Source organism: Aegilops tauschii, chromosome 1, assembly GCF_002575655.3.
Source record: "Aegilops tauschii subsp. strangulata cultivar AL8/78 chromosome 1, Aet v6.0, whole genome shotgun sequence".
NCBI classification, from domain to species: Eukaryota; Viridiplantae; Streptophyta; class Magnoliopsida; order Poales; family Poaceae; genus Aegilops; species Aegilops tauschii.
Window position 1 is genome coordinate 175,164,489 of NC_053035.3, and position 144,179 is coordinate 175,308,667.

The window sequence follows — 144,179 nt, forward strand, 5'->3', positions numbered from 1 at the left end:
CCGGAAGCAGACCTAGCCTAGTGGCGTTCCAGTCCAATCCGGCGCGCGCCACTCAGTCGCTGACGTCAAGAAGGCTTCGGCTGATACCACGACGCCGGGATACCCATAACTACTCCCGCGTAGATGGTTAGTGCGTATAGACCAAATGGCCAGACTCAGATCAAATACCAAGAACTCGTTAAGCGTGTTATGTATCCGCGAACGCCGACCAGGGCCAGGCCCACCTCTCTCCTAGGTGGTCTCAACCTGCCCTGTCGCTCCGCCATAAAGTAACAGTTGGGGGCCGTCAGGAACCCAGGCCCACCTCTACCGGGGTGGAGCCACCTGTCCTTTCAGCCCCCCCTCATCAGAATCACTTGCGGGTACTCAACGAGCCGACCCGACTTTAGTCACACATGTGTCATGTATAATGTATATAGTATATACCCGTGATCACCTCCCAAGGTGATCACGGCCCAGTAGTATAGCATGGCAGACGGACAAGAGTGTAGGGCCACTGATGGAACACTAGCATCCTATACTAAGCAGTAGGATAGCAGGTAAGGGTAACAACTGTAGCAACAATGACAGGCTATGCATCATGATAGGATTAACGGAAAGCTGTAACATGCTACACTACTCGAATGCAAGCAATATAGAGAAGAATAGGCGATATCTGGTGATCAAGGGGGGGCTTGCCTGGTTGCTCTGGCAAGAAGGAGGGGTCATCTTCGGTGTAGTCGAACACACGGACATCGGCACCGGTCTTAGAGTCTACCGAAAAAAAATAACGGAGGGGAACACAATAAATAACAGAGCAATCAAAGCATCACAAAGTGTAACATGGCATTACACGGTGCTAGAGGTGACCTAACGTAGTAGTAGGTGCTACTGACGAAGGGGGGAAACATCCGGGAAAGTATTCCCGGTGTTTGACGTTTTCGGACACACGAACCGGAGGGGGATTGTTGCACGTTTGCTATGCTAGGGATATGTGGTGGACGAACGGGCTGCGTATCCGGCTTCGTCTCGTCGTTCTGAGCAACTTTCATGTAGAAAGTATTTTCATCTGAGCTACGGTTTAAAAGATATGATTTTCTAAAGATTTACTAATTTCTGGAATTTAATTAATCATTTAATTTAATTCGAAATTGTATTTACGACATCAGCATGATGTCATGCTGACATCAGCAGTCAGCAGGGGTTGACTAAGTCAAACTGACATGTGGGTCCAGTGGGACCCACTGTCATTCACTGTTTAGGTTAATTAAGGTTTAGCTAAATAATTATTATTTAATTAAATTAAACAGGATTAATTAACTTAATTAATTTAGTTAATTAATTAATTAATTAAAATTATTTTTATTTTCTTTAATTATTTATTTATTAATTTTTATTAATTAATTTATTATTATTATTATTATTAATTTATTTTATTTATATTACTTTTTATTTATTATTTTTATTTTATTTTAAAAACCGTTCTGGGGCGCTGGGGCCCGTTTGTCATTGGGCCAGGGGGTCGGGCCCAGTGGTCAGTGGCTCAGGTGGGGCGAGGCCCACCTGGCAGTGGCCCAGAGGGGCGAGGCCCACTAGGCAGTGGCCCATAGGCCAAGGTGGTTCGGGCGCAACGGGCGCCGGGCGTCGGGCGTCCGCCCGAACGGGACGGGCGAGGGGGCGCGGCGGACGAAGGCCGTCGGGGCGCGGCGAGGCGAGGCTCGCCGGCCGGCCGCGGCAGGCGGAGGCGGGGGGGAGCGACAGCGTGCGGCGGCTTGGCCGGAGCAGAGCCGCAGCAGGGGACGGGCAGCGGCGGCCACGCGCGGCCACGGGCGTGTACGGGGGCGAGGGTGTGGGGCGAAGCCAGAGGCCAACGCCGGTGGGGGGGCGACGGCGGTGCGGTGCGCGCGCGCGGAGGAGAGAGGAGGAGAGGGGGCGGGCGACGGAGGCCGGTGGCCTCACCGTGGGTTGCAGGGTCACGGCAGTGGGGTCGAGGGGGATGGCGAGGACGGCGGTGTAGGGGAGGCAGTCCGGCGGGGGAGAGCGCTCCGGCGAGGCGCGACGAGGCGGAGGAGTTCCGGTCGTGGAGGAGGACGAAGACGGGCGGCGAGGCGCCGTGGACGGAGTGCGCGCGGAGCTCGGGGAAGACGACGCGGTGAACGAGGGAGAGGAAGGAGGCCGGGAGGTGCGACGCCAGCGAGGTGGCGCCGCGGTGGAGGACCGAGGCGCGGTGGGGCGGCGATGCACGTCGAGGCGATGGGGGTCGGGGCACCATTTTCCCGATCCAGATCGGGGGAGGGAGAGGGGGATCGAGGGGGGAGCGAGAGAGAGAGGGGATCGGGGAGAGGTTAGGGTTTACTGGTGGGGGCCTAGTAGACCAGGGGCGCGGGGGGGTTGGGCCGGTAAGCCGCTCGGCCACACGGCCAACTGGGCCAAGGCCCAGTCAGGGGGGGCAGTTGTTTTTCTTCCTTTTTTTGTTTGTTTTAGTTTTAGTTCTTTTTCCTTTTCTGTTTTATTTTAGTTACACTTTATTCTTAGTTTAGTAAAATATGACAATAGCTCCAAATTAGTGTTCCAAAACAACCCACTACCCTAAAAAGTTTTACCTCAAGATAAAATAGTTTATGATTTTATAAAATATCAAAGGCATTTATTTAATAGTTTTACCTACTGTTTTAATCATTTAAGTGCATTTAAACTTTTTATAAAAATGTTGTTTCTTCCCCATAACTACCTACGCAATATTTGTCACGATCCGAACATTTTAGTTTTAACATCTGAAAACTTTTGTTGTTTGCTTTTATTTAAATTTTGAATTTGAATTGGTTTTTTGAACTAACGAAAGGGATTAACTACAGTGTCAGAGGTGACGTGGCATCAATAGCAGGGAATTACTGTAGTCTAATTATCCGGGCGTCACAATAAGCCATAGAAACTACAAGACAAGCAAACTATGCATTGAAAACAGAATGTGTCAAAAACAGAACAGTCTTTAGTAATCTGTACTCCAAACCATACTTCTGCTACTCCAAAAATTCTGCAAATTTAGGACCACGTGAGAAATTTGTATATTAATCTTCTGCAAAAAGAATCAACTCAAAATCATTCTTCTGTTAAAAATGAGAATTATTTTCGTGAGCGCAAAATTTTCTGATTTTCAGCAAGATCAAATCAACTATCACCCAACATGATCCCAAAGGCTTTACTTGGCACTTTATTGAAACAAAAGCAATAAAACATGATCAATATAGTAGCATAATCATGTGAACACACAAAAACAGTAGGTAAAAGTGTTAGGTTTTCTCCCAACAAGCGCTTTTGTTTAATGCCTTTTAGCTAGGCATGATGATTTCAATGATGCTCGCATAAAAAATAAGAATTGAAACATGAAGAGAGCATCATGAAGCATATGACTAGCACATTTAGGTCTAACCAACTTCCTATGCATAGGGATTTTGTGAGCAAAAAACTTATGGGAACAAGAATCAACTAGCATAGGAAGGCAAAACAAGTGCAACTTCAAAACAATCAACACCTAGAGAAGAAACTTGATATTACTGAGATATGTAAGAGCATAAGTTCCTTCCTCATAATAATTTTCAGAGGCATCATGAATGGATTCAACAATATTACTATAACATACAGCACTCTTTTCATGATGCACAAGCATAGAAAATTTATTACCCTTTATGGCATACATCTCATCATAGTAATCATCATAGATAGCAACTTTATTGTCATAGTCAATTGAAACCTCTTCAAAAATAGTGGATGTATCACTAAATAAAGTCATGACCTCTCCAAATCCACTTCCATCAATATTGTAATAATATTCAACACCCTCCAAAATAGTGGGATCACTACTACCTAAGGTTGACACTCTTCCAAACCCACTTTCATCAATGTAATCATCATAAATAGGAGGCATGCTATCATCATAATAAATTTTCTTATCGAAAGTAGAAGGAATCAAAGGATCATATTCATTAAGCAAAGCATCCCAAAGCTTAGGACAGACATTATTTCCGGAAAATAAATCTTCAAACATGTCATACTCATTAAACATAGCATCCCCAAGCTTGTGGTTTTGCATATCATCACAATCATTCTTATCAATAGCATGAATGGCACCAATAGTATAGCAAACATTATTATCATATTCTTCAAGCAAGTGCTAAAAAGATTTTCAAGCTCATAATGGATATCGTTGTCCTCCCAATCATAATCATTACAACAAGTAGTAGCTATCATAAAATCATACTCAATATCATCATCCTCCATCGACATATTTGATTCACTTTCATGAGGCACGACGATGATGGGAGCAACATTATTTGGGAGAGATACCTTTTTACCTCTATTCTTTCTTCTTTTCTTATTCTTCACCACACCATGTGTGGGTTTAATTAATTTTTTCAAGCTTCTTGTTGAAGAGATTGATTGGATAGGAAGCTCCTCCTCGTTACCTGATTCATCATAATAAACACTAGGAGGGTTTTCGGAAACATTTGTCCTTTCATTAGTACTCTCTTCATACTCCATTTGTTTTCTTGTCTTTAAGTAGTTGGCAATATAAGGATTCTCAATGCAATTTACCGCACAAAACATATAAATTTCTTCTAGATCAAAATCAAAATTTTGGAATACCCTTAGTTATACGTTTCATTTCTTCATACCCCAAAAGGAGACTAAGCTATTTATGATGCTCAAGGGTAATCAAGTTATCACAATTTTTGGACACGATTAGATCATGAAAGAATTTGCATTAGAGATTTAAATGACCATGTTCATTGCAAAGTTCACAAGGATGGCGGAAAAAATTAAATCTTTCAGCACAATCATCTAGCCTCTCTTGCAACTTTCTCATTTCTAAATATTTATGCTTCTTACAAAATCTATCTTCCCTTCTTGGCGTGCAAAGGCACTCCCAATTCACTCCGCAAAAAGTGACATGCTCATAAGAAACATTTTTGTCATGACTTGTGCAATCATCATTAGCATTTTGGATATTCAAAGAATTCACACTAACAACATTGCAATCATGCTCATCATTCAAATATTTTGTGCCAAGCATTGTATTGACTTCTTCTTCTAACAATTGAGCACAATTTTCCGAACCATCATTTTCAAGAAAGATATTATAAGGATGATCAGTAATAGGATGCAACCTAAATTCCATTCTTTTGTAGTTTTTCTTTTATAAGCCAAACTAGTGATAAAACAAGAAACTAAAAGATTCAATTGCAAGATCTAAAGATATACCTTCAAGCACTCACCTCCCCGGCAACGGCGCTAGAAAAGAGCTTGATGTCTACTACGCAACTTTATTCTTGTAGACACATGTTGGGCCTCCAAGCGCAGAGTTTTGTAGGACAGTAGCAATTTTCCCCCAAGTGGATGACCTAAGGTTTATCAATCCGTGAGAGGTGTAGGATGAAGATGGTCTCTCTCAAATTACCCTGCAACCAAATACAAGAAATCTCTTGTGTCCCCAGCACATCCAATACAATGGCAAATTGTATAGGTGCACTAGTTCGACGAAGAGATGGTGATAAAAGTGTAATACGGATGGTAGAAATATATTTTTATAATCTTAATAAATAAAAATAGCAAGGTAGAAAATAGTAAACGGGCACAAAACGGTGTTGCAATCATTGAAAACAAGACCTAGGATTCGTACTTTCACTAGTGCAACCTCTCAACAATACTAACATAGTTGGATCATATGATTATCCCTCAAATTACAATAAAGAATCACTCCCGAGTTCCTATTAGCGGAGAACAAAAGATAGGAATTGTTTGTAGGGTAAGAAACCACCTCAAGGCTATTCTTTCCGATCGATCTATTCAAGAGTTCGTACTAGAATAACACCAAAGCAAATTCATATTCATAATACTCAATCCACACAAAGAACTACAAGGAGACCCAAAAGTTTCCATCGGATAAAAGATAATAAAAACGTGCATCAACCCCTATGCATAGATTACCCCAATATCATCGCGGGAATCCGCAAGTTGAATGCCATAACATATATCAAGTGAATCAATAAGATACCCCAATGTCACCTCAAGTATTCATACCGCAAGACATACATCATGTGATCTCAAATCTGAATATTCAATCCGACATGACAAAACTTCAAAGGTTAAAGATTCAATTCATCACAACACGAGTATAGAGGGGAGAAACATCATATGATCCGACTATATTAACGAAGCCCATGATAGAGATCATGAGAGAGAGATTTATCACATAGCTACTGGTACAAACCCTCAGCCCCGAGGGTGGACTACTCCCTCCTCATCGTGATGGCCGCTGGGATGATGAAGATGGCCACCAGAGATGATTCCCCCCTCCGGCAGGGTGCCCTAACAGGTCAAGATTAGTTTTCGGTGGCTGCGGAGCCCTACGGCGGCGGAACTTCTGATCTTGGTTAACCCCCAAGGGTATCAGAATATTTGGTAATTTATAGTGCAAAGAAGGGGTACGGGAGGCCACCGAGGTGGGCACAACCCACCTGGGCGCCAGGGGGTCCTGGCGCGCCCTGGTGGATTGTGCCCCCCTCGGGGCACCCCCCAGGTGCTGCTCTGGCCCATCGGGAGTCTTCTGGCCCATAAAAAATCCACAAAAAGTTTCGTGGTGTTTTGGACTCCGTTTAATATTGATTTTCTCCGATGTAAAAAACAAGCAAAAAACAACAGCTGGCACTGGGCACTTGGTCAATAGGTTAGTCCCAAAAAATGATATAAAGTTGCTATAAAATGATTGTGAAACATCCAAGAATGATATTATATTGGCATGAATACTTCATAAATTATAGATACGTTGGAGACGTATCAGGGGTCTCCTCATGTGCAATAGCGGAAACATCATATGGAGAATATTGATAACATGGCAAACAATCACTATTGTAGGATGCTGCTAACGTGACACTACGATTAGAGACCCTTCGACGAAACTGTGTGCGATGCAATAATCACAAACGGTGGTGTAAAAAACCCATAAAAAAGATGCAAAACGTTTGCGATGACGGATGCATCAAACACGGTTCAGATTTTAGTGGCGTGTGCGATGCAGGGCATACAGTTTAGTTCAATTAATTGTTTGCGATGAGGAGGAACAAAAGAAACGGGCAGCCAGATGAAGGTGTGTGCAATATACAGCATACGGTTCACTCGGATGAACTGTTTGTGATTAGGCAACACAAAAGAAACGGTCAGCCAGATAAAGGTGTGTGCGATATACGGCATGCGGTTCACTCCGATGAACTATTGTGTTGAGACAAGAGAACAGAAACAGATCAATATAACAAGATGTGTGTGATACGTGGCAAACAGGTCTGTAATCAGAAATGTGTGCGAAGACCGATAATAACTCAGACGATTGCTGCTAATAAGACGTGTGTGTTGTGCGATGGGATTGTATACAGAACAACATATATATATATATATATATATATATATATATATATATATATATATATATATATATATATATATATATATATATATATATATATATATATATAGACACACACACACACACACTTGTAAGGACATGGTTGCATAACCAAATTAAACATCCACTTACATAGGTGGCTACTACAACATGACATTTGCACACACCAAAGTAAACTATTACATGCATAATTACATAGGTGGCTACTTTGTTCAGTTCATCTGACTATATATGTGGTGGAATTGTACAACGTACTTAAAATTAGCAAGTATATATAGTTGAACTAGCTATTTCAGTACGTGGTTGGCAACAATTGGGGAAAGTTTGGTTGGTTAAGCTGTCGAGTTGAACTGTTTGTATAAATTAAGAACGACTGCTTAATCTATGAATGAAATCTATGCTTAATTACTGAATTTTAGTTGCAAAAATTAGATAGTGGTAGTGATTTTTAGCTGCATATTTTGACAAATCACAGTGTTATAAGGATTGAAAAATGGCAATGTTAGATCAACAAATGTCAATCTTTCCAGTTTGACAAATGGCAACATACCCAATATGATAGATGCAAATCTTACCAAATTGTTTGTACATGGTTGTACACGGGTCATCCAAAACAACCGTTCGCATTGAAGGGATGCACAAATCCTCCGCTGCGAATTTTCCATCGACTTAAGGGGGAAGACCATAGCTCTCACTTTGCATACGGGTGTTCTATCCAAAACATTTGCGATCAAGAGCTGCAAAAATCCCGCTCGGCGCATTTTCTCCTGGCTTCCTGGGGAACCTGTCGGTTTGCATACCGGTGTTCTAACTAAAAGGTTTGCGATCAAGAGCTGCACAAATCCTGCTCGGCACATTTTTCCTTGGCTTCCTGGGGAAGCTGTCGGTTTGCATACGGGTGTTCCAACTAAAACATTTGCGATGAGTGTTTTATATTTAAAAACTGTATTAAACTGCGGCTTGGGCGCCATTAATAGAGAGAATGTGAGCAAGGCGGGCCGCCATGGAAGTCAAAGGGCTCGCTTCCCAGTGAGCCTGCACGGCGTACAGCTCGCATGCTTCCCGGTGAGCCTCCGCATTGGAGTACAGCTCGCACGCCTCTCGTTTAGTCAAGCACTCAAGCACCTATCCGCACGGCACCTCCTAGCCATTAAAAGAGTGAGGCATGGCGTCACGTGAATGGTTAACAGAACGCACACGATTTAAATTATACAAAACGTTTGAGATGTTACAGTGGCAGCTATTTGTTTCAAAATGCCTTTGTTGGCGGTTATTTGAGTGCGCCTTCTCTCATAATGGACACGAAAAATACCACAGCATGTCGGGTGCCATTCCATGATGTCGGTGCAACAAACCCTGGGTCTGTTGCCAAGGTTGTGCACAGGCACGGGAACAAGATCGCGACACCAATCCAAGTCAGAGTACAGGAGGCCAAGAACTTCAGAGAACCAACATGCATATTAGAAGGACCAAGATCAAGCCAGAGAAGCGAGATACCACCAAGAGAAAAGCCTCCCTTGCCGGGTAGGCGAGCTCGGCGAGGGCGGGGTCACCCCCGGAAGAAAGCATCCAAGACGTCCCGGCAGGGCCTGCCAGGACTCACAAAGGCCAAACCACCTCACCCAACTACTCCACCACGACCCACGTCGTCGATCGATGCGGTGTCAAGCCGTACAGTGACTAAGTGGCAGCTATTCGCCACATGGGAGCTTTTCTCTACAGGAAATGCCCACGAACGACACCCGTCCAGTGACGTGTCAAGCGAGCAGGTGTGAAGCTGGCAAAACAGTCTGGTAAGGCTTGCCGGGCAAGCAACGAGATCACGTTAAGTGGTGCATTTAATGCACCCTGTCAGCCTGCAGAGTTAGGTATGATAGCACTGTTTGCTATCTTATCAGAGCATAATGAGTACTTTGCCATTGTGGTGACCCCTTAATCTATAAAAGGAGGCCCATGGAAACCATAGTAAGGGTTAGAAGGTTGGACACCACTCGCTTATACGCACGTAGGCACTGTCGCCCCAAGGCATCCCTACCGGGCAAGTGTACTACGCTCCACCACCATTCTTCCACCATCAATCTACCAAAGTAGGAGTAGGGTTTTACGCCTCACGGCAGCCCGAACCTGGGTAAAATTGCTTGTGTGATCGCTGCCGCGCTGTCTCACGCTCTTCTGCTCTTTGTGCAACGTCACATCCCCCCTGCCGAACCAGGAAGGGTCCCTTGGTCCCATAGGTGGTCGTGGTTTCCAGCGACATCTTTGGCACGCCAGGTAGGGGGATCACTTGCACGAACCTGAAAGCGTGCGCAACGCGTCATCTTCATGGCCATCTTCGTCTTCGACAGCGCCATCAACCATGGCGCCCAAGAAGAAATCCGGTACTTCGGCTCACCCATCCACCTCAAAGGCTCCACCGCCCGCGCCCACCAATGCTACGGCGGACGCATAGGCGCACGAGGATGTGGACACTGCTAGGGATGTGGTCGGAGCAAGCGGCACCATTACCACTTAGCCCGCAGCCGAAGCAGGAGCGGGAGACGTCGGAGGAGAGCAGCATCAACAACACACCGATGGCCATGCTCCACAAGGTACGGGTGAAGGGGTTACTCCGTCCACGCCCCTTCCTCCCACCAACGGGCACAGCCGCAGCAATGGCGCTCGGTCCGGGGCAAATCGCCGCCCCCGCCGCGGGAGCAACCGCCGCGCGTGCGCCTCCCCGGGATGGGTCGACCAAGTTGCTGCGCCCGACGGAGCTGCTGGCCCTCAAGCGCCTTCACCATGCCACCATGCCATCCAGATGGCCGCACCGCAACAGTGGGGGCGAGGTACCGTTGCTACTAGCACCATCAGGAGACGAGCGACGGTGCGATCTACATCGTTGTCACCCATGCCGAGTACTGCTACGGAGGCCATGGCGCGGGCTCAGCTGCTGCTAAGGTTTCCACCCACGGCCGAGCAGATGGACGAATGGCGTGCCACCATCCAGAATCTGCTCAGTTTTGCCAAGGTTGGGGGCTCGCAGCGAGCTGGCCCGCCACGGCCTCCCCAAGCGAAGATGACGGCTCGTGCTGCTGGCCACCCCCACGGTGCAGTCCCCGCCACGGCAGCCAGCGCGCACAGAAGAATCAAGAACCTGATGACGTCTCGATGGCCTCTTCTGAGCCTCGAGCACGTCCAGGACGACGGCGAGCCCCGGAGGATAGGCGGAGGGGAGACGTGCGCGTCGTTGTCGAGCGACGCCGCGATGACCACTGCCGGACCGATGGGTGCGATGGCCCCGACGTCGACGAGCCTGCGCTCGATGTTGGTGGGTGCCTACCTTTTGAGGCTGGTGCCCTGCCTTTACTCGTGAGCTGCGGCAAGTCCGTTGGTCGTCCGTTCGCACGTTCAAGCCAGAGATACCTGAGAAGTATGATGGGAGGTTGAACCCGGCAGAGTTTCTGAGCATCTACACCATCGCTGTTTAGGCTATTGGGGGAAGAGATGAGAAGGTGTTTGCCAATTACTTCCCTTTGGCTCTCATGTCCAATGTGAGGTCTTGACTAATGCACCGGCCGGAGAACTCCATTTCGTCGTGGGCTGACTTGTGCCATGAGTTCATTGGCGCCTTCACCGGCGGCCATCAAGAGCCAGGCAGGCCCAACGGTTTGTAGCTTCTCCAGCACAAAGAAGGAGAGACCCTCCAGAAGGATTTGCAGAGGTTCAACAGGGTCCATAGGAACATCCCAAATATCCATCCAGCAGCGGTGATAGCTGCCTTCCAGTCCATTGTGCACAACCATAGGATTCGTTCCAAGATGAACCTGCAGCTTCCCAAGACTGTGAAGGAGCTTTACGCCTTGGTAGATAAGTGTGCTCGGATGGAGGAGGGAAGGAAGCTACCCGGAGAGGAGGATTACCAACACCGATTCAGAGGATGATGATGAATCTACCAGTCAGAAGAAGAGCAAGAAGCGCAGTAAGAAGCGCAAGGATAAGGCGGTAATGACTATTGAAGGATCGGGTACACCTAGTACCGGCAAGAAAGCCAAGGCTGAGGCCCACGGCAAGGAAGTTGCCGTGTGCGCTGACTGCCGGGAAGCCGCGACTGCCGAGAAGGCCGGGAAAGGTGATGGGCCGTACTGCAAGATTCATCGGACCAAAGGCCACGACCTTAGAGTGTTATCAGGTTGAGCAGCTTGTCAAGAGGCAGAGAGCAGAATATGAGAAGCGTGACAAGGAAAAGGGTCAGAATATCACTGGCGGTAAGAGCCGAGGCGGTGAAGTAAATCGCCCTGGCAAACCCTTTCGGAACCAAGGAAAACCCGCCAGAGGTCGAGAGAAGGAAGCCTGTGATGATCAGAGTGATGGAGGGGATGAAGAGGAAACCAGTGAGCAGGAGTTTCAGGAGGCCACTGACGCCCTGTGCATTGACGGGGGTGTGTCTCTACACACCTCGCACCGCCAACTCAAACGGTGGGCACGTGAGGTCAATGTCGTGGAACCAGCGCCAGAGGCCCGGAAACCACTCAAATGGTCACGCACGCCCATCATCTTTGACGCAGAGGATCATCCTGATCATACCACTGCGGTAGGATTTTTTCCATTGTTGGTCTCTCCAACAATTCGCAACCTCAAGGTCACAAAAATGTTGGTGGACGGCGGGGCCAGGTTGAATCTGATTTCCCCGGCAATCATCAGCAAACTTTAGATAGCAGAGGAAGAGTTCAATGTCACCGACACATTTCAAGGAGTTAATCCCGGCAGGGGTCATCCTAAGAGAAAGATCACGCTACCGGCGACGATTGGGGGAGAGCTGAACTACCGGACTGAGAAGATTGTGTTTGATGTGGTCGACCTCCCATTGGCATACAATGGGATCCTTGGACGCCTAGCCCTGGCTAAATTTAAGGTGGCATCCCACTATGCCTACAACACCTTGAAGATGCCTGGGTTGATAGGAGTCATTATCATCCCATCAAACGAGAAGGACGCAATCATTTGCATGGACAAGATGTACCGGGACGCGGTCGCGGCAGAGGCAGCGGCAGCAGTAGTTCCCGCCAAGGACAACAGAGGGAAGAAGAAGGATAGCAAGGATGCTAGCAAGGAATCTGGGAAGCATACCTCTTTGGAGTGTGCTGCGCCTGTTGATGACTTGCCGGAGAGTTCCAGCGGCAAGAGATCTAAGGTCACTGCACCCCAAGTGAAGAAGGTCCCGGCAGAGCTGGCTGGCATTGATGGTACTTTCACTATCAGCGCCACCCTCGATGACAAATAGGAAAGTGTGCTCGTTACCTTCCTGTGGGCGAATATCGATGTGTTTGCCTGGCAACCATCTGATATCCCCGGTGTTCCCAGGGAGGTAATCAAGCACCACCTCATTATTTGCCCACACGCCCGACCTATCAAGCAGAATGTAACGCCCACGATGCGGCTATATCTCCCACGTGTCGAGGCACGACTTAGAGGCATAACCGCATAGTGGTTTTGTCGCAAGAAGGGTCATCTTCACACAATTCCATGTAATGAACAAGAATGGGATAAAGAGTTGGCTTACAATCGCCACTTCACACAATACATAAATATAATCCATACATCATCCAAAATACACACATAGACCGACTACGGTCAAGATCCAAATGAGAAAGATAACCCCAAATGCTAGATCCCCGATCGTCCCAACTGGGCTCCACTACTGATCATCAGGAAAAGACACATAGTAACGACCACGTTCCTCATCGAACTCCCACTTGAGATCGATCCCATCATCTGCACTGGCATCGTCGGCACCTGCAACTGTTTTGGTAGAATCTGCGAGTCACGAGGACTCAGCAATCTCACACCCGCGAGATCAAAACTATTTAGGCTTATAGGAAAGGATGGTGCAATGAGGTGGAGCTGCAGCGGCAATAAGCATATATGGTGGCTAACATACGCAAAAGAGAGCGAGAAGAGAAGCAACGGAACGGTCGTCCTCTAGAAATGATCAAGAAGTGATCCTGAACTCCTACTTACGTCATTCATAACTCAGACCGTGTTCACTTCCCGGACTCCGTCGAGAAGAGACCATCACGGCTACACACGCAGTTGATGTATTTTAATTGGGTCAAGTGACAAGTTCTCTACAACCGTACATTAACAAATTCCCATCTGCCTCATAACCGCGGGCACGGCTTTCGAAAGATAATACCCTGTAGGGGTGTCCCAACTTAGCCCATCATAAGCTCTCACGGTCAACGAAGGATAAACCTTCTCCCGGAAAGACCCGATCAGTCTCGGAATCCCGGTTTACAAGACATTTCGACAATGGTAAAACAAGACCAGCAAAGCCGCCCGAATGTGCCGACAAATCCCGATAGGAGCTGCACATATCTCGTTCTCAGGGCACACCGGATAAGTCAAGCTACGAGTAAAACCAGACCTCGAGTTTCCCCGAGGTGGCCCCGCAGGTTGCTCGGTTCGGACCAACACTCGAAGGAGCACTGGCCCGGGGGGGTTAAAATAAGATGACCCTCAGGCTCGCGAAAACCCGGGGGAAAAGGCTTAGGCGGCAAATGGTAAAACCAAAGTTGGGCCTTGCTGGAGGAGTTTTATTCATGGCGAACTGTCAAGGGGGTCACTACAGGAATCAGCTACTTTGCCGTCTGCCACGGCAGACGGCAAAGGCCTTTGTCGTCTGCCGCGGACGGCAAAAGGCTCCGGCAAAGTAGGCTACGGTAAAGAGCTTCTTTGCCGTCTGCTTTCTGAAGCGGACGGCAAAGGGGCTTTTGCCATCAGCGGCGGACGGCAAAGAAAGCCGACGGCAATAAATTCGCTGTTAGTCCGTTAGGCGGCTAACGGCAGCCTTTGCCGTCCGCCGCTGACGGCAAAGAGCATCCGGCCTTTGCCGTCCGCCGCTGTGACCTCTTTGCCGTCTGCTAGCAGATGGCAAACTTCTTTGCCGTCTGCTAGCAGACGGCAAAGTGGCTATATAGCCCCTGTTTTTTTCTGTTTATTGTTATATCAATCCATTTTCACAGAAATTCAAACACACATATATATAAATATTCAGAATCACATAGTTTCAAACATCATACATCAAACATAGTTTCACCATCTTCATCAAACATCAAACATCATACATCCAATTCATATATACATAGTTTCACAAACATCCAATAGTTTCACAAACATCCAATACATCAAACATCTAACATCTAAACAGTAGCATTCTGCTCTTCTTCTTCTTCTTTTCTTCTTCTTCCTATTCCTTCTTTTCCTCCTCTTCCTTGTTTTTCTTCATCTTTCCTTCACTAACCCTGTACATGCACTAATTAGTGCGTTGCGTTTGGAAGTAAAGCAGAATTTAGGCAGCGTAAATGAGCTAAAACCAGTGTGCAAAACAGAGAGCTCAAACCCATGCCCAGTCCCAATGATTAAAGGAAAATTAAATATGTCAAAAGGATCGCAATCCTGAAAATAATTGAGATGGGAAGTTGTACATATTGTAGGATGTATGAAACATACTGTAAATACAGCCTCTTGCCTTCTCAAAATAATACAACCTCTTGAATAACACAAGTGCAGACTACCAACACTAACGGAACCTTCTTGAGTTTACCTACCAGGAAGCATGTGGCTCAAGAAACAAGTTGGCATTGCCTATTAGGTTCAGGAAATTCATCCACACTCAGCTGATGCCTCTCTCTCGATTGCATTGCAGATGATGTGTAGGTTTAGACCATGGACCCCTTTTCTCCCTCTCTCTACTGATGGAATTGCATAGAATTCTAAACTGAATTTTCAGAACTTGGATGTTGATTGGATCTACTTGAAAGGCAGATTGCAGGTAGTACCAAGCATGCAGCGGATCCATAGGATTGAAACAGAGGCAACCCCAAAAAAATTACCTGTAGCCGCCGCAGCCTGAGGTGGTGCACGACGAAGAGTTGTCGTTCTGATGGCTGGCGTCGGCGCCCTTGTGGATGGGTTCATCCTCCTGGTTGTCGTCGCCGTCGAGGTACTCGTCCTCTCGCCGTCGTCCTACTGTTGTTCCAAATCGAAGCACACATGCATCATACATACATACATACAGGACCAAATATGATTTGAAATAGATAGAACCAAAGTGCAACTAGCCTAGTATATACATGACCTCATCAGGAACCAGAGTTATATAACAAGTAGTCCTACACAAGAGCCTACAGTCCGGTGGCATCAAGCACTAAACCAAACCTCATCACACACCCACCCACCTAGTTTGGTTTCACAACCAGCAGCATAGAAACGAACTAGGCTACAATAGAGCAATGTGATTGTTTGTAAATACAGCAGGGTTTTCACGCCCAAACTACGAGTGTCGTGTTCTCCTCAGGGACTAGGCGACCGCGACGGTGCAAGACTAAAGCTAGAACACACACTTTTGAGTGATAAAAACAGAATATTAAACTAGACTAACTAAGATCATCAACAAAGAAAATGACGAAGAAGCAAAGGGAGATGAAGATTGTCTTTACACTGTCTTTTTGGTATTTTTATTAGGCTTGAGAAATTAGAAACTACACAGCCAGCATCTTCAACCAAGGGAATTAACAAGACTGAAACACATATATGTATATATAACTAGCAAGTATAAGTCACAGGGAAGGAACAAGATTATGGACATAATGCAACTGTTTAACATCACATACACACGTCACTGGTACATAGCTATCACATAGACTGAAAATTAAATGTTCTTGCATCTCACTTGTACACAAAGTAACACAAAATTCACAAGAAACAATAAGAATTTTTAAAAGCAACTAGCTGACAATTAGTCACACACACAAAACGCATATGATTTGGATTACACAAGACACAATACTGCTGGGCTCGCGACACACTAGCCAATTCACGTTGACAAAAATCAGTGCAACAATAATAGACACAAGGATTCAGAGTTTCAGACACTAGAAACTGAATATTGTATAGTTTTACACAAGTGCATTGAAATTATACTAGACCATAAAACACACAAGGGCACCAATAATGTGTGCAGAACAGTACACCAGATTCACATAACAGTTTTCAGAAATTTGCAAAAAGTAAAGAGAGAAGAGAAGCGGCGGCAGTTTAGATTCAGAGAAGAAAGGCAGAATTGGACGTAGAGAGAAGTAGAAGCGGCGTGGGGACTTGGCAAAGGAGATGCAGCAGCAGGGCGTTGAGAGGAGGAGCAGCAGGTTCAGGAAGAGGAGAGGTTGAGAGGAGGAGGAGCAGCAGAAAACTGAGAAGCAGCTGGGGAAGGAAGAAGAAGAACAGCAGCGAGGAGGAGGAAGAAGAAGAACAGCAGCGAGGCAAAGAAGAAGCAGCAGGAGGGGCGTGGGAGAAGGAGCAGCAGGGAGGAGAGAGTCGCGGGGGCAGCCAGACACCTCATCTGGTCAGGCGCGCGAGCGTGGGGTGGGTTGGGCGCCAGCGTTCGAGGGGGAGGGACGGATCTGGCTGGAGGAATCGACGCAGCAGGGTGGGGTGAGCTCGGTAGCGTGTTGCGCACCGACCATGGCCGCAGGAGCTCGCCGGAATAAGGTCGGTGGCGGTGGCGGCGGCGGCGGTGGCTAACCCTAGCGCGCGGGGGAGCAGAGAGGAGATGCGGGTGCGGGTGCGGGTGCGGGGGCGGGGGCGGAGCGGGGCGGCCGGCGACGGGGGTGGCGCGGGGCGGCCGCCGCTCGGGCACGGAGGTGGCGCGGGTGAGGAGCGGCGGCGGCTCGGGCACGAGAGAGAGAGAAAGAGAGCGGACAGAGAGAGGGGTGGGGCGCGGGCGCTGGCCGCTTTTTAGTTAGGTCACAGCTCTTTGGCATCTGCTAGCAGACGGCAAAGAGCCTAGGTAACGGACGTTAGGTTGGCCACTTTCTTTGCCGTCCGCTAGCAGACGGCAAAGAGGGGGGCCGTTAGGTTTTGTTCTAAGCAGCTCGTTAGTGGGGCCCGCCTCTCTCTTTGTCGTCCGCCAGCTGACGGCAAAGATTCTTTGCCGTCCGCCAGCAGACGGCAAAGAATTGGCTGATGGCAAAGACATTCTTTGCCATCAGCCAGTTCTTTGCCGTCCGTTTTTTTTCAAGCTGACGGCAAAGATCTTCTTTGCCGTCTGCCAGCAGACGGCAAAGAATAGGCAGACGGCAAATAAGCAAATTCCAGTAGTGGGTCCCATAAATCACCCGACCGCGTAAGGAACGCAAACTCAAGGAACATAATACCGGTATAACAGAAACTAGGGCGGCAAGAGTGGAACAAAACACCAGGCATAAGGCCGAGCCTTCCACCCTTTACCAAATATATATAGATGCATTAATTAAATAAGAGATATTGTGATATCCCAACATATCCATGTTCCAACATGGAACAAACTTCAACTTCACCTGCAACTAGCAACGCTATAAGAAGGGCTGAGCAAAAGCGGTAACTTAGCCAAACAACGGTTTGCTAGGAAAAGGATGGTTAGGGGCTGACATGGCAATATGGGAGGCATGATATAGCAAGTGATAGGTAGCGCAGCATGGCAATAGAGCGAACAACTAGCAAAGCAAAGATAGAAGTGATTTCGAGGGGTGGTCATCTTGCCTGCAAGGTTCTCAGAGTTGTCGAAAGCTTGATCCTTGTAAGCGTACTCGACAGGTTCCTCGTTCACGAACTCGTCTCCCGGCTCTACCCAAGACAAGAACACAAGCAACGGAACCACAATCAATCACGAGAAATGCACAAGCAACATGATGCAAAACATGTATGATATGCGAGATATGATATGCGATGCATATGCGTGCTCCGGAAGGAAAATGATAAACAAGACAGTAACTTGGCAAACCAAGCATGCCACTGGAAAGATGAGATGATTTCGGTCGAAATCGATATAAAGATCACCGGAAACGGATGCACGGTTTGCAAATGGCAAGCAAAACAAGAATGACACGAATTTGTGATTAACAGCATGATAGCACTTAAAATGCAACAAGCAACAATGCTACGGCACTCCAACATAGCAACAAAGCACATGGAAGTGATCTACAGGAGAAGCTTGACAAAAGATGAACACTGAGCTACAGCTAGATCACAACATAACAAGCTCAAACAAGCATGTCAAAAGTGCAAAAGATAACAGGTTCACAGACTTGGTGAAATTACTGGACATGGCAGAAAACAGCATCAGGTAGCAATGTTCAGAGCATGAAATCAACTTGCTACAGGAACTTAACATGGCAAAACGAGGCATGGAAGCGTTCTACTAAATGCATATGACAAACCCTTTCTGACCATAAGCCAAAAAGGACCAGAAGATATGATGGCAAGCATGTAAACATAGCAAGTTTCGTTATCAGGTTTCAGACTTAGCAGAAAACAGAGCATGACAGAAATAATAATATAAAGGCATCTTGGTGAGCTTGATACACTCACCACAAAGCAATGCATGACAAAACAAGCATACCTACAGCAAGATGGCATGTTTATGAAGCTAACCATGGCAAGAAAAAAAGCATAGCATATATGGATCAACTACAACAAGCTTGGCAAAATTGCATATCATGTTAAGAATCTGCCAGAAATATTTTATAGCAAAAGTAGAGCAAGATTGAGTCATGCTATGGCACTCCATAATTGCAAACAAGGGCAGTTATGGATCAATTACAACATTATCTACAAAACATCCTTAGTGAACATCTCCAAAATATGCATGGATCTCTCTGTAGCATCAAGTTTACATGGCAACAAAATAACAGCAGACAAAGACAGAGAAATCACGAAGTCTCTGAAATCAGAAACATTACGGGGCCTAGTTTGCATGCTTGTGCTAGTCACCACAGAGATCACAAAAATACATGGTATACACCCCTGGAAAGATGGCATGGCATACAACAAAACACATGTAGAGCTCATGCCCATAAGATGCACAGATTAAATGATACAAAAATGACAAATCTCCAAGTTCTGATAAGAACCAGCAGATAACAGCAACTAGCCATCTTGCAACAGAGATTTGGGCATCCAGATGACCTCTAATGAACATGGTGCAATTGAACAAAATGTAGAGCATCATGAGACGAACAATTTGACATATTACACGCGCGAAACGGAGCTACATGCAAGGAGTTATGCAAAGTTGAACAGGGGTATATTTTGTAAAATATCAAAGACAGCAAAATCGGGGGGGGGGGGGGTCTCGGGTCAACCTTGGCGTTGACCCAGATCGGATCGGCGAAGGAGCTCGGGCTCGGGGCCCTGCCCGCCGGTGACGGAGGAGGAGAGGGAGGCCGCGGGCATCGGCCGGAGGAGAGACGGCGGCGCGGGCGTCGGCGCCGGTGGCGACGCACGGCGGCGGCGGGGCACGGCGAGCTGCGGCGGGCAGCGCCGGCGACGGCCGTAGGCGAGGGGCGGCGGTGGCATGGCGGCCGGCGGCGGAGAGGCCGGGGAGGCGCGCGGGAGCGCCGGCGGCTCAGGCGGTCGGGCCGCGGGGGCCGGCCCCGGGCCGGGCGGGCCGCGGCGGTGGGAGAGCCGACGGGGACAGGTGGCGCGACGCGGTTGGCCGGGCGGCGGCGGCGACTTCGTCCGGCCGGAGCGGACGTGTCCGGCGGCGCACGGGGATTTCCCTAGGGTTTCGTCTGCGATTCGTTTTTCGGGAGGGTCACATATAAATAGGTAGAGGGAGCTAGGAGAGTCCAAATGAGGTGCGGTTTTCGCCCACACGATCGTGATCGAACGACCTACAGCATGGAAGAGAGTTTGGTGGGTTTTGGGCTTGTCGCGGAATTGTCACGGCAGATGTCCTCGAGCTAGGACTTAGTCGTGGAGCCATCGCAACTAGGAAGCTTAAAGGGGTTAAGCGGGACAAGGAATACGAGGGTTTATACTGGTTCGGCCCCTTACGGTGAAGGTAAAAGCCTACGTCCAGTTTGAGGTGGTATTGATTAGGGTTTCGATAACCAGGGAGCTAATCTGCTATGCCCGGCTCTCGATGAGATTGTTCTTGTCCCTAAACCGCTGCCGGGTCGTCCCTTTATATAGGGAGGCTTCTCTGCCACTTCTCTCTCCCTCATCTTCTTCCTCGCGCTACTGCTCCCCTGCCCGAGCTCTGCTACTGTCGCCGCCGTCGCGCCCCCGGTCTTCGTCAACCTTGGCCGCTGCATCACCCTGACTCGGTCCAGACAAACGGCGGCCACCTCCGCTCTTCTTCAGCTCCGATGAGTCCTCGCCACTCCATAGGGCAGATCCGCACTAGGGCTTCATAGTTCCTCCTCTGTTCTTCGTAGTTCATCGCGGCTCTCAGTAGATTTGAATTTTACTGCCCTTTTTTTATCTTAGCTCTGTATAGGCTTACTGCGGCAGACGTTGAAGACCCATTTCACATGCAAATATCCCTCCTTTTACTGCATAAGAGCCTTGTTCAAGCTCAAAAACCTCCTCGCGTCTGTTTCTAGGTCTAGAAACTTTTCTTTTACCCGACCATTTTGATCCAAAAATTTTACTGCGATGTGTGAAACCTGTTTTACCACACTTAGTAAAATACTGCAATCATTGAATCTCGGTGGTTTACAGTTCCGGTTTAAAGAAACCACGCGTCGTAGAGCCTTCCGGCTTAAAGAAAACCATGCGCCATAAAATTTCCGGCTTAGCTGTAATAAGGCCTGTAGACAATCAAATTACTCTCAATTCCTCGGCGGCTTAAACAGCCCGATGCACTTAAATGTATACCATTAGTCCCCTTCATAAGCCGCCACCTTGACATTGAACTTGTAGATTTCTTCCGGCTCATAATTAACCCGGACGTTTTTCCTTTTATCATAGACTACCGACTTTCACCATGCCTCCCAAAGCTCCCAAAGCCTCCATTACTTGCAACTGGATGAGGTCCAATGTCACCAATGAGACCCTAGCAGATTTTGTTAAGTCTGGATATCTGCCCAAGAAGGATGTCATGTCCTACCGTGCCCCTGACCCGTCAGAAGAGAGACCACAGCCAAAGGACGGGGAGGTAGTGATTTTTGCGGATCACATGAGCCGGGGCTTCGCACCGCCCGGCTCAAAGTTTTTTAGGGATGTTCTAAACTTCTTCGACTTGCAGCCTCAAGACATAGGACCCAACTCAGTGTCCAACATCTGCAACTTCCAAGTCTTTTGCGAGGTTTACCTTGGAGAAGAACCTAGTCTGCTGCTCTTCAGAGAGCTTTTTTACTTGAACCGTCAGAATGAGTGCGCCAATGGGCCAAGTCTGGAGTTAGGTGGCATCTCCATCCAGCGGCGTCGGGACTGCCTTTTCCCTTACGCAGAGCCGCTGAGCCACCCAAAGGACTGGAACATGACTTGGTTCTATTGCCAAGATACGTCACCGGCTGATGAAAGTCCGCTGCCCGGCTTTCGCCCATCACGTCTGGAGTCAACACACCCACTGTCAGACAAACTGACTCCGGCGGAGCGCCAGCCTCTGCTCCCTACTATCAACAAGATCAAGGCTCTCCTGGGAAATGGTCTGAATGGAATCGATCTGGTCCGGGTCTGGATCTCGTGGCGGGTGATCCCATTGAGCCGCCGCCCCGGCTTAATGTGTGAGTACACGGGCCGAAAGGACGACCCTCAGAGACACAGCCGCAATGATCTTCCTGAAGACGTTGCAGAGGAGATGACCAAGGCTCTTTTAAACGAGAGCCTGGCAGACTGCGGAAGGACCGGGTTAGCCCCCTTCTGCAAGACCAACCCAGCCCCAGCGGTAAGCCGCCAATCTGATCATCCTATCTTCTTCTGTATATAACTTTCATCTGAACCGTTTGAAGAAATCATCATTGTATTTTTCAGGCTGACGACAAGTTCTGGCGGGTCAAATATGACCATGAGGCGGCCAAGAAGGCCAGAAAGGTGAAGAAAGCCGCCAAAAAAGCCGCTCCTCGCAAGAAAGGAAGCAGGCCTACTGCTTTAGAGCTGATGCAATTAAGCGACAGCTCCGAGTCAGAGGTAACCCCTGAGCCTTTAAGTCCTTGCTGTATTTGTTGTTTGTTGCTATCCGCCTTATCAATACTTGCTCATTGACAGGATGACACCGGCGCAAGTAACCCGGTGGTTGAAGAGGTAATGTCACTTTCCTCCGACTCGGAGCCCTTGCCAAAGCTGAAAGTCCGAAGGGTAACCCGGAAAGTAAGCTTTTCACATCCTTTAGCTTATCAAGACCCTCAATTTATTTTGAAGCGACAGGTTCATGAAAGCCGGCGACACACCCGGACCAACAAGGACACCGACCTCTCCTCCGGTCTACCTGACGCATCGAGGAAGCGCCGAACTGAGGTTATTTCCCACTTGTACCCTTTTCATCTGTTGGCGGGTGTTATCCGTCAGCCACTCAATTCTTCTGACTCAAATTATCAGGAGACCTCCCCCTCTTCGGGCGACTCTATGCAGTCGAGTCTTCCGGCTTTCAAGACCGTGCCCGGGTAATGATAACCCTCTTATATTTGTTTCGGTCTTTGCTCACACTTTTTATACTAACCTTTGTTGTTCTTTCAGTGCCCAGGCAAAGCTCACCAAGAGGGCGAAGAAAACCAAGTCGGCCGGAGAGCCGGATTTGCCTGAGCCGGAGGTGACGGTCCAAGAACCGCCAGCTGCCTCTGCACCTGAGGCCGCAGCCCCAACCACCAAGACAACTACAGAAGCTGCTGTTAACCCGGAGGCCTCCAGCTCGGCTCCCCCAGCTGATGACCCGGATGTGGTAATCACACGGACAGAGTTCGTTGAGCCGGGGAGACCTACCATGCTGGCCAAGTGCTCCGCCAAAGGGGAGCTGCTAGAGTCGCACCGGGTTAACCTGGACCTCACCGACTACTCCAACTTGAACATTGGAGAGATCGTCTCTGGCTTCGTCAGCCAAGTGCACAAGAGCCGGGACGTAGAGATTGCCATGGTGACCCAGATCCAGCAGAAATCTGAGGTAATATTCTGCTGTCCTCTTACTTACTGCATAGTTACCTTTACCATGCTAGCCCCCAAGTCGACGACTTATGATTGAATATGTTGTAGACTTAGGTTCCAGCTTACTCAATTGAGCCGGCAGTTTGTAGATAGATACGTTCAATATGCATTAGCCCCCAAGTGCCAAGTGTCTTTGCTTGGAAAACGCTTGGGACTTATATAGTAACTGTTCATGTCATAACCCGGAAATGTATGCAGGCTGCTGGCAAGAAGCTAGAGGCCGACATGGCTGATCTCAAGAACCGGCTGAAGATGCAAGAGATGGAGACCCGGAAGGCAAACGCCAAGTTTGTGTCCAGCATCGCCGCGCAAGAGAAGCTGAAGACGGAGTTCGACGCTGAGCGGAAGGCGTGGGCCGAAGAAAAGGCCGCATTGGTGAACCGGGCTGAACAGGCGGAGAAGGCTCTCTCCGAGAAGACCGCCGAGCTCTCCGGCTTGAAACGCCAAGTGTCCCAGATGGTGGCCGCAGTCTTTGGTAAGTCATCTCGCCGGCTTTCATCAAGTTGAGAATGTTTATATCTCATAATTTCATCCTTGTCGGCGGCTTATCTGACTCTGTTTAAACAGGTCCCAGAAGTGCCAACCTGAATCAGAGTGTGGTGACCAAGCTGAAGGCCGTATATACCCTGGTGGAGCAACTCTACACCGGGTCACAACGTGCCTTGGCTGTGGTGGCCCTCTCCAACGAGGTGCCGACTCACCTGGCGGAAGTCCTTCGCCGGCTCGCTGTACTGCCTCAACGGATCCAAGAGCTGCAACGGGCCTCTGCAAGAGCCGGAGCAATCGCCGCGCTGAGCCAGGCCATGGCGTTCCTGCCGGAGTTAGACCCGGCGGACATCGCCCTTGGCTATCCAAGCCTGAAGGAAGACGGCTCCGCTTTCGATCAGAAGGACTTCGCAGCTTGCGTGAAGGCCGTACGCCCGGTGGCCACTCTTATTGGCAACGATACCGATCTGACCAAGTACCAGTCGGGCTACGACGCAGAAAATCAGAGGATTCCAACCCCTCGCTATGAACCTCTGAGTTTAATTCCGCCGGCTCGTCAGCACACCTTTGCCCCAGAGATTGACCCGGCCGGGTTAATTGACGAGGAAGCCCAATTCGAGGCGCTGAGCGGCATCGACTGGAAGTCGTCGACTTTCCAGACCTTGGGGACAGCCGGAGTAGAAGAAAGGAATGAACCGGAGACTTCCACACAGCAAGCGTCTTAGCTTCTGCAGCCGGCTTACTAAACAATGTTCCACCCTTTTGGACTCACTGAGTCTTTGTAATAGAGTAGGACCAATACTTTTATCCTTGCCGTGCCATCGTGCATGCCTTTAATGTTAAAGTCTAATGAAGTTGTCTCCTTTATGTTTCTCCGGGTCATAATCAATCCTTTGTTTTCCTTAATCTCAAAATAGTTGTTGTTAACTGTCCTGCATAAAAGGGCAAAACACAAGTCTCGAGGCGGCTTACCGCCCTGAGAATCATAAGTTTTAGATATATAACCCGGAATGTGAATCAAAAAGGACTGGTCTTCAATTATATCCTTAATACAGCCGTAAGAACATACTTAGCGGCCTGCAAGTATACTTCCGGTTTAGATAACGTGGGTAATAAGGTTGGTACCTCAATTCCGGTTTACCTGTCTTAATAACGCCCATTGTGTCCGACTAACACTGGTAGTCAAAGTTAAGCCGGCCAAGTGAGACCCGGCCGTACACACTTTGAAATGATCAGAAGAACTCTATAATGAAACAAAAGAACTTAGGAGCTTCCGGTTCGAATACGACCAGAGACCCGGCCCAAAGGGGTTATGCTAAGATTCGAATACGATCATATAGCCCCCAGTGGGTATGGCGATGCCAATCAAGAGGGTATCGACAGCTATGTTCTCTTTGGTTCGAATACGACCCATGTTTGAACAGGAAGCCCCCAAGTGATTTTAAGAATTGTTTAACGACGCTGATTCGAATACGATCCACGTCGGTTCCTAAAGGGGTGAAACCATGATTCAAATATGATCAAGGAAAACTCCCCAGTGAGCTCGGCACTTTGCCAATCAAATGGGTATCGACAGCTATGTTCTCTTTGGTTCGAATACGACCCATGTTTGAACAGGAAGCCCCCAAGTGACCTTGTTGCTTATGGCTAGATTCGAATACGATCATAAGCCGGATCCTCCTTCAAGTCATCATGTAATCTTGCAATGAAAACAACACGTGCATATTTGGAGGAGAAAAAAGGACAGAGGTCCTGCTTTATTGCTTATCATAATATATACATGGCTGAGAGAAATATGTACATCACGAGAGCTGGTGACTCAAGTGTAGTAGGGCCGAAGCTGAGCTATGTTCCACGGCCGACGGGTCTCTTCCTCTGACTTACGTGAATCTTTATGCTCCCGAATGTCAATGAGGTAATATGACCCGTTGTGCAAGTTCTTGCTGACCACAAAGGGTCCTTCCCAAGGCGGGGAGAGCTTGTGCGCATCTGTTTGATCCTGGATGAGCCGGAGCACGAGATCGCCTTCCTGGAAGACCCGGGTTTTAACACGGCGACTATGATAACGGCGCAGGTCTTGTTGGTAAATCGTGGAGCGAGCTGCGGCCACATCACGCTGTTCGTCCAACAAGTCAAGAGCATCTTGGCGCGCCTGTTCATTGTCTGCCTCAACATAAGCCGCCACTCGAGGTGAGTCATGACGGATGTCACTGGGGAGGACGGCCTCTGCCCCATAAACCATAAATAAAGGCGTGAAGCCTGTAGATCTGTTAGGAGTAGTGTTGATGCTCCATAACACGGAGGGCAACTCCTCCACCCAACAACCCGGCGTCCGTTGCAAAGGGACCAAAAGCCGGGGCTTGATACCCTTCAAAATCTCCTGATTAGCTCTCTCAGCTTGACCATTGGATTGAGGATGAGCAACTGAGGAGACATCAAGTCGGATATGCTCTCGTTGACAAAACTCTTCCATGGCGCCTTTGGATAGATTGGTGCCATTGTCAGTTATAATGCTGTGTGGAAAGCCAAAGCGGAAAATCACCTTTTTCATAAATTGAACCGCCGTGGCCGCATCGCACTTGCTAACTGGCTCAGCTTCCACCCACTTGGTAAATTTTTCAACCGCCACCAATAGGTGAGTCTTCTTGTCTTTGGATCGTTTGAAAGGCCCAACCATATCAAGTCCCCAGACCGCAAAGGGCCAAGTAATTGGGATCATCCTCAGCTCCTGAGCCGGCACATCAGCCCGTCGTGAGAACCTCTGGCAACCATCACATTTACTGACCAAGTCCTCTGCATCAGCATGAGCCGTCAGCCAATAAAAACCATGGCGAAAAGCCTTGGCCACAAGAGACTTTGAGCCGGCGTGATGGCCACAATCCCCTTCGTGAATCTCACGCAAGATCTCTTGACCTTCCTCAGGGGAGACACAACGCTGAAAAGCTCCTGTAACACTGCGATGATGCAACTCACCATTGATAACAATCATTGACTTAGCCCGCCGGGTTATTTGTCTGGCCAAAGTTTCATCCTCAGGCAACTCACCCCGGGTCATGTAAGCCAAATAGGGCATTGTCCAGTCCGGTATGATGTGGAGAGCCGCCACCAGTCGCGCCTCCGGGTCAAGGACAGCCAAGTCTTCCTCTGTAGGCAGCTTAACAGAAGGATTATACAGGACATCCAGGAAAGTATTAGGCGGCACCGGCTTTCGCTGAGAGCCTAGCCGGCTTAGAGCATCAGTCGCCTCGTTCTTCCTGCGATCAATGTGCTCCACTTGGTAGCCCTGAAAGTGCCCAGCAATGGCATCCACTTCGCGGCGATAAGCTGCCATGAGAGGGTCCTTAGAGTCCCACTTGCCTGATACTTGTTGAGCCACCAAGTCTGAGTCACCGAAACACCTTACCCGGCTCAAGTTCATCTCCTTAGCCATCCGAAGACCGTGAAGCAAGGCCTCGTACTCAGCCGCATTGTTAGTGCAAGGAAACATCAACCGTAACACATAATGGAACTTGTCACCTTTAGGGGAAGCCAATACAACTCCAGCCCCCGAGCCCTCCAACTGCCTGGACCCATCGAAGTGAATAGTCCAATATGTGTTATCCGGCTTTTGCTCGGGCACCTGTGACTCTGTCCAATCATTGATGAAATCCACCAAGGCCTGAGATTTAACAGCAGTGCGTGGCACGTATTTGAGACCATGAGGTCCCAGTTCTATAGCCCACTTAGCAATTCTCCCTGTGGCCTCTCTGTTTTGAATGATATCACCAAGAGGGGCAGAACTGACCACAGTTATGGGATGACCCTGGAAATAATGCTTAAGCTTCCGGCTTGCCATGAACACACCATAAACAAGCTTCTGCCAATGCGGATACCGCTGTTTGGACTCGATGAGCACTTCGCTGACATAATAAACCGGCCGCTGAACCGGATGCTCCTTACCCTCTTCCTTGCGCTCCACCACTATAGCCACACTGACGGCTCGTGTGTTCGCCGCCACATATAATAATAAGGGTTCCTTATCAACCGGAGCAGCAAGGACTGGAGGCTCTGCCAGCTGCTTCTTCAACTCCTCAAAGGCGGTATTAGCTGCATCATTCCAGACAAAGTTATCAGTTTTCTTCATCAACTGATATAAGGGCATGGCCTTCTCACCCAAACGGCTTATAAACCGGCTTAAAGCAGCGATGCGACCCGCCAAGCGTTGAACGTCATTTATACACGCCGGCTTAGCCAGGGAGGTGATGGCCTTGAACTTCTTCGGGTTAGCCTCAATGCCTCTGTCAGAAACCAAGAAACCCAAGAGTTTGCCTGCAGGAACACCAAAGACACACTTGGCCGGGTTAAGCATCATCTTGTAGACCCGGAGATTATCAAAGGTTTCTCTCAAATCATCTATCAGGGTTTCCTATTTTATGGATTTAATCACAATATCGTCCACATAAGCATGAACATTACGTCCAATCTGTTTATGAAGACAGTTCTGCACGCAACGCTGATAAGTCGCCTGTGCACACTTGAGTCCAAAGGGCATGGATACATAGCAGAAGGCTCCAAAGGGAGTGATGAACGCCGTCTTCTCCTGGTCCTTAACCGCCATTTTAATCTGATGATATCCAGAATAAGCGTCCAGAAAACTTAAACGCGCACAACCGGCCGTAGCATCAATAATTTGATCAATACGGGGAAGGGCAAAAGGATCAGCCGGACACGCCTTATTTAAGTCCGTGTAGTCCACACACATCCGCCAAGTGTCGTTCTTCTTGAGTACGAGCACCGGGTTAGCTAACCATTCTGGGTGGAAAACTTCAACAATAAACCCGGCCGCCAAGAGCCGGGCCACCTCTTCACCAATAGCTTTCCGCCTCTCTTCATTAAACCGCCAAAGGAACTGCCTGACCGGCTTAAATTTCGGATCAACATTGAGAGTGTGCTCAGCGAGTTCTCTAGGTACACCTGGCATGTCAGAAGGTTTCCATGCGAAGATGTCCCTATTCCCACGGATGAACTCGATGAGCGCGCTTTCCTATTTTGGATCCAGATTGGCACTGATGCTAAACTGCTGAGATGAGTCACCTGGAACAGAATCAACAAGTTTAGTCTCATCAGCCGATTTAAATTTCATTGCCGGCTCTTGCTCTGTAGTTGGCTTTTTCAGAGAGGTCATATCTGTTGGGTCAACATTGTCTTTGTAAAACTTCAACTCCTCTGTTGCACAAACAGATTCTGCATAAGCCGCATCACCTTCCTCACACTCCAGAGCCACTTTCCGGCTGCCGTGAACCGTAATGGTCCCATTGTGACCCGGCATCTTGAGCTGTAAGTACACATAACACGGCCGTGCCATGAACTTGGCGTAAGCCGGCCGTCCAAATATAGCATGGTATGGACTTCTTATCTTGACTACCTCAAAGGTCAATTTTTCCACCCTGTAGTTATTTTCATCTCCGAAGGCCACTTCCAATTCGATCTTGCCGACTGGATAAGCCGACTTACCAGGTACCACACCATGGAAGATAGTGTTTGACTGGCTGAGGTTCTTATCAACCAACCCCATACGGCGAAAAGTCTCATAATAGAGGATGTTGATGCTGCTGCCTCCATCCATGAGCACCTTTGTGAACTTATATCCTCCCACTTGAGGAGCCACCACTAAGGCCAAGTGGCCCGGGTTATCCACCCAGGGAGGGTGATCCTCCCTACTCCACACTATAGGCTGCTCAGACCACCGCAAGTAGCGTGGAACCGCCGGCTCAACAGCATTCACAGCCCTCTTATGAAGCTTCTGATCTCGCTTACACAGGTTGGTGGTAAACACATGGTACTGTCCACCGCTAAGCTGCTTTGGATTGGTCTGATAACCCCCCTGCTGATGTTGATGACCCTGGCCAGACTGTTGATTGAAGCCCCCTTGACCGTTCTGAGGATTAGAATTTGAGCCGCCGCCCGGGCCATGAAAACCGCCGGCGCCTGAGCCGCCGCCCGGGCCATTGTAATTCTTAAAGGCCTCATGATTGCACAGTCCTTCCATAGATGAGTCGCTGGCTTCTCTCTAGAGCCATGCCTTGGACAAGGCTCATTCAACAGTTGCTCCAGCGTCGGGCCTGACCCGCCGCCTCGGGGAGGGGGCCTCCCTTTGCGTCGCTGGTTATTACCTTGTGAGCTGGCGTTGGCTACAAACTCTAAGCTGCCATTAGCCTTGCGCTTGCTTCCTCCTTGGTTCCCCGGGTTATGCTGAGGACCCTTGCCATTGCCGTTCTTCTTTCCCTTCCCTGTCCTTTCATCATCTGAAGGGGGATCCTTGGTACCATCAGAATCGGCGTACTTGACAAGAGCCGCCATTAGTGTACCCATATCATTGCAGTCGCGCTTAAGCCGCCCGAGTTTCATCTTCAGGGGCACAAAACGACAATTCTGCTCCAACATTAAGACTGCTGAGCCGGCATCCATCTTATCTGACGAATGTATGATCTCCTTGACCCGGCGAACCCAATGCGTCGTGGATTCACCCTCCTGCTGCTTACAGTTAGTCAAATCCACAATTGACATAGACTGCCTGCAGGTATCCTTAAAGTTTTGGATGAACCGGGCTTTCAGCTCAGCCCAAGACCCGATGGAGTTCGGTGGTAGCCCTTTCAACCAAGTGCGGGCAGTCCCATCCAACATCATGGTGAAGTACTTGGCCATTGCCGCCTCACTGACCTCCAGTAATTCCATGGCCATCTCGTAACTCTCGATCCAGGCTGCGGGTTGTAAGTCAGCCGTGTAGTTGGGCACCTTCCTAGGGCCTTTGAAGTCCTTGGGTAGACGCTCATTGCGGATAGCTGGCACTAAACAAGGGACACCCCCAGTCCTGGTAGGGATACCCACGTCGACGGAAGTCGTCGGATAAGACGGGGGGGGTCTGGTAAGCCGTCAATTGAGGCACCTGCTCCGCCTCTTGCCGCGCTCTGTCCTGGTCTGCTGCGTGGAAGGCTCCGTTATGAACCGGGCCATGGCCAGGGGGCGGGTCATGGCGTCGGACGTTACTTGAGCCGGTCGCTGAGACCATGTGCCTGCTGTAACTCGGGCTCCGGCCTGGGCGAGGGGTCGAGTGGATCCTGTCCCGGCTGTAGGAGTACGCCTCTTGCTATGCCAGTGCTATCTGAAGGAGTTCCCTGACCCGGCGGGTTTCAATAGCCGTCGGAGAGTCGCCGTCAACTGGGAGAGCCGCCAGCCGTGCTGCCGCAGCGACCATGTTCTCCAGCGGGTTATTATAATGACCCGGGGGTATTGGCACATACTGAGGCGGGGCAGGGGGCACCTGGGGAGGCCCCATCACTTGTGGCTGAATAGGGGTTCCAGACCCGGGCACTATGACCCCTGGCGGGTTACTAGACCCTGCACCTGGCGTGTTGAAGAGGTTGCGTGGATCGTAAGCCGGAGGGAGTCGAGATTGGGTCTTTTGATGCCTCCTTCTCATGACCTCATTGGACGCGTTCTGATCCATCGTGAGTTGGAAGGACTGCGCCTGGATCAGCTGAGTTTGGGCATCGAGAGCCGCCCTCTCCGCAGCCATCCTGATCCCTTCCGCCGCAAGATCCTCCTTAGCTTTCACTAGATCCAATTTTAACTGTGCCACATCCGCATCGTGCTGAGCTTGATCTGCCGGGTCAACCGTGGCGGTTAACAGGGCCGTCATCTTGTCCGTGAGATCCATCAGCACCTGAGCCGGAGAAGGCACCGGGTTTCCCGCTCCAGCAGCGGGGTTCTGAACGGGCTGCGCACCGGCCATAAAGATTCCAACCCGGCTTGGCGGCTCAAATAGGTCCGGAATACTGTCACCATCGGAACAACCCATGAGCCTGCCATCTTGAAGTTGATACAACGAGTTTGACTCATCGGTGGCCGACTCGCCGTCAGAGCCGGCGGCCGTCTCATCACCAGATCCAGATCGATCAGAGAGTCCTCCATGGATACACCCCACAAAAGCATGCCTTAAGGCAGGCCGGGCCCGGGCGGGTCGCGCACGCTGAGCCGTCTCGACAAGATCGGCGCAGAGACCCGGCTCAGGGCCCGGCTCACCAATCTTGCCAATGAAAACATGAATTCCGCCGAAGGGGACCCGGTACCCGTACTCAATTGAGCCGGCGTCGGGGCCCCAGTTTCCATCGTCGATGTAGAGCTTGCCGCGATGACTCTTGGTCATCCGGCCCACAGCGTATCCCTTGAGCCCTTCGAAGCTGCCCTTCAAGAACTCAAATCCACCGTGCGCTGGCCCCACGGTGGGCGCCAACTGTCGTGGAATTGTCACGGCAGATGTCCTCGAGCTAGGACTTAGTCGTGGAGCCATCGCAACTAGGAAGCTTAAAGGGGTTAAGCGGGACAAGGAATACGAGGGTTTATACTGGTTCGGCCCCTTACGGTGAAGGTAAAAGCCTACGTCTAGTTTGAGGTGGTATTGATTAGGGTTTCGATAACCAGGGAGCTAATCTGCTATGCCCGGCTCTCGATGAGATTGTTCTTGTCCCTAAACCGCTGCCGGGTCGTCCCTTTATATAGGGAGGCTGACGCCCAGCAGCTCTCAGAGTCCCGGCCGGCTCATAAGAGTGTCCGGCTCGGACTCTCAACTATTCTTGCCTTACACTACAAGTTCTACCATAATAATGATTGTAACTACGGGCCTTAAGCCATATCCGGGTCTTAAGCCCATCTCTGGCCCATCGTCTTCAAGCTTGGCTCCGGGCTTCTGGCGATGACCATATGAGTAACCCGGCCCCTCCTGGTGGGTGACTCTAAGGTCTATATCCTCAACAGGGCTGTTTAGAGAGGGGGGTTTGCTGCAACACACAAATGGACATTGCGGATGCCCGGTTAACCGTTGGAGTACCAAACGACCTCCAAATGGAACGAAACTTGACCGGTGGTCTACCGGTGGTATACCAAGGCCACTTGACAAGCCTCGGTCCATTCCGAGAACGTTTGACACCCGCTCACGAAAGAAAACAAGAGGGGTGCGCCAGAGGAGATGGGAGCGCCGGATTGCAAAACGGACAACGGGGAAAATGCTCGGATGCACGAGACGAACACGTATGCAAATGCAATGCACATGATGACATGATATGAAATGCATGACATGAACAAAATGCAAAACGAAAGACAAAACCCGACCACGGAGGGAATATCATAACACATAGCCGAAAATGGCAAGAGTCGGAGTTACAAATATGGAAAGTTACATGCGGGGTGTTACACAGAAGGTTCGGAAGCAGGCCTTGGAAAGGCAGCAGTTTATTGCAGAGGAGATTAAGAAACTTGAAGTAGCTGGTTTGGTCAGAGGAGTACTACATCGAACATGGTTAGCAAATCCAGTGGTCGTTCGGAAGGCTAACGGGAAATGAGGCTTTGCATAGATTTCACAGATCTCAACAAGGCTTGCTCGAAGGACCCGTTTCCCTTGCCACGCATCGATGAAACTATGGATTCCACTTCATGCTGCGAGTTGCTTGCCTTTTTGGATGCATATTCTGGATATCACCAAATCTTCATGTGTAAGGAAGACGAAGAGAAGACGTCATTCATCACTCCATGTGGTACATACTGTTTTATCGGCATGCCATTCAGATTAAAGAGTGCCGGGTCTACTTTTGCAAGAGCAGTCCAGATTGGTTTCGAGCCACAGCTATACAGAAACATTGAAGCTTATATGGATGATATTGTTGTCAAGACCAAGGACAGAGCAACCCTTATTCAGGATTTAGCAGAGACATTTGCCAATCTACGCAAGATCAACTTGAAGCTCAACCCCAAAAAGTGTGTGTTTGGCGTTCCCTCCGGCAACCTGCTTGGTTTCTTTGTGTCCCATCAAGGGATCGAAGCCAACCCCCACAAGATTAAAGCTATCGAGCATATTCAAGCGCCAAGGACAGTCAAGGATGTGAGGCGCCTGACAGGGTGTGTTGCCGTGCTAAGCAGATTCATTTCCAAGTCTTCCGAGCGCACCCTGCCGTTCTTCAAAATTTTGAAGAAGGCAGGGCCCATGAAGTGGACTCCAGAAGTAGATGCAGCTTTGCAAGAGTTGAAGACCTACTTGTCCTCTGTGCCTACCTTTGTTGCTACCAAACCACAAGAGCCGTTGCTACTATACTTGGCGGCAACCAACCAAGTGGTTAGCGCAGCCTTGATGGTGCAACGGGAAATGGACGAAGCAGAGAGTGAGCAAGGACCAGCAGAGCGAGAGAAGGATCATGACAGAAATGAGCACGGCAGCGAGAGCAACCCCAAGGACACGGCAAGGAAGAAAGTGGTGCAGCGCCCAGTGTACTTCGTCAGCTCCTTACTATAGGGGGCTAGATCGAGGTACTCTGGCATGCAAAAGTTGATCTTTGGTCTCGTCATGGCCTCAAGGAAACTGTGCCACTACTTCCGAGCCCACACGATTACGGTTGTCACTCACTTCCCGTTGCAAAGGATACTCTGAAACCCTGAGGCTACCAGAAGGATAGTGGAGTGGGCTTTGGAGTTATCCAGTTTTGGTTTGAAGTTTGAGAGCACATCAACAATCTAGAGCAGGGCATTGGCAGAGTTTATTGCAGAATGGACGCCAACCCCTAATGAGGAAGTGCCAGAAACAGTTATCCCCGGCAAGGAATCGCCCCAAGAATGGATTACGTATTTCGATGGTGCCTTTTCCCTACAAGGTGCAGGAGCTGGCGTACTTCTAGTCGCCCCCTCCAGGGAGCACTTGAAGTACGTTGTCCAGATGCATTTTGCTCGAGAATAGGCCACCAACAATACAGCAGAGTATGAAGGGCTCCTTGCCGGGCTCAGGATTGCCTCAGAATTGGGAATTAAGAAGTTGATTATTCGAGGAGATTCACAACTTGTGGTGAGACAAGTCAACAAGGATTACCAAAGCCCATTGATGGAGGCATACGTTGAGGAAGTGAGAAGATTGGAGGAACGCTTTGACGGATTGCAAACAGAACACGTACCTCGTGCGGAAAATAGCATAGCTGATCATCTGTCAAAGTGTGCTGCGCAAAAGCTCCCTATGGAACCAGGGACTTTTGTTCTCCATCTTACTCAACCCTCTGTATCCCCAGCAACAATGGGCCGGAAAAGGAGAAGGTTGGACTCTGGTAAGCCTCTCCCGGTAGAGCCCTCCGCTCCTGGCAGAGACCCTGCCGGAAACAACTCCTCGCCACCTGCCAGACCGCACCCTCCAGCCGGGCTCATGGACCCCAGGAACGAGGAATGTGCCACCGCAGTTGAGGAGGTGCCGCTAGTCCTTGTTGCCGAGTCCTAGGCTCCAACTTGGGCAAGGCACATAGTCCACTTCCTCCAAACCGGAGATCTTCCCGACGACCAAGATGAGGCTGAAAGAGTAGCCCTGAGGGCCAGTATGTATCAGTTTGTCGATGACACTCTATACAGAAGGAGGCCCGACGGTGTGAAATTGAAGTGCATCTGCCGGGAAGAAGGAAAGGAACTGCTGGCTAAGATACACAAAGGCACGTGCAGCTCCCACATTGGATCAAGGGCATTGGTTGGAAAAGCATTCCGGCAAGGATTCTATTGGCCCACAGCCCTCCAAGATGCGGTTGACCTAGTCACTAGATGTGAAGCCTGCCAATTCCATTCCAAGAACACCCATCATCGGCCCTTGCCCCTGAGCAATTGGGGGCTTTGAATTCTTGTTTGTTGCTATCGACAAGTTTACAAAGTGGTCGGAAGTGACTGTCGTGAAAAAGGTGACCGCACAGTCAGCTATCAAGTTCTCGACAAAATTGGTGTGTCGTTTTGGAGTCTCGACAAGGATCATTACCGACAACGACATCTAGTTCACGAGTCGTTCCTTCATGCAATATGTTCATGCCCTCGAATGCAAGATCTCATTTGCCTCTATTGCACATCCCAAGAGCAATGGACAAGCTGAGAGGGCGAACGCTAAAGTGCTGCAAGGACTCAAGACAAGAACCTTTGATACACTGCTGAAGCACGACAGGCGGTGGATCGGTGAGCTGCCGGTAGTCCTCTGGTCCCTCAGAACGACACCAAATCGGGCTACCGGGAGACTCCCTTCTCCCTAGTCTATGCGGAGAAGCAGTTATCCCTAGGGAACTCATTTACGGGTCGTCTCGAGTGCTTCCCTGCGATGAAGTAGTGCAAGATCAGCACCGGCGTGACGACGCTATGCTACTCGAGGAGAACCATCTCCAGGATACTACGCGTGCTGCATGCTATCAGCAAGCCCTACGCCGCTATCATAGCCGCAGGGTTCATGCCCGGTGTTTTGAGGAAGGCAACATTGTCCTTAAGCGCGTTCAGTCCACCAAGGGTACAAATAAGTTGACGCCGAAGTGGGAAGGCCCTTACCAGGTAGTACGAGTCACCAGACCTGGCACAGTCCGTCTGGAGACCGGAGATGGCATTCAATTGCAAAACTCATGGAATATTGAGCATCTCCGCAAGTTCTACCCGTAAGGCGCAGTTGTCGGGCCCTGCCCGGCAGCCACCCTTTAGTATAGGCCTTGCCTCAGTTGCATGTAACCCCTTGTACAAAGCTAGGCGATGACCCTGAGCAACAGAGAAATAAACGAAGCGCTGGGGGGCCCCCGACCAAGTTGCATGCATGCATGAGCATTCCAAGAGCACCGCATAAGCATTTCATAAGCATTTGCGTATGCATGTAGATAGGATCGCATCTTGCATCATTCCCATCTGCATGAAGCTGCAGGTTCCTGCCGTGAACTTGGCCTCCACAAGGAGTTGGGAAGATGGACCAACGCTGCGATCCCCGGCAAGCCAAACAGATAAGTTCTACCTGTTGTCCATAAGTGTTCTGTAAGCTAGGTCTTGTGCATAAGAAAACCTCGCCACTCTTTCGAAACTTAGGTGCTCCCATCCTTGACTCGAAAGTTGCTTCGGTCAAGATGGTCGCGGTGGCCTTTGGTAAAAAGAAGTTGGCAGGGGGCTGGTCCCTTTATCTTTTGCCCGGTAGGCTCAGTTCTCCGGCAAACGAAAGGGTACCGGCAGGATAGCCTGCCGGGGAAGACTCGTTTATTTAAACTAAACAGGCATCCCACCTCTCCATGGACGTATACATGCACGGGTTCCCAGCAAGGTTCATATTTTTCATTAATATGCTGATAATACAGAACGCAAACATGGACTCGAGAGATTACATTATAAGAATTAAAATTTGGCAAATGCCTACAAGTTTAAGATTGAAAAAAGATAAGTGCTCCGTGATGCCTTTGCCCTTGTCCATCTCCTTCGGAAGAGGTCGAGGAGGCCAGGAGCGTACACTGCTGGGGTTCGGCGCCTCCCTAGGATCAGGATGGCGCCACTCCCCAGCAAGGAGGAAGAAACCAGAGGGCAGGCGTGGATGGTGACACTGCCAGAGGACCAGATGGGGGACACGGAGTCACCGGCAAACACGACTCGTCGGAACAGCCGTCCCCGGTCTTGACGCGTCATGGGTTGCCGACGTCGTCCGCATCACTACCACCCAAAGACCTCAGCACGGCAGCCACCTTGGACACCATGCCCCCTGGGTCACCCCACAGAGAGCATGGTCGTCCCCAGCAACCCTGACGTTAGAAGTCATCGCATGTTCCGAAAACGTCGCCGCGAAGGGAAGAAGAATGGGGAGCGGCCAAATACCACGCGCCATACCCACTACGGGCTTCGACATGGTGTTGTCCGCATCCCCTCCCACTGGAATAAAGGCTATGGGCGGCCCAGCGGCAAGCACGCTGGAGTTGCCACCTCCGGCGTTGTCGCCGCGCCGCCCGAGTACCCCCTTTGGATCCGAGAAAGGCCTCATAATGGAGCCCGGGGCCTGGCCACAGGCTCTTCTCTTCAACATAACCAGCAGGAAGCAGAAAACAAAGGAGGGGGAATGCAAGGATGAATTACTCCGCCCTCCCTTTGCCCCCCCTTTTATAGGCGGGTCGGGGAGGGGAGCCGCTCCCTCAATGGGCGGCCACCATCCTCCTCCATCAATTCAAGAAGTTCAGGCCCTCGCCTTGATGCTCTACCATGCCACGCGCCTCCGTTACCTACCCCACGCGATGCATGCGGAATACGTGGCTAAGGATAAGAGCATGGTGGGAAGAGTGAATTGGCAGTTTCTACCCCGTGCGTTAAAGTCATTCACGGGCCATTACAAGAGCGGTCCCACCACTATTGGCTTTACACGACATGCGGAGAAATCAGAAACTAGCCCAGGTTCGAGATTAATGAAGAAGCAAAGAAGACCTCAAGAGACCAGCCTCTTCAGCACCACTGCCTGCGCACTTTTTAGGCCCTACCTCGATGATGCTCGGCAGCACGCTCGAGGCAGGCCCGGGGGATTATGTCGATGCAACAAACCCTGTCTGTTGCCTAGACTGTGCACAAGCACGGGAACAAGATCGCGACACCAACCCAAGTCAGAGTACAGGAGGCCAAGAACTTCGGAGAACCAACATGCAGATTAGAAGGACCAAGATCAAGCCAGAGAAGCGAGATACCGCCAAGAGAAAAGCCTCCCTTGCCGGGCAGGTGAGCTAGGCAAGGGTGGGGTCACCCCCGGAAGAAAGCATCCAAGACGCCCCGGCAGGGCCTGCCGGGACTCACAAAGGCAAAACCACCTCACCGACCTACTCCAGCACGACCCACGTCGTCGATCGATGCGGTGTCAAGCCGCAAAGTGACTAAGTGGCAACTATTCGCCACATGGCGGCTTTCTCTACAGGAAATGCCCACGAACGACACCCGTCCAGCGACGTGTCAGGCGAGCAAGTGTGAAGCTAGCAAAACAGCCCGGCAAGGCTTCCCGGGCAAGCAACGACGTGACGTTAAGCGGTGCATTTAATGCACCATGCCAGCATCTAGAGTTAGGTATGATAGCACTGTTTGCTATCTTATCAGAGCATAATGACTACTTTGCCATTGTGGTGACCCCTTAATCTATAATAGGACGCCCATGGCAACCGTGGAAAGGGTTAGAAGGTTGGACACCACACACTTATATGCGCGTAGCCACTCTCGCCCCGAGGCATCCCTGCCGGGCAAGTGTACTACGCTCCATCATCAATCCACCAAAGAAGGAGTAGGGTTTTACGCCTCACGGTGGCCCGAACCTGGGTAAAATTGCATGTGTGATCGCTGTCACGCTGCCTCACGCTCTTCTGCTCTTTGTGCAACGTGACATCCCCCCTGCCGAACCAGCAAGGGGCCCTTGGTCCCATAGGTGGCCGTGGTTTCCCACGACACATGATATCATGCCAAGTTTCATGAATTTCAGACGAGTTTTGGATTTACTAGAATTTAAAAACAAAGTATCTTAAAGTTTTGCTGGCAATCAGTAGTGCCCTGGTGTTTGAAATTCATTCCCTTTTCTTGCATGGGACCTAAGCATGCACCCAAGGACACAGATTTGATTTTTCAACCAATCTATATGCACTAGGGCATGTGCATGTAGTTCAAATTTAAATTATGCACATAAAATGCCTAGAAAACCCAGTTAATGTATAAAAATGTCCAAACGAACGCCGAAAAATTCCAAAATTTAACACAACACTCTAATTGTTATATGTTGACACTAGAATTTTTTTGAAAGAGGCAACGGATATAGTTTCGTCCCCAAAGGTGGCACGTTCCCACCGAAACCATCACGCTTGTTGTGAGAAGCTCTGGTTTGTGAGAAGCTTAGACCCAAACCTGCCCCAAACAGGACAAAAATCTTACCACATCATGTTGATGCCGCTCCATGATAGCATGCCAAGTTTCATGAATTTCGGACGAGTTTTGGATTTACTAGAATTTAAAAAACAGGTATCTCAATGTTTGCGGCCGAGTGATAGTGGCAGGGTGTTTGATATTCATTCCCATTTCTTCCATGAGCCCTAAGCATGCAAGAAAGGACAGATTTGTTTTCTCAACCAATTTATATGCACTGGAGCATGTGCATATAGTTCAAATTTGAATTATGCACATAAATTGCCTAGAAAACCCAGTTAATGTATAAAAATGTCCAAACGAACACCGAAAAATTCCAAAATTTAACACAGCACTCCTATTGTTCTATGTTGACACTAGAAAAATTTTCAAAGCAATAAGAGGCAGCGGATATCGTTTCGTCCCCAAAGGTGGCACGTTCCCTACTGAAACCATCACGCTTGTTGTGAGAAGCTCTGGTTTGTGAGAAGCTTATACCCAAACCTGCCCCAAATGGGACAAAAAAATTACCATGGCATGCTGATGCCACTCCATAATAGCATGCCAAGTTTCATGAATTTGAGACAAGTTTTGAATTTACTAGATTTTAAAAAATAGGTATCTCAATGTTTGCGGCCGAGTGACGGTGGCAGGGTGTTTGACATTCATTCCCATTTCTTGCATGGGACCTAAGCATGCAACCAAGGACACAGATTCGATTTTTCAACCAATTTATATGCACTGGAGCATGTGCATGTAGTTCAAATTTGAATTATGCACATAAAATGCCTAGAAAACTTAGTTAATATATAAAAATGCCCAAACGAACCCCGAAAAATTTCAAAATTTAACACAACACTCCTGTTGTTCTATGTTGACATGATACGGCTCCGTCGTATCTATAATTTTTGATTGTTTCGTGCCAATAGTATACCACTTTCCCATACTTTTGGCAACTTTTTATATGATTTATTGGACTAACCTATTGATCCAGTGCCTAGTGCCAGTTCCTGTTTTCTGCATGTTTTTGTGTTGCAGAGCATCCATATCAAACGAAGACCAAATGCGATGACAATTTACGGAGATTTATTTTGGAATATATGCGATTTCTGGGAGTTGGAATCACCGCAAAACGGAGGCCCACACAGGGCACGATACACCAGCGCACGGGCCAGGAAGTTGGAATTATTTTGGAATATATGCGATTTTTGGGAGTTGGAATTATTTTGTACCCACCTCGTACGTCGGTTGGAGCTGTACTTCGGGCGCAAGGAAGCTTATATCCAGAAAAAAATTGTGTTAAAATCTCAGCACAATCGGAGTTACGGATCTCCGGGAATATAAGAAACAGTTTTCGGCCAGATCTGGGGAGCGCGAAATAGAAGAGAATAGAGAGGGAGATCCAATCTCAGAGGGGCTCCCGCCCCTCCGCCGCCATGGAGACCATGGACCAGAGGGGGAACCCTCCTCCCATCTAGGGGGCAGGCCAAGGAAGAAGAAGAAGTAGGGGGGCTCTTTCCCCCTCTCTCCCAGTGGCGCCGGAGTGCCGTCGGGGCTAGGGTTGTGACGGCGATCTACATCAACAATCTTTCTACCGTCAACTCCAACTCTCTCCCCCTCCATGCAGCAGTGTAACACCTCTTCTCCCTGCTGTAATCTCTACTTAAACATGGTGCTCAACTCCATATATTATTTCCCAATGATCTATGGTTATCCTATGATGTTTGAGTAGATCTGTTTTGTCCTATGGGTTAATCATGATCTTGGTTGGTATGATTGTATATTTTATTTATGGTGCTGTCCCACGGTGCCCTCCGGCTTGCGCAAATGTGAGGGGCCCCCACTGTAGGGTATTGCAATATGTTCATGATTTGCTTATTTTCAGTGTTGTGAGAGTGACAGAAACTTAAACGCAGATAGGTGGGTTATGGCGTATGGGAGTAAAGAGGACTTGATTCTTAATGCTATGGTTGGGTTTCACGACCTTAATGATCTTTAGTAGTTGTGGATGCTTGCTAGAGTTCCAATCATAAGTGCATATGATCCAAGTAGAGAAAGTATGTTAGCTCATGCCTCTCCCTCATATAAAATTACAAGAATGATTTACCGGTACTTTTTATCGATTACCTAGGAACAAATGACTTTATTAATGGCAAAAGCTATCCTCTTTTATTATCTTGCAGATTATTCGTAGTTTTATTCTCGCAAAGTACTCGTACTTTTATCCTTGCAAAATAGTTTCATACTTGTTTCCGGTAAAGGAAACGTCAAGCGTGCGTAGAGTTGTATCGGTGGTCGATAGAACTTGAGGGAATATTTGTTCTACCTTTAGCTCCTTGTTGGGTTCGACACTCTTACTTATCGAAAGAGGCTACAATTGATACCCTATACTTGTGGGTTATCAAGACCTTTTTCTGGCGCCGTTGCCGAGGAGCAATAGCGTGGGGTGAATATTCTCGTGTGTGCTTGTTTGCTTTGTCACTAAGTAGCTTTTATTTCCTGTTCTTAGTTGTTCTCTATCTTTAGTTATGGATATGGAACACGGAACACCAAAAAAATTAGTGGTACTTGCTACTCATGAAGATGGGGAACCTCCTAAAACCCTCGATGCTTGTTATGTGAAAAATATTATGCACTACTTTGATAATCCTGAGAAAACCCCATTCAACTTGATAATGGGAGTAACGTCGGATCAACGTGAATACTTTAGGGATTATCGCTTGACTCACAAGGGAAAACTTTTATGGGATCAAATTGAAATGTTGCAATGGTATGCTTGGGATTTAGGCCAGAGATATGATTATACTTGTTGCTCTAGGATGAATGCTCCACATCTTCCTTTTTCATGTAAATTTAATGATAATGAAACCTTGGCTTCTTATGCTAATGGTATATATGATTACTATGATGTGGAATCAATAGAAGAATTTGTTGCTTTTAAGGGTGCTTATGAAATTGAATGTTTGTTTGAAAAGTATGAAGCTTTTGATGATGGTGTTTATAGACCTGAAAATTTTTCCATCCTTAAATATTGCTATGATAATTATAAATACAATTCCGATATTGATGCATTTATTGAGAAAGTCTCCGTTGTGCAAGAAGAGACTAATATTTTGCAGGAGTCTATGGAAGAAGGAATTGATGAAACTGTGAGCTCATTGGATGAAAAAGATGATGAGGAGAGCGAAGAACAAGCGAAGGAAGACCGGATTTATCACCCATGCCCACCTTCTAATGAGAGTAACTCTTCAACTCATACATTGTTTAATTTCCCTTCGTTCTTACCGAAGGATGAATGCCATGATAATTGCTATGATCCCATTGATTCGTTTGAAATACCCCTTTTTGATGATGCTTGCTATGCTTGTGGCCACGATGCCAATATGAATGATGCTTATGGAGATGAACTTGCTATAGTTCCTTATGTTAAGAATGAAATTGTTGCTATTGCACCCACACATGATAGTCCTATTATCTTTTTGAATTCTCCAAACTACACTATATCGGAGAAGGTTGCTCTTATTAAGGATTATGTTGATGGGTTGCCTTTTACCGTTGCACATGATGATTTTGATGAATATAATATGCATGTGCTTGCTGCTCCTACTTGCAATTATTATGAGAGAGGAACTACATCTCCACCTCTCTATGTTTCCAACACGATAAAATTGCAAGAAACTTCTTATACTATGTATTGGCCTTTACTTGATGTGCATGAATTGTTCTTGTATGACATGCCGATGCATAGGAAGAGAGTTGACTTCGTCATTGCTTAATATATGTTGCTTTGTGCTCACTACTAAATGCTAAATCATTGTTAATTCAAATTGGCTTTGACATACCTAGGGATCCGGGTGGATTCATTACTTGAGCACTGTGACGCCCTCGATTCAATCGTACACTAATCATACACGCAAATGTGTACGATCAAGATCAAGGACTCACGGGAAGATATCACAACACAACTCTAGACACAAATTAAAATAATACAAGCTTTATATTACAAGCCAGGGGCCTCGAGGGCTCGAATACATGAGCTCGATTACACAAGAGTCAGCGGAAGCAACAATATCTGAGTACAGACATAAGTTGAACAGGGATGCCTTAAGAAGGCTAGCACGAAAAGCAACACGATCGAAGAGGCAAGGCCTACTGCCTGGGAGCCTCCTAACTACTCCTGGTCGTCAGCGGTCTCCACGTAGTAGCAGGCATCGGCGGTGGCATCTGGCTCCTGGGCTCCGACATCTGATTGCATCAACCGGAAAGAAGAAGAAAGGGGCAAAGGGGAAGCAAAGCAACCGTGAGTACTCATCCAAAGTACTCGCAAGCAAGGATCTACACTACATATGCAACATTATCAAAGGAAGGTTGTATATGTGGACTGGGCTGCAGCAATGCCAGAATAGAGAGAAGGCCTAGTCCTATCGAAGACTAGCATCTTCTGGAAACCACCATCTTGCAGCAACGGGAGGGAGTAGAGTAGCATAAAGTAAAGTAGTAGAAGTGTTATCAACCTCGGCCAGAGATCCTTTCTCGACTCCCTGCGAGAAAGCAATCCCAGAGCCATACTATCCAGTTCCAATTATAATCCAATTCTCATATCCAAGTCTCATCACAAGTATCCAGTTCTAGTTGTATCGATCGGGATACAACTCCAAGTGTCCGTTACCGTAGGACAGGCTATCGATAGATGTTTTCTTCCCTCAGGGGTGCACCAACTTACCCACCACGCTCGATTAACTCCGGCCGGACACACTTTCCTGGGTCATGCCCGGCCTCGGCCAAACAATACGCCGCAACCCGACCTAGGCTTAATAGAGAGGTCAAGCACGCCGGACTAAACCTATGCCCCCAGGGGTCATGGGCCATCACCCCGGGAACTCCTGCACGTTGCGTGGGTGGCCGGTGAGCGGACCTAGCTACCTCCTTAAAAAGGTAGGAGCTTACCAGTCCAACCCGGCGCGCGCCGCTCAGTCGCTTGACGTCTATTAAGCTTCGGCTGATGCATACGACGCAGTACGCCCATACTATGCCCACGTGATGGTTAGTGCTATCAGGCCAGAGGCCCCTTGGATCAAATATCCAAATCGTAGTGGATTAGGAACGCGCGGTAACAAGCAGAGACTCACGAAAGATGTGACCCCGTCGCCCCGTCTCGAGGAATTGCGGCAAGGGCTAGGAATGCCCGGCCACGCCTCGTAATTATCTCGCGGGCACCTTCCAGGTCAACCCGACTCCACCTCACTCGCAATTAAGCTCGCGCGGGTACCCCTCAGGGCCAACCCGTCTCTAGTAACATGGTTCAGTGTAAAGTCATAGTAACCATAGTAACTGTGTGTCCAAACATCAAGGGGAAAACCCGAGGAATCACCCCCGGTGAATTCCATTCGATGTAATCATCAAGGTGAACGTAAGAGGAATCACCCCCGAGGTTCACGCTTGAGGGGTTGCACGACAGAGTCGTATCGGAAGTGGTTAAGGCGGAATCACCCTCGATGACCACGACCGAATAGCTACACTACAGGGTTAACATCAGAAGTGCTGTAGAGGTCTCACCCTCGGCACTCGATAGTAACCCAGCAGTGTCGAGCAACTAAGGAGAAAGTGATGTGCGATGCCGGGGCCTGGTCTTCGATCCCGTTGATCGGGTCTTCGATGATGAAGCAGGGGCAACAAGGTCAAGGTGGGGGTCACTGATGGATCACTAACCAACCTATACTAAGCAGTTTAGGATAAGCAGGTAAGATACAATGAGCAGGTTACAAAAGCAGGCTATGCATCAGAATAGGAGCAAACAATAATAGTAGCAAAATCTAATGCAAGCATGAGAGAATGGAATGGGCGATATCGGGATGATCAAAGGGGGGGGGCTTGCCTGGTTGCTCTGGCAAGGAGGGGTCGTCGTCGACGTAGTCGATCACAGGGGCGGCATCAGTCTCGGGGTCTACCGGAGAGAAGAGGGGGAAGAAACAGTAAATATAAAGCAGACAAAGCATCACAAAGCATAACATGGCAATATGCGGTGCCGGGTGTGACCTAACGTAAGGCTACACGATATAGGTGAAGGGGGAATTCAACCGGGAATGTTTTCCCGGTTTCGGACCTGTGTCAGACAGATGACCAGAGGGGGAATGTTCCATGTTCAGATAGCTAGAGGCATCCGACTGATGAATGGACCGCGTATTCGGATTCGTTGGATTTTTCTGAGCAACTTTCATATAGAAAACATTTTCATCCGAGTTACGGTTTATTTTCTATGAATTTTCAAAGATTTTTCTGGATTTATTTAAATTAACAGAAAAGATAAAATGACGTCAGCATGACGTGCTGATGACGTCAGCAGTCAACAGACCCGCTGACCAGGTCAAACTGACCAGTGGGTCCTACATGTCATAGACAGAGGGCTAACAGTGGGTTATTTTAATTAAACGTGGTTAATTAGCAACTGGGTCCCACATGTCAGTGACTAATTAGCTAAACTAATTACTTTTAATTATAAAATCATTTTAATTAGTTATTTAAGTGGTGGGGCCCGCACGTCAGTGGCTGGGGCCTGCCCAGTCAGCACAGGTGACCAGGTCAACTGGTCAACAGGAGGCCAGGGGCCCCACTGGCAGTGACCCAGGGGGCGGCCCCAGGTGTGCCAGCTCAGCAGGCCGGCGGTTGAACGCCGGCGAGCACGAAAAGGCGCCGGAGGGCGCTCGGCCTCGTCGGGATTCGTCTACAAGGGGCCTACACGGGCGCGGGCGGGCGCGTTCGAACGGGGAGAGCCCGCCGCGTCGCGTGGTGAGGCCGGCCGGAGCTGGAGCTGCCGGAAACGGCGCCGGCGACGAGTGGAGGCGGTGGTGGCGTTCGGGACCTCGTCGGGATCGCGCTACGGTGGCTCAAATCGGACGCGGCTGGACTCGTTCGTCTGCGGTCGATCTCGCGCATCCAACGGCGGTGGTCGCGGGGAATGCAGGTGAGCAAAGCGGGCTTGGGGGAGAGCTCGCCGGAGCGAATCGCCGACGGAGTCTGCGGGCCAAGGAGGAAGAAGACGGCGATGCGGGCGCTCCGTTGCTCCCCGGCTCCAGGCGCTTGGCGTAGGCGGCGTAGACGACGCCGACGGAGAGTATGGACAGGGAGGCGCGGTGCGGGGAAGAAGGTGGCCGTGGCTATGGCGCGACCATGGCGTCGACGGCGCTCGGGTGAGGTGAGTGGCTGAGGCAGAGAGGGGGGGAGCGGGGTGGACCTGGGAGGCGAGACAGGTGAGTGTAGGTAGGTGAGGAGGAGGTCGAGGCGTCGAGGGGAGGGGTCGACCTTATCCTCTCCGGGGAGTCGCCGTCGAGGCGGTCCGGCGGGGCTCGCCCCTGTTGCGACCCCGGTCGGGGGAACAGGGGGAGGAGGCGACCCGGGGAGGGGCTGGGCCGGACCAGCTGGAATGGGCCGAGGCTCGGGCCAGGCACTGTGCACTTGGCCCAATGCACAGTGGCCTGTGCTCTTTCTCTTTCTTTTTTTTAACTTTTGCTTTCTTTTTTTAACAACTTTCTGTTATAGCTATTTTAGGCCATTTAGGTACTTTGCAAAAAGTTGGTTCACCACCAATATTACCAGAAGAATATTTTCCACACGATGAACATTTTTGTTTTCATGTTTGAGAAATTTTGAATTTCACTTAGCATTTGAATTTGCATAAAAAGGGGAAGTTGAAAGAAACATGAGATACTAATGATCAGACACATGTTTAGCAAAAAGATTAACTTAACCCCAGGGGTTACTGTAGCATCATTACACCAGGGTGTTACAACTCTCCTCCTCTAAAAGGAATTCTCGTCCCGAGAATTAAGAGGTAGAAGGGAACAGATCGGGGTATTCAACACGGAGGTTATCCTCGCGTTCCCAAGTGGCTTCATCTTTAGAATGATTTGACCATTGCACCTTGAGGAACCTGGTAACCTTCTGGCGTGTTCGACGTTCAGCTTCTTCAAGAATGCAGATAGGATGCTCTTTGTATGTGAGATCATCTTGCACTTCAATCAGCTCCGGATCCACTTCACGTTCCGGATCCTTGAAGCATCGACGAAGTTGCGATACGTGGAAGACGTCATGAACGTGAGAGAACTGAGGTGGCAACTCCAGTTGATAAGCCACCAGTCCACGACGGGCCAGAATGCGGAAAGGACCAATGTAGCGCGGAGCTAGCTTGCCCTTGACTCCGAACCGATGAGTGCCTCTCAAAGGAGTGACACGCAGATAAGCTTGTTCACCAGGTTGATAAGTTGAACCCCATTGTTTCCGGTCATAGTTGCTCTTCTGGCGGGACTGGGCCGCCTTGAGATTATCCCGGACAATGTGAACCTGCTCTTCAGCTTGTTGAATAATGTCTGGGCCAATGAGCGTCCGTTCCCCAGTTTCTGACCAATTCAGAGGGGTTCGGCACTTACGTCCATAGAGCACTTCAAAGGGTGCCATCTTCAAGCTGGCTTGATAACTGTTGTTATAAGAGAACTCCGCATAAGGGAGAGATTCTTCCCACTTCTTGCCGAAAGAAATAACACAAGCTCGAAGCATGTCTTCAAGAATTTGATTGACTCGCTCGACTTGGCCTTGGGATTGGGGATGATAAGCAGTGCTCCAGGTAATATGAGTTCCCATTGCCTCTTGGAAACTATCCCAGAACTTTGAAGTGAATATACTGCCGCGATCTGAACTGATCTCCTTCGGAATGCCGTGGAGTGACACAATTCTGGAGATATACAAGTTTGCTAATTGACTAGCAGTGATTGTCTCCTTGACTGGCAGAAAGTGAGCAACCTTCGAGAATTGGTCGATGACGACAAAGATAGCATCGTTACCTTTCTGAGACTTGGGAAGGCCAGTGACAAAGTCCATTTGGATCTTATCCCACTTCCATTCAGGAATCGGAAGTGGTTGTAGAAGTCCAGCTGGTTTCTGATGTTCTGCTTTGACGCGACGACAAACGTCACATTCTTCAATATATCGAGCAATGTCTTGCTTCATATTAGACCACCAGTACTTCTGACGGATGTCTAGATACATCTTGGTACTTCCCGGATGAATAGAGAGAGGGGTGTCATGCGCTTCTTTCATCACCTTCTCTGTCATAAGCTCGAACCGGGGTACTACAATGCGATCTCTGAAGTATAAGGTTCCATCTTCACCAAGTGAGAAATCTCTGGATTTCTCTAATGCAAGATCCTTTTTCATTAGATCAACATGAGCATCTTTGGCTTGAGCAGACTTGATTGCTTTCAGAAGAGTTGGTTCCAAGACAAGGTTATTCAGAGAACCCTGTGGAACTAGTTGAAGGTTCAGCTTGCATAGCTCTTCATAAAGGCGGGGTTGAGCTTTGAAGACCATGTGATTGTTGTAATAAGACTTACGACTCAGGGCATCGGCCATTACATTAGCCTTGCCAGGGGTATAGGATATACCGCAGTTGTAGTCAGCAATAGCTTCCATCCATCGCTGCTGACGAAGGTTCAGATCTGGCTGAGTAAACAGGTACTTCAGACTCTGATGATCGGTGAAAATCTCACAACGATTACCGAGAAGGTATTGTCGCCATAGCTTCAGTGCAAAGATAACCGCAGCAAGCTCGAGATCATGAACTGGGTAGTTCTCTTCATGAGGACGCACTTGACGGGAGGCATACGCAATTACTTTGCGCTCTTGCATTAGGACACAGCCTAATCCTTGACGTGAAGCGTCGCAATAGATGACGAAGTCCTTGCGATAATCAGGGGGAGCAAGCACTGGGGCAGAAGTCAGCTTGTCCTTGAGTGCCTGGAAACTTTCCTAACATTTGTCTGTCCAATCGAACTTAACGCCCTTGTGAAGCAGATTGGTCAGTGGCTTGGCAATCTTTGAGAAGTTCTCGACAAAGCGGCGACAATAGCTGGCAAGTCCGAGAAAGCTTCTGACTTGCTTGACAGTCTTCGGAGGGGTCCAGTCAAGAATAGCCTGAACGCGCTCTGGGTTGACGGCAATACCATCCTTGGAGATGACATGACCAAGGTAGGTGACTTCGGGTAACCAGAATTCACACTTGGAATACTTGGCATAAAGTTGATGCTCTCGAAGCTTCTCTAGAACAAGTCGAAGATGTTCAGCATGTTCTTCTTTGTTCTTTGAATATACCAGGATATCATCCAGATAGACTATGACGAACTTGTCGAGGTAATCCATGAATATGTAGTTAGACGAGAGAATGTGGCTGGCGCATTGGTCAAGCCGAAAGACATGACGGTGTACTCGTAAGAACCATAACGAGTGACGAATGCGGTCTTTGGAATATCCTCTTCACGAACACGGATCTGGTGGTAACCCAACCTCAAGTTGAGTTTAGAGAAAATTGATGAACCAGCCAGTTGATCATACAGATCATTGATCCGAGGAAGGGGATATTTGTTCTGAATTGTAGCTTGGTTGATAGGACGGTAGTCTTGGACCAAACGGTTCGTTTCGTCCTTCTTCTTGACGAAGAGAGAAGGTGCTCCCCAAGCAGAGGAACTTGGACGAATGAAACCCTTGCGAAGAGATTTGTCGATTTCCTCCTTAAGTTCAAGGAGTTCATGAGGTGGCATCTTGTAGGGTCGTTTGGCAATAGGAACGGTGCCTGGTTTCAAGTCGATGACGAACTCGACAGCCCGGGCAGGGGGTATTCCTGGAAGTTCTTCTGGAAATACGTCTTGGAAGTCGCGAATGACTGGAATCTTTTCAATTCCCTCAAGAGGTGCTGCGTTCAACGCATTCAAAGCATAAAGTCGTGCTTCAGCGTTTTGAACAAGCTGAGCATGGTAGGTTACTATCTCATTGGAAGGATGTAGGAGGTGAACGACCTTGGTGGCGCAAACGATAGAGGCAGTATGCGCTTTCAACCATTCCATTCCCAGAATGAGGTCAATATTGGAAGACTCCAGGATAATGGGAGAAACAAGGAATTCCAACCCTTCAATTTCAACGGGGACGTCGCGACCAATCATGGTAGTTCGACACTGACCCGCAGGGGTGCGTACCACTATCGGGGTGTTCATGGGCTCGCATCGAATGTCGTGTGCGTATGCAAAATTTTCTGACATGAATGAATGCGATGCTCCTGAATCGAATAAAGCAGAAGCCGGTACTGAATTAACGAGAAGAGTACCCATCACAGTGGCAGGCTGGTCTTGAGCTTCATTCAGATCAACATGATTAGCCTGACCACGACCATAAGGTCTGGCATTGTTGTTATGGGGCTGATTGTTACGGCTAGTAGAAGGCAGAGCCAACTGGCTCTTTTTCTGATTGCATTCTTTAGCAAGGTGGCCTGGGCGGCCACATCTGAAGTACAGACCATCATTGGGATCGGGAGCAGGAGCTTGGGATGGTATAGTTCGAAGAGGTTGTCTCTGCGGTGGAGGGGGAAAACGGGGTGCAGCATAGGACTGTCTTGGTGCGGGTGCAGTTGGACGATACATGCTGTGGGGGATCCATATCCGACGCTTCTGCGCGGACGGGCCCGAAGATGAGCCAGCGTCACGGCTGCGCCTGAGGGATCCCTGGTGTTCCTGAAGACCAGTCTCAACCTGAATAGCCTTGTTCACCAAGGTGGCGAAGTCGGCAAGGTCATGAACGAGCAGTGCTAGCTTGATATCAGGGTGAAGTCCATCACGAAACTTCTCTTGCTTATGAGCATCAGTTGCAATGTCTTCTTCAGCATAACGTGACAAGTCTAGAAATTCCCGTTGATAAGCATCTACAGACTTGTTGCCTTGGGTGAGGTTACGGAAATCTCGCTTCTTCCTGTCCATGATTCCCTGAGGAATGAAGCGGGCACGGAAGGCAGCTTGGAAATCCGGCCAAGTGATGACCGTTCCAGCAGGTAGGGTACGCCTGTGGCTGTCCCACCATTGAGCAGCAGGACCCTTGAGGAAGAAGGATGCGAAGGTGACATAGCTGGCAGGGGCAACACTAGCAGACTCCATTTCATACGTGATGTCGCGGAGCCAGTCATCAGCATCAAGGGGTTGAGTTGAGCTGTGGTAGATAGTTGGGTTGAGGCGCATGAAGTCATGCAGAGTTACTGGGGTTGGTTGTTGATTCATGTTCGGACGAGGAAACTGAGCCATCATTCCTTCCATGAACTGGCGGTTCAGCTCAAATTGTTGCATCATTCCAGCAAAGAATTCGGGCGGTGGTGGATCGTTGGCACCACGGCCACGACCAGCGGGTCTAACCATCCTGCTAACATGTAACAGGGGGGTAGTTCAGCATTGAGCATTTGCAAAGACAAGGACCATTCATGATGAAACCTGCATAATGAAAGAGGTACGATGGATACCACTTCGTAGTCAACACGACAGTGTGTGTGCTATTCAGAATACTATTCTAAGGAATAACTATGGCTTATCCAACTTTGGGGTGAATGTGGTCACGGGATCCTAATGTTAGAGTTAGTAAATTCGTTTAACCCGAATGGAAGAGAGATCAGAGTCCCAGAGTATAGATGAGGAGTAAAAGATCCTAATATCACCCAATGGCGACGTGGGCCCGTAAGCCACAGAGCCAATGTTAGTAAAAGTTTTTCAGTGACTAGACTCAACTTCGGCCAAGGAGTTGGAAAGGGGGCTACCTACAGGCAGTCGGCTCTGATACCAACTTGTGACGCCCTCGATTCAATCGTACACTAATCATACACGCAAATGTGTACGATCAAGATCAAGGACTCATGGGAAGATATCACAACACAACTCTAGACACAAATTAAAATAATACAAGCTTTATATTACAAGCCAGGGGCCTCGAGGGCTCGAATACATGAGCTCGATTACACAAGAGTCAGCGGAAGCAACAATATCTGAGTACAGACATAAGTTGAACAGGGATGCCTTAAGAAGGCTAGCACGAAAAGCAACACGATCGAAGAGGCAAGGCCTACTGCCTGGGAGCCTCCTAACTACTCCTGGTCGTCAGCGGTCTCCACGTAGTAGCAGGCATCGGCGGTGGCATCTGGCTCCTGGGCTCCGACATCTGATTGCATCAACCGGAAAGAAGAAGAAAGGGGCAAAGGGGAAGCAAAGCAACCGTGAGTACTCATCCAAAGTACTCGCAAGCAAGGATCTACACTACATATGCAACATTATCAAAGGAAGGTTGTATATGTGGACTGGGCTGCAGCAATGCCAGAATAGAGAGAAGGCCTAGTCCTATCGAAGACTAGCATCTTCTGGAAACCACCATCTTGCAGCAACGGGAGGGAGTAGAGTAGCATAAAGTAAAGTAGTAGAAGTGTTATCAACCTCGGCCAGAGATCCTTTCTCGACTCCCTGCGAGAAAGCAATCCCAGAGCCATACTATCCAGTTCCAATTATAATCCAATTCTCATATCCAAGTCTCATCACAAGTATCCAGTTCTAGTTGTATCGATCGGGATACAACTCCAAGTGTCCGTTACCGTAGGACAGGCTATCGATAGATGTTTTCTTCCCTCAGGGGTGCACCAACTTACCCACCACGCTCGATTAACTCCGGCCGGACACACTTTCCTGGGTCATGCCCGGCCTCGGCCAAACAATACGCCGCAACCCGACCTAGGCTTAATAGAGAGGTCAAGCACGCCGGACTAAACCTATGCCCCCAGGGGTCATGGGCCATCACCCCGGGAACTCCTGCACGTTGCGTGGGTGGCCGGTGAGCGGACCTAGCTACCTCCTTAAAAAGGTAGGAGCTTACCAGTCCAACCCGGCGCGCGCCGCTCAGTCGCTTGACGTCTATTAAGCTTCGGCTGATGCATACGACGCAGTACGCCCATACTATGCCCACGTGATGGTTAGTGCTATCAGGCCAGAGGCCCCTTGGATCAAATATCCAAATCGTAGTGGATTAGGAACGCGCGGTAACAAGCAGAGACTCACGAAAGATGTGACCCCGTCGCCCCGTCTCGAGGAATTGCGGCAAGGGCTAGGAATGCCCGGCCACGCCTCGTAATTATCTCGCGGGCACCTTCCAGGTCAACCCGACTCCACCTCACTCGCAATTAAGCTCGCGCGGGTACCCCTCAGGGCCAACCCGTCTCTAGTAACATGGTTCAGTGTAAAGTCATAGTAACCATAGTAACTGTGTGTCCAAACATCAAGGGGAAAACCCGAGGAATCACCCCCGGTGAATTCCATTCGATGTAATCATCAAGGTGAACGTAAGAGGAATCACCCCCGAGGTTCACACTTGAGGGGTTGCACGACAGAGTCGTATCGGAAGTGGTTAAGGCGGAATCACCCTCGATGACCACGACCGAATAGCTACACTACAGGGTTAACATCAGAAGTGCTGTAGAGGTCTCACCCTCGGCACTCGATAGTAACCCAGCAGTGTCGAGCAACTAAGGAGAAAGTGATGTGCGATGCCGGGGCCTGGTCTTCGATCCCGTTGATCGGGTCTTCGATGATGAAGCAGGGGCAACAAGGTCAAGGTGGGGGTCACTGATGGATCACTAACCAACCTATACTAAGCAGTTTAGGATAAGCAGGTAAGATACAATGAGCAGGTTACAAAAGCAGGCTATGCATCAGAATAGGAGCAAACAATAATAGTAGCAAAATCTAATGCAAGCATGAGAGAATGGAATGGGCGATATCGGGATGATCAAAGGGGGGGGGCTTGCCTGGTTGCTCTGGCAAGGAGGGGTCGTCGTCGACGTAGTCGATCACAGGGGCGGCATCAGTCTCGGGGTCTACCGGAGAGAAGAGGGGGAAGAAACAGTAAATATAAAGCAGACAAAGCATCACAAAGCATAACATGGCAATATGCGGTGCCGGGTGTGACCTAACGTAAGGCTACACGATATAGGTGAAGGGGGAATTCAACCGGGAATGTTTTCCCGGTTTCGGACCTGTGTCAGACAGATGACCAGAGGGGGAATGTTCCATGTTCAGATAGCTAGAGGCATCCGACTGATGAATGGACCGCGTATTCGGATTCGTTGGATTTTTCTGAGCAACTTTCATATAGAAAACATTTTCATCCGAGTTACGGTTTATTTTCTATGAATTTTCAAAGATTTTTCTGGATTTATTTAAATTAACAGAAAAGATAAAATGACGTCAGCATGACGTGCTGATGACGTCAGCAGTCAACAGACCCGCTGACCAGGTCAAACTGACCAGTGGGTCCTACATGTCATAGACAGAGGGCTAACAGTGGGTTATTTTAATTAAACGTGGTTAATTAGCAACTGGGTCCCACATGTCAGTGACTAATTAGCTAAACTAATTACTTTTAATTATAAAATCATTTTAATTAGTTATTTAAGTGGTGGGGCCCGCACGTCAGTGGCTGGGGCCTGCCCAGTCAGCACAGGTGACCAGGTCAACTGGTCAACAGGAGGCCAGGGGCCCCACTGGCAGTGACCCAGGGGGCGGCCCCAGGTGTGCCAGCTCAGCAGGCCGGCGGTTGAACGCCGGCGAGCACGAAAAGGCGCCGGAGGGCGCTCGGCCTCGTCGGGATTCGTCTACAAGGGGCCTACACGGGCGCGGGCGGGCGCGTTCGAACGGGGAGAGCCCGCCGCGTCGCGTGGTGAGGCCGGCCGGAGCTGGAGCTGCCGGAAACGGCGCCGGCGACGAGTGGAGGCGGTGGTGGCGTTCGGGACCTCGTCGGGATCGCGCTACGGTGGCTCAAATCGGACGCGGCTGGACTCGTTCGTCTGCGGTCGATCTCGCGCATCCAACGGCGGTGGTCGCGGGGAATGCAGGTGAGCAAAGCGGGCTTGGGGGAGAGCTCGCCGGAGCGAATCGCCGACGGAGTCTGCGGGCCAAGGAGGAAGAAGACGGCGATGCGGGCGCTCCGTTGCTCCCCGGCTCCAGGCGCTTGGCGTAGGCGGCGTAGACGACGCCGACGGAGAGTATGGACAGGGAGGCGCGGTGCGGGGAAGAAGGTGGCCGTGGCTATGGCGCGACCATGGCGTCGACGGCGCTCGGGTGAGGTGAGTGGCTGAGGCAGAGAGGGGGGGAGCGGGGTGGACCTGGGAGGCGAGACAGGTGAGTGTAGGTAGGTGAGGAGGAGGTCGAGGCGTCGAGGGGAGGGGTCGACCTTATCCTCTCCGGGGAGTCGCCGTCGAGGCGGTCCGGCGGGGCTCGCCCCTGTTGCGACCCCGGTCGGGGGAACAGGGGGAGGAGGCGACCCGGGGAGGGGCTGGGCCGGACCAGCTGGAATGGGCCGAGGCTCGGGCCAGGCACTGTGCACTTGGCCCAATGCACAGTGGCCTGTGCTCTTTCTCTTTCTTTTTTTTAACTTTTGCTTTCTTTTTTTAACAACTTTCTGTTATAGCTATTTTAGGCCATTTAGGTACTTTGCAAAAAGTTGGTTCACCACCAATATTACCAGAAGAATATTTTCCACACGATGAACATTTTTGTTTTCATGTTTGAGAAATTTTGAATTTCACTTAGCATTTGAATTTGCATAAAAAGGGGAAGTTGAAAGAAACATGAGATACTAATGATCAGACACATGTTTAGCAAAAAGATTAACTTAACCCCAGGGGTTACTGTAGCATCATTACACCAGGGTGTTACAACTCTCCTCCTCTAAAAGGAATTCTCGTCCCGAGAATTAAGAGGTAGAAGGGAACAGATCGGGGTATTCAACACGGAGGTTATCCTCGCGTTCCCAAGTGGCTTCATCTTTAGAATGATTTGACCATTGCACCTTGAGGAACCTGGTAACCTTCTGGCGTGTTCGACGTTCAGCTTCTTCAAGAATGCAGATAGGATGCTCTTTGTATGTGAGATCATCTTGCACTTCAATCAGCTCCGGATCCACTTCACGTTCCGGATCCTTGAAGCATCGACGAAGTTGCGATACGTGGAAGACGTCATGAACGTGAGAGAACTGAGGTGGCAACTCCAGTTGATAAGCCACCAGTCCACGACGGGCCAGAATGCGGAAAGGACCAATGTAGCGCGGAGCTAGCTTGCCCTTGACTCCGAACCGATGAGTGCCTCTCAAAGGAGTGACACGCAGATAAGCTTGTTCACCAGGTTGATAAGTTGAACCCCATTGTTTCCGGTCATAGTTGCTCTTCTGGCGGGACTGGGCCGCCTTGAGATTATCCCGGACAATGTGAACCTGCTCTTCAGCTTGTTGAATAATGTCTGGGCCAATGAGCGTCCGTTCCCCAGTTTCTGACCAATTCAGAGGGGTTCGGCACTTACGTCCATAGAGCACTTCAAAGGGTGCCATCTTCAAGCTGGCTTGATAACTGTTGTTATAAGAGAACTCCGCATAAGGGAGAGATTCTTCCCACTTCTTGCCGAAAGAAATAACACAAGCTCGAAGCATGTCTTCAAGAATTTGATTGACTCGCTCGACTTGGCCTTGGGATTGGGGATGATAAGCAGTGCTCCAGGTAATATGAGTTCCCATTGCCTCTTGGAAACTATCCCAGAACTTTGAAGTGAATATACTGCCGCGATCTGAACTGATCTCCTTCGGAATGCCGTGGAGTGACACAATTCTGGAGATATACAAGTTTGCTAATTGACTAGCAGTGATTGTCTCCTTGACTGGCAGAAAGTGAGCAACCTTCGAGAATTGGTCGATGACGACAAAGATAGCATCGTTACCTTTCTGAGACTTGGGAAGGCCAGTGACAAAGTCCATTTGGATCTTATCCCACTTCCATTCAGGAATCGGAAGTGGTTGTAGAAGTCCAGCTGGTTTCTGATGTTCTGCTTTGACGCGACGACAAACGTCACATTCTTCAATATATCGAGCAATGTCTTGCTTCATATTAGACCACCAGTACTTCTGACGGATGTCTAGATACATCTTGGTACTTCCCGGATGAATAGAGAGAGGGGTGTCATGCGCTTCTTTCATCACCTTCTCTGTCATAAGCTCGAACCGGGGTACTACAATGCGATCTCTGAAGTATAAGGTTCCATCTTCACCAAGTGAGAAATCTCTGGATTTCTCTAATGCAAGATCCTTTTTCATTAGATCAACATGAGCATCTTTGGCTTGAGCAGACTTGATTGCTTTCAGAAGAGTTGGTTCCAAGACAAGGTTATTCAGAGAACCCTGTGGAACTAGTTGAAGGTTCAGCTTGCATAGCTCTTCATAAAGGCGGGGTTGAGCTTTGAAGACCATGTGATTGTTGCAATAAGACTTACGACTCAGGGCATCGGCCATTACATTAGCCTTGCCAGGGGTATAGGATATACCGCAGTTGTAGTCAGCAATAGCTTCCATCCATCGCTGCTGACGAAGGTTCAGATCTGGCTGAGTAAACAGGTACTTCAGACTCTGATGATCGGTGAAAATCTCACAACGATTACCGAGAAGGTATTGTCGCCATAGCTTCAGTGCAAAGATAACCGCAGCAAGCTCGAGATCATGAACTGGGTAGTTCTCTTCATGAGGACGCACTTGACGGGAGGCATACGCAATTACTTTGCGCTCTTGCATTAGGACACAGCCTAATCCTTGACGTGAAGCGTCGCAATAGATGACGAAGTCCTTGCGATAATCAGGGGGAGCAAGCACTGGGGCAGAAGTCAGCTTGTCCTTGAGTGCCTGGAAACTTTCCTAACATTTGTCTGTCCAATCGAACTTAACGCCCTTGTGAAGCAGATTGGTCAGTGGCTTGGCAATCTTTGAGAAGTTCTCGACAAAGCGGCGACAATAGCTGGCAAGTCCGAGAAAGCTTCTGACTTGCTTGACAGTCTTCGGAGGGGTCCAGTCAAGAATAGCCTGAACGCGCTCTGGGTTGACGGCAATACCATCCTTGGAGATGACATGACCAAGGTAGGTGACTTCGGGTAACCAGAATTCACACTTGGAATACTTGGCATAAAGTTGATGCTCTCGAAGCTTCTCTAGAACAAGTCAAAGATGTTCAGCATGTTCTTCTTTGTTCTTTGAATATACCAGGATATCATCCAGATAGACTATGACGAACTTGTCGAGGTAATCCATGAATATGTAGTTAGACGAGAGAATGTGGCTGGCGCATTGGTCAAGCCGAAAGACATGACGGTGTACTCGTAAGAACCATAACGAGTGACGAATGTGGTCTTTGGAATATCCTCTTCACGAACACGGATCTGGTGGTAACCCAACCTCAAGTTGAGTTTAGAGAAAATTGATGAACCAGCCAGTTGATCATACAGATCATTGATCCGAGGAAGGGGATATTTGTTCTGAATTGTAGCTTGGTTGATAGGACGGTAGTCTTGGACCAAACGGTTCGTTTCGTCCTTCTTCTTGACGAAGAGAGAAGGTGCTCCCCAAGCAGAGGAACTTGGACGAATGAAACCCTTGCGAAGAGATTTGTCGATTTCCTCCTTAAGTTCAAGGAGTTCATGAGGTGGCATCTTGTAGGGTCGTTTGGCAATAGGAACGGTGCCTGGTTTCAAGTCGATGACGAACTCGACAGCCCGGGCAGGGGGTATTCCTGGAAGTTCTTCTGGAAATACGTCTTGGAAGTCGCGAATGACTGGAATCTTTTCAATTCCCTCAAGAGGTGCTGCGTTCAACGCATTCAAAGCATAAAGTCGTGCTTCAGCGTTTTGAACAAGCTGAGCATGGTAGGTTACTATCTCATTGGAAGGATGTAGGAGGTGAACGACCTTGGTGGCGCAAACGATAGAGGCAGTATGCGCTTTCAACCATTCCATTCCCAGAATGAGGTCAATATTGGAAGACTCCAGGATAATGGGAGAAACAAGGAATTCCAACCCTTCAATTTCAACGGGGACGTCGCGACCAATCATGGTAGTTCGACACTGACCCGCAGGGGTGCGTACCACTATCGGGGTGTTCATGGGCTCGCATCGAATGTCGTGTGCGTATGCAAAATTTTCTGACATGAATGAATGCGATGCTCCTGAATCGAATAAAGCAGAAGCCGGTACTGAATTAACGAGAAGAGTACCCATCACAGTGGCAGGCTGGTCTTGAGCTTCATTCAGATCAACATGATTAGCCTGACCACGACCATAAGGTCTGGCATTGTTGTTATGGGGCTGATTGTTACGGCTAGTAGAAGGCAGAGCCAACTGGCTCTTTTTCTGATTGCATTCTTTAGCAAGGTGGCCTGGGCGGCCACATCTGAAGTACAGACCATCATTGGGATCGGGAGCAGGAGCTTGGGATGGTATAGTTCGAAGAGGTTGTCTCTGCGGTGGAGGGGGAAAACGGGGTGCAGCATAGGACTGTCTTGGTGCGGGTGCAGTTGGACGATACATGCTGTGGGGGATCCATATCCGACGCTTCTGCGCGGACGGGCCCGAAGATGAGCCAGCGTCACGGCTGCGCCTGAGGGATCCCTGGTGTTCCTGAAGACCAGTCTCAACCTGAATAGCCTTGTTCACCAAGGTGGCGAAGTCGGCAAGGTCATGAACGAGCAGTGCTAGCTTGATATCAGGGTGAAGTCCATCACGAAACTTCTCTTGCTTATGAGCATCAGTTGCAATGTCTTCTTCAGCATAACGTGACAAGTCTAGAAATTCCCGTTGATAAGCATCTACAGACTTGTTGCCTTGGGTGAGGTTACGGAAATCTCGCTTCTTCCTGTCCATGATTCCCTGAGGAATGAAGCGGGCACGGAAGGCAGCTTGGAAATCCGGCCAAGTGATGACCGTTCCAGCAGGTAGGGTACGCCTGTGGCTGTCCCACCATTGAGCAGCAGGACCCTTGAGGAAGAAGGATGCGAAGGTGACATAGCTGGCAGGGGCAACACTAGCAGACTCCATTTCATACGTGATGTCGCGGAGCCAGTCATCAGCATCAAGGGGTTGAGTTGAGCTGTGGTAGATAGTTGGGTTGAGGCGCATGAAGTCATGCAGAGTTACTGGGGTTGGTTGTTGATTCATGTTCGGACGAGGAAACTGAGCCATCATTCCTTCCATGAACTGGCGGTTCAGCTCAAATTGTTGCATCATTCCAGCAAAGAATTCGGGCGGTGGTGGATCGTTGGCACCACGGCCACGACCAGCGGGTCTAACCATCCTGCTAACATGTAACAGGGGGGTAGTTCAGCATTGAGCATTTGCAAAGACAAGGACCATTCATGATGAAACCTGCATAATGAAAGAGGTACGATGGATACCACTTCGTAGTCAACACGACAGTGTGTGTGCTATTCAGAATACTATTCTAAGGAATAACTATGGCTTATCCAACTTTGGGGTGAATGTGGTCACGGGATCCTAATGTTAGAGTTAGTAAATTCGTTTAACCCGAATGGAAGAGAGATCAGAGTCCCAGAGTATAGATGAGGAGTAAAAGATCCTAATATCACCCAATGGCGACGTGGGCCCGTAAGCCACAGAGCCAATGTTAGTAAAAGTTTTTCAGTGACTAGACTCAACTTCGGCCAAGGAGTTGGAAAGGGGGCTACCTACAGGCAGTCGGCTCTGATACCAACTTGTGACGCCCTCGATTCAATCGTACACTAATCATACACGCAAATGTGTACGATCAAGATCAAGGACTCATGGGAAGATATCACAACACAACTCTAGACACAAATTAAAATAATACAAGCTTTATATTACAAGCCAGGGGCCTCGAGGGCTCGAATACATGAGCTCGATTACACAAGAGTCAGCGGAAGCAACAATATCTGAGTACAGACATAAGTTGAACAGGGATGCCTTAAGAAGGCTAGCACGAAAAGCAACACGATCGAAGAGGCAAGGCCTACTGCCTGGGAGCCTCCTAACTACTCCTGGTCGTCAGCGGTCTCCACGTAGTAGCAGGCATCGGCGGTGGCATCTGGCTCCTGGGCTCCGACATCTGATTGCATCAACCGGAAAGAAGAAGAAAGGGGCAAAGGGGAAGCAAAGCAACCGTGAGTACTCATCCAAAGTACTCGCAAGCAAGGATCTACACTACATATGCAACATTATCAAAGGAAGGTTGTATATGTGGACTGGGCTGCAGCAATGCCAGAATAGAGAGAAGGCCTAGTCCTATCGAAGACTAGCATCTTCTGGAAACCACCATCTTGCAGCAACGGGAGGGAGTAGAGTAGCATAAAGTAAAGTAGTAGAAGTGTTATCAACCTCGGCCAGAGATCCTTTCTCGACTCCCTGCGAGAAAGCAATCCCAGAGCCATACTATCCAGTTCCAATTATAATCCAATTCTCATATCCAAGTCTCATCACAAGTATCCAGTTCTAGTTGTATCGATCGGGATACAACTCCAAGTGTCCGTTACCGTAGGACAGGCTATCGATAGATGTTTTCTTCCCTCAGGGGTGCACCAACTTACCCACCACGCTCGATTAACTCCGGCCGGACACACTTTCCTGGGTCATGCCCGGCCTCGGCCAAACAATACGCCGCAACCCGACCTAGGCTTAATAGAGAGGTCAAGCACGCCGGACTAAACCTATGCCCCCAGGGGTCATGGGCCATCACCCCGGGAACTCCTGCACGTTGCGTGGGTGGCCGGTGAGCGGACCTAGCTACCTCCTTAAAAAGGTAGGAGCTTACCAGTCCAACCCGGCGCGCGCCGCTCAGTCGCTTGACGTCTATTAAGCTTCGGCTGATGCATACGACGCAGTACGCCCATACTATGCCCACGTGATGGTTAGTGCTATCAGGCCAGAGGCCCCTTGGATCAAATATCCAAATCGTAGTGGATTAGGAACGCGCGGTAACAAGCAGAGACTCACGAAAGATGTGACCCCGTCGCCCCGTCTCGAGGAATTGCGGCAAGGGCTAGGAATGCCCGGCCACGCCTCGTAATTATCTCGCGGGCACCTTCCAGGTCAACCCGACTCCACCTCACTCGCAATTAAGCTCGCGCGGGTACCCCTCAGGGCCAACCCGTCTCTAGTAACATGGTTCAGTGTAAAGTCATAGTAACCATAGTAACTGTGTGTCCAAACATCAAGGGGAAAACCCGAGGAATCACCCCCGGTGAATTCCATTCGATGTAATCATCAAGGTGAACGTAAGAGGAATCACCCCCGAGGTTCACACTTGAGGGGTTGCACGACAGAGTCGTATCGGAAGTGGTTAAGGCGGAATCACCCTCGATGACCACGACCGAATAGCTACACTACAGGGTTAACATCAGAAGTGCTGTAGAGGTCTCACCCTCGGCACTCGATAGTAACCCAGCAGTGTCGAGCAACTAAGGAGAAAGTGATGTGCGATGCCGGGGCCTGGTCTTCGATCCCGTTGATCGGGTCTTCGATGATGAAGCAGGGGCAACAAGGTCAAGGTGGGGGTCACTGATGGATCACTAACCAACCTATACTAAGCAGTTTAGGATAAGCAGGTAAGATACAATGAGCAGGTTACAAAAGCAGGCTATGCATCAGAATAGGAGCAAACAATAATAGTAGCAAAATCTAATGCAAGCATGAGAGAATGGAATGGGCGATATCGGGATGATCAAAGGGGGGGGGCTTGCCTGGTTGCTCTGGCAAGGAGGGGTCGTCGTCGACGTAGTCGATCACAGGGGCGGCATCAGTCTCGGGGTCTACCGGAGAGAAGAGGGGGAAGAAACAGTAAATATAAAGCAGACAAAGCATCACAAAGCATAACATGGCAATATGCGGTGCCGGGTGTGACCTAACGTAAGGCTACACGATATAGGTGAAGGGGGAATTCAACCGGGAATGTTTTCCCGGTTTCGGACCTGTGTCAGACAGATGACCAGAGGGGGAATGTTCCATGTTCAGATAGCTAGAGGCATCCGACTGATGAATGGACCGCGTATTCGGATTCGTTGGATTTTTCTGAGCAACTTTCATATAGAAAACATTTTCATCCGAGTTACGGTTTATTTTCTATGAATTTTCAAAGATTTTTCTGGATTTATTTAAATTAACAGAAAAGATAAAATGACGTCAGCATGACGTGCTGATGACGTCAGCAGTCAACAGACCCGCTGACCAGGTCAAACTGACCAGTGGGTCCTACATGTCATAGACAGAGGGCTAACAGTGGGTTATTTTAATTAAACGTGGTTAATTAGCAACTGGGTCCCACATGTCAGTGACTAATTAGCTAAACTAATTACTTTTAATTATAAAATCATTTTAATTAGTTATTTAAGTGGTGGGGCCCGCACGTCAGTGGCTGGGGCCTGCCCAGTCAGCACAGGTGACCAGGTCAACTGGTCAACAGGAGGCCAGGGGCCCCACTGGCAGTGACCCAGGGGGCGGCCCCAGGTGTGCCAGCTCAGCAGGCCGGCGGTTGAACGCCGGCGAGCACGAAAAGGCGCCGGAGGGCGCTCGGCCTCGTCGGGATTCGTCTACAAGGGGCCTACACGGGCGCGGGCGGGCGCGTTCGAACGGGGAGAGCCCGCCGCGTCGCGTGGTGAGGCCGGCCGGAGCTGGAGCTGCCGGAAACGGCGCCGGCGACGAGTGGAGGCGGTGGTGGCGTTCGGGACCTCGTCGGGATCGCGCTACGGTGGCTCAAATCGGACGCGGCTGGACTCGTTCGTCTGCGGTCGATCTCGCGCATCCAACGGCGGTGGTCGCGGGGAATGCAGGTGAGCAAAGCGGGCTTGGGGGAGAGCTCGCCGGAGCGAATCGCCGACGGAGTCTGCCGGGCCAAGGAGGAAGAAGACGGCGATGCGGGCGCTCCGTTGCTCCCCGGCTCCAGGCGCTTGGCGTAGGCGGCGTAGACGACGCCGACGGAGAGTATGGACAGGGAGGCGCGGTGCGGGGAAGAAGGTGGCCGTGGCTATGGCGCGACCATGGCGTCGACGGCGCTCGGGTGAGGTGAGTGGCTGAGGCAGAGAGGGGGGGAGCGGGGTGGACCTGGGAGGCGAGACAGGTGAGTGTAGGTAGGTGAGGAGGAGGTCGAGGCGTCGAGGGGAGGGGTCGACCTTATCCTCTCCGGGGAGTCGCCGTCGAGGCGGTCCGGCGGGGCTCGCCCCTGTTGCGACCCCGGTCGGGGGAACAGGGGGAGGAGGCGACCCGGGGAGGGGCTGGGCCGGACCAGCTGGAATGGGCCGAGGCTCGGGCCAGGCACTGTGCACTTGGCCCAATGCACAGTGGCCTGTGCTCTTTCTCTTTCTTTTTTTAACTTTTGCTTTCTTTTTTTAACAACTTTCTGTTATAGCTATTTTAGGCCATTTAGGTACTTTGCAAAAAGTTGGTTCACCACCAATATTACCAGAAGAATATTTTCCACACGATGAACATTTTTGTTTTCATGTTTGAGAAATATTGAATTTCACTTAGCATTTGAATTTGCATAAAAAGGGGAAGTTGAAAGAAACATGAGATACTAATGATCAGACACATGTTTAGCAAAAAGATTAACTTAACCCCAGGGGTTACTGTAGCATCATTACACCAGGGTGTTACAAGCACTTATGCCTAGCTTAATGACTTTAAAGAAAGCGCTGCCAGGGAGAGAACCCGGAAATTTTACAGACTCATTTATTTCTGTTGATTGCTTGTATATAGTATAAAAACAAAAAATATAGAGGGGAACTTAAAACTTCACAAAAAGAAAAGTGAAAGTGAGATAGATGAGCATTGTAAAAGTGGGGGACGTCCTTGAACTTTGTTCATGCTGATGGAAACTTTGTGAATCTTTAATTGCAGAAACTTTTCAACAAAAATAATTACCCCCTTTGTACAATTCCATTTTATTATAAAATTAATGTGCCAAGATTTGCCTTTAGGATGTTTACATTGCTTGTTGGTTTGTGCGGTGCAAAATAGAAACTTTGGCTGTAGTGCGCGATTTTACATTTTTTACTGGAACGTCAAACGGTTCTGAAACTTTTTGCACTCTCTTTCTATACAAATTGGTTATGTTTCCTAATTTTATCAGAATGTTTGGAGTACCAGAGGTATGGTGAATGTTCATATTACTACAGACTGTCCTGTTTAAGACAGATTCTATTTTTATGCATTGTTTTGCTTGTTTTGATGAAACTATCGATTCCTATCAGTGGATTAAGCCATGAAAAGTTATATTATAATAGCTAGAATGCAAAAACCAAATATGAATTAGTTTGCAACAGTACTTAGAGTAGTGATTTGCTTTATTATACTAACGGATCTTACCAAACTTTCTGTTGAGTTTTGTGTGGATGAAGTATCAAAGATCTAGGAGGTCTCGATGTGAGGAGAAGGAGGAGAGGCAAGAGCTCAAGCTTGGGGATACCCGAGGCACCCCAAGTAAATATTCAAGGAGGCTCAAGCGTCTAAGCTTGGGGATGCCCCGGAAGGCATCCCATCTTTCTTCAACAAGTATCGGTATGTTTTTGGTTACGTTTCGTTCGCGTGACATGTGCAAATCTTGGAGTGTATTTTGCTTTTAGTTTTCATTTTTTATGCACCATGCTGGTATGAGATAGTCCATGGTGGATTTATAGAATGCTCATTCCACTTCACTTATATTTTTTGAGTGTGGCTTTATAGAATGCTTCATGTGCTTCACTTATATCATTTGAATTTGGATTGCATGTTTCTCTTCACATAGAAAACCGTTATTTGAAGAATGCTCTTTTGCTTCACTTATATCTATTTAGAGAGTCAAAAGGAATTGGTCTATTGCATGGTTAGTCTTAAAATCCTGCATAAAACTTATGGATCACTGAATATGATATGTTTGATTCCTTGCAATAGTTTTGCGATATACAGATGGTAATATGTGGTAGGTACTAGTAAACGATTGTGGTTAGTAAGAATATTAATGTTAATGTTTGTGATTCCCGAAGCATGCACGTATAGTCTCTCGTTATGCTATGAAGTTGGAGCCTGATTTATTATTGATTGTCTTCCTTATGAGTGGCGGTCGGGGACGAGCGATGGTCTTTTCCTACCAATCTATCCCCTAGGGGTATGCGTAGTAGTACTTTGCTTTGAGGGCTAATAAACTTTTGCAATAAGTATATGAGTTCTTTATGACTAATATGAGTCAATGGATTATACGCACTCTTATCTTTCCGCAATTTGCTAGCCTCTATGGTACCGTGCATTGCCCTTTCTCACATCGAGACGTGGTGCAAACTTCACAGGTGCATCCAAACCCCGTGATATGATACACTCTATCACACATAAGCTTATTATATCTTTCTCAAAACAGCCACCATACCTACCTATTATGACTTTTCCATGGCCATTCCGAGATATATTGCCATGCAACTTCCACTGCTTCCGTTTGATGACTTGAGCATTCATTGTCATATTGCTTGCATGATCATATAGCTGACATAGTAGTTGTGGCACATCCACCGTTTATCCATTTTCATACATATTACGCTAGATCATTGCACATCCTGGTACATTGTCAGAGGCATTCATATAGAGTCATATTTTGTCATAGGTATCGAGTTGTAATTTTTATTTCTTTTGAGTTATAAGTAAATAGAAGTGTGATGATCATTATTCATTTTTAAAGCAGTGTTCCAGTGAGAAAAAGATGATGAAGACTACGATTCCCTCCCAAGTCGGGATGATGCTCCGAACAATAAGAAAATATATATAGTAGCATCAGGATCAGAATAGTTATTACGATCACGATCGACCCTATATAGGCCCGATTAGGTGTTCCCGAACTAAAAAACAACCCGACCCACCCGCCTCCTTCACAACTCCCCGACCCACCCGCTGCCCAGCTCCTATCCCACGAGCTTCTCCTGATCCCGTGGTCTTCCCCACCTCCTCCCGATCCCGCCGCCACCCCCGCCTCCTCCGGCGCGCCGCCGTCCCCGCCTCCGCCCACACCTCCCTCCGGCGCGCCGCCGTCCCCGCCTCCTCCAGGCTCGCCTCCGCCCACGCCTCCCTCCGGCGCGCCGCCGTCCCCGCCTCCTCCCGGCTCATCTCCGTCCCTGCCTCCTTTCACCGCCGCACTAAGGTTCCCCGGCCCCCTCCACCCGCCGTCGCCACCTCTCCTCTCCCTCCCAGCACGTCACCGCCGGCCCGCACCTCCTCCCCCTTCCAGCGGACCACCGGCAGCCGCACCCTTCCACTTCCCAACATCCTCCGGCGATGCGCCGGCCCTTCCCGTCCCGAACCCCGCCTCCTACGCTGCGCCGCCACGCAACCGCAGCCCGAGCCCCGCCTCCGCCACCGCGCCGCCATGCATCCGTTCCTCCTCCGTTGGATATGTGTTGCCGCCTTTTCCCTGAATCCTTGATGCCACCAATCGACGTGTTGACAACCACGCGCCAGGAGAACCCAGCGCCGCCGGCCATGGCGGAGGAGGAGGGGACACAGCAGCTTCCGTTCGTGCGGGAGACGGTCCTCAAGAAGAGGAAGGACAACGAGGAGTGGGCCACCAAGAACCGGGAGCGCAAGGCGGCCAAGATGCAGCACCGCCGCCACGACGCCAAGTGCGCCATCAAGCACCCCGAGGTCTTCGTCAAGGAGTTCCGCAACAAGGAGCTCGACTTCCTGCGGATGCGGACGCGCCTCAAGGTCCGGAATCTGCGCCCCGCCGAGGCCATCGACGCCAAGCTTCTCTTCGCCATCCACATCCCAGGGGCAGTGCCTACCTAAACCTAAAGCATCCATCTCTCTGACTTGCTGGTGGTACCTCGCGATTAACATCAAACTCTTCATGTCTGATTGCAGCACTGCTGACTTGCACCCGCAAAATCGGGAAGATCTTGGCAAGGCTGCAGCTGAAAAAGGTCCTCACCGGTGTCTTCCTCAAGGCCACCGAGGCAAACCTCAAGAGGCTTGCTACTGTTGGACCGTTCGTCACCTATGGGTAACTGACTGAATGGAAATATCTTCTCCATTGGTGTGGCTTGTTTCGCCAGTTTTGTACTAGTAGTTTACAGTGATTGAATGTTGTTAATTGGTGTCACAGTAGGTTCCCCAATTTGAAGAATGTGAAGGAGCTTATTTACAAGAAGGGTCGCGGATATTTCGACAAGGAGCCTTTCCCCCTTACCAGCAATGATCTAATCGAGAAGGTATAATTTCTGTGACATCTTCTGGAGAATGAGGTTCAGGCATTCGATTTAAGTAAAGCTTTGGCATGACTACGGCAGCCTAGTAATTGGCATAGGAAGTAATCAGCTAGGCGTGTCAGTGATCTGTACCTGTTAGCTTTCTTTAGCGAGTTCTACAATCGCTAAGAAACCTGAATACCTTCAGGGTTCAATTCTGGACCAATAATATGTTGTCGCATTTTCCCTGGATCCTTGATGTTGCCAGGCATTTAACTATTTTGGCGTCTGAAAACTGATGATGTTGCTGCAGCGCTAGTACAACACCTTTCTTTTCATTTTTTTCCTTGATTTTGTGTCTCCCCACTCCGCACAATGTTCCTCTTTCTCTATCAGATTGAACAAAAATGCATGTGTGCGCATACTCGAACTTCAGAGAACCTGAACTCTCTCTTAATCGTTGTGGATGTTTTTTTGTGCAGAGGCAGGAGGAAGAAAAGACAGCAATCAACACACACGTTCTGAACAAAAATGTTGTTTTGGCTTCCTTACTACGGCAATGTGAGAGACTTATAAAAATGAGGAAGTTCAACCTTATCTTTGTGAAGGTTCAGTGAGTGTACCAGTAGCAGGAATTCGCAGACTGCAAAAAAGAAAATCTTTCAAAAAAAACAACACACCTTGGGTGGGGGTCTGTTTGCTGCTGGAGCTCATATTTGTGTTTTTCGTGCAGTGTTTTCAGGTGCATCGGAAGGTGTTATGACAATCTCCGCTGTTTCTACACCGGACGCCGGTCCGCCACATCTCAACTAGCATCTACTACTACATGTTGTACTAGGCATGCTCGATTTCTTAAGCTCAAAAGTTTGATTTTGCCATGCTTTCCGTTTCAGGGCAAATGTGTTGTGCTGGGCAGCAAGGATTTGGGATCTGTTGCTTCTCGATGTGCGGCCTCATACCATTGAACTTGATTGCTCAGGCCTCTATGATACTACGATCTCTGTTTGCAATTTGCTTCTTGTAATACTACTGCGGATTCAGATTGGGTTGTATTATTTCCAATTGTATTCTTCTGAGCTTGTGTTTTAATTGAAAAAAATGTGCGTGTGAGCAAGAGAAAAAGAATATTTTCAAAAGAAGTTCGTGTATCACTTCCCTAAGAGTTCTTGTATTACTCCCTAGAGAATTCAAGTATTGCTATCCAGTTTGTGCACACATAATTCTCTTTCCTGTATGTGTCTATGTTTTCGAAACTACAATGATCCAAAAAAAACTAGATGTAACCAATCTAAAAAGTTTAGTAATTGCTACTATTTGTTGCGATGTCTAAAAGAGAATTGAGTTTTCGTTGAAATTCAAATAAATAAATATGAGTGGTTATATGTTAAAATAAATAATTGAAAAAGCCCCAAGGAGTCCAAATTTTAGAAAAGTAGCAGTTCGATGTTTGTATAAAATTTAGACTGTTCTCATTATAAAAGAGTGAATACAAGAAGTTAAAAAAAAACAAGAAATTTGTATTTTAAAAATAGAGGAGTTCAAAAATCTTTAAAAGGATTTACGCCGTTTTTAAATTAAAAAACTCTAGAAGTACTAATTTAAATAACGGTCTGGTTCAATAATTATTACAAAACTAGGATTTTTTGTTAATAAAAGAAATAAACCAAGAAGTCCAAATTATGAAAATATAGAAGTTCGATATTTATAAAAATATCATATTTTCCTTGTTATAAAGAATAAAAATGGAGAAGTTTAAATTAAAATAAAGGAGTAGTTCGATGTATACAGAAAACTCAAATTCTTTTGTTTCTCAAAAAAATAAAAGTAAGGGGTTCAACTTTAAGAAAATTGTAGGATTCTAAAACCATATTTTTTTCTCCGAAGAATAAAACTAAGAAGTTCAAATTGAAATAATAGAGAAGTACGAAGTTTATAGAAACTTCAGATTTTTTACTCGTTACTAAAGAATAAAATGAAGAAGTTCAAATTAAAATAAAAGGAAGAGCTAAATGAAGAAGTTCAAATTAAAAAATGGAGGAGTTTAATGTATACGAAAAACTTAGTTTTAAAAAAAATAATAAACCAAGAAGTTCAATTTTAAAAAACGGAGCAGTTTGACAATTTTAAAAAACGGAGCAGTTTGACATTTATTACAAACTCGATTTTTTCCTATTACTAACGAATAAACCAAGAAGTTTAAGAAGTTCAATTTTACTAAATAATAAACCAAGAAGTTCAATTTAAAAAAATGAAGAAGTTTGATATTTATTTTAAAAACTCCATTTTTCTCAATTCTAAAAATACATAAAGAGATTTAAATTGAAACAAAGGGCATTTTGATGTTTGTAAAAAAAATCAGTTTTTTCATTGGTAAAGGGTAACGTCATTTTTGCTTTTTAATGGAGCAATACGATTTTAAAAAGAAAATCAAAAATTTTAAATTAAAAATGGAGTAGTTCGATGTATATAAAAAACTCAGACTCTTCTTCTTTCTATGCAAAGTTGAAGTATGAAGTTAAATTTAGAAAAAGGTTGTTTGATGTTTACTTAAAAAATCATTTTTTCTAGGAATAAAACAAAGAAGTTCAACTTAAAAAAGTAGAGAAGTTCAAGGATTATAAAAATCCATGATTTAGATGCCCAATTTGGATGAGTGATTTGGGAGTTAGGGCAAAAAACAGAGAACAATTCAAAGTGATAACTGCTAGAAGTTCATGTACTACAAAGTGTTGAAAAAGCAAAGACTAAAAGTTTTGTTGCTAGAAGTTCAAGTGCTCGGCCCGAGAAAGTTCAAAAATTCTTGTGAGAGAGGTTGAACAAAAATACGTGACAGAAGTTCAAGGTGAAAACAGCGGGAAGTTCAACTACTTCGTTTCAGATGAGAATAAAAGAATACAAAACTAAAAGCCTAAAAGGTTTGTTGCAAGAAGTTCACGTGCTCCACCCTACACGGTTCAAAAATCATATTTACGAGACGTCCGTCGTTCATTTACATGTTGTTTTAAAAGGCAAAAAAAATGTTGTTTTGCCATTTTAAAAACTGCTCTCAAATTGCAACGAATTTGTAACACATGTCTACATGAAAAACTTGCTGCGATTCATAAGCTTTCCACCGGGTATATTATGTGCCACATTTCGATGAACGGTTTAAAATTTTCATGTATACCATTTAAAACACGTTTTGATGTATTAAAAAAATTCTTACCTATTGAAAGAAGTTCATAGTGAAAACAACGAGAAGTTGAAGTACTGCAAGGAATGCATTTCAGGGGAGCAATAAAACTATAGAAAAACAAAAGCTTAAAAAGTTTGTTGAAGGAAATTCAAGTGCTCTGTCTGGAGAAGTTCAAAAATTCTTGCGAGAGAGGTTCACCTTGTATTTCCATGTTCGATTTTTTCCGTATAAAAATCGAATACAAGTCTTTACTCAAAAATATAAAAAGCTGAAGTTCAAATTGAAATAATAGAGAAGTTCAGAGTTTATTAAAACCTAGGATTTACGTGTTCAAAAAATGAAAAACACAACGCCCTTTTTTGCACTTAAAAAAACTCATAAATGAAAAAATTGTTGCTAGAAGTTCAAGTGCTCGGCGAGGAAAAGTTCAAAAATTCTTGTGAGAGAGGTTCACCGTGTATTTAGATGTCCAAAATACATAAAAAAGATGTTCTTTGTTGTGGTTTAAAATAATTCACTCAAACCAGAGAGAAGATCAAATTGATAACATCCAGAAGTTCACGTACTGCATGGTGTGTGTTTCGTATAAGAAAAATACAATAAAGTGAAACAGAGTGAAGTTCAAATAGACATGCCTCAAAAGCTCAACTACTTCACGTAGTGCAAAAAACAGCACGTCAAAAACAGAGTGAGGTTCAAACAGACATGCCCGAGAAGTTCAACTACTTCACATAGTGCGTTTCCATTTGCAATGAAGGCAGAAATCATGATCTCGTCATTTCTCTAATTTACTTCAAAACGACAGGAATATCATTTGTGTAAGTTCAAGTCCTCGGTCGGAGAAAGGTAAAAAATATATTGTGAGAGAGGTTTGTACAAAAACAATATCATTTGTGTAACACTGACGAAATGCATGAGAAAATTACAAACGAAAATACTTCACAGAAGTTCAACGTGAAAACAACAGGAAGTTCGACTACTATAGTGAATGAATTTGAGATGAAAAACTTATAAAATCGTTGCGAGTATGAAAAAGATCAAGACGAGAAAGTTGAGTGTTTATATCAGCTTTCCACCGGTATATTACTTGCTCAATTCCGGTGAGTGTTCTGGTGAGTGGATGGAGAGCTACGGGCAAAAAAAGCACGTGAAAAACAGAGTGAAGTTCAAGTACACATGCTGAGAAGTTCAGGTTCTTCACGTGCTGCATTTTCGAAGAATCTGTTTCGCGATAAAGACAGAACGAATGATCTTGCCATTTTCGAAATTACTTAAAAACGGCTAGGAATCAGAGAAAACAATCAACATGAAAAAGTTTTGCATTTTCCTTAGCTTTTCAGTGGTATATTATTTGCCCAATTCCGATAAAGTTTGTGGAAGTTATGGCGAAAATACGTTTTTAGCCATTTTCAAAATTGACTTAAAACAGTAAGGAATTGGGAGAAACAATATATACCAAAATATTTCGCATTTCCTCGAGCTTTCCAACGCCATACCGTTTGCTACATTCGGACGTACGGTTCAAAAATGAGCTCGACAATACGAACTCGGTGCAACTTGGACCGTTTTCTATATTACTTTTAAACCGTTCACAATTAGAAAAAACTTTTTACATGAAAAAGTAGCGCATTTTCATAAGCTTTCCAACGCCATATCATTTCCTTCAATTCTATTAGCCGTTTAGAAATGACATCAAAAATACAAACTCGGTTGTTCGGTTTGCGAAGTTTTACGATTTTCCAAATTACTCTTTAACCATAAGGAATTAGAGAAAACTTTCGACATGTGGAAGGAGCGGATTTACAGCAGCTTTCCAACGCCATATTATTTGCATCATTCCGATAAACGTTTTAGAAATGCGATCGAAAATACGATTCACGTTTTTTATATGATGAAAAAACGGTTTTCAAAACTGCTCTTAAACCGCTTACATTTTGCCAAAAATTCAACTTGAGTCATGATACTGGTAACCATAGCTTTACAACAGTATATCACAAGCCCCATTTGGGCAATGTTGGCGGAAGTTCAACCTAGCACTGGGAGAAGTTCAGGTCGAACAACTCAGGCAGTAAAATGCAAAAAACGCAATTTCATCACATCCCGGGAGCAAAATCCGCCAACGAGCAAGATTCCTATTTAAAACGGGTATTTAGTTGCTAAAACACGTTTCTAGATTACACTAACATCATATAGAACACAACTAACCAGAATAAATCGCGCGGGGAGAAACGGTTGCGAAGATAGCCCGAAGGTCGGGTTCGTACAGAGGGAAGTTCAGACGCGTTACTCAGGCAGTTCAGGTTGTGAACAAAATATTATTCTGATCCCGTGATCAGAATAGTGTTTATATAAAGAGAAAAAAAGAAAAAAAGAAGAAAAAAAGAAAAAAAGAAAAAAACAAAGAGACAAGGGGCATTGTTAGTATCCTTTACCACACTTGTGCTTCAAAGTAGCACCATGTTTTTCCTATGGAGAGTCTCCTATGTTGTCACTTTCATATACTAGTGGGAATTTTTCATTATAGGATTAGATGCACACCCACTTAGTTTTCATATTGAGCTTTCAACACTTATAGCTCCTAGTGCATTCGTTGCATGGCAATCCCTACTCCTCACGTTGATATCAATTGATGGGCATCTCCATAGCCCGTTGGTTAGCCGCGTCGATATGAGACTTTCTACTTTTTGTCTTCTCTATATTTACCCCTATCATTATGCTCTATTCCACCCGTAGTGCTATATCCATGGCTTGCGTTCATGTATTGCGTGAGAGTTGAAAAAGCTGAAACGCGTTAAAAAGTATGAACCAATTGCTCGGCTTGTCATCGGGGTTGTGCATGATAAATACTTTGTGTTAAGAAGACAGAGCATGACAAGGCTATATGATTTTGTAGGGATAGCTTTCTTTAGCGTTGATATTTTGAAATACATGATTGTTTGTTGGGATGCCTGAGTATTGATGTCTTTATGTCAAATTATAGACTATTGCTTTGAATCACTTAATTCTTAATATTCGTGCCGTGATTATATTTATGACCAAGTTTATGCTAGGTAGCATTCCACATCAAAAATTATCTTTTTTATCATTTACCTGCTCGAGGACGAGCAGGAATTAAGCTTGGGGATGCTGATACGTCTCCGTCGTCTCTATATTTTTTTATTGTTTCATGCCAATATTATACCACTTTCACATACTTTTGGCAACTTTTTATATGATTTATTGGACTAACCTATTGATCCAGTGCCCAGCGCCAGTTCCTGTTTTCTGCATGTTTTTGTCAAAGTATCCACATCAAATGAAGTCCAAATGTGATGACAAGTTATGAAGAATTATTTTGGAATATATGTGATTTTTGGGAGTTGGAATCACCGCAAACGGAGGCCCACACAGGGCACGACACACCAGCGCACTGGCCAGGAGCCTGGCGCCCGGTGGTTGTTTGTACCCACCTCGTACGTCGGTTGGAGCTGTATTTCAGGCGCAAGGAAGCTTATATCTAAAAAAATCGTGTTAAAATCTCAGCGCAATCGGAGTTACGGATCTCCGGAAATTAAGAAACGGTTTTCGGCCAGACCTGGGGAGCACGAAACGGAAGAGAACAGAGAGGGAGATCCAATCTCGGAGGGGCTCCCGCCCCTCCGCCGCCATGGAGACCATGGAACTAGAGCTTCAAACGAGTCGAGTTTGAGCGAGTTGGACTAGGCTCAGCTTAGATTATACTAAAATTTGAGCGAGCTCAAACTAAGTGAAGCTCAAGGCCGAGCCGTAAAAAGTGGCTCGTGCTTAGCTTGTATCGATCTCGAGCTATTTTCGAGATAAATAATAAGATGATTTTATGAATAGTCTAAGGCAATTTTTCAAACATTATAGCCAACAACACAATATAGAAAGCCACTATAAAATTTGACTTATTCTCTCTCAACCGACGACTAGCACTTGATAAGTAGGGACCAATGAAGTAGAAAGATAGAAAAATGAAGGTGCATCCGCTCTTAAACTTTGGCTGAGAATAATAGGATATTTGACACAGGACTGACCACGCACTATATTGAGGCTAAGTTTCTCATGCTTAATTAGGCCTCCATGTTTCCTACTAGGTAAAATTGAGAAAAACTGTGCACGACATATAAGAAAATAAATTATATTTTTAAATAAATATCAAGATTATTTAATATAATTATATAACATCAAGCTATCGATCTAAAATCGAGCGAGCCAGTGTTAGCTCAAGATTAACTCGTTTCTCTATCGAGCTACATAAAGTGTTCATACTCAGCTCATTTCTTTTCGAGCCGATCTTGAGTCGAGTCAAAATACGAGTCGATCTCGAGCGGCCCACGAGCCTCAAGCTTTTCTTGCAGCCCTACATGGAACAGAGGGGGAACCCTCCTCCCATCTAGGGGGGAGGCCAAGGAAGAAGAAGAAGGAGGGGGCCTCTCTCCCCCTCTCTCCCGGTGGCGCTAGAGTGCCGCCGGGGCTAGGATTGTGACAACGATCTACATCAACAATCTTGCAACCGTCAACACCAACTCTCTCCCCCTCTATGCAGCGGTGTAACACCTCTTCTCCCCGCTGTAATCTCTACTTAAACATGGTGCTCAACTCCATATATTATTTCCCAATGATCTATGGTTATCCTATGATGTTTGAGTAGATCCGTTTTCTCCTATGGGTTAATCGTGATCTTGGTTGGCATGATTGTATATTTTATATATGGTGCTGTCCTACGGTGCCCTCCGTCTCGCGCAAACGTGAGGGGGCCCCGCTATAGGGTGTTGCAATAAGTTCATGATTTGCTTATTGTAAGTGTTGCGAGAGTGACAGGAACTTAAACGCGGATAGGTGGGTTATGGCGTATGGGAGTAAAGAGGACTTGATACTTAATGCTATGGTTGGGTTTCACGACCTTAATGATCTTTAGTAGTTGCGGATGCTTGCTAGAGTTCCAATCATAAGTGCATATGAACCAAGTAGAGAAAGTATGTTAGCTCATCCTCTCCCTCATATAAAATTACAACAATGATTACCAGTACTTGTTATCGATTACCTAGGGACAAATGACTTTCTTATTGGCAAAGGCTATCGTCTTTTATTATCTTGCAATTTATTCATAGTTTTATTCTCGCAAAGTACTCGTAGTTTTATCCTTGCAAAATAGTTTCATACTTGTTTCCGGTAAAGCAAACGTCAACCGTGCGTAGAGTTGTATCAGTGGTCGATAGAACTTGAGGGAATATTTGTTCTACCTTTAGCTCCTCGTTGGGTTCGACACTCTTACTTATCGAACGAGGCTACAAATGATCCCCTATACTGGTGGGTTATCATGACACTAGAAATTTTTTAAAGCAATAAGAGGCAACGGATATCGTTTCATCCCCAAAGGTGGCACGTTCCCTACCGAAACCATCACGCTTTTTGTGAGAAGCTTGGTTTTTGAGAAGCTTATACCCAAACCTGCCCCGAATGGGACAAAATTTTTACCACGGCATGTTGATGCCGCTCCGTGATAGCATGCCAAGTTTCATGAATTTCTGGCGAGTTTTGCATTTACTAGAATTTAAAAACCAGGTATCTCAATGTTTGCGGTCGAGTGACGGTCGCAAGGTGTTTTACATTCATTCCCATTTCTTGCATGGGACCTAAGCATGCAACCAAGGACACAAATTTGACTTTTCAACAAATTTGTATGCACTGGAGCATGTGCATGTAGTTCAAATTTGAATTATGCACATAAAATGCCTAGAAAACCCAGTTAATGTATAAAAATGTCCAAACAAACCCGAAAAAATTCCAAAATTTAACACAACACTCCTGTTGTTCTATGTTGGCACTAGAATTTTTTTGAAAGCAATAAGATGCAACGAATATCGTTTCATCCCAAAGGTGGCATGTTCCCTACCGAAACCATCACGCTTGTTGTGAGAAGCTCTGGTTTGTGAGAAGCTTATACCCAAACTGCCCCAAATGGGACAAAAAATTTACCACGGCATGTTGTTGCCGCTCCATGATAGCATGCCAAGTTTCAAGAATTTGAGACGAGTTTTGGATTTACTAGAATTTAAAAACCAGGTATCTCAATGTTTGCAGCCGAGTGACGGTGGCAGGGTGTTTGACATTCATTCCCATTTCTTGCATGGGACCTAAGCATGCAACCAAGGACACATATTTGTTTTTTCAACCAATTTATATGCACTGGAGCATGTGCATGTAGTTCCAATTTGAATTATGCACATAAAATGCCTAGAAAAACCAGTTAATGTATAAAAATGTCCAAACGAACCCAAAAAAATTGAAATTTAACACAAAACTCCTGTTGTTCTATGTTGACACTGTAACCAGGTGTGCTGTAGTCTCCTTTGTGTACCCAAATTGTGCAATGACGTGGATGACCACTGTAACCAGGGAAATTCGAACCAAAATTTTTGACGTCAAACTCATCACACATGGGTTAAGCTATTTGAATCGTCTGTGATGTTCACATATCGTACACATTTCTTAATAAGGGACCATGTCTGATGACACTTTGCGCACTAGTTTTTTTGCTGAACCGTCTTCAAATTTTCGGCTTTAACGGAGATATCTACCTCCCGCCCCTCCCCCCTACCAAAAGCCACATTTCCGCTATTTCCGCCTTCCTTTCCAAGTTGAAACCTTCACTCCTTGCTTTCAGCGCCGCCTCCTCGCCGGCGACCCTCCTTCACGCTGCTCGGCCTCGTCTATCCAAGCAGGTAATCCACACCCGACCCCCATCCTCCTCCACCTTCCACATCCCACATGCCCCGACCGTCGGCGCGACACCTTCCACCCAAATCACCGACCTCTCCACCAAATAAGTGCCACCCTAAGCCATGGTGCACGTGGTATAGCCAGGATCTCAAGGAGCATTTGGCAGCAGAGAAGCAAATCGCGATCGCACGCGAGGATGAGGTCGCAATGGGTATTCGTGCCGACCCCAGATCTTGACGAGCACCTTGCCGTTGAGGCTACCGTCAACACCTCGCGCGCCGACGCCGCGACACGGTTGGCTGCTTTAAACGACAGTTCATGACGTTTCCTCGAGGCCACCCTCGGTGCCTTCGACGAAGACGACGAGGTGTTTTCTCAGCGTGCACGTGCTTACCTCATCTCGAGAGCCAGAAGGTTGGTGCCCAAAGCGGCTCAGGCAACTCACCACTACAACGAGGGCACCCACGATGCGGAGGCCTCGCCCTCTTCCATGTCCAAGGAGCCAATCGTCATCGATATCTCGGACAATGAGGAGTAGCTTGTCTTATTAGCTCACTATAAGGACCCATGTTCAGTTTGCTAGCTACTGCCATTCCTTAACAAATTCTAGTGAACTGTGCTATCTACTTTACCATGCAATATGTTGCTCTAGTGTATATGTCTATATATCGTGCAATGTGGTGCTCACTTATCTGTTTGGTTATTAGTTGTCCTGTTCAGTTAACTATTTGGTTCAATTCTGCAAATGTGATGTTCAATTCTTCAGGGTCCAATTTTCCAAGTTGTCAAGCATGCTTGGTTTGGTTAACTGTCTGATCTTCTAGTATGTTATACATTGTGCAATGTGGTGCTCAGTTAATGTTTGGTTCATTTATGGTGGTGTTTAGTTAACTGTTTGGTTCAATTCTGCAATGCGGTGTTCAATTATTGTGGGTGCATTCTATTATTATATACCATGTGAGAAATAAATCGATTTTGGCTGTACTAAATACAAGAGAAACAAATACAATTGCTATATTTCCAAGTTGTTAAGCATGCTTGGTTTGGTTAACTGACTGATCTTCTATTAGGAGTGTTATATTGTGCAATGTGGTGCTGAGTTAACGTTTGGTTCATTTGTTGTGGTGTTTAGTTAACTCCTTGGTTCAATTCTGGAATGCGATGTTCAATTGTTGTGGCTGCATTCTGTTATTCTATACCATGTGAGAAATAAATCGAATTTGGTTGTACTAAATACATGAGAAACAAATACAATTGCTATATTTCTGAGTTGTTAAGCATGCTTTGTTTGGTTAACTGTCTGATCTTCTGTTAGGAGTATGTTACATTGTGCAATGTGGTGCATCAGTTAATGTTTGGTTCATTTGTTGTGGTGTTTACTTACACTACTGCAGGATGCTGCTAACATGACACTATGATCAGAGACCCTTCGACGAAACTGTGTGCGATGCAATAATCGCAAACGGTGGCGTAAAAAAACTGTCAAAAAAGGCGCAAAACGTTTGCGATGACGGATGCATCAAACACGGTTCAGATTTTAGTTGCGTGTGAGATTCAGGGCATACGGTTCAGTTCAATTAACCGTTTTCGATGAGTAGAAACAAAAGAAACGGGCAGCCAGATGAAGGTGTGTGCGATGTACAACATATAGTTCACCCAGATGAACTGTTTGTGATTAGGAAACACAAAAGAAATGGTCAGCCAGATCAAGGTGTGTGCGATGTACAGCATACAGTTCACTCGGATGAACTGTTTGTGATTAGGCAACACAAAAGAAACTGTCAGCCAGATCAAGGTGTGTGCGATGTACGACATGCGGTTCACCCAGATGAACTGTTTGCGTCGAGACAAGAGAACATAAATGGTTCAATATAACAAATACCATAAATATTGCAAGGTTCAAATTCAAAGATTAGAACGCCCAAATTCAATTGCAAGCTGTTTCATTTTTGAAAAGGGATCAGCCGCTGACAAGTCATGTGTGGGTTTGACACAATGATTTCCAATTGCTTTGCCATATGTGCTTCCCATATGAACTTTGGCATTTTTGGAGGCACCTCCATTCAACAGTACCAGCCGGATCTGCTGATCATACCATTGATCTTTCCTAATTAAATGCATGTTCAACCTCAGTACACTCAGCACCTTTGCTCTGGCAAGAAAGGACCTAGCGAGTGTAATCTCTGGTGGGGTCCCTCGGTAGGAGTTCAAAGTAATATTTGAGAGGTGCAGATCCAGGCATTCGATGTGATTGTCGTTATAAACATCATCCACCGGGCCTAATATGCACTGCAAAAGAAGAGAACGTGTTAGTGCCTACATGCAATTTTGAACACTGCTACACGCCCATTTGGTTTGCAGGATTGGTAAAATGCACCAACGTGCCATCTTCGATCTGGCATGATTAACATGGGCATTTGATTACAATCTATAAACATGTAGCCTTCTTCACAAGAGGTTGGATTGGATGAAAAATTCCCTAAGAAAACTAGTACAGATGAATCCAAAGGTGAAATTCTTATGGACGATTGTAACCATATGAATGAAGCAACCAATATGGGGTGGGGGTGTATGTCCTAAAATCCTCCAAAATTCTTTCAAAAATAGTAGTACATTGTCATTGTGAACTTGGGAAAAGGTGCAAAAAATTGAACTCCCTTATGGTTAACATTTAACAGGAAAGGAACATCACCTCGATATACAGCTTCTTCAGGCACGGAAAGCATCTCAGGCAACTGAAAACTTGGTCCAGGTTGGGGACGACAGATTCTAGTGCTAAGACCTTCAATGTGCCCAGAGTCTGGGTGAAGCTTCGCTGGATGACAGACGAGCATACATCTTCAAAATTAGTTATAACATTGATATCAGGAAGGAGAGGTATATAAGGCGACTGTTGTACCTGAAAGTTGTAGTATTTGACAGACGAGTAGCCCACCACTTTCAATTTTGGCGCAGAAATGACATTGATTCTTGTTGGACCTTGTTGATCAACTACAAGTAATCTCTCAAGTGAAGGTGTGTCCTGGATGACCATATTGTGGTCCACCTTTTGTGATCTCTCGTTGCAGCACCAGCAACACACATAAATAGTGCGGAGAGTCCTGGAGGTGATGTGCAAGGTACTCGACCAATTCATCGCCTGAAGACGAAGGAACTCGAGTGCAGTACGGCCGTGGAGCAGGCGCTCCATGTCATCCTTTGGGATGCGGACGGTGATGAGCTCGAGGTGCTTCAGTCGTGGTAGAAAAAGAGCGGGCGCGTCATTAAGGGGGGGGGGAATGGCAGTTCATGAACTTGGCGAGGCGCAGCGTGGGCGCGAAGCGGAGCACAGACGTTGGCAGCAAGCTCATATGCCCATCATTATAACTTAGCTTCTCGAGCTGATCTATGGCGCGGGATCGGAACCACTTGTCAAGCTTGCCTCGCTCCCTGCCATTGGAACGGAACTTGCCCGCGATAAGGCCTTTGATTGGGCCATGGTGACTGCCGAGGATCTGGGAGAATGCATCCAAGCTTTGGCGATAGCCATGGCAGAGCTTGTGGGCGTGGAGGAGGTCGACAAGGGTGCGGAGCCATAGGGTGCGCCACTTCTGGGAAACGGCGGCTGTCCTTGCCCGATTTCTGATTGGGAGGAGGGATATGATGACTATCAACATATCATCGGGGAGATTGTTGATGAAGTCTAGGCCTGCTGGAGTCGCTTGTGGTTCTTTCTCGACCCGCCTCCGCTTGTTGGCAGCCTCGTTCTCAACCTCGTCGGCGGGGACGGGACCCTCTGTCTCCATATTCATGCCATGCTCCGGTGCTTCAGCAGCCCCGGCGTCGCCACTCCCTCCGATGGGGCGCTTCGGCGGCATCCTCGTACACTGACGGCTTTGAGGACTCAGAGCGGCGTCGAGGATGCGGGTGGAGAGAGAGAGGAATTGTGTGTGTGGCGAGGATGGGGGGTGCAGCCGCTCGGCGGCGCCATTAATATAGACCAGTGGGAGCGAGGCGGGCGGCGGTCCAAGGCTGTCTCGCTTCCCGGTGAGAACGACTGCTAAATCTCTAGTATGAATGAAATATATGCTTAATTACTGAATTTTAGTTGCAAAAAATAGATGGTGATATTGATTTTTAGCTGCATATTTTGACAAATCGCAGTGTCTCTTGGCTTAGCGCCGAAGTCTGGCTTTAATTTCATACCATAATCTGAACCGTTTGCGTTGAAGAGATGCACAAATCCTGTGTTGAACAGCTTGTACACTTCCAGGTGAGCCTACGCACCAGACTGCGGTCGCACGCCTCCCGTTCAGTCAAGCAGCTGTCCACACGGCACCTCCTATAGCCATTAAAACCAAGACACGTGGCGTCACGTGGATGGTTAACCGAACGCACATGGTTTGAGTTATACAAACGTTTGAGATATTAAAGTCACAGCTATTTCTTTTTTCAAAATGCCTTTGTTGGCTGTCATTATTCGAGTGCGCCTCCTCTCAAAATGGACACGAAAAATACCACAACATGTCGGGTGCCCTTCCATGATAGCATGCCAAGTTTCATGAATTTCAGACGAGTTTTGGATTTACTAGAATTTAAAAACCAGGCATCACAATGTTTTGCCAGCAATCAACGGTGCCATAGTGTTTGAAATTCATTCCCATTTCTTGCATGGGACCTAAGCATGCACCCAAGGACAGAGATTTGATTTTTCAATGAATTTATATGCACTGGAGCATGCACATGTAGTTCAAATTTGAATTATGCACATAAATGCATTGAAAACTCAGTTAATGCATAAAAATGTCCAAACGAACCCCGGAAAATCACAGAAATTCACACAACACTCCTGTTGTTCTATGTTGACACAAGAAAAAAACTTCAAAGCTATAAGAGGCAATGGATATCGTTTCGTCCCCAAAGGTGGGACGTTCCCTACCGAAAACCATCATGCTTGTTGTGAGAAGCTCCGGTTTGTGAGAAGCATATACCCAAACCTGCCCCAAATGGGACAAAATTTGTACCACGACATGTTGATGCCACTCCATGATAGCATGCCAAGTTTCATGAATTTCAGACGAGTTTTGGTTTTACTAGAATTTAAAGACCAGGCATCTCACTGTTTTGTCGGCAATCAACGGTGCCATGGTGTTTGAAATTCATTCCCATTTCTTGCATGGGACCTAAGCATGCACCCAAGGACAGAGATTTGATTGTTCAACGAATTTATATGCACTCGAGCATGCGCATGTAGTTCAAATTTGAATTATGCACATAAATGCATTGAAAACTCAGTTAGTGCATAAAATGTCCAAACGAACCCCGAAAAATCACAAAAATTCACACAACACTCCTGTTGTTCTAGAAAAAAACTTGAAAGCAATAAGAGGCAATGGATATTGTTTCGTCCCTAAAGGTGGGATGTTCCCTACCGAAAACCATCATGCTTGTTGTGAGAAGCTCTGGTTTGTGAGAAGCATATACCCAAACCTTCCCCAAATGGGAAAAAATTTGTACCACGGCATGTTGATGCCGCTCCATGATAGCAAGCCAAGTTTCATGAATTTCAGACGAGTTTTGGATTTACTAGAATTTAAAAACCAGGCATCTCACTGTTTTGCCGGCAATCAACGGTGCCATGGTGTTTGAAATTCATTCCCATTTCTTGCATGGGACCTAAGCATGCACCCAAGGACAAAGATTTGATTTTAAAACGAATTTATATGCACTGGAGCATGCGCATGTAGTTCAAAGTTGAATTATGCACATAAATGCATTGTAAACTCAGTTAATGCATAAAATGTCCAAACGAACCCCGAAAAATCACAAAAATTCACACAACACTCCTATTGTTCTATGTTGACATGAGAAAAAACTTGAAAGCAATAAGGCGCAATTGATATCGTCTCGTCCCCAAAGGTGGGACGTTCCTTACCGAAAACCATCATGCTTGTTGTGAGAAGCTCCGGTTTGTGAGAAGCATATACCCAAACCTGCCCCAAATGAGGCAAAATTTGTACCACGGCATGTTGATGCCGCTCTATGATAGCATGCCAAGTTTCATGAATTTCAGACGAGTTTTGGATTTACTAGAATTTAAAAACCAGGCATCTCACTGTTTTGCCGGCAATGAACGGTGCCATGGTGTTTGAAATTCATTCCCATTTCTTGCATGGGACCTAAGCATGCACCCAAGGACAGAGATTTGATTTTTCAATGAATTTATATGCACTGGAGCATGCACATGTAGTTCAAATTTGAATTATGCACATAAATGCATTGAAAACTCAGTTAATGCATAAAAATGTCCAAACGAACCCCAAAAAATCACAAAAATTCACACAACACTCCTGTTGTTCTATGTTGACACGAGAAAAAAACTTGAAAGCAATAAGAGGCAATGGATATCGTTTCATCCCCAAAGGTGTGACATTCCCTACCGAAAACCATCATGCTTGTTGTGAGAAGCTCCAGTTTGTGAGAAGCATATACCCAAACCTGCCCCAAATGGGACGAAATTTGTACCATGGCATGTTGATGCCGCTCCATGATAGCATGCCAAGTTTCATGAATTTCAGACGAGTTTTGGATTTACTAGAATTTAAAAACCAGGCATCTCACTGTTTTGCCGGCAATCAACGGTGCCATGGTATTTGAAATTCATTCCCATTTCTTGCATGGGACCTAAGCATGCACCCAACGACAAAGATGTGATTTTTCAACGAATTTATATGCACTGGAGCATGCGCATGTAGTTCAAATTTGAATTATGCACATAAATGCATTGGAAACTCACTTAATGCATAAAAAATGTCCAAACGAACCCCGAAAAATCACAAAAATTCACACAACACTCCTGTTGTTCTATGTTGATACGAGAAAAAAACTTGAAAGCAATAAGAGGCAATGGATATCGTTTCGTCCCCAAAGGTGGGACGTTCCCTACCGAAAACCATCATGCTTGTTGTGAGAAGCTCCGGTTTGTGAGAAGCATATACCCAAACCTGCCCCAAATGGGACAAAATTTGTACCACGGCATGTTGATGCCGCTCCATGATAGCATGCCAAGTTTCATGAATTTCAGATGAGTTTTGGATTTACTAGAATTTAAAAACCAGGCATCTCACTGTTTTGCCAGCAATCAACAGTGCCATGGTGTTTGAAATTCATTCCCATTTCTTGCATGGGACCTAAGAATGCACCGAACGACAAATATTTGATTTTTCAACGAATTTATATGCATTGGAGCATGTGCATGTAGTTCAAATTTGAATTATGCATATAAATGCATTAAAAACTCACTTAATGCATAAATATGTCCAAACGAACCCTGAATAATTCCAATTCTTTTATGATCACTGCAGATAAAAGGTCTAGCAATTCAAACTCCGTCCATGGCCGCTGTGACCCCATTATGTAATTCAAATCAAGACCAAAAATCAAGTAGATCCCACACAGTTTATTATAACCAACCGTGTGAGATGCACCACTAAATATCTTCGGACCGTGTCTGAATAAGGGACCATGTCTGATGACACTTTGCGCGCCAGTTTTTTCGCTGAAGCGATTCCAAATTTTCAGCTTCCACGGGAATATCAACCTCCCCGCCCCGTCCCCCTTACCAAAAGCCACATTTCCCCTCTTTCCGCCTTCCTTTCCAAGTTGAAACCTTCACTACTTGCTTACAGCGTCGCGCCTCCTCGCCGGTGACCCTCCTTCATGCTGCTCGGCCTCGCCTAACCAGGCAGGTAATCCACACCCGACCCCCATCCTCCTCCTCCTTCCACATCCCACATGGCCCGACCGCCGGCGTGAGCGCGACACCTTCCACCCAAATCACCGACCCCTCCACCAAATAAGCGCCGGCCTAAGCCATGGTGCACGTAGTATAGCGAGGACCTCAAGGAGCATTTGGCAGCGGAGAAGCAAATCACGGCCGCACGCGCGGATGAGGTCGCGATGGCTGCCATTCGTGCCGACCCCCAGATCTTGGGGGAGCACCTCGCCGTCGAGGCCACCGTTGACGCCTCCCGCGCTGACGCCGCGACGCGGTTGGCTGCTTTAAACGACAGTTCGTGGCGTTTTCTCGAGGCCACCGTCGGTGCCTTCGACAAAGACTACGAGGTGTTTTCTCAGTGTGCACGTGCTTACCTCATCTCGAGAGCCAGCAGGTTGGTGCCCGGAGCGGCTCAGGCAACTCACCACTACAATGAGGGCACCGACGATGCGGAGGCCTCGCCCTCTTCCATGTACAAGGAGCCACTCGTCATCGATATCTCCGACAGTGAGGAGTAGCTTGTCTTATTAGTTCACTATAAGGACCCATGTTCAGTTTGCTAGCTACTGCCTTTCCTTAAAAAATTCTAGTGAATTGTGCTACAACTTTTACCATGCAATCTTCTGCTATAGTGTATATGTTCTATATGTCGTGCAATGTGGTGTTCAATTAACTCCTTGGTTCAATTCTGCAAATGTGATGTTCAACTCTTCAGGGTGCAATATTTGCAAGTTGTTAAGCATGCTTGGTTTGGTTAACTGTCTGATCTTGTATTAGGAGTATGTTATATTGTTCAATTGGTGTTTACTTAACTGCTTGGTTCATTTGTTGTGGCTTGGTTCACTTGTTGTGGTGTTTAGTTAACTGCTTGGTTCAATTTTGCAATGCGATGTTCAATTGTTGTGGCTGCATTCTGTTATTGTATACCATGTGAGGAAAAATCGAATTTGGCTGTACTAAATACATGAGAAACAAATACAATTGCTATATTTCCAAGTTGTTAAGCATGCTTGGTTTGGTTAACTGTCTGATCTTCTATTAGGAGTATGTTATATTGTGCAATGTGGTGCTCAGTTAACGTTTGGTTAATTTGTTGTGGTGTTTAGTTAACTGCTTGGTTCAATTCTGCAATGCGATGTTCAATTGTTGTGGCTGCATTCTGTTATTGTATACCATGTGAGGAATAAATCGAATTTGGCTGCACTTAATACATGAGAAACATATACAAGTGCTATATTTCCTAGTTCTTAATCATGCTTGGTTTGGATAAATGGGTTTTCCATGCGGCTTGAATTAATCTGATGAATCCGCAATGTGCTTATTTATCATCAACATATTTTACTGATAGCACGCGAACCCTTACTTAACCTGATGACTAACTACCTTATATGTGTTGTAGGGAAACAATGGGAAGCACTGAGGTTTACAAGATGGTACTAACTATTATACCTTGCCTTTTTGTATTTCTTTGCCCCATTTCCAATATAGAGAAGATATTTATGCACATCCTTGTTTTCAGGCTTCACTGATAATTACCTCTCAAACCACCTCTGTGGTCAGGAGGCGAGGAAAGTTTTCGTACAACACCCACGGTTCTATATTGAAGTGTTCCTGAAGAGGTCGAAGGATGGATGGCCAATCATCCACAGGCACTGGCCTAAAGTTGCAAAGACCTTCAACATGAATGAAGGCTCAATATTCGCCTTCCGCTTCAGCAGTTTTCCAGATGAGATGCATCTCTCTATGTATCGTCTAAGATGCTAATTTTGAAATGTTCTAGATGTTGCATGTGAAATTTGCTGTTGATGCAGTTGTGTAATGGGTAGCTGAGTGCTGAAGCTATATCATGTTGTACTCTGATGTATTTCAAATATGAAATCCTGCTTCCTTAATATGGAAATGGAATATATTATGTGCTTAATATGAATGTCAATTAGATTAGTAAATGGATTATTAATAATAGGGCAAACTAGCCCACTAATTGGCCAATTAGCTTGCTAATTGGGTTTTCCTATTGCAAACGGTTAATGAGAAACCACCGTGGGCGATGACCTCAGGCAACGCACACAGTTTCTAGGAATAAACCGTGTTGGATCAATGAACAATCACACACGACATTCTCATCAAAACTGTTTGCGTTACGCCACCTTGCGCAAACGTTTTCCTTGGAGCGACTGTGTGGGATGTACATATGAACGGAAACGTTTAGCGGGGACTGACTGTGTGGCATGTTCTTGCGACCGGAAACAATTTCGCCGTATAATTGTATTTTTAGCTATACTGTACGTATTTCCGTATGTGCGTGCTCGCCGGTCGCACACGACCTCATTTTGCCGAACGTTTGTGCCAAGAGGGCATATCCCCGACGGTTTCTGGATCGCGTGGGAAGGACCCCCCCTATCGCCCACACTCACTTGGCGACGGTTCCAGATGCCGTCATGGAAAGGGGTTAAAAACCGTTTGTTTAGGACCGACGCGCACCAGTGTTAACTATTTGGTTCAACTCTGCAATGCGATGTCCAATTGTCGTGGGTAGATTTTTGTATTATTGTGCATTTGAGGAATAAATCGAATTTGGCTGCACTTAATACATGAGAAACATATACAAGTGCTATATTTCCTAGTTCTTAATCATGCTTGGTTTAGATAAATGGGTTTTCCATGTGGCTTGAATTAGTCTAATGAATCTGCAATGTGCTTATTTTTCATCAACATATTTTACTAATAGCATGCGAACCCTTACTTAACCTGATGACTAACTACCTTATATGTGTTGCAGGAAACAATGGGAATCACTGAGGTTTACAATCGAGGTTAGCACGTGCATGGTCTGTTGTCTAATAGCACATTATTGAGCAATTGCAGAACCATTCTAATATTTAGGTTTTTAACAATTTGTCTTGCACATGTAGGTCCTGCTGTCAAAGGTTTTGACCCACTCTTTGACCCTTTTGCATATGGGGAAATGAGTTGTCCATGAATATCAGTCAAGTCAAGAAACTCAGAAAGATTGTAGCGACAAAAAACAACAAGATCTTTGTTTGCACAATGGAGAAGACATCAGTTCACTACAGGATGGTACTAACTATTACACCTTGCCTTTTTTATTCCTTTGCCCCATTTCCAATATAGAGAAGATATTTACGCACATCCTTGTTTTCAGGCTTTTCCAAAGCAGTTCACTAATGATTACCTCTCAAACCACCTATATGGTCAGGAGGCGAGGAATGTATTCATACAACACCCATGGTTCAATATTGAAGTGTTCCTGAAGAGGACGAAGGATGGATGGTCAATCATCCATAGGCACTGGCCTAAAGTTGCAAAGACCTTCAACATCAATGAAGGCTCAATATTTGCCTTCTGCTTCAGCAGTTTTCCAGATGAGATAAATTTGTCTATGTACCGTCTATGATGCTAATTTCGAAAGGTTATAGATGTTGCATGTGAAACTTGGTGCTGGTGCAGTTGTGTAATGGGGTAGCTGAGTGCTGAAGCTATATGATGTTGTACTCTGATGTATTTCAATTATGAAAATTTATTGTGTGCTTAATATGAAATGTCAATTAGATTAATAAATGATTATTAATAATAGGATAATTAGCCTGCTAATTGGGTTTTTCTATTGCAAACGGTTATTGAGAAAACACCGTGGGTGATGACCTGAGGCAACAGACACGGTTTCTAGGAATAAACTGTGTTGGATTAATAAACAATCACAAATGACATCCTCTTGAAAACTATTTGTGATGGATAACCTTTGCCACATAGTTTCTTCTACGCACCGTGTGTGATGCATTTAATAACGCAAACGATAAAATTGTTAATACCGTGTGCAATGGAAACGCTATCACAAACGATTTAACGGGGAAAATTGTATGTGATGTACCTGCGAACAGAAATGTTTTCCTTGGAGCGACTATGTGGGATGTATATACAAACGGAAACGTTTAGTGGGGACTGACTGTGTGGGATGTACTTACGACCGGAAATGATTTCGCACGTATAATTGTATTTTTTAGCACTACTGTATGTATAACCGTATTTGATCGCACACCGGTTGCACACGACCTCATTTTGCCGAGCGTGTGTGCTAGGAGGGCATATCCCCGACGGTTTCTGGGTCATGTGGGAAGGACCCCCCTATCGCCCACACTCACTAGGCGACGGTTCGAAATGTCGTCGCGGAAAGGGGTTAAAACCGTTTGTATAGCACCTCGCTGTACTAGTGAATGCATGTACGAAGCTAGGTGGTCATGGCATGGCGAATGAGATAAATGATGCAAAGGGAGCATATCAATATCATCACAAGAAAAACAAATGCCAATAACCATGGGCTTGTCATCTATGCCATATGTGCAAATTGGGTTTATTTTAAGGGATAATTAGATTTATGCCCCTAGTTGTGTCCCACTCGTCTGTTTTACCCCTAATTCCCAAAAGTCACCGGTTCTGTCCAAATCACTTTGCTCCTCTTATGCTTTTGCCCTTTGACCGTTTGACCGTCAGTTTGAAAACTTCATAACTAATTCATACTAAATCAGAAAAATGCAAATAAGATACCAAAATGTTCAGAAAAACATCACCTATATGTTAGTGTCATTTGCATTCATGAAAAAAGTGTTGGAAAGTGCCCATCCGAGTTTTAGCTCTTATGCTACCACCATGAATAGTGAAATCTAAAAAAGTTCAAAAAAATTCAAAAATAATTTGGTGGCAAATAATGACAAATGTTTTAAGTGCCTGCCAAGTTTCATTAGGGAATAACATTCGTGGGTGCTGTGGCAAAAAAAGCAATCAGCACTCCAAAATAGATTATTTTTTTGCCACGACTTCCACGAATGTTGTTCCCTAATGAAACTTGGCAAGCACTTACAACACTTGTCGTTCTTTGCCACCATACTTTTTTTGAATTTTTTTGAATTTTTTAGAGTTTACTATTCATGGTGGTATCAAAAGAGCTAAAACTCGGATGTGCACTTTCCAACACTTTTTTCATGAATGCAAATGACACTGACATATAGGTGATGTTTTTCTGAACATTTTGGTATCTTATTTGCATTTTTTGATTTTGTATGAATTAGTTATGAAGTTTTCAAACTGACGGTCAAACGGTCAAAGGGCAAAAGCATAAGAGGATCAAAGTGACTTGGACGGAACCGGTGACTTTTGGGAATTAGGGGTAAAACAGACGAGTGGGACACAACTAGGGGCATAAATCTAATTATCCCTTATTTTAATGGCATATGCAAAGTTACTATGAAGAGATTGCAAATTGGACATATTGTTCATCTCATGATGTGACCAAGAGAATTAGCACAAGAAATTCTATGTAACATGGCATCACAACTAATAGAATCCACATGGCAATCATGAAACTCATCATAAATTGGTAAATCATCGCATGGGGAAATCATACAAGCATGAAGCATGGTAATAGGTTGATCAACATCATGCAAGCAATCAATGTCAATAATGTCCACTACTGGGACTAGAGCATCACCATCACCTATGTTACCTTTCTCATTCCACTCATGTGGTGTAGGTGAGGTGGCAAAGACCAAATCATGGTCAATGTCATCATCGCGATGGAACCATGTGGGGGGTGCATCATAGTCCACCATGGCCATCGTCTTGTCCAAAGGAAGGACGAAGTCATTGAAGATCGGCGCGTCATCATATATGGGACCTAGCACCAAATGATACGACACAATAGAGGTAGAAGTTAAGTCGTTAGAAATCGAAATGGACTCACATGCCCTATCAACTATGTCGGTGGAAACGACACCTATGGGATCACTGGAATCCCTTCTACGGTCGGCGGGCGCGGGGTCGTGAGGAGAGCAGGTCTAACACGAAGCACACGGATCGTTTACCCAGGTTCGGGCTGCAAAGGTGCGTAATACCCTAGTCCTGCTTTGGTGGGTGTATTGAGTGTTCTTGTGTTCTTGAGCTAGCTACGGGGTGCAACTTGCCCAATAGAGCCGAATCCCTCTCCAGTACGCCATGAGCCTCCTTTTATAGTCGAAAGGGGCTGCCACAGTGGCACATAGGAGGTGGAAAGGTATACAGTGATGCGAGCTTTTTGCCCGTGTTACAGGACGAGAAACATTTAATGCGTAGCTTAGGTGTCCCTTAGCTTTATCGGGGGCGGGAACGAGGCCCGTCCCGTCCGTCGCCGCCTCGCCTTGCCTCGACACGCGCCCAGGCCAGCGATGCATGCGGCGCCATGTAGGCAGGCAGGCAGCTGAGGTGGCGTGGTGGTAGGGTCTTCACGAAGATCTGCATGCCACCACGCAGGTGCTTGCTGAGTTGGCGTAGAGGCCGCCCGTTGCCACGCAGGTGCCTGCCCAGCTGGTTGAGCTACCAGCTGCTTGGGGACGGCGGTGGAGTCTTGGTCGATGCGGGCCTGGCTGTGGCCCCACTGACGCCCTCGGCAAGGGCCTTGCCGGGGGCCCGACAAGTGTCTTGCCGTGGCGTTGCAGTCGTCCCCGGCAAGGCGCTTGCCGGGGGTCTTGTGGATTCCCTCGGCTGGGATCCCGCTGAGGGTCGCCGTCTTCTGGTCCTCATCTAATCTCACATGTTTATGATCTTGACGAGGATCTGCATGCCACCACAGAGGCGCCTCCTAAGCTCTGGTCTCAACGTAGTTGGTGGGGTCGGAACCCGTGGGCTCAAGGGTGGCTCGCTTTGTTGGTGTTGGGCAAGTTGCCCCGGCAAGGCCCTTGCCGGGGCTGCTGGGGCTGCCCCAACAAGGGTCTTGCCGGGGGAACCTACTTCGCCCTTCTGTTCTTTGTGTTTCTGGTCTTGTTGTCTTGGTTGTCTTGTGTTTCGGCTTCTCTCCGGCTTCCCTCCTTTGCCCTGCTACGTGCGGCCGTGGCGCGCAGCTCTGACTGCCCGTGCATAAGTAAAGGGGTCAAAAGGAGAGCCCCTACTTTTGTACACCGACAGGAGCCCCCGGGCCTGGGCCACACATAAGCGCGACACGTTGTTGATCTAGGCCCAAAACGGTGCGCGGGCAGGCGGGGCGGATTTCCACCGCAGTAACTCTTCGTCCGCTGCGCTTCCCGATGACATGCGTTGAACGGGCGTCGTGGAGGATCGTGCGTGACGTGGGGGGCATGCGTGGGGCGGTTCCCGCACGCATGCGTCACATCGCAGTAAAGAGGCGGGTCGCGCCTTCCCCATAAAAAGAGGGAGGCGTGGAGACGCGGCTCATTTACTGAGTGGACTCAGGTCACAGTCTTCAAGGCGCCCACGCCCCACGATCACAGGGCGGGGAACGGTCGCCTCACCCGTCCCCTCGATTATGCTTGCTCGCCATGCGTCCTCCATGTAGGTGGCAGGCGGTGGGGGCGGAAAACCGGGTCGTCGCTGATTGGTGCAGCGGGTCGGTCCTGATTCCCTGCGCCTCTGATGGCTGGATTGGCCGAGCGGGGTGGCCGCGCCTCGACCCCGCCTCTTTATAAGGAGGGGGGATGTCACCTCCACATTCTCTCAGCATCCATCGTCTTCTACTTCCGCTCCTTCCTTACATACGTCATGGGGAGAGGGGGCGCAGGTCCTTCGACGGTGGGGGCGAGGGTCGCCGCTCGACAGCGCGTTCCTCCTCCCCATGAGCTCGCGGCAGAGGAGCCGGCTACGAGAGGAAGGGGGGGCGAGGCCGAGGTCGTCGCGGCGGTCGGGGGAGAGGGGGACGAGGCGGCGCAATGGCCGTGCCTCCGCCAGCGGTGCCCCCCGCGATGGAGGGCCACGTCGGGGACCAGCCCCGCGAGTTCTTCATCAGGCTGCGCCGGCCACCGCGTCATCGTCTCCTCCTTCCCACCCCTTTTGCTCAGGAGATGGAGCTCGATCCGCCCCAGACCCTCAGGCTGCACATGAGGGGCTGCGGGAGCGGCGGCACGCGGGTTGACGTCGACTTCCCCGCTCCTCACGTCATGTACCTCCATCGTGGATGGAAGACGTTCGCCCGCATCCACAGCCTGACGGCGGGGCTCATCCTCTATTTCAAGTTAATGGATGGCGGCCTGCTCTCCGTCAAGGTCTTCGGAGATCATGGAACTCGTCTAAAGTGCTGCGTGGAGAGCTCCTCCGATGATGAAGATTCCTCCTCGAGCGGGAGTGACGAGGAGGACAGCGACAGCGACGACGACGGAATCGAGCGGCAGGATGCCGACTCCGACTTCGACTGATGCGTCGTCCCTCCCTCGGCCTCGCGCCCTGCCGAGGGCCCTCCTCGTCAAGCTCTCCATCGGCGCATTCCCCACCACCTCCTTGGGTGGCTGGCGTAGGAGGGCCGGAGAAGGCGAAGAAGGCGGGCGGTGGCCGTCAACTCAGAGTACGCGGGCACCGACGCCTTCATCGCGTATTGTCGGGCCGTTGCCTCATCTTCCAGCCCCTCCGCCGGCACCGGGATGCTCTCTTGGTGCCTTCTGCTTCTCGCACATCGCCTAGGCGCTCCTTTCGCCCTCCTGCTGTCTTGTTTCACCTTCTGAGGAGAGGGACAAGAAAGGGATTACAGGCACCTTATCTCTTTTTAGTTTGTAAACCTGCGGGCACTTGTTAATTTTAAGACTTGTAATCCCCTTGCTCATGTTTTTTATTCCCTACGAACTGTACATGTATGGGACGTTTTCAATGAAAAAGGGTGTTTGCCGGGTTCTTTGTGCGTGAGAGAGGCCCATGCCAAGGACGAATCCTTGTTATTTCTAAGATAAACATTGTCGCTCGGCAACAGGCCTTGTCGTTCCCCCACTTCAGCCGACCATTCTCACGCTCTTGTCGGAGGCAGGGGCGAAGTAGAGTTAGGCCCCTTGTTCATTTTCTTGCCACCGTGACTACGACCAAGTTCCGACCCAGTGGGATAGCTCTTGGGTACAGGAAAAGGGGAGCACGGTGGTTTAAGAATATAAACGGGGTTTCATATGTCCTAGTTCCATACGGAAGTGCATAACAGGGGATGAAAGACTTATCTGAATCTGCAGCCCCCCGCAACCTTGGCTTGCCATGGTTGGATCCTTGTGTCTTCAGCCCCCGGCAATCCTGGCTTGCCGGGGCCGGAGCGCCGGTCCGTCCTCTTTCTCCCAAGCGGCTCAGGAGAAGTGTCCACGTGCCCTGCGAACCAAAGAGGACAGAAAGACGCACACTCGACCTCTAGGCTAGGGGTTAGTCGCCTCTAAGCACTATCAACCCTAACCGAGGGAGAGACTTAACCTAGAATGCATGCTATAACTTAGGGCGCCAGCGCTTCATTTATTTATGCTCAGGGTCTGCGCCTGGCTTTGTACAGAGGGTTACATGCCTTGCTGGCAAAGCTTGTACAAAAGGTGGCTTGCCGGGGGCCCCGGCAAGCCGCGCCTCATGGGTAAAACTTGCGAAGATGTTCGATGTTCCAGGAGTTACTCACTGGAATAGCATCTTCGGTCTCCAGGCGGACCGCGCCAGGCCTGGTGACTCGTATTACCCAATAAGGGCCTTCCCACTTCGGCATCAACTTGTTGGAATTCTTGGCCGATTGAATGCGCCGAAGAACAAGGTCGCCTTCCTCAAAGCTTCGGGCATGAACCTTGCGGCTATGGTAGCGGCGCAAGGCTTGCTGGTAGCATGCTGCTCTCACAGCCGCCCGAAGACGATCTTCCTCAAGGAGCGTTGCGTCATCTTGCCGCAATTGCTCTTGCACAAGCTCGTCGTAAGCGAGCACTCGAGGTGACCCGTATGTGAGTTCCGTGGGGAGAACTGCTTCTGCCCCATATACCAGGGCAAAGGGTGTCTGGCCGGTGGCTCGATTTGGCGCCGTCCTGATCGACCAAAGAACCACCGGCAACTCATCAATCCAGCGCCTTCCGCTCTTGTGCAGCTTGTCAAAAGTCTTTGTTCTCAGGCCTCGCAACACTTCAGCATTTGCCCTTTTTGCTTGGCTGTTGCTCCATGGGTGTGCCACGGAGGCAAAACAGACCTTGCTGCCGAGGTCCTGGATGTATTGCATGAAGGTGTGGCTTGTGAACTGCGTGCCATTGTCGGTGATGACTCTTTTGGCACACCAAAACGGCAGACTAGTCCCTTGAAGAACTTGACGGCTGACTGTGCTGTCACCTTCCTCACTGCTTCCACCTCCGGCCACTTTGTGAACTTGTCGATTGCGACGTACAAGTACTCAAAGCCCCCGACAGCACGGGGAAGGGGCCCAGTATGTCGAGCCCCCAGACCGAAAATGGCCAGGAGAGAGGGATTGTTTGAAGGGCTTGAGCTGGTTGATGAAGCTTCTTTGAATGGAAATGACACGCTTCACACTTGGTTACTAGTGCCATTGCATCCTGGAGGGCAGTGGGCCAGAAGAAACCCTGCCGGAACGCCTTGCCGGCAAGGGCCCTCAACCCTATGTGGGAGCCACATATGCCTCAGTGTATCTCTGCCAACAGCTCCAGTCCTTCCTCCCGGGGAATGCACTTCAATTTCACACCGTGCGATCTCTTCCTGTACAGGACGTCATCGACGAACTGATACATAGCAGACCGACGGGCTACTTTCTCCGCTTCTTCCTGCTCCTCAGGAAGCTCCCCTGTTTGGAGGAATCAGACGGTATGCTGTGCCCATGCCGGAGCCTGGGGCTCGACGGCAAGGACCAAAGGCATCTCTTCTACCATGGGAGCGGCCGTCTCTACGGCCAGGGCTTGACGGCCTGCCGGAGTCGGTCGCTCCTCGGCAGGCTCAGGGTCCACGGCAACACCTTTGCCGGCGGCCCCTGGGGGCTCGACGGGAAAGTACTTGCCGAGGCCTGATTTCCTCCGCTTGTTCTGCTCCGCTGATGGCTCGATGGGTGGTTGAGTCAAACCAAAGCAAAAAGGTACCTGGTTCCACAGGTAGCTTGAATGCAGCGTGCGTTGACAGGTAGTCAGCGATGTCGTTCTCCGCTCGGGAAATGTAACACCCCGGATGTAACTTTCCATATTTGTAACTCCAACTCTTGCCATTTTCGGCTATGTGTTATGATATTCCCTTCGTGGTCGGGTTTTGTCTTTCGTTTTGCATTTTGTCCATGTCATGCATTTCATATCATGTCATCATGTGCATTGCATTTGCATACGTGTTCGTCTCTTGCATCCGAGCATTTTCCCCGTTGTCCGTTTTGCAATCCGGCGCTCCCATCTCCTCCGGTGCACCCCTCTTGTTTTCTTTCGTGAGCGGGTGTCAGACGTTCTCGGAATGGACCAAGGCTTGTCAAGTGGCCTTAGTATACTACCGGTAGACCACCGGTCAAGTTTCGTTCCATTTGGAGGTCGTTTGGTACTCCAACGGTTAACCGGGTAATCGCAAAGTCCATTTATGTGTGCAGCAAAAACCCCCTCTCTAAACAGCCCAAAACCCACCAAACTCTCTTCCATGCTCTAGGTCGTTCGATCACGATCGTGTGGGCGAAAACCGCACCTCGTTTGGACTCTCCTAGATCCTCCTACCTATATATATGCATCTCTCCCGAAAAACGTCCGCAGTCCAAAACCCTAACCCGCTCCTCCGTGCCACCGGACGTGTCCGCCCGGGGCCGGACACAGCTGCGCCGCCACCCCCGTCCACTCGCCTCGCGCCACGTGTCACCGCCGCCTTCGCCGCGCCGCCGGCCCGGAGAGCCCGTACGGGGCCCTCCCGGCCCAGATCCAGCCGCATGCCTCCTTGCGCCTCCGCCTCCGCGCACCGCCGCCTGCCTCTCCGCCGGCGCCGCCGCACTCGCCGCTACCTCGTGCTTCGCGCCTCGCCTCGCGCCTCGCCGTCGCGACTCGCCGCCGCGGACACCGCCCGCGCGCCCGGCGCCCCTCGTCGCCCGCGCCTCCTCCGGCCTTCTCCTCCGACCGCCGGGCCTCCTCCCTCCGTCTCCGGCTGCCCCGCAACTCCGGCGAGTCGCGCCACCGTCGGGAACCCTAGCCGATCCGATCTGGAAGACCGAGGAGGTTGACTTTCCCGAGACCCCGAATATTTCCTAAGTCATTTTCTGTCATAGCATGTGCACCTGTTCATAGCATCGTAACTCTCTGTATATAGCTCCGTTTCGCGCGTGTAATATATCAAAATGTTCGCCTCGTGAAGCTATACATTTTGTTCAATTGCACCATGTTCATTAGGGGCCATCTTGATGCCCAAATCTCTGGTGCAATAGTGCTAGTTGCTGTTGTCTGCTGGTTCTTAGCAGAACTTGGAGATTTGTTATTTTTGTATCATTTAATCTGTGCATCTTATGGGCATGAGCTCTACATGTGCTTTGTTGTATGCCATGCCATATTTCCAGTGGTGTAGGCCATGTATTTTTGTGATCTCTGTGGTGACTAGAACAAGCATTCAAACTAGGCTCTGTAATGTTTCTGATTTCAAGGACTTGGTGATTTCTCCAAGTCTTTGTCTGCTGTTATTTTGTTGCCATGTAAACTTGATGCTACAGAGAGATGCATGCATATTTTGGTGATGTTCAGTAAGGATGTTTTGTAGATATTGTTGTAATTGATCCATTCCTGCCCTTGTGTGCAATTATGGAGCACCATAGCATGACTCAATCTTGCTCTACTTTTGTTATAAAATATTTCTGGCAGATTGTTTACGTGTTATTCAATTTTGCCAAGCTTATTGTAGTTGATCCATACATGCTATGTACTTGCTCTTGCCATGGATAGCTTCATAAGCATGCCATCTTGCTGTAGGTATGCTTATTTTGTCATGCATTGCTTTGTGGTGAGTGAATAAAGCTCACCAAGATGCCTTCATATTATTGTTTCTGCCATGCTCTGTTTTCTGCTAAGTCTGAAACCTGATTACGAAACTTGCTATGTTTACAAGGTTGCCATCATATCTTCTGTTCCTTTTTGTCTTATGGTCAGTAAGGGACTTTTGCCATATGCATTTAGTAGAATACTGTCATGCCTTGTTTTGCTATGTTGAGTTCCTGTAGCATGTTGTTTTTGTGCTCAGAACATTGCTACCTGATGCTGTTTTCTGCCATGTCCAGTAATTTCACCTAGTCTGTGAACCTGTGATCTTTTACACTTTTGCCATGCTTGTTTGAGCCTGTTATGTTGTGATCTAGCCGTATCTCAGTGTTCATCTTTTGTCAAGCATCTCCTGTAGATTACTGCCATATGCTTTGTTGCTATGTTGCAGTGCTGTAGCATTGTTACTTGTTGCATTCGAAGTGCTATCATGTTGTTAATCGCAGATTCGTGTCATTCTTGTTTTGCTTGCCATTTGCAAACCGTGCATCCGTTTCCGGTGATCTTTATATCGATTTCGACCGAAATCATCTCATCTTTCCAGTGGCATGCTTGGTTTGCCAAGTTACTGCCTTGTTCATCATTTTTCTTCCGGAGCACGCATATCATATCTCGCATATCATTCATGTATTGCATCATGTTGCTTGTGCATTTCTCGTGATTGATTGTGGTTCCGTTGCTTGTGTTCTTGTCTTGGGTAGAGCCGGGAGACGAGTTCGTGAACGAGGAACCTGTTGAGTACGCTTACGAGGATCAAGCTTCCGACAACTCTGAGAACATTGCAGGCAAGATGACCACCCCTTGAAATCACTTCTATCTTTGCTTTGCTAGTTGTTCGTTCTATTGCCATGCTGCGCTTCCTATCACTTGATTTATCATGCCTCCCATTTGCCATGTCAGCCTCTAACCATCCTTTCCTAGCAAACCATTGTTTGGCTATGTTACCGCTTTTGCTCAGCCCTTCTTATAGCGTTGCTAGTTGCAGGTGAAGTTGAAGTTGGTTCCCTGTTGGAACATGGATATGTTGGGATATCACAATATCTCTTATTTAATTAATGCATCTATATATATTTGGTAAAGGGTGGAAGGCTCGGCCTTATGCCTGGTGTTTTGTTCCACTCTTGCCGCCCTAGTTTCTGTCATACCGGTATTATGTTCCTTGAGTTTGCGTTCCTTACGCGGTTGGGTGATTTATGGGACCCACTTGACAGTTCGCCTTGAATAAAACTCCTCCAGCAAGGCCCAACCTTGGTTTTACCATTTGCCACCTAAGCCTTTTCCCCCGGGTTTTCGCGAGCCCGAGGGTGTTCTTTATTTAAACCCCCGGGCCAGTGCTCCTCTGAGTATTGGTCCAATCTGTCAGTCGCCGGTGGCCACCAGGGGCAACTCTGGGCTGGCCTACCGAAAGCTTGGACAATCCGGTGTGCCCTGAGAACGAGATATGTGCAGCTCCTATCGGGATTTGTCGGCACATTCGGGTGGCTTTGCTGGTCTTGTTTTACCATTGTCGAAATGTCTTGTAAACCGGGATTCCGAGACTGATCGGGTCTTTCCGGGAGAAGGTTTATCCTTCGTTGACCGTGAGAGCTTATGATGGGCTAAGTTGGGACACCCCTGCAGGGTATTATCTTTCGAAAGCCGTGCCCGCAGTTATGCGGCAGATGGGAATTTGTTAATGTCCAGTTGTAGAGAACTTGTCACTTGACCCAATTAAAATACATCAACTGGTTGTGTAGCCGTGATGGTCTCTTCTCGGCGGAGTCTGGGAAGTGAACACGGTTTGAGTTATGAATGACGTAAGTAGGAGTTCAGGATCACTTCTTGGTCATTACTAGATGACGACCGTTCCGTTGCTTCTCTTCTCGCTCTCTTTTGCGTATGTTAGCCACCATATATGCTTATTGCCTGCTGCAGCTCCACCTCATTACACCATCCTTTCCTATAAGCTTAAATAGTCTTGATCTCGCGGGTGTGAGATTGCTAAGTCCTCGTGACTCACAGATTCTACCAAAACAGTTGCAGGTACCGACGATGCCAGTGCAGATGATGGGATCGATCTCAAGTGGGAGTTCGATGAGGAACGTGGTCGTTACTATGTGTCTTTTCCTGATGATCAGTAGTGGAGCCCAGTTGGGACGATCGGGGATCTAGCATTTGGGGTTATCTTATTTTCGTTTGGATCTTGACCGTAGTCGGTCTATGTTTGTATTTTGGATGATGTATGAATTATATTTATGTATTGTGTGAAGTGGCGATTGTAAGCCAACTCTTTATCCCATTCTTGTTCATTACATGGGATTGTGTGAAGATGACCCTTCTTGCAACAAAACCACTATGCGGTTATGCCTCTAAGTCGTGCCTCGACACGTGGGAGATATAGCCGCATCGTGGGCGTTACAGGGAACGTGCTCCGCTTGTATACCGTCAAAGCGCTCCTCCAGCTTCGTCACCTCATCTATGTAGGCCTCCATCAACGGGCTCTGATAATCCTTGTTGACTTGTCTGACAACAAGCTGTGAATCACCCCGGATGATGAGCTTTTTAACTCCGAGGTATGCCGCGATCCTGAGACCGGCAAGCAACCCCTCGTATTCGGCAGTGTTGTTGGTGGACATCTCCCTGGGAAAGTGCATCTGTATTACATACTTGAGGTGCTCTCCGGTGGGTGCGACGAGCAGCACACCAGCACCGGCGCCTTGCAGCAAGAAAGCTCCGTCAAAGTACATAATCCAGTCGCGAGCTGTTTCCTTGCTAGGGAGAGTGGTCTCCTGGATCTCTTCATCAGGCGTTGAGGTCCATTCTGCAATGAATTCCGCCAGGACTCTGCTCTGGATTGTTGAAGTACTTTCAAACTTCAAACCAAAGCTTGAAGGCACACTCCACAATCCTTCCGGTTGCGTCTGGGTTGTGCAGTATCCGTTGCAACGGGAGGCGGGTGACGACAGTGATCTTGTGGGCTTGGAAGTAATGACGCAGCTTCCTCGAGGACATAAGGAGGCCGAAGAGCAATTTCTGCACACCGGAGTACCTTGACCTAGCCCCCTGCAAGAGGGAGCTGACAAAGTAAACCGGGTGCTGCATCATCTTCTTCTTCTGCACCACCTTATTTGGCCGCGCGGGCCCTGTTCCGATGGCGTCGGACCCTGCCGGGAGCTTTGCCTTGCCGGTGCCGTGCCCTACCGGGGGAGTCTCTGACTTGCTGTCCGCCGGCCCCGCCGTCGCCACTGCTTTTTCGTCAACCTCCCTCTGCGCCACTAGCACGGCACTGACCACTTGATTCGTTGCCGCCAAGTACAACAGCAACGGCTCTTGTGGTTTAGGCGCAACTAGTATCGGCGTAGAGGAAAGGTATCTCTTCAGGTCTTGCAATGCCGCTTCGGCCTCTGGGGTCCACTCCATTGGGCCCGCCTTCTTCACGATCTTGAAAAAGGGAAGGGCGCGCTCGGCAGACTTGGAGATGAATCGGCTCATGGCGGCAACGCAGCCAGTGAGCCGACGCACGTCCTTGATCCGCTTGGGCGCCTCAATCTGCTCGATAGCCTTGATCTTATCTGGGTTTGCCTCGATCCCACGCTGCGACACAAAGAACCCGAGAAGTTTTCCGGACGGAACGCCAAAGACACACTTCTCACAGTTCAGCTTGAGGTTGATCTTGCTGAGGGTCGCCGTCTTCTGGTCCTCATCTGATCTCACATGTTTATGATCTTGACAAGGATCTGCATGCCACCATAGAGGCGCCTCCCAAGCTCTGGTCCCAACATAGTTGGTGGGGTCGGAACCCGTGGGCTCAAGGGTGGCTCGCTTTGTTGGTGTTGGGCAAGTTGCCCCGGCAAGGCCCTTGCCGGGGCTGCTGGGGCTGCCCCGGCAAGGGTCTTGCCGGGGGAACCTGCTTCGCCCTTCTATTCTTTGTGTTTCTGATCTTGTCGTTGTCTTGGTTGTCTTGTGTTTCGGCTTCTTTTTGGCTTCCCTCCTTTGCCCTGCTACGCGCGGCCGTGGCACGCGGCTCTGACTGCCCGTGCATAAGTAAAGGGGTCAAAAAGAGGGCCCCTACTTTTGTACACCGACAAACTAACTCACTCTCTCTATGTGGCGGTGGCTCACTCACTCCCTCAAGGTAGGTGCACTCAATGTCACATATGGTGGAGTCACTCAAATCACTCAAGTGGTGGTGGTGGTGGCTCTCCTCACATGGGAATTGGGGCAGCTCATCATATATGAGTCTCGTGATGAAGTCACTCTCACTCTCGATATGGTGGCAAAAGTCTCTCAAGTCATCATACGTCGCCCAGGTCGAAGGGAAAATCTCATGCTCAACCGTCTCATAGTCGCCGTGGATGAAGGCCGAAGATGGCACATCATCAATCTCGCCCTCCAAGATGGAGGCATCATCTTGGAGCTCATCGGGCTTGGATATCTCGGTGGTACTAGCCTCATGCTCGCCGTCTTGAAGTGTGGTCGTCATGAAGTGTGCTTGGGGTCGAGTAGACTTGGCCTTCTTGAGTTCTTGCTCCGCCTTGAGAGCACCAAAGTAGTTGTCGTCGAGGGACTCGTAGTTGTTGGTGAAGATAGGCTTGGCGATGTTGTTGTTCAATCCCATCATGAAGTAGAACTTCATCCAAATGGGGTCGTCCACACCAGCTCATCGCAAGGCCTTCTTCATGTTCTTGAAGTACTCCTCGAGGGACTTGGATCCTTGTATGGTGTTCTCCAATTGGTGTCGAATATGTTCTGTGTAGGTGGAAGGCACAAATTCTCGCCTCATCACTTTCTTCATCGTGGGCCAAGTCATGGTGAAGCTTGTCGAAGGTCTATTAAGCCACCATGTCAATGCGTAGTCATGGAAGGTACTTGTGGCGCACTTCACTTGATCTTCGGAGGGGACTTGGTGTAGCTTGAGGTAGTCGTCCATCTTGCGCTCCCACTCGAGGTACTCGTTGGGGTCATGAGTCCCAAAGAATGGAATCTCATCGTCGTCGATGAAGTCGAAGTAGCTCGTGGAAGTAGTGGACTTGAGCTCGTGGAGTAGCCGAAGATGCCGTACGTCCGAAGGCGAAGATGCCTTTAAGTCACTTGGCGAAGATGCCAATGTTGTTGAAGAAGCCATAGTGTCGAGGTTGATGTTGCAGTTCTGTAGAGCCCGTGCACACGAGGGGGCAGGAGGCCATGTGCATGGGGGTCGAAAGCCCGTGTGCACGGAGCTGGCAGAGAAGCGAACTCTCGTCCAGAAGATTGTTCTTCATGGTCTTGTCGATGTCGATGCTTGTGTGTACTTGCCGGAGATGGTAGCTCGGGAGTCTTTGCACTTGAACGTCTTCTCGAAGATGAGGAAGACTGCTTGCGGTTGTTGATGAGGACCTTGAGCTCCTCCATGTGCTTGTCCATCTTGGCGCCGATGAAGTTCTTCATAGAATCTAACTCGTCATCGTGATTTTAGACCGGATATGATGTGCCTTGCCTATCCATCACAAGACTCGAGCAAAGGTGAGAAGGAAATGAGATAAACAATACCAAGCTACCTTTTCCCAAAGTTGAGGATGTATCTCATGTCACTCAATGTGAAATGAAAGAATAGTGGAATTGGTACCGGACTTGTTCACTCACACCTACAAAGTAAAGCTTATCGAGTGGCTTGGTTAGGACAAGTGGCACAAATTCATGCAAATTGAAGTCCAAGATATTGTCAATGTTGAAATAATCCAAAGGACTCAAAATGCAAAGAAAGTCATCACAAATATAGAGGAGGGAAATAAAGAAACACACACGGTGGGATATTGGGGCTTGTGCAACTATAGGGATGAGCAATACAAAATTGCCTAACGAAGACTAAGCTCGTGTTGCACAAACACTAGGAGAGCACTATCTTGATTGCACAATTGGGCACGATTCACCACTTGGCACCAACCTATATGTATGCATGCTAAATGTGGCCTATTCCATATATCCTCATGCACAAGTATCCTTTTTCATGCTCAACTTTTTTCTTATAAGCTTATGATCATTCTTTTCTTGCTTAAAAGTTTTTTTTGTCTTTTTTTGCTCTTTCTCTTCTTTTCCAATATGCTTATTGAGCCTCAACCAAATACATGAGATAAGTATCACAAGATATGCACGGGAATAAGAAATTGCACTATATGATATATCCAATGATGCAACAATATGATACCGTATCACTATGGTGCACAAGTTTTCGCGAAGCCCGGCAATACTCGGATAGCAAGTCTCAATAGGTATGAAGGTATTCACAAAGATGGTGGGGCTATCAAGATGTAACATCAAGGAAGGAGAAGTTTATGACGGAATGGATACCTTCGTCACACTTAACCTTTCACGAAGTCGGGGGGTAATCGGCCTTGCTTCCGGTTGAAGATGGTCTAAAGGATGGATGGTCGTTGTCGATGCGGAATGTCGTGGTGGATGTAGTCGATGGAACGATACAAGTGTCCGGTGGTTGATGAAGATGTAACCTTCCCTAAGTAGCCGAAACACCTTAGGAGACTCAAATCACAACTCAAACAACCACAAATACCAAAGGAACCAAAATGGGTTAGTTTGCGGAAGTTTTATGCGGTGGTGTGGAAGTTATGGCGGAAGCCCTATCCAAAAGATGCAAAAATGGACAAAATTTTATGGAGTCAAATGGTGGTAAAACCAAGATGAGCAGCTCGGGCATGTCTCTAGCTTTTCAACGAGCCAAAGAACACCCAAATCGGTGGTCGGGAGTGGAAGTTATGACTGAAAACGTAAAGCGTGCGCGGCTGTTTCTAGGAGGGCCGTGCGCACGGGGTCAAAGGCCATGGGCAAGGGGTCCCATGCGCACAGGTTCGTGGGCATGGGGTGTCCAGAGACTTTTTGGGGGCTCATGGACACGGGGTCTAGGGCCCGTGGGCACGGGGTAGGCGGAAATTTCACGATTTTGATGTCAGATTTGAGGGGTATAAAGAAAAAGTGGGCTATGGGGACGCAATAGGAGGTGGATCTACTTGCTATACACCAGATCCATGGATTGAAATCAACAAAAACTCACAAGAAACTTCAAATCACAAAAAATTGGGCAAGAACAAGCAAAATTAGGCTAGAAAACAAGGAGGGTGTTGGGGAACGTAGCATGCAATTTCAAAAAAATCCTACGATCACGCAAGATCTATCTAGGAGATACATAGCAACGAGAGGGAGGGAGTGTGTCCACGTACCCTTGTAGACCGGAAGCGGAAGCGTTAGCTTAACGCGGTTGATGTAGTCGAACGTCTTCTTGATTCAACCGATCAAGCACTGAACGTACGACACCTCCGAGTTCTGCACACATTCAGGTTGATGACGTCCCTCGAACTCTTAATCCAGCAAAGTTCGAGGGAGAGTTTCATCAGCACGACGGTGTGGTGATGGTGATGGTGATGTGATCCGCACAGGGCTTCGCCTAAGCACTACGATAATATGACTGGAGGAGTAAACGGTGGAGGGGGCACCGCACACGGCTAAGAACAATTGATGTGCCTTAGAGGTGCCCCCCTGCCCCCGTATATAAAGGAGGGAGAGGGGAGGAGGCCGGCCTAGGGCGCGCCAAGTGGGAGTAGCCCACTTGGACTCCTAGTCTAGTTCGGCCCCCCTTTCCTTTTACCGGAAGGGGAAAGGGGGAAGGAGAGGGAGGAGGAGAAGGAAAGGGGGGCCGCGCCCCCTCCCTAGTCCAATTCGGACTCCTTCCCTGGGGGGGCGCCACCCCTTGTGGCCTGCCTTGCCTCCCCTCCTATGGCCCATATGGCCCATATCTTCCCCCGGGGGGTTCCAGTAACCCCCCTGGTACTCCGATATGTACCCGATACATTCCGAAACACTTTCGGTGTCCGAATACTATCGTCCAATATATCAATATTTACCTCTCGACCATTTCGAGACTCCTCGTCATGTCCGTGATCTCACCCGGGACTCCGAACAATCTTCGGTCACCAAAACACATAACTCATAATACAAATCGTCATCGAACGTTAAGCGTGCGGACCCTACGGGTTCGAGAACTATGTAGACATGACCGAGACACATCTCCGGTCAATAACCAACAGCGGGACCTGGATGCTCATATTGGTTCCTACATATTCTACGAAGATCTTTATCGGTCAAACCACAGTGACAACATATGTCATTCCCTTTGTCATTGGTATATTACTTGCCCGAGATTCGATTGTCGGTATCTTCATACCTAGTTCAATCTCGTTACCGGCAAGTCTCTTTACTCGTTCTGTAATCCATCATCCCGTAACTAACTCATTAGTCAAATTGCTTGCAAGGCTTATCATGATGTGCATTACCGAGAGGGCCCAGAGATACCTCTCCGATACTCGGAGTGAGAAATCTTAATCTTGATCTTTGCCAACCCAACAAACACCTTCGGATATACCTGTAGAGCATCTTTATGATCACCCAGTTACGTTGTGAAATTTGATAGCACACAAGCTATTCCTCCGGTATTCGGGAGTTGCATAATCTCATAGTCAAAGGAATATGTATAAGTCATGAAGAAAGCAATAGCAATAAAACTTAACAATCATTATGCTAAGCTAACGGATGGGTCTTGTCCATCACATCATTCTCCTAATGATGTGATCCCGTTCATCAAATGACAACACATGTCTATGGTCAGGAAACTTAACCATATTTGATTAACAAGCTAGTCTGGTAGAGGCATACTAGGGACACTGTGATTTGTCTATGTATTCACACATGTATCAAGTTTCCGGTTAATACAGTTCTAGCATGAATAATAAACATTTATCATGATATAAGGAAATATAAATAACAACTTTATTATTGCCTCTAGGGCATATTTCCTTCAGTCTCCCACTTGCACTAGAGTCAGTAATCTAGATTACATTGTAATGATTCTAACACCCATGGAGTCTTGGTACTGATCATGTTTTGCTCGTGGAAGAGGCTTAGTCAACGGGTCTGCAACATTCAGATCTGTATGTATTTTGCAAATCTCTATGTCTCCCTCCTTCACTTGATCACGGATGGAGTTGAAGTGTATCTTGATGTGTTTGGTTCTCTTGTGAAATCTGGATTGCTTCGCTAAGGCAATTGCTCCAGTATTGTCACAAAAGATTTTCATTGGACCCGATGCACTAGGTATTACACCTAGATCGGATATGAACTCCTTCATCCAGACTCCTTCATTTGCTGCTTCCGAAGCAGCTATGTACTCCGCTTCACACGTAGATCCCGCCACGACGCATTGCTTGGAACTGCACCAGCTGACAGCTCCATCATTCAATATAAATACGTATCGGATTTGCGACTTAGAGTCATCCAGATTAATGTCAAAGCTAGCTTCAACGTAACCATTTACGACGAGCTCTTTGTCACCTCCATAAACGAGAAACATATCCTTAGTCCTTTTCAGGTATTTCAGGATGTTCTTGACCGCTGTCCAGTGATCCACTCCAGGATTACTTTGGTACCTCCCTGCTAAACATATAGCAAGGCACATGATACGTCTCCAACGTATCTACTTTTCCTAACGCTTTTCCTCTTGTTTTGGATTCTAATTTGCATGATTTGAATGAAAATAACCCCGGACTGACCCTATTTTCAGCAGAACTACCATGGTGTTGTTTTTGTGCAGAAATAAAAGTTCCCAGAATGGAACAAAAATTTGTGAGGAATTTTTATATCAACAAAGAGAATTTCTGGAGCCAAGATCCACCAGAGGGGGGCACCTGGGTGGGCACAACCCACTAAGGCGCCCCCCTCCTGGGCGCCCAGGTGGGTTGTCCCCACCTGGTGGCCCCGCAGACCCTGAAACCGACGCTCTAAAATCCTATTTTTCTAAAAAAATTTAAGGGAGAAAGAATTATCACGATCCACGAGACGGAGCCGCCATCACCTTCTATTCTTCATTGGGAGGCCAGATCTGGAGTCCGTTTGGGGCTCCAGAGAGGGGGGTCTTCATTCTTCGTCATCGCCAACCCTTCTCCATCACCAATTCCATGATGCTTCCCACCGGGAGTGAGTAATTCCTTTGTGGGCTCGCTGGTCAGTGAGGAGTTGGATGTGATTCATCATGTAATGTGATTCATCATGTAATGGAGTTAGTTTTGTTAGGGCCTGATCCCTAGTATCCACTATGTTCTAAGATTGATGTTGCTATGACTTTGCCATGCTTAATGGTTGTCACTTTGGGCCCGGGTGCCATGATTCCAGATCTGAACCATTTATGTTATAAACATTATATCCATGTTCTAGATCCGATCTTGCAAGTTATAGTGACCTACTATGTGTTATGATCCGGCAACCCCGGAGTGAAAATAGTCGGGACCACTCCCGGTGATGATCATAGTTTGAGGAGTTCATGTATTCACTGTGTGTTAATGCTTTGTTCCGGTACTCTATTAAAAGGAGGCCAATATCCCTTAGTTTCCTTATGGACCCCGCTGCCACGGGAGGGTAGGACAAAAGATGCCATGCAAGTTCTTTCCATAAGCACGTATGACTATTTGCGGAATACATGCCTACATTATGTTGATGAACTGGAGCTAGTGCCGTATCGCCCTAGGTTATAACTGTCCCATGATGAATATCATCCAACAAGTCACCGATCCAATGCCTATGAATTTATCTTATATTGTTCTTGCTAAGTTACTACTACTATCGTTACTGTTGCACTTGCTACAAAATACTGCTATCACTGTTACCATTACTATTGCTGTTGTCATTACTATCAAAACTATCATATTACTTTGCTACTGATCACGTTGCTGTAGATAATTAATCTCTAGGTGTGGTTGAATTGACAACTTAGCTGCTAATACCTTCAAATATTCTTTGGCTCCCCTTGTGTCAAATCTATAAATTTGGGTTGAATACTCTACCCTCGAAAACTGTTGCGATCCCTTATACTTGTGGGTTATCAAGACCTTTTTCTGGCGCCGTTGCCGGGGAGCATAGCTATATTTGTTGAGTCACTTGGGATTATTATCAATTTATCACTATGAAGAATCTGAAGGATGCTAAGACTAAGATTTATCCCTCTAAGACGAGGGGAGGTAAGGAACTGCCATCCAGTTCTGCTTTAGATTCACCTCCTGTTATAAGCAAACTTGCAACACCACCAGATGCTATTAAACCTGATATGTCGCAAGTTATTGATAATGCTACTTCTGCTATGAATGATACTTATGATGACGCTAGTACCTTGCTTGATGATAATGATGTGCCACTTGGTGACTTTCTTGATGAATAAATTGCTAGAGTAATTCAACATGATGTTGTTGAATCTGATGATGAGCTTGAAACTGAAACTCTTGAAACACCTGCTAGGACTAGCCTTCCTTGATATGAATTGCCTAAGGTACTAGAAGGTTATGTTATGAATGAGGAGACAACTAGAGACATTCTTGCTTGTAAGGGTAGAGGTGATCTAGAGAAATTATTATGCAAGTATAAAGAAAAATCTCTGAATGCTAGAATGAAATAAGATCCTAAGTTTGCTACTTCACCTATCTTTATTGATGATAAGGATTATGAATTCTCTGTTGACCCAGAGTTAATCACTTTGGTTGAATCTGATCCTTTCCATGGTTATGAAACTGAAACTGTTGTGGCACATCTTACTAAGTTGAATGACATAGCCACCCTTTTTACTCATGATGAGAAGACTCGCTATTACTTTATTCTCAAATTATTTCCGTTCTCATTAAAGGGTGATGCTAAAGCTTGGTACAATACTCTTGCTCCTGGTTGTGTGCGTAGCCCCCAGGATATGATTTATTACTCCTCTGAAAAATATTTTCCTGCTCATAAGAAACAAGCTGCCTTACACGAAACGTTTAACTTTGTGCAAATTAAAGAAGAGAGTCCCCCACAAGCTTGGGGGAGGCTTTGCCAGTTACTTAATGCTTTGCCTGATCATCCTCTTAAGAAAAATGAAATAATTGATATCTTCTATAATGGAGTAATAGATGCTTCTAGGTATTTCCTAGATAGTTGTGCTGGTTGTGTTTTCAGGGAACGAACTGTTGGGCAAGCTGAAGAATTATTGAATAACATATTGAAAAATTATGATGATTGGACTCTTCCTGAACCACCTCCTAAACCCACTCCGAAGAAGAGGGGTATATTATATCTCACTCCTAAAGATATATATGCAAGAGGCAAAGAAATCTATGAAGGAAAAAGGTATTAAAGCTGAGGATGTTAAAGATTTACCTCCTATTGAAGAAATATATGGGCTTAATACACCACCACTGCCTAAGGTGGTAGAGGTAAATTCTCTAATGAAGTTCAATGATAATGACAATCCTCACAATATGCACTGTATCCAATGCCTTTATGAGTTCAAAAACTACATTAGAAAACAAGATCACTTCAATGCAAATGTTATGAAACAATTGAAATATAATTCTGATATGATTGCTCGCTTGAGTGACTTGTTATTTAGTATCTCAAATGATGTTAGAGGTGTTGGAAAGCAAGCTTCTATGGTTCAAACTCAGTTAGAACAAGTTGCTAAATCTCAAAGAGAATTTCTTGATGAAATGAATAGCAACATACATGACTTTGTTGTTAGAGTTGCAACTAGAGGAGGTAAAATGACTCAGGAACCACTTTATCCTGAGGGACACCCAAAAATAATTGAACAAGGCTCACAAAGAAATAACACTAGTCCACCTAGTCCTTCTAGAAAGAAAAAGAAGAAGAAAAATGATAGGACTTCACATGCCTCTAGTGAACCTGAAGTAGAAAAACCTCCTGATAAAAATAATGAAGTTTCTATCTCTGATGCTGAAACTCAGTCTGGCAATGAACACTCACCTTATGATAATGAAAATGATAATGATGAGGTTCATGAAACTACTCAACCAAATAATAAAGAACCAAACAATGATGTTGAGATAGAACCACCAGTTGATCTTGATAACCCACAACCTACGAATAAAAGGTATGATAAAAGTGACTTTGTGGCTAGAAAACACGGTAAAGAAAGAGAACTGTGGGTTCAAAAACCTATGCCCTTTCCACCTAAGTCAACCAAAAAGAAAGATGATGAAGAATTTGAACGCTTTGCTGAAATGCTGAGGCCAGTCTTTTTGCGTACTCGCTTGACTGATATCTTGAAAATGCCTCCTTATGCAAAGTATATGAAAGACATCATCACCAATAAGAGAAAAATACCAGAAGCTGAAATATCCACTATGCTTGCTAATTATACTTTTAAAGATGGAGTACCTAAAAAACTTGGAGATCCAGGAATACCAACTATACCTTGCTCCATCAAAAGAAATTATGTGAAAACTGCTTTGTGTAATTTAGGAGCTGGTGTTAGTGTTATGACTTTCTCTTTATGTAAAAGACTTTATTTGAATAAACTCACACCTATTGAAATATCTTTGCAAATGGTTGACAAATCAACTGCCATACCTATCGGTATTTGTGAGGATGTGCCCGTTGTTGTTGCTAATGTTACTATTTTGAGTGACTTTGTTATACTTGAGATGCCCGAGAACGACAACATGTCGATTATCCTTGGTAGACCCTTCTTGAATACTGCAGGGGCTGTAATTGATTGCAATAAAAGCCAGGTCACTTTCCATATCAATGGTAATGAGCATACGGTGCACTTTCCGAAGAAACAATTCCAAGTGAATGGTATTAATGTTATTGAAAAATCTCCGACAATCACTATTGGAAGTTTTCAAATACCTCTACCTACTGTCAAAAAGAAATATGAAATGCTTATTGTTGGGGACATTCATATCCCCGTTGAGGTAACTTAGTGATTTATGAAAGTTCTTCGGTTTCATGCTAATCGAAAGTGGTTGTTAATAAGACCTGATCAACCTTATTAATGAATCATTTTTTAGAGGTATGAGGTTGATGAATTTAGTAAGCACTACCTTCTGTCCCTACCTTTTGTTTTCTGTTTTTATTAGTTAAATAACATAAAATGTCATGTTTTGTCTGTTTTCAGAATTTCCCGTGCAATAAAAAATGGCCCAAAAATAAAAGTTCTCAGAATGCTCTAAAAATTTTATACGATTTTTTTCTAAATATTTAAGAATTCTGGTGCAAATAATATCAGAGGGAGGTGCAACAGGTGGGCACAACCCACCTGGGCGCACTAGGACCCCCAGGCGCGCCCTGGTGGGTTGTGGTCCCCACGTGGCCCCACTCACTTATCCCTTCACACCGCATCATCACTTACCTCCAGAAAAAATTCTCCGTTGCTCTCTCTCCCTTGTTCTTGCTCTCAAACCCGCAGATTTCGATCTCTTTGCTCAAAGCTCCATTTTCGAAACTGTTTCGGGGGATTGTTGCTTGGTATGTGACTCCACCGTTTGTCCAATTAGTTTTTGTTTTTGTTTATATTGTGAATAATTAGCTACTCTTGGTGCTGCTGTAGATGAGCTTGCATGTTTAATTCTTAGAGTTCTAAGTAGTTTGAATGCTTGCTATGGCCTCTATGTATCCCTATGAGTAGTTGCTATCAATCTTATTAAGTTTTGTTGATAAATTTTTGTCACCCAATTTTTTTTAGAAAATTGTACGCGAACATGATGAACCTATTTGGAAGGAGTTCTTCGAGGAGGAGGTCCTTGGGGGCATCTTCTAGTGGCATCAAATCAATGATTACATGCCGTGAAGTAGGATTAGGAATTTATGGCTATTTATTTATACATATCCAGAGATTATGGTTTGATTTTTAAGCACACTCATCTATCTACAGACCAATCTTGAAGAAAATAATGGCACAAACATATGTAGGTCATTCAAAATCAATTGTCAAGCCCTGGCTAGGAATTATTAGCACGAACACTAATCCTAGTCAGATTACTAGCAGAAATCATTTGCACAGATGAAACAACTAATCACTTATCACCTGTACCATTCAAACAATCAATACACTACACGGATCTAACAAAACTTACTCAGATTTCATGGATTGGGAGAACATAACCATATGATTTCTATTCCAAAAAGGGGGAGGCAGGAGTAACCAGAGAAAACCTATGATCTGGCACATAAATGGGTATAGATGACTAACCAGCTGTCCGTCGTCGTCGGAGTCGTCGCCGGAGTGGTCGTTGGAGTCGTCGCCGGAGTGGTCGTCGGAGTCATCGCCGGAGTGGTCGTCGGAGTCGGTGTGGAACTCCGCCTCCGACTATGGAAGCTCGATGCCGTCGATGACATCAGGGTGCAACGATAACTCGCCAGCGGTGACGGCAACCTCTGTCTCCATCTCCACGCCGTGCTCCGTTGCTTTAGCAGCCCCGACGTCGCCACTCCCTCTGATGGGGCGCTTCGGCGGCATCCTCATACACTGACGGCTTTGAGGACTGAGAGCGGCGTCGAGGATGCAAGCGGAGAAAGAGGATTGTGTGTGTAGCGAGGATGGGGGGTGTGGCCGCTCGGGCACACCATTAATATGGAGTAGTGTGAGTTGTGGGAGAGAGGCGGGCGACGGTCAAACCAATGGCTCGCCTCCCAGTGAGCCTGCGCACCGGACTGCTGGCATGCCTAACCAAGTTTCACACAGCTACTCCCACGCCTCCCGATGAAACTGCGCAGCGAGCACGCCTCCGTCAATTCACACACCTGCACGCACGCCCCCCTTCTGCTTGCGCGGCGGACTGCTCGCATGCGTCCCGTCAACTCACGCCTGCTCGCACGACACACGGGTCGCGCGGCGGCACGTATATTGTTTTTCTATTTGGATGATTAATGCTACCGCTTTATTGTTTAATCGAAGCATGGCACGTATCCATTGTTGGTCTAACGCTAATGGTTCGAATAAATAATCCGTTTGGGATATTGGTTCCCAATTATTAATAATCTCCCGTCTGTAATTAGATAAAGATTACATCAAAATTGGTCTCAAATTTGACAAAAAAAGTACAATGCCACTTTGTATTCGTGTCCATATGACAACACGATAAGTTTCATGAACTTCAAATAAGTTTTGGATGTACTAGAATTTAAAAATCAAGATTGTCAATGTTTGAAATTTGTTGCACGGGGAGTAAACATGCACCCAGTGAGACACACGTGTTTTTGCAATCCATTTAGGTGCACTGTCACGTGTGCATGTAGCCCAAATTTGATTTTTGCACATTATACCCATAGAAAATCAATCAATCAATGTACTAAAACGTCTTAATGATCTCTGTGATTTTTTTTGAAATTAAAACGTCCCTCCTTTGGTAACATGTATGTTCACCGCGGGATAATTAATTTAACATGCATCATAGTTGCGGTTGATTCGTGGTATGTGTGTGGGTGTGTGCGTCTAGGGGTGGCAGGTGGCTCGCAGTACACTACGAGTTGTGAGCCACCGTGTGGGTTGGCCGTTTTGTTAGGCAGGCCGGTGCCACATCAGAGTCATGAAATCGTTAGTTAAAACATTACATAACCCTTTCATACATAAATGTTTTGGCCACATGCAGTCGATGGTTGTCCTACACGACACTCGATACTCGCGTGTGACACTTTCTGTGGGCCCGCGAGGTCGTCGTCCATCACTTTGACGAACAGCCAGCAGTGAGGTTAATTGGACCAGCAAGGTAGAATCTTTTTTGTTTGTGTTATGGAGGTATATAGTACGCATCGAAGAGGTGGGACGGGGCTAGCATATATACTATACGTACGCGTCCGTGAACAAGTACACCTCACTCAGCGTCGGGACTTTTTGGTTTCCGAGGCACGTGCCACATCAAAATTGTGAAGTTGGTTATTCAAACATCACACAACACCTTTTTGGGCCACATGCATATCATAGATAGGACACTCACGTGTGACGCTTCCATCTATGGGCCCACGAGGCCATCGTCGATGCATGCATGCATCACTTTGACCTACATCAGGAGAGGTTAATTAATTTCACCATCGATGAGGATTCTTTTGGGTTGTACATATATTACGGCAGGAGCATATAGTATGCGGTGAGGAGGGGGAAGGGGACCATCATATGTAGTACGCTTGATATGAACCTCGCTCTGTGTGGGTGCATGGCTTACAAATTTTGAGGCATGTGGCACATCAAAGTTGTGCATTTTGGGTATTCAACATATATATGTTTGGCCCACATGCCAAGCGGTGGTGGTTGTCCTCTCGCACCCACTTAAGCGGTTATCAGCGATATCTATGCTTTCCATCTGTGGGCCCGCTTGGTCCATCACTACTTTTTGCCTGACAACAAGAGAGGTTAATTTGACTTAGGAGGGGATTATTATTTTTGCTCTAGGATGACATGCATGATACAGTTTGAGCACACACACATGCATGTGTACGCATGAATCCATCCCGTCGAGTCGAAGTGGCTAGTACAACGACACATCATGAACCGATCTCGCTCTGTGTGGGGAGCTAGTGTACAATTTTTGACACACGCGCCACATCAATGTTGTGTATTCAAACATGCATGCACGCATCACATCTATACATATGCATGTAGTGGTTGCCTTCGAACGGTACACTCCCTCGCGTGGTTATCATCGACAAGCCTATATATTCATGGGCCCGCGTGGACATCCATGATCACCTTGACCAACAACAAGATAGGTTACCATGGCGGATTCTTCATTTGGTTCGTGTTATCATAGTATAGGTCATGGTGATTTTCAGACCTAATTAAGTTTGAGCGCATATACTATGCACGCATGCATGCATGAATCCCCGTCGTTGGCTTGAAGTGATGTGTAACATACATATGCATCGTCAACCTAACCCTCACTCAGTGTGGGGATTTCTAGTTCGAAATCATGTTGCCACATCAAAGTTGTTCCATCGTTACTCAAAAACACACCTTTCCATACATATGTTTGGGCCACACGCATGCTGTGGTTGTCTTCGAGGACTAGCTACTTGCGTGATTATTGGAGAGCTAGCCCATCTCCGGGGTCACATGGATGGCCATCACTTTGACCAACAACAAGGGAGAGGTTGTACGACCTAGGTGGATTATTCTTGGTCCGTTTTATGATCCATCTTGGTGAGATATATGCCTCTCTGGCCCGCCGACTGAATGTGCGTGTGTGTGGGGGGGGGGTTGCTACTTTGCACTTTGCTAGGTGAACCTCAGTTGGGGGGGCATGCATTCATAGCTTAGGATTCCCTTCGTGGCGACACGAGGGGGGTGGGGGGCTGCTAGCTACTTCGCACTTTGCTAGTTGAACCTCAGTAGGGGTGGAGGGGGCATGCATTCATAGCTTAGGATTCCTTCGTGCCGACACGAGGGGGGCTGCTAGCTACTTCACGCTTTGCTAGGTGAACCTCGGTTGGGGGGCATGCATTCATAGCTTAGGATTCCCTTCGTGCCGACACGAGGGAGGGGTGGCAGCTAGCTACTTCACACTTTTCCAGGGTGAACCTCGGTTGGGGGGAGGGCATGCATTCATAGCTTAGGATTCCCTTCGTGCCGACACGAGGGAGGGGGGCTGCTAGCTACTTCTCATTTTGCTAGGTGAACCTCAGTTGGGGGGCATGCATTCATAGCCTAGGATTCCCTTCGTGTCGACATGAGGGAGGGGGGCTGCTAGCTACTTCGCACTTTGCTAGGGTGAACCTCGGTTGGGGGGCATGCATTCATAACTTAGGATTCCCTTCGTGCTGACACGAGGGAGGGGGGCTGCTAGCTACTTCGCACCTTGCTACGGTGAAGCTCGGTTGGGGGGCATGCATTCATTGCTTAGGATTCCCTTCGTGCCGACATGAGGGAGGGGGGCTGCTAGCTACTTATCACTTTGCTAGGTGAACCTCAGTTGGGGGGCATGCATTCATAGCTTAGGATTCCCTTCGTGCCAACATGAGGGAGGGGGGCTGCTAGCTACTTCGCACTTTGCTACGGTGAACCTCGGTTGGGGGGGCATGCATTCATAGCTTAGGATTCCCTTCGTGCTGACACGAGGGAGGGGGGTTGCTAGCTACTTCGCACCTTGCTACGGTGAACCTCGGTTGGGGGGGGCATGCATTCATTGCTTAGGATTCCCTTCATGCCGACACGAGGGAGGGGGGCTGCTAGCTACTTCGCACTTTGCTAGGTGAATGAACCTCGGTTGGGGGGCATGCATTCATAGCTTAGGATTCCCTTCGTGCCAACACGGTGGAGGAGGGGGCTGCTAGCTACTTCGCACTTTACTAGGTGAACCTTGGTTGGGGGGAGGGGCATGCATTCATAGCTTAGGATTCCCTTCGTGCCGACACGAGGAGGGGGTGGGGGCAAGCAATGCTGTGCGCTTTGCGAGAGAGGTGCCACATCGAAGTTGCATTTGGTATTTGAAAATCAAACCACCCTTTTGATACATAAATTTGGTCCACATGCAAGTGTGTTCGTGTTCTGACCCTCTCCAGTGTCATTTTTCGCCAAATTTATGAACATTAGACAAGTCGGATGACGCAACAGACACGGTTCACTCAAACTAACCGTGTGCCACGCCGGTGCACGTGTCACGCAAGGCTCCCCCTCTCAAAAATATATGCCCGCCTCGAGGGTTTTTCTGTTTCATAACACACGATTGTTATCTCCGGACTGTGTGCGATGTTTCTTGTTCAATCCCGCCTGCATCCCTAGAAAATATCTACCCACCTCGAGGGTTTTTCTATTTCATAACACACGGTTGTTATCTCCGGACCGTGTGCGATGTTTCTTGTTCCCAATCCCGCCTGCATCCCTAGAAAATATATGCCTGCCTCGAGGGTTTTTCTGTTTCATAACACATGGTTGTTATCTCCGGACCGTGTGCGATGCACTATCATCAAAATTTTCAATACCCCGGCATTTCACTCCCGTGTTTGACTCCCGCGTAGTAAAATTTTTATTACCCACGTCATTTCCTCAAACACCCACCTCCACACACACACACACCAAAACCTCCTCGGGTGTGTGCACACAAACACACCCCCTCCCTCGCTCGAAACCCTAGCAAGGTCCCCGCCGCCGCTGCCGCCGCCGCCGCAAGGCCTCCATTGTCAACATCTGTCGGTTTGCCCGTGCAGCTTACATACCGATCTCCATACCCATGACGCCTGCCAAACACCCCCTTTCCCATACATCCCCATCCCCCACTCCAGAGCGTCGCAGCCTAAGCCCGGCTACGCTTCCCGTGGAGCTCGAGGAGCGACTGGCCCAAAAGAGGTGTATACCGGTCTCTTCGCCCGACGTCACCGAGGAAGCTGACGACTATTACTGGCGGCAGGCACTCAAGCAGCGGGCTAGAGTATGCGGGCATGTCTCGGCCGCCAGCTACAACATCGAGGTCATCGACAGCGACAGCCTGAGGCGGGCTGTGTCACAGGTTAAGTGGCCCACCCCCAACCCCCTCGGGTTCAACCGTCGTCGATCTCATCCATGGCCAGGCCGCTGATCTCCTCTGGCTCGCTGTCAACAATTTGCCATTCTACATCGCCATCAAGCCCCTTTTGTCATTTCTGAAGGACACGTTCTGCGACGCTGGCTTGGGATCCACAGCTTCCAAGTCAGACCTCATCGACGGCGACCACGAGGAGGGCACCCTCTCCGGCTCTTCCAAGGGGAAAAGCCCATCTGCTCTTCCAAGGGGAAAGCGTTCGTCTGCGACATCAGGGTGGGCACCCTACAACCGTGCTCTTCCAAGGGGAAGGAGCCCATCTGCGATAACATGGAGCGCATCCAGGGTCCATGCTCTTCCCATGGGAACGAGCCCATCTGTGACAAGTGAGGAAACCCATGATTTGTTTTGTCGTGCCTCTTCACAGGGGGAAACACATGATTTGTTTTGTCGAGTCCCTTTTGTAGTGTAGTGAGAATATGTCCAGTTTTAATTGCCATATCTGGTTGTTTGCAGTATGCCTTGTTTATTTCAGTTGTTCACAATGTGATCCTCTATATGTGCAATTATTTACTGTGCAGTACATTTCATCAATCCAGTTTTAAACATACCGATAGGAATGCATATATTTGCTTGCTGTTAAGCCTGTTATAGCTAGCATATGCCTCTTTTAAATTTTTTTGTTGTTCGGTTGTTTGTAGTTAGCATATGTCCAGTTTCAAATGCTATCTTTGGTTGTTTGTAGTATGCCTTATTTATTCCAGTTATTCACAACATGATGTTCTATATGTGCAATTATGAACTGTGCAGTTCAATTTCATCAGTACCAGTTTCAACAATACCACTATGAATGACTACATTTGGTTGTTGCATCTTGTAGTTAACACGCCTTTCCATTTTTATTTAACAATAACCAGTATACTTAGACCGGCACAATACCAGTTTGAATGACTATCTTTGCTTGTTGTTAAATGTTAGGCCTGTTGCAGTTAGCACACCTTTCCACTTGTTTTGCTTTACTAGCGTGCTTAAACCTACACACTGAAGCTTTCTTTTGGAGATTATTTTGTCTGCCATGTATAATTTTGGTTGATGTTTAGCCTGTTGTGCTTAATATGCTTCTCGATGTACCTACACAGGACAATTTTGGGAACGACTGTTGTTTTCCATCGAGGTTAGTTTCATCCCATGGCTTATATATGCTCACTGTTCAGGATATCGGTAGCTGGTACCATATAGGCCGGCGGCTGATAAGGGACTAATCGGTGAATCGGACTTTTAACTCAATATATCTACAACCCATTTTTTGTTAGGTTAACTAGGGCCATATGTAATATATCTGAGGCTACATAGCAACATGCACTGTACTTAATGTCTAAATATGCAATCCTAGGCTACATAGCAACAAGGAAGAGTGTGACATTAATGTTCTAATGATGTCTAGATATACGTAGAAGAGCAGCAGCAACAACAACAACACAACCCTGTTTGGATACTATACTTAAATAGAGGTTAGAGTTGGTTTCTAGCTCATTACTAACCCTGAACTTACTCCATCCAAAGAGTTGTTTGGATGGCAGGGTTAGATTGACAATAAATGCACTAGGAGAACTAGCTCCTATTAGCACCTCTTGGGTTGGATAGTTTTTTTGGGTGGGTTATAGATGCAACTAGCTCAAACTAGCCCTCATGTTTAGATATACTTTAGGGCTATTTCAGCCCGAACTAGCTCAAACTAACTGTGACCCATGGATACAACAGCAGTTAATCAGCCGATAATTTGTAAGAATGCACTAAACTCCTTCCGGCCCATAATATAAGATGTTAATTCATCTAATATGTGAGTATATTGGATGTTATAAGATACTCCCTCCATTTCTAAATATTTGTCTTTTTAGAGATTTCAAATGGATTACCACATACGGATGTATATAGACATATTATAAAAGAGTGTTGTACTACATCATTATACAGTTGTTGTTTAGCTTCTAATATTAACTTGGTGCTTTTAGGTACATATGTCATTGGTAAAGATCCGCGCTTTGACCCTTTCTGCGTATGGGGCAATGAGATATCGATGAACCAGCATCAAGCGACTAAGCTGATAAAGATTGTTAGTAAAATGGGTCCAAAGATGGCAATTAAACTATTTGTTTACACTTTATCCAAGACAACAGCGAACTGCAGGATGGTAAGTAAGAACTTTGCAGCCTTCTTTTTACTGCCCATAATGAGTTGTGTTAGATGACAATGTCTGAATCTTTTTCCTTTGCTGTGGTTGCCAAAGCAGTTTACTCAAGATTACCTCTCAAACTACATGATTGGTGGGCATGCAAAGGTTAAAGTATTTCTACCAGAACACGATGACTATCTAGATGTTTTCATGAAGACCGTGAAGGATGGGCGGTCGGCCATCACAAGGGGTTGGACTAGAGTCGTGCGTGCCTTCTGCATGGAGGAGGGCACAATATGGGCATTTCGCCTCTTCCTTTACCGTCTTTAATAGTACAAGTATACAACTGTGGTTCATCATTCTTTATTTGGTTCTTATGTAATTCTTGAACATATGTACCTATGAGTCGAATAATGCATTGGTTGTTTGAACCTGATGGATATGAATAAAGTTGTAGCATACATTCAAATTCAAATTCAAATCCAAATCCGGTACAATTTGGAAAAGCAGCAATTAAATTACGGGGAAATTACGCTCTCCAGGTTGTTACGGCACACACGTTTGGTAAAACACAAACGTTTGCGATATGCACCATAGTCCGAGACGGTTCATAGAGAGGAAACGTGTGCAAACATGCACACAGTTGCCGTTTGCAAAGCGTGTGCGATGTCAGACAATATCACAAGCGGTGCGGGAAAACTAAACATTTGTGTTAGTTGCCTTATCGTACATGATTCACAACCATGAACTATTTCTGATGAAGTATGCATCGTAAACGTTGCACCACAGAATAGCGTGTGCGATAGTTGTCGTGTACGATGATGTTACGACGGTCCGATGTTTCGTAATCCTGCCCGACACTCGTACAACGATTAGCTAATCTTCTTAACGGTGAACCATTTGTGATGGGCCGCGCATCATACACGTTCTATCATAGTGAACCGTTTGTGATGGGCCGCGCATCGTAAATGTAGCACCACAGAATACCGACTGCGATGGCAATGCAAGCAGAAACGAGTAGGAGTACTGTAGGGGCCCTATCCCCGACGGTTTCTAGGTCGTGTGGGAAGGACCCCCCTATCTCCCACACTCACTTGGCGACGGTTCAAAATGCCGTCGCGGAAAGGGGTTAAAAACCGTTTGTTTAGGACCGACACGTACCAGTGAGATGATCCTATCCTTGCTAAACTAAATAAGTTCATGTGCTCTCTCAAAGGAAAGAAGCTCACTATGTTTCGTATGCTTATGGAGATGGTGAGTAAGCACACCATCACCATTAAGGAACTCAAAACCCTCGCCACTGAGGAAAAGGAAAAATGTGAAATCCTTGTGCGGAAACTCCAATATGAGGAACCACTAAATGATGAACTATGCTTGAAAATTGGTGCAAACATTGATGTTCATACTAAAGATCTTGCCTCCTTGAAAAAGGCTAAGGACTCGTGCGAAGGGTTTATGAATGATAAAAATAAGCTTTCTAAGTCTCATGCTTCTCTCTCTAAGGATTGTGAGCTCCTTTCCGTGTCTCTCAAGACTAAGGAAGAAGAGCTCACCCTTCTTACAAAGAGTTTTGATACGCTCAAGCTTACTTATCTTGAAACTCTAGCCAAGGCTTACTCTTCTCCTATTATTAATGTTGATGCTTGTACTACTAACTCTAGTAGTGACCTAGCATCTATTCTTGATGAGAATCGCTTTCTCGAGGCTCAAATCGAGAAAGGTCTCATGACATGTGCTCAAGGACAAAAGAACCTAAATGAGGTATTGAGCCAACACAATGAGGTGTTTGCCAAAGAGGGGCTCGGATTTGACCCAAGCACAAGCAAGAAGAAGACGTCTTCTCAAAAGTGCACCACTCCTCTAAGAGAACCATTTGTACGAGAAGAGCACAAGGAGAAAGGTAAGGTTGTTAGTGGGAAGTCCACAAGGGGCATGCCCACTATCAACAAGCCAAAAGAGTTCATGCCTCCATCCTATGTACTCTATAAAACTAAGGATGGAGAAGTTTATGCAAAGTTTGTTGGTCCTCGAAATGCATTCCGGTTTTATGCTATTTGGGTCCCTAAGACTCTTGTGACTAACTTGAGAGGTCCCACTGCAAAATGGGTGCCTCTAACCAAGTCATAATTGTGTGTAGGTTGCTTTCTCTGGTGGAGTAAAATGGGTGATTGATAGTGGATGTACCAATCATATGACCGGAGATAGAAAATTGCTCTACGATTTCATGGAAGCTATTCAACCATTTATGAGCATTATGTTTGGTGGAGGATCAAAAGGACAGGTACTTGGGTTGGGCAAGGTGGCTATCACAAATGACATGTCTCTAGCAAATGTCATGCTTGTTCAATCCCTTAAATATCATTTGCTTTCTGTTCGCCAATTGGCTTCTGTTGGTTATGATACACTCTTTGGACTAACGGATGTGAAAGTCTTTAAAAGAGATACTCTCGAAGTGGCCTTTGTTGGAGAGTTGGATGGCAACATTTACACGGTTGATTTCTTGAAAGAGAGCACATTCCATGCAACTTTTCTAATGGCCAAGGCCGACAAGGGGTGGCTATGGCATCGCCGGCTAGCCCATGTCGGCATGAGAAATCTTCAAGATCTCTTAAAGGCTAATCACATCCTTGGACTAACTAATGTATATTTTGAGAAAGATCGTGTGTGTAGTGCATGCATAGCCGGGAAGCAACATCAATCAAAGCACCCACCCAATAATATTGTGTCTACTTCAAGGCGTTTGGAGCTCCTTCATGTGGATCTTTTTGGGTCTCCTTCATGGGATAGGCTTGGTGGGAAAAATTATGGGCTTGTCATTGTTGATGATTACTCAAGATATACATGGGTGTTCTTCCTCAAGTCCAAGGACGAGACGAAGATCACCTTCACTGATTTGGCCAAGCAAGCACAACGCAAGTTTGACAAACAAATCTTCGCAATAAGAAGTGATAATGGTTCTGAGTTCAAGAACTACACCTTGGATGAATTTCTTAGTGATGAAGGGATTGAGCATCAATATTGATTTCCATACACTCCTCAACAAAATGGTGTAGCCGAAAGGAAGAACCGCACACTTGTGGAGATGGCAAGGTCCATGTTGGATGAATACAAGTCGCCACATAGTTTTTGGGCCGAGGCTGTCAACACCGCATGCCATGCATCAAACCGGCTCTTCATCCGCACAATATTGGAAAAGACTCCATATGAGCTCCTAACTGGGAACAAGAAAATGTCAAGTACTTTCGTGTATTTGGGTGCAAATGTTTCATCCTCAACAAAAGTGAACGGTTAGGAAAATTTCAATCCAAAACAATTGAGGGCATATTTGTTGGTTATGGATCAAACTCTCACGGCTATAGAGTCTACAACAAATCCAATGGATGTGTTGTAGAAACTTGTGACGTGGTGTTTGATGAATTTAATGGCTCCCACGGGGAGCAAGTTGATCTAAGTGATGTAGGTGAAGAAGATTCTTCTCAAGATATTTTGACCATGGGTGTTGGTGCACTTCTTCCAATGGAACAAGAACCTCGTGATGATGATGGAGAAGATGGAGGCCTCACACATCAACAAACTACTTCAACACCTATACCATCACAAGCTCCTATTGCTCAACCAATGCCCTTAGTTCAAGTGCAAGAAGATGATCAAGTTCCTCTTCATGATAATTTTCATGAACAAGATCATCATCAAGGTCAAGAACAAGAAAGTGCAATCATTGATGATGAACCTCAACAAATGCAATATGAAGAAGATCTTCCACCACACATTAATGATCCATATGTTGAGGACGTGGATGATGGACATGAAGTTGAACCTCGCGAAACCCTAACCTCCATCATGCCTCGAGTGGCCGGTCGTGTTGATGTTGACAAAATTCTCACCGGCATATCGGAAGGTAGAGTCACTCGTAAACATTTGACAAACGTTTGTGCTCACTTCTCGTTTGTGTCTAGTGTTGAACCTCTCAAGGTACAAGATGCTTTGATGGACAACGATTGGCTCGTTGCTATGCAAGAAGAGTTGAACAGATTTGAACGTAGCCAAGTGTGGTCTTTAGTCGAGAGACCAACTACGGAGCACAATGTCATTGGAACAAAATGGGTATTCAAGAACAAGCAATATGAGAATGATGTAATCATCCGTAACAAGGCAAGGTTAGTGGCACAAGGGTAAGTTTAAGGTTTGGACTTTGGTGAGACCTTTGCTCCCGTTGCCCGTCTTGAATCTATTCGCATCTTACTTGCTTATGTTGCTTTCAATGGTTTCACATTACATCAAATGGATGGGAAGAGTGTTTTCCTTAACGGTCCTCTACAAGAAGAAGTATATGTATCACAACCACCTGGGTTCGTTGATCCTGACCACAAAGACTATGTGTATAAACTTCATAAGGCTTTGTATGGCCTCAAACAAGCACCTCGTGCTTGGTATGATCATCTTAAGAAGTTTTTACTCAATGATGGTTTTGTGAGAGGGGTGATCGATCCCACTCTTTTTACTAAGTGGGACAAAGGAGATTTGATCTTATGCCAAATCTATGTAGATGATATCATTTTTGGTTCTCCTAACATTCATTTGTGCAAGAAGTTTGCGGCCTCCATGAACAAGAATTTTGAAATGTCACTCAATGCGGATTTGAAGTTCTTTCTCGGATTCCAAATTCAACAATTTGAAGAAGGAATTTTCTTGTCTCAAGCAAAATACCTCAAGGATATCCTAGAGAAGTTTGGCATGTCTGATGCTAGTCCATGTAAGACACCCATGCCAACCAAAATTGTACTCACTAAAGACACAAACGATATCCCTTTCGACCCATCTAAATACCACTCTATGATTGGTTCATAGCTTTATCTTTGTGCATCTAGACCAGACAACATGTTCAGTGTATGCATATGTGCTAGATTTCAAGCTTACCCTAGGGAAAGTCATCATAAGGCGGTTAAGCATATTCTTAGATACCTTGTTCACACCCCAAAGTTGGGTCTATGGTACCCCAAGGATGCTAAGTTTGATCTCATTGGTTACACGGATGCAGATTGGGCTGGAGACAAAGTGGATCGTAAGTCCACCTCTGGTGCATGTCAATTTCTTGGGCGCTCCTTGGTAAGTTGGTCCTCGAAGAAACAAAATTGTGTTGCTCTCTCCAGCGCCGAAGCTAAATACATTGCAACCGCCGGTTGTGCAACTCAATTACTATGGATGAGGCAAACTTTGAAGGATTACGGTATCACCTATAGAAATGTGCCTCTTCTATGTGATAATGAAAGTGCCATCAATATTGTTGAGAATCCCAAAGATCATACCCGCACCAAGCACATTGATATTAGGTATCATTTCTTGAGAGATCATGTGGAAAAAGGTGACATTGATATTGCTCATGTTGGCATAGATATGCAACTTGCAGACATTTTCACCAAGCCATTGGATGAAGCAAGGTTTTGTTAACTTAGGCGTGAACTTGGTATCTTGGAGCATGACAACATTATGTGAAATCTAGTACCCATGCATGCATTTTCATAATGTCTTGTCTTGATGTAGGCATATATTTAGGGGGAGACACCCAATTCATGAGTACTCTCACCCTACATAATGCATAAATAGACAAACACTCTCAGAGCTATCATGGTCTCTTTTGAACTATGGTGCTTTAAATGATGGAGTCGTGACTATGTACCCAAAAGTCGCAATCTTTGCGGTGCTATGTCCCATATGCTCAAACATGGTGACTTCGGTCACCGCTCGTGGATTGCGTATATGGACCTTTCTTTACTTCATATTGTTGGGTTATTAATGCACATCTTACTATGGCCATCGTTTACTCAAGTTTCCATTCCTACGTACTCTAAATCTCCTTGGCGGAGTCTATATCGATATATTTTAGTTGCCCCCCCCCCTTAGAAAATCTTCCCCTGGTTGGGCTCTCTGTCCAGTTGCCGGACATCCAGCTCCTCAGCCGGACATCCGGGCCCTGGCAGGATTCTACTGCAAATCTCTCCCATCGAGCACCACCAGTGGCCGGACATCCGGGCCCTAGCCGGACATCCAGACCCTGGATTTTTTTTCTCTCTAACTTCCGCACGCCGGATATACGGGATTGGACCCCGGATGTCCGGCCCGTCGGCCCTGGATTTTTGCTCTCTGACCTTCGCACGCCGGATATCCGGGCTTGGACCCCGGATGTCCGGCCCATCGCCCGCAGCCACACATAACGGGGGAGGGCTCGGGATTTGGGGGCAGTTCCCCATTCTCTCCCGTGCTCTCCCCATCTATTCCAACAGTAGCCGCCACTGCCGGGCTGTGCTCCTGCGCTACCCCGGCCATCTCCTCCATCCTCCGGCCCCGATATCCTGCCCATGCCTTCTTCTCCTCCCGATCTACAGTTCCATCCAATCCATACCTTGGGTTGAGGTGTGAATCACTCGGGACGGACCGGTTCGGGTGTTGACTTATGGATCGACCGCCGAAGTTCTTCATGGCGCTTACCAAGAACTGCGGCCCAGATCCTTCTTACCGGAGTATGAATGCTATCTTTCTTGCCTCCTTCTCTTGTTTTGACCAAACCATCTTAGGGTTTCATTATCTCTCATGTCTATCTTGGTGTATACATCTCTCTAGAGATTTGATGTCACTTGCCTAGCCTAAAATCCTCTCTATGTACTTGGCTAAACAACTTAATCATGGGAATGTCAATATGTTGATCTACCACTTGGACTTGTCCTATGGTCATGTTAGAAAATGTTCATCCCACTGTTGAATTTTCTTTATCCCTGTTCATACTTTTTGACTCCTTCTCATCGGTACCCTTACCGTGTATTTGTTTCAGTCAATCGTCGGCAAGGTTCCACCGACTCCGATGTGCATGCTCGACCTAAGAAGAAAAAGACCACCACTAAGAAGAAGCGTCGGGCACCATCCCCAAGTCCGTCGGCCTCTGATCCGGATGATGAGGACTATGTTGGGGAGGAAGAGAATGACATTGTGCCAAGACATTCTGTTGGTCAATCCAAGCCTGGCACTAGGAGGGCTCTTGTGCCTCAAGTCCGTGGTGCTGCGATGCCTGTGGTCCATGGTCGTCGTATCTCAATGGAGCTTCCTTTCAGCGGGGACCGCCCCACACACGACTTCACCACCGTGGGGGCCGGTCCATATCTTGAGTTCCGACGGGATACCAACCCATATGAGATGGTGGCTGATGCCGAGGATCCTCGTTTCCGAACTCGCATGCAGCAAGATCTTTACTCTAGGTTCGTCCACGGTCGTGGCCTTGCTCCTCATAAATACATGGATCTTTAGTTCATGTGTGATAATCCTGCCATGTTCGCTGACGATACGGTCAAGATCATTGATGACATGACTCTAGGTCAAGCAATGACCTTCAAGTGTGATTGGAGCTGCCATCCTTCAGTTCTATGCCACCTGCTTCTTTGGGCTAGACAACACTCTCACATGGATGACTGATGACACTGTGCTGAGCATCCCCTATGGCTGTTTTGTTCAGATTTTGGGCTTCTCCAGTGTTGGTCATCACATCCATAGTACGGATCCTCACAATAGGCCCAAAGGGATTGATGCTTGCATGGCTCTTCTTAAACCCATTTTTGAGCTCACTCCAGAGGAACGTGAATATCCACCCAATGAGACATCCATTTTCTAGTCTCCCTACTACATTCTCTATCAGTGTGTGCTTCGCACTCTCTATCCTAAGAAGGGAGATCACTCTAGGGCTCGCAACTACTGCATTGATCTGATGGTACGTATGCATGATGCACCTACTGAGCCTCTTGACACTGCCCACTATATTTGGCATGAGATCCGTCTCTCCAGCTTTATTCAGACGCGTCAATTCCCACAAGCTCCCTTCATTTAGGCCATAATTGATCACGCTGCTCCATTTGAGGTTGCTAAGACCGTTGTGCATTCCATTTGGAAGCCTCCTGTTCATATGCACGTGGCCGCTCCTGCACCAGCTGCTGCACCTCGACCACCTAGGAAGTCTGCTATTGGGTCTCAGCCCACGGGTTCCTACACACCTTCTTCCTCGACTGCTCCTCGTGGTCGTCTTGCCTCGTTCTTAGGCAAGGCTCAGTCTGCTATCATGAGGGAAATCACTTTCAACTGTCAGCAGAATCATGAGGTTCAGAAGGGCCTCATCATCTCCAAGAATCAGCTCAAGCAGCGCCTTCGTGACCGTGGGAGACCTGTGAGTGATGATGATCCGATTCCCGCAGCTCCGTCCTCTTCCACCTTCGTTTTCCCGTCTCGTGACGAGTACGCTGATAACCCACAAGTATAGGGGATCAATTGTAGCCTCTTTCGATAAGTAAGAGTGTCAAACCCAACGAGGAGCTAAAGGTAGAACAAATATTCCCTCAAGTTCTATCGACCACCGATACAACTCTACGCACGCTTAACGTTCGCTTTACCTAGAACAAGTATGAAACTAGAAGTACTTTGTAGGTGTTTTTGGATAAGCTTGCAAGAAAGTAAAGAGCATGTAAATAAAGACTAGGGGCTGTTTAGATAAAGACACAACTAAAATAGTTTTAGTAGAGAGCTTTTTGTCACGAGAAAGTTGTTTGTCCCTAGGCAATCGATAACTAGACCGGTAATCATTATTGCAATTTTATTTGAGGGAGAGGCATAAGCTAACATACTTTCTCTACTTGGATCATATGCATTTATGATTGGAACTCTAGCAAGCATCCGCGACTACTAAAGATCATTAAGGAAAAACCCAACCATAGCATTAAAGCATCAAGTCCTCTTTATCCCATACGCAAACAACCTACTTACTCGGGTATGTGCTTCTGTTCACTCACGCCACCCACCATAAGAAAATCATGAACATATTGCAAACCCTACAGCGGGAATCCCTCACGCTTGCACGACATGGAGAGCACCATAGGACAGCACCAATAATAAAACATGCAACTCAAACCAATCTTGATCATCAAATAACCCGTGGGACAAAACGGATCTACTCAAACATCATAGGATAGCCATACATCATTGGGAAATAATATATAGCGTTGAGCACCATGTTTAAGTAGAGATTACAGCGGGTAAGAGAGTGGTTACACCGCTGCATAGAGGGGGGAAGAGTTGGTGATGATGGCGGTGAAGTTGTTGGTGAAGATTGCGGTGATGATGATGGCCACGACAGCGTTCCGGCGCCACCGGAAGAGAAGGGGAGAGGGGGCCCCTTCGTCTTCTTGTTCCTTGACCTCCTCCCTAGATGGGAGAAGGGTTTCCCCTCTGGTCCTTGGCCTCCATGCTGTGGGAGGGGCAAGAGCCCCTCCGAGATTGGATCTGTCTCTCTCTGTTTCCGCGTTCTCCTCTGCTGCCCTTTCACTGTTTCTTTTATATCCGGAGATCCGTAACTCCGATTGGGTTGAAACCTTCGGCCAGATCTTTTTCCAAAAATTAGCTTTCTTGCAGCCAAAGTAGAGCATCAACCGCCTTACGAGGGGCCCACAAGGGTCAGGGGCGCGCCCCCTGCCTCGTGGCCACCTCGGGCACCGTATCGCGTTGATTCTTCTTCCAGAATTTTCCAAATATTCCAAAAATAAGCTCCGTCTGTTTTTATCCCGTTTGGACTCCGTTTGATATGGATATTCTGCGAAACATAAAACATGCAACAGACAGGAACTGGCACTGGGCACTGGATCAATATGTTAGTCCCAAAGATAGTATAAAAAGTTGCCAAAAAGTATATGAAAGTTGAATAATATTGGCATGGAACAATCAAAAATTATAGATACGACGGAGACGTATCAGCATCCCCAAGCTTAATTCCTGCTCGTCCTCGAGTAGGTAAATGATAAAAAGGATAATTTTTGATGTGGAATGCTACCTAGCATAATCTTGATCATATGTCTAATCATGGCATGAATATTAAGACACGAGTGATTCAAAGCAATAGTCTATCATTTGACATAAAAACAATAATACTTCAAGCCTACTAATAAAGCAATCATGTCTTTTCAAAATAACATGGCCAAAGAAAGTTATCCCTACAAAATCATATAGTCTGGCTATGCTCCATCTTCACCACACAAAATATTCAAATCATGCACAACCCCGATGACAAGCCAAGCAATTGTTTCATACTTTTGACGTTCTCAAACCTTTTCAACTTTCACACAATACATGAGCGTGAGCCATGGACATAGCACTATAGGTGGAATAGAATATGATGGTGGAGGTTGTGTGGAGAAGACAAAAAGGAGAAGATAGTCTCACATCAACTAGGCGTATCAACGGGCTATGGAGATGCCCATCAATAGATATCAATGTGAGTGAGTAGGGATTGCCATGCAACGGATGCACTAAGAGCTATAAGTGTATGAAAGCTCAGACTGAAAACTAAGTGGGTGTGCATCCAACTTGCTTGCTCATGAAGACCTCGGGCGTTTGAGAAAGCCCATCATCGGAATATACAAGCCAAGTTCTATAATGAAAATTCCCACTAGTATATGAAAGTGATAACTCAAGAGACTCTCTAGATGAAGGATCATGGTGCTACTCTGAAGCACAAGTATGGTAAAAGGATAGTAACATTGCCCCTTCTCTCTTTTTCTCTCATTTTTTTGGTGGGCTTCTTTGGCCTCTTTTATTTTGATAACCTCACATGGGACAATGTTCTAATAATGATGATCATCACACTTTTATTTACTTACAACTCAATGTCTAGAACAAAGATATGACTCTATATGAATGCCTCTGGCAGTGTACCAGGATGTGCAATGATCTAGCATAGCAATGACATCAAAAAACGGACATGCCATGAAAACATCATGCTAGCTATCTTACGATCATGCAAAGCAATATGACAATGAATGCTCGAGTCATGTATATGATGATGATGGAAGTTGCATGGCAATATATCTCGGAATGGCTATGGAAATGCCATGATAGGTAGGTATGGTGGCTGTTTTGAGGAAGATATAATGAGGCTTATGTGTGATAGAGCGTATCGTATCACGGGGTTTGGATGCACCGGCGAAGTTTGCACCAACTCTCGAGGTGAGAAAGGGCAATGCATGGTACCGAAGAGGCTAGCAATGATGGAAGGGTGAGAGTGCGTATAATCCATGGACTCAACATTAGTCATAAAGAACTCACATACTTATTGCAAAAGTCTATTAGCTATCGAAACAAAGTACTACGCGCCTGCTCCTAAGGGGATAGATTGGTAGGAAAAGACCATCGCTCGTCCCCGACCGCCACTCATAAGGAAGACAATCTATAAACACCTCATGCTCCAACTTCGTTACATAACGGTTCACCATACGTGCATGCTACGGGACTTGCATACCTCAACACAAGTATTTCTCAATTTCACAATTACTCAACTAGCACGACTCTAATATCACCACCTTTATATCGCAAAACTATTGCAAGGAATCAAACATATCATATTCAGTGATCTACAAGTTTTATGTAGGATTTTATGACTAACCATGTGAATGACCAGTTCCTGTCATCTCTCTAATAGATATAAGTGAAGCACGAGAGTTTAATTATTTCTACAAAAGATATGCCCACGCTCTAACAAATATAAGTGAAGCAAAAGAGCATTCTACAAATGGCGGTTGTCTATGTAAAGAGAAACAGGCAATCCAAGCTTCAAATGATATAAGTGAAGCACATGAAGCATTCTATAAAGCCATACTCAAAAGATATAAGTGAAGTGCAATGAGCATTCTATAAATCAACCAAGGACTATCTCATACCAGCATGGTGCATAAAATAAAAGTGAAAACTAAATGCAAAAGACGCTCCAAGATTTGCACATATCACATGAATGAAACGAATCCGAAAACATACCGATATTTGTTGAAGAAAGAGGGGATGCCTTCCGGGGCATCCCCAAGCTTAGACGCTTGAGTCTCCTGAATATTTACTTGGGGTGCCTCGGGAATCCCCAAGCTTGAGCTCTTGCCTCTCTTCCTTCTTCTCACATCGAAACCTTCCCGATCATCGAACACTTCATCCACACAAAACTTCAACAGAAAACTCGGTAAGATCCGTTAGTATAATAAAGCAAATCACTACTTTAAGTACTGTTGCAAACCAATTCATATTTTGTTTTTGCATTGTAGCTACTGTAATATAACTTTTCCATGGCTTAATCCACTGATATAAATTGATAGTTTCATCAAAACAAGCAAACTATGCATCAAAAACAGAATCTGTCTAAAACAGAGCAGTCTGTAATAATCTGAACATTAACCATACTTCTGGTACTTGAAAAATTCTTCCAAAATTAGGAAAAATAAACAATTTGTATAGAAAGACAGTGCAAAAAGAATAAGAACCATTTGACGTTCCAGTAAAAAATGTAAAATCGCGCATTACTGCCAAAGTTTCTGTCCTGCACCGTACAAACCAACAAGTATTGTAAACATCCTAAAGGCAAACCTTGGCACATTATTTTTATAATACAATGGAATTGTACAAGGGGATAATTATTTTTGTTGAAAAGTTTCTATAATCAAGATTCACAAAGTTGTCGTGAGCATGAACAAAGTTCAAGGAGCTCTCCCACTTCAACAATGCTTGTCTTTCTCACTTTCACTTCCCTTTTTGAAAAGTTTTGGGTTCCCCTATTTATTTTTGTTGTTTTTAAACTATATGAAAGCACTCAACAGAAATAAATGACTCTCTAAAACTTCCGGGTTGTCTCCCTGGCAGCGCTTTCTTTAAAGCCATTAAGCTAGGCATATAGTGCTCAAGTAGTGAATCCACCCGGATCCCAATGTATATCAAAGCCAATTTTAATTAGCAATGATTTGGCATTTAGTAGTGAGCACAAAGCAACATATATCAAGCAATGACAAAGTCTAACTCTCTTCCTATGCATCGTCATGTCATAAATAACAATTCATGCACACATAGTAAAGGCCAATGCATAGTATAAACAGTTTCTTGCAATTTTACCATGTTGGAAACATAGAGAGGTGGAGATATAGTTCCTCTCTCATAATAATTGCAAGTAGGAGCAGCAAGCACATGCATATTATATTCATCAAAATCATCATGTGCAACGGTAAAAGGCAACCCATCAATATAATCCTTAATAAGTGCAAACTTCTCCGATATAGTGTAGTCGGGAGAATTCAAAAAGATAATAGGACTATCATGCGTGGGTGCAATAGTAACAATTTCATGTTTAACATAAGGAACTATAGCAAGTTCATCTCCATAAGCATAATTCATATTGGCATCTTGGCCACAAGCATAGCAAGCATCATCAAAAAGGGATATTTCAAAAAGAATCAACGGGATCATAACAATCATCATAGCAATCATCCTTCGGTAAGCACGAAGGGAAATTAAACAATGTATGAGTTGAAGAGTTACTCTCATTAGAAGGTGGGCACGGGTAGCTAATCCGCTCTTCCTCCTTTTGTTCTTCGCTCTCCTCATCATCTTTTTCATCCAATGAGCTCACAGTTTCATCAATTTCTTCTTCCATAGGTTCCTGCAAAATATTAGTCTCTTCTTGGACAGCGGAGACTTTCTCAATAAGAGCATCAATATAGGAAGTATATTCATAATTATCATAGAAATATTTTAGGATAGCTAAATTTTCAGGCCTATAAACATCATCATCAAAAGCTTCATACTTTTCAAACAAGGATTCAATTTCATAAGCACCCTTAAAAGCAACAAATTCTTCTATTTGTTCCACATCATAGTAATCATATATACCTCTAGCATAAGAAGCCAAGGTTTCATTATCATTAAATTTGCATGAAAAGGGAAGGTGTGGAGCCTTCATCCTAGAGCAACAAGTATAATCATATCTCAAGCATAGTTGCCTAGCATACCACTTCAACATATAAATTTGATCCCATAATAGTTTGCCTTTTTGTGTCAAGCGATATTCCCTAAAGTATTCACGTTGATCCAACGTTACTCCCATTACCAAATTGAATGGGGATTTCTCTGGATTATCAAAGTAGTGCATAATTTCTGTCACATAACGAGCATCGAGGGTTTTAGGAGGTTCCCCAATTCCATGAGCAGCAAGTACACCTAATTTTTTGGTTTTTCGTGTTCCATATCCATAACTAAAGATAAAGAACAACTAATAACAACAAATAAAAATTACTTAGTGATAAAGCAAACAAGCACACACGAGAATATTCACCCCACGCTATTGCTCCCCGGCAACGGCGCCAGAAAAAGGTATTGATAACCCACAAGTATAGGGGATCAATTGTAGCCTCTTTCGATAAGTAAGAGTGTTGAACCCAACGAGGAGCTAAAGGTAGAACAAATATTCCCTCAAGTTCTATCGACCACCGATACAACTCTACGCACGCTTAACGTTCGCTTTACCTAGAACAAGTATGAAACTAGAAGTACTTTGTAGGTGTTTTTGGATAAGCTTGCAAGAAAGTAAAGAGCATGTAAATAAAGACTAGGGGCTGTTTACATAAAGACACAACTAAATTAGTTTTAGTAGAGAGCTTTTTGTCACGAGAAAGTTGTTTGTCCCTAGGCAATCGATAACTAGACCGGTAATCATTATTGCAATTTTATTTGAGGAGGAGGCATAAGCTAACATACTTTCTCTACTTGGATCATATGCATTTATGATTGGAACTCTAGCAAGCATCTGCGACTACTAAAGATCATTAAGGTTAAACCCAACCATAGCATTAAAGCATCAAGTCCTCTTTATCCCATACGCAAACAACCTACTTACTCGGGTCTGTGCTTCTGTTCACTCACGCCACCCACCATAAGAAAATCATGAACATATTGCAAACCCTACAGCGGGAATCCCTCACGCTTGCACGACATGGAGAGCACCATAGGACAGCACCAATAATAAAACATGCAACTCAAACCAATCTTGATCATCAAATAACCCGTGAGACAAAACGGATCTACTCAAACATCATAGGATAGCCATACATCATTGGGAAATAATATATAGCGTTGAGCACCATGTTTAAGTAGAGATTACAGCGGGTAAGAGAGAGGTTACACCGCTGCATAGAGGGGGAAGAATTGGTGATGATGGCGGTGAAGTTGTTGGTGAAGATTGCGGTGATGATGATGGCCACGGCAGCGTTCCGGCGCCACCGGAAGAGAAGGGGAGAGGGGCCCCTTCGTCTTCTTCCTTGACCTCCTCCCTAGATGGGAGAAGGGTTTTCCCTCTGGTCCTTGGCCTCCATGCCGTGGGAGGGGCGAGAGCCCCTCCGAGATTGGATCTGTCTCTCTGTCTCTCTCTGTTTCCGCGTTCTCCTCTGCTGCCCTTTCACCGTTTCTTTTATATCCAGAGATCCGTAACTCCGATTGGGTTGAAACCTTCGCCCAGATCTTTTTCCAAAAATTAGCTTTCTTGCGGCCAAAGTAGAGCATCAACCGCCTTACGAGGGGCCCATGAGGGTCAGGGGCGCGCCCCCTGCCTCGTGGCCACCTCGGGCACCGTATCGCTTTGATTCTTCTTCCGGAATTTTCCAAATATTCCAAAAATAAGCTCCGTCTGTTTTTATCCCGTTTGGACTCCGTTTGATATGGATATTCTGCGAAACATAAAACATGCAACAGACAGGAACTGGCACTGGGCACTGGATCTATATGTTAATCCCAAAGAAAGTATAAAAAGTTGCCAAAAAGTATATGAAAGTTGAATAATATTGACATGGAACAATAAAAAATTATAGATACGACGGAGACGTATCATACGCCGAGTTCTTTGATGGTGATGATGACTTCCACCAGGAGTGATAGAGTCCGTCTAGTTCTTCGCCCCTTTTTACTTGTTGCTGTCAAAGGGGGAGAAGTAGTATTTTAGTATGGTCATGCTATATGTTGACTATTTGTGCTAGCTATTATTCAAACTTGTTATGTTAGGGCATGATTGCACTTTTAATGGTGCATGTGGCACCTTTTATCCAAATGTAGTAATAGTTAGAATATGTTCAGGAAAGTAGGCCATGCGAGCCGATTTAGAGTGAGATTGAACATACCGAGCGCATCCTCAAGTCATCTGGTAGGGTGAGATGGAATGTCTGGCGGAGGCCGCAAGGTCCTGATGTGTCCGCGCACTATACACTCTATGAACGGAAGAAAACCCTCAAATCAGCTCGAATAAAAATGAATTCATGGCGATTTCGGCCGGGTGATTAAAGGAGGTAGATGAACTGGGATAAGAGATGAGATAATATCTCATTAAATTAGTTACCTTGTTGTCCATGAGAAAGAACCCTTAGTACGGCAGATTCCCCAATCGAGCGCAGCTGGGTCGACCGCGAGCCGCGTCGAGAAAGTCGATGGCGATAGGTGGCGGCAAGCGGAAGTGGCGAAATGCGGTGGGCTTTGCCGGCAGCCTGGCGGCGGCGGCAGGCGTCGAGCAAAGTGTTTACTGCCGCGATAGGAAGTGCCATGCATAGACACGGAGGAGCTTGTGCAGGTGTGAATGGGGACCGGAGGGGGTGGCGGGCGGGTGAGGGTTTTTGTGACGTGGGGATGGTGAGGGTTTTCTTTTTTCTTTTTTGAATTGGGTGGTGAGGGTTTTCTGTCCCACAAAGAATTTTGGAGGCGACGGTTTGCTAGAGCCAACCGTGTGTGGTTGACGCAACAGGCAAAATGAAAGTCATTGCACACGGTTCCAATTTTTGAAACCGTGTCTGATTGACATACTACCTCCGTCCTTGTTTATTGGTTCCCTTTGTAATTTTTACCAAATTTTGACCAAATATTTAACTAAGAAATGTTTATGCATGTCACCAAAAATTATATCACTGAACACTATGCTCAAATACCCATCCAACGATATAAATTTTGTTGACCTGCACTAACATTTTGTCTGTTAAACCTTTGGTCAAAATTTAACACAAATTACAAAGGGGACCAATAAACCAAGAAGGAGGTAGATTCCTTCAACCGAACTGATTGCATCCATATCCCACGGTTAGACATAAGTAAACATAGATTAAACATACTCACACATAGATAATAAGTGTACACGTACACAAGCATAGTTCAACCATAAGTACATAGTTCAACCGTCATTAAGCATACTCAAGCGTACATAGTTCGATCCCACATCTCATCTCACATGTCGGCACGATCCTGAAGCTTCTCCAGGTACTCGGCGTATGCCCCGTGCGCCACCCTGCAAGAATACTTCTGCTTGAAGGAGCCAATGGCTCGTCCTCTTGCATGCGCCAGAACACTTAGATACGCGTCATGAAGCATGTGGTCGCAAAATGGGAATCGATAGCCGCTGTTCCAGGTCCTAACACGCCTGTTATGCATTCCCGCATAAAGCTCCCTCAGGATTTTCCTCTTGTACCTCCTCTAACCATCTTCATCCTCGCTATCCACATCGTTAGACAACACCTATACAAATAGTAAAACAAATTTGGCATCAAATCAATAATTACATGCCGTGAAGTAGGATTAGGAATTTCTGGCTGTTTATTTATACATATCCAGAGATTATGGTTCAATTTTTAAGCACAGTCGTCTATGTCCAGACCAATCTTGAAGAAAATAATGGCACAAACATATGTAGGTAATTCAAAATCAATTGTCAAGTCCTGGCTAGGAATTATTAGCAGGAACACTAACCCTAGTCGGGTTACTAGTAGAAATCATTTGCACAGATGAAAGAACTAATCACTTATCACTTGTACCATTCAAACAATCAATACACTACATGGATCTAACGAAACTTACTCAGATTTCGTGGATTGGGAGAACATAACCATAGGATTTCTATTCCAAAAAGGGGGAGGCAGGAGTAACCAGAGAAAACCTATGATCTATTTGACACATAAATGGGTATAAATGCCAGTTGTCCGTCGTCGTCGGAGTCGTCGCCGGAGTGGTCGTCGGAGTCGTCACCGGGGTCGTCACCAGAGTCGGTGTAGAACTCCTCCTCCAGCCGTGGAAGCTCGACGTCGTCCATGACGTTAGGGTGCAGCGATAACTCGTCAGCAGTGACGGCAACCTCTGTCTCCATCTCCACGCTGTGCTCTGGTGCTTTAGCAGCCCCGGCGTTGCCACTCCCTATGATGGGGTGCTTCGGCAGCATCCTCATACACTGATGGCTTTGAGGACTGAAAGCGGCATCGAGGATGCAAGCGGAGAGAGAAGATTGTGTGTGTGGCGAGGATGCGGGGTGTGGCCGCTCTGGCGCACCATTATGTGGAGTACACTACTGGAATCAGGATCTTTGCTGCTAGCAATTTCTTTGTCGTCCACTAGCTGACGGCAAAGGAAGTCTTCACCATCAGCATACAGAAAGCTGACGGCAAAGAAAGAGCGGATGGCAAAGATGATGTTTGCCGTCAGCCAGTTCTTTGCCGTCCGCTAGCAGACGGCATAGAATCTTTTTCGTCCAGTAGCAGACGGCAAAGAGGGAGGGTGGCGTACCATCGAGGGCCTCCTAACGGCCACTTTCTTTGCTGTCAGTTAGCGGACGGCAAAGAGTCTTTGCCGTCGGCTAGCTGACGGCACAGAAAGTGGCCAACTAACGTCCGTTATCTAGGCTCTTTGCCGTCCGCTAGCGTACGACAAAGAGTTGTGACCTAAACTAAATAGCCGCCAGCCCCACGTCCCTCTCTCTCTCCCCCCTCTCTCTCCCTCCCTCATCACACCCGCGTTGCCGCCCTGTGCCCAAGCCGCCCCCGCCGCTCCGCCGTCCCGCTAGGCCGCCCCGGCCCGGCCCCGCTGCCCCGCCTCAGTCGCCCCACCCCGCCGCCCCGAGGCGCCCAGGCCGACCCGGCGCCCTGCCGCCCCCCTACTCCATCCGGCACCCCCTGTCGCGCCTGAAGGTGAGACATCCTTTTTTTTATTTTTTTCTATTTTTTTAGATTTAGTTTAATTAGGTTTAGTTTAATTTAGGCTTGGTTTACTTTAGGTTTTGTTTCTGTTTTTTAGGTTTAGATTTAGTTTAGTTTAGGTTAAGTTTATTAGGTTTAGTTTAGGTTAAGAAGAAAGAAGAAAGATGAAAAAAAGAAGGAGAAGAAGGAGAAGAAGAAGAAGAAGAAGAAGAAGAAGAAGAAGAAGAAGAAGAAGAAGAAGAAGAAGAAGAAGAAGAGGAGGAGGAGGAAGAAGACGAAGAGGAAGAAGACGAAGAAGAAGAAGAAGAAGAAGAAGAAGAAGAGGAAGAAGAAGAAGAAGAAGAAGAAGAAGAAGAAGAAGAAGAGGAGGAAGAAGAAGATTAGGGGTGCATCATCGATGAAACCGGGTCGAGCGGATTAGGGGATTCCTCGTTGTCGATGGAACCCTAAATAGCAAGTATCGCCGGTGCGCGATACATGTGGCCATCAGTGTCGAACACTACATCCACGTCCCACAAGAGACGCCGGCGTCCAGCGTCCCACAGCAATAGTTCTCAGCATCAATGGTGGTCGAACACCATAGCGAATTTGTCTGGCAGCCTCTGCGATGATGATTAAAAGGCAAGTGTTGAAACTTGAAACAACCAAACTGACTCAAGTAGGTTTGGTTGTTTGAAATTTCAAAACTTGGCTTTAGTCCTCATCGCAAAGGCTGCCAGACAAATTCGCCAAGGTGCTCGACCGTCATCGACCACCAGAACTATTGTTGCGGGACGCCGGGCGCTGACTTCACTTGTGGGATGTGGATCTAGTGTTCAACGCCGAGCGCCACATGTATCTCGCACCGATGATACTTGCTATTTAGGGTTCCATCCATGCCAAGGAACCCCCTAACCCGCTCGTCCTGTTGTAAATATTTAGTTAGGTTGACGGAAAAAACAAAATTGCTATGTTACTCATCTTTCGATTTAAATGTGCAGTTTTTTCGTCGCTGCGAGGGTCTAGTGTTCGACGAGCTCTGCCCCTGTGTTCATGGGTGAGCACAAATGGCATCTCCTCCTCCCCCCTTCATTTGCTCTATTCCAGTCTTCGTGCCGATGAAACTTGCTAGCTATAGGTGTTTTCAATCATCAGTATGTGTGACCACTATGCGTCTCCCGTTCGAAAGGGTTACATCTATAAATATGCATGCATTTGCATATTTATAACTGTGATTCCTTCGAATTGTCCTACGTTATCCATGGACAGACCGAGTATGTGTAGATTGGGTTCGTTTTCCCATATGCTCTGCTCCGGATCCGATGCAGAATTTCGTCAGTGCCTCCCTGTTGTTCTCCGGGTACACATCCTCTCTGCTTATTGCCGAGACGTGTATCAGGAGAACAGCGGGGAGGTGCTGCCGAAATTTTGCATCGGATCTGGAGTAGAGCATGGGAAAATGAAACCAATCTACACATACTTGGGTAGGATTAGGACCTATCTTTACCTATTAGCATCTAGGTTGCATGGACGTAATAAAAGTGACAAACTCCATTGACTGATGAATATATAAATGCTGATATATATTTCTTATGTGTCCAGTAGCTAGGCAAGATGACTGATCATGCGTGGATGTACACCAGTCACACTAGTCAGAAAGACATGACCATTGAATGGTTAACAAAAACCAAGCGGTTTCTGAGAGCCGCATTTGCAAATGGCCAGAGGACAACATGGTGCCCATGTGTCGGGTTCAACAATTGGCACAAGAGGACAGAGGATGAAATGGGCAAACACCTGCAGAAGTGGGGTTTTACGCCAGATTATACGGTGTGGACATTTCATGGCGAGTCTGCCCAACGAGCCAAAGCTGAGGTGCTTCGTCGTCGCACCGACGAGCATGGTACCGGCATGCAAGACATGGTGCAAGACTTTGATGATGCTCGGGACTCGGACGATGAGATGGAGGAATCTGGTAAGGCCTTCAATGAAATGTTGGAGTCTTCAAAACGTCCTCTCCATGAGCACACTGAGCTTTGTCAGCTGGATGCCATCTCATAAATAATGGCTCTGAAGGCTCAATTCGACTTGGGCAGAGAATGCTATGACGCAATGATGACAGTATTTGGAAGTTTTCTACCCAAAGGCAATGATGACAGTATTTGGACAGTATTCGGGAGTTGTGGGAGAGAGAGGGTGGCGATCAAACCGATGGCTCACCTCCCGGTGAGCCTGCGTACCGGACTGCTGGCATGCCTACCAAAGTTTCACACAACTACTCGCACGCCTCCCGATGACACTGCGCAGCAAGCACGCCTCCGTCAATTCACACACCTGCACGCCTCCCGGCCTGCCTGTGCGGCAGACTGCTTGCATGCGTCCCGTCAACTCACGCCTGCTCGCATGGCACACGGTCGCGCGGCAGCACGTATATTTTTTCTATTTGGATGATTAATGCTGCCGCTTTATTGCTTAACCGAAGCAAGGCACATATCCATTGTTGGTCTAACGCTCACGGTTCGAATAAATGATCCGTTTGGTATATTGGTTCCCCATTATTAATAATCTCCCGTTTGTAATTCGATAAAGATTACATCAAAACTAGTCTCAAACTTGACAAAAAAAGTACAATGCCACTTTGTATTGGTGTCCATATGACAACACGATAAGTTTCATGAACTTCAAATAAGTTTTGGATGTACTATAATTTAAAAATCAAGATTCTCAATGTTTGAAATTTGTTGCACGGGGAGTAAACATGCACCCAGTGAGACACATGTGTTTTTGCAATCCATTTAGGTGCACTGTCACGTGTGCATGTAGCTCAAATTTGATTTTTGCACATTATACCCATAGAAAATCAATCAATTATTGTACTAAAATGTCTTAATGATCTCTATGATTTTTTCAAAATTAAAACGTACCTCCTTTGGTAACATATGTTCATCGCGAGATAATTAATTTAACATGCATCGTAGTTGCGATGGATTCGAGGTGTGGGTGTGGGTGTGTGCGTCTAGGGGTGGCGGGTGGCTCGTAGTACACTACGAGTTGTCAGTCACCGTGTGGGTTGGCCGTTTTGTTAGGCAGGCCGGTGCCACATTAGAGTCGTGAATTCGTTATTTAAAACATTACACAACCCTTTCATACATACATGTTTTGGCCACATCCAGTCGATGGTTGTCCTACACGACACTCGATACTCGCGTTTGACGCTTTCCGTGGGCCTGAGAGGTCATCGTCCATCACTTTGACAAACAATCGACAGTGAGGTTAATTTGACCAGCAAGGTAGAATCTTTTTTGTTTTGTTACGGTGGTATATGGTACGCGTCGAAGAGGTGGGAGGGGACTAGCATATATACTATACGTACGCGTCCGTGAACAAGTACACCTCACTCAGTGTTGGGACTTTTCGGTTACTGAGGCACGTGCCACATCAAAATTGGGAAATTGGCTATTCAAACATCACACAACACCTCTTTGGGCCACATGCATGCACGCGGTGGTTATCCTAGCTAGGACACTCACGTGTAACGCTTCCATCTGTGGGCCCACGAGGCCATCGTTGATGCATGCATGCATCACTTTGACCTACATCGGGAAAGGTTAATTAATTTCACCATCGATGAGGATTCTTTTGGGTTGTACATATTACGGCAGGAGCATATAGTATGCGGTGAAGAGGGTGGAAGGGGACCATCATATGTAGTACGCTTCATGAACCTCGCTCTGTGTGGGTGCATGGTTTACAATTTTTGAGGAATGTGGCACATCAAAGTTGTGCATTTTGGGTATTCAACATATATATGTTAGACCCACATGCAAAGCGGTGGTGGTTATCCTCTCGCACCCACTTAAGCGGTTATCAGAGATATCGATGCTTTCCATCTGTGGGCCCGCTTGGTCCATCACTACTTTTTGCCTGATAGCAAGAGAGGTTAATTTGACTTATGAGGGGATTATTATTTTTTCTCTGGGATGACATGCGTGATACAGTTTGAGCACACACACATGCATGTGTACGCATGAATCCCTCCCATCGAGTCGAAGTGGCTAGTACAACGACACGTCATGAACCGATCTCGCTCTCTGTGGGGAGCTAGTGTAT

The 144,179-nt window shown here is 46.8% G+C and overlaps 1 protein-coding gene across 1 annotated transcript; it reads left to right on the forward strand.

The window, feature by feature from the left end:
* The first annotated feature begins 67,135 nt into the window (after positions 1-67,135).
* On the forward strand, positions 67,136-69,544 carry LOC109768980 (uncharacterized). The gene is made up of 6 exons (XM_073510315.1): positions 67,136-67,926; positions 68,115-68,221; positions 68,324-68,429; positions 68,888-68,966; positions 69,139-69,198; positions 69,299-69,544. The coding sequence occupies exons 1-6, from the start codon at positions 67,498-67,500 to the stop codon at positions 69,427-69,429; spliced, it is 912 nt and encodes a 303-aa protein (XP_073366416.1). The 5' UTR covers positions 67,136-67,497; the 3' UTR covers positions 69,430-69,544.
* Positions 69,545-144,179: the final 74,635 nt, after the last annotated feature.

Coding starts and splice junctions, on each gene's coding strand:
- LOC109768980 (XM_073510315.1), top strand. CDS start 67,498: ATGCGCCGGCCCTTCCCGTCCCGAACCCCGCCTCCTACGCTGCGCCGC. Junction 67,927..68,114: donor GGATGCGGACGCGCCTCAAG/GTCCGGAATCTG, acceptor AAAATCGGGAAG/ATCTTGGCAAGGCTGCAGCT. Junction 68,430..68,887: donor GCAATGATCTAATCGAGAAG/GTATAATTTCTG, acceptor TTTTTTGTGCAG/AGGCAGGAGGAAGAAAAGAC.